Consider the following 143,348-nt stretch of genomic DNA (forward strand, 5'->3'; position numbering starts at 1 on the left):
ACGCAGCCTTAGGGCACGTGAGGCATGCTGCACAGGAAACGAGAGTGGACAAGACAGAGTCACTGAAACGGTTCTGCCCCGAGTTAAGGCGATTGCAGATGGGGAACCCCAAGCTCATGGAGATGTGGAGGAGGCCACATGAAGAACGCAGGGGGGTACTGGGGTGGGGATGGCGTCCCAGGCACTGCTGGACAGGACGCAATCAGGGCTGCTTTTGCCCAGCACCAGAGTGGAGGCGTCTCAAGAAGGCAGGAACTCAAAGAAAAGGTGTGACAGGGGGCTATAAATTTGGGAGTCACCGCGGAGAGACAGGATTTAAGGCCATGGCAATGATGAGATGCCCCGGAGGGAGTTCACACACAGAGGGTAGAGCCCAGGAGCAAGACCTGAGGACGGCAGCCATCAGAGGTCAACGGGAGGAGTACCTGCCGAGGAGCAGCGACCTGCAAACAGGAAGCAGGAGAAGCAGGAGAGAGAAGCGTCACAGAAGCCCAGCTAGTGCGTGACCGGTCCAACGTTCAGGTCTGAGGTCTGCGTCCACTGCCCCTGCTCAGCTCACCACATTCTCCTGGTTCATCTGGAGGGCGGAGTGTTACATTCATATCATGTGCTGTCAGCCACGCGGGCATACGTTAGCTCAGCTGATCCTTGTGGTTTTAGAAGGCGAGTGAGGCAGGTGTTACTGTTTTACAAATGAGGACACAGGTGCCCAAAGTGAGATAACTATTGAGTGGGGGAGCCGGGATCTAGCCAAGCATCCTTCCTGTTGAGTTCACATCTCAAAGAGGACTTTTTAAAGCTTATTTATTTATTTATTTTGAGACAGAACACACACACACATGCATGGGGGAGGGGCACAGAGAGAGGGAGAGAGAATCCCAAGCAGGCTCCACGCTGTCAGTGCGGAGCCTAATGCGTAGGTCAAACTCACCAACCATGAGATCATGACCTGAGCCCAAATCAAGAGTCAGATGCTTAAATGACTGAGCCACCCAGGTGCCTGTACTGATCAATTCCAATAAGAAAGCCACTGCTCCATATATATAAGCTAGGAGGTAAAAAACAAAACAAAACAAAACAAAAAACAAAACAACAAAAAAACCAAACACATGATTTCTCCCTGAAGAAGTTTACAGACTCACAAGAAAAAAAAAAGACCAAAATCAAGGCAAAACCCCACCAATACAAGGTTATAAGTGCAGGAACCCAAGCCACCTCAGATGGGGCACCTGACCCAACCTGAAAAATGGAGAAAAGGTTTCAGCTGAGCTGAACCTTGACGGAAAAAACAGATAGGAGCCAAGATGACCCTGGAGAGGCAGGCAGGGTTGTGTCTCCAAGAGCTCAATAAACTGGTAAGGGGCATGGACTGAATCAATGGCATTTCTGCAGGAGAGCTGGTGTGGTCAGAACTGAGTTTAGCAGCTGGCTACAGAATGGCTTGAGCGGGGAGAAGCTTGAAGAGAGAGGGGCTGAGAAGCACCAAGGGGGTTGGGGCCATTGTCAACTGGCGCTGGCTTGTACCATCTTGCAAAAGCCAGTGAGGTTTTTAGGAGTTTGGGCGACAGACTATTAAACCTTGGGTGGCTTGAAATCAGCCGTGGTGAAAGTACTGATGCAACAGACACCATCAAATGCTACAAACCAAGGCTTCCCCCGCAGAGCTGTTTGTTAATTACTTTTCAGCCCACTACTGATGGAAGCAGAGATGTGAGTAGATTCCAGAAAAGCTCAAGAAGTTGTTGTTTTTAAAGGGTCAGGTCTTGATGACTAACTCAATGTGGGGGGAAGAGTCAGAGGTACTGCTACATTTCTAACTCCTAAAACTGGGTGAATGTCCGTGACATGAGTCGAGATGCAGAACCGAGAGGAAAGACCGGCTTGGCCAAGATGATGAACTCAGGGGTCGAATGTGTTGATTTTTAGATGTCTAAAGGGTTGCAGCCAGCAACTGGTTACGGAGCGTCTGAAGACCAGAGGACAGCAAGAGCAGGACCAGGACAGGGAGACTTTCCAGGGCGAGGGAGGAGAGAGCTGAGCACTAAGCATCGAGGCATGCTGAGGAGGAGCATTGGAAACACGAACTTCAGCTGTGAGGGAGGCCAGAAGGAGCACTCAGGGCAGCAGGAAAAGGACACAGAAGCCAAGTGCATGATCACAGGTGTCCATTGCGGCAGAGGAATCAACAAAATAACACAGAGGGAAGTCTCTACAAGCCATGCATCCCGTGGCACCATCTTTTTAAAATTTTTATGTTTTATTTATTTTAATGTTTTTTAATGTTTTGTTTATTTCTGAGAGAGACAGCACGAGCAGGGGAGGGGCAGGGAGAGAGAGGGACAGAGGATCTAAGTGCGCTCTTTGCTGACAGCAGTGAGCTCAGCGTGGGGCTTGAACTCATGAACCGTGAGATCACGACCTGAGCCGAAGCTGGACGCTCAGCTGACTGAGCCACCCAGGTTCCCCCCACCGTTGCACCATCTTGAGGTACAAAAAGTAGCATTTCTATAATATTCAAGCCACAGTGACAGGATAGTCCCAGACCTCCAAATGCCAACAGACCATTCTGACATTCTTAGGGTTCCTACCTCATGTAGAGTCTAAGAACCCCACACACGGCTATACCAATGAAGATATGGATCCCAATAAGACTCATTGAACAGAGAAGGGGCAGAAGGGGTGGCCGGTCCCCCAACGTGTCTCTGCTAACAGCCACCAGTTCTCTGCCAGAAGTACTTGAAATCAAGGATTTCTGAGGCTGCGGCCAACAATGTGAGATGTGGGGGGTAGAGTTGCCTCCATCTATCCCCAAGGTTACTACATCCTAACGTAGGCCATAGCTCCAAGGTGCTGCTCTGTGTACACACACACACACACACACACACACACACCACAGCCATCTCCCCTATGATTCTGGTGTGCCTGGGACAGAAGCAATGACAGCATCAATTACCTACTGGGCGTGGAAAGCCCCTCCCCTCCCGTCAGGTACCCCAAGGTACCAGCTGGCCTTGGTCTAGTTCTGCCTATCTCATTAGTCATGCTAATCTATTTCTTTTTTTTTTTTTCCAACGTTTTTTATTTATTTTTGGGACAGAGAGAGACAGAGCATGAACGGGGGAGGGGCAGAGAGAGAGGGAGACACAGAATCGGAAACAGGCTCCAGGCTCCGAGCCATCAGCCCAGAGCCTGACGCGGGGCTCGAACTCACGGACTGCGAGATCGTGACCTGGCTGAAGTCAGACGCTTTACCGACTGCGCCACCCAGGCGCCCCCATGCTAATCTATTTCAAGGGGACACAGTTTCCCTATTTCAGGTGTTTCCTCTAGGAAGGGAGCCAGGAAGGTACTTACTGAGGTCACCCTCCTGGATCTTTCTGTCCATTCATTTACTTCAACCCAGGTGCAGTGGGGTGACTCATCTGAGTGATAAATTTGGGAAGAATCAATCACACACATTTATTTCTTCCCTCCTCTTTCTCCTCTTCAGAGGGAGTTGCTTGTCCGCAAGAGCATGGGCTCTGCTTTGCTCCTCCAGGGCCCCAGGGGTGTGGTAGCCAGGGCTGCCCCAGTGGACGTGTCCATAAAAACTTAGCAAGTCAAGTTTCCCAGTAGATGAGCCACACCCTGCAGCCAAGCCTTCATCAGTCATAAAGGAAAATGTTAATTTTCCATGTGCCCTTCTCCCTTGCCTGATTTCTCAATTTGTTCAGAAGCCAGGCAGGGAGGAAGATCTTAGACACAGCCGACGGAGTCTCAGTCAAAAGCATTCAGAAGGGGCGGCCGGGAGGCTCAGTCGGTTAAGCGTCCGACTTTGGCTGTCATGATCTCATGGTTTGTGAGTTTGAGCCTCACATCAGGCTCTGTGCTGTCAGAGCAGAACCTGCTTCAGATCCTCTGTCCCCCCGCTCTCTTCCCCTCCCCCACTCATTCTCTCTCTCTCTCTCTCTCAAAAATAAATAAACATTTTTAAAAAGTATTCAGGAAATACTGAATCTGTGTGAACAATGCATGTCAGCATGTTCTATTTTCTGAGCCCCCTCAAAGACCCTGGGTGCCTGGGTGCCTCAATCAGTTGAGCATCCAACTCTTGATTTCAGCCCAGGTCCTGATCCCAGGATCAAGGGATCAAGCCCTGCATTGGGCTCTGTGCTGAGCCTGAAGCCTGCTTAAGATTCTCTCTCTCTCCCTCTGCCCCCTCTCCCCCACTTGAGTGCTCTCTGTCTCTCTCTAAAACAGAGACAGAGAGAGAGAAAGAGAGAGAGAGAGAGAAGTCTCTAGTGTCAGTATCAGTTCTTCCTGAAATTGTTCCAGCAACCTTCAGCTATGGGTCAAGGTGTGGGGTCTACCTCAAGCCAGGGCCCCCCGACCCTTGCCCAAGGAAAAATTAATAAGTAAGCATGTTAGTGCACACTCTGCCCAAAAATGCTGTCGCTCAGGAACTAAAAGGGGGAACTCCTGTGGCTCTTCCCAGAAGAAAGAAGGTCTGCTGCAAGATCGCTGGGGTGTCCCCAAGCCAGAAATAGCAAGGGCTAGCTAACATTTTGAAATGTCAGCTTCTGCTAAAAACAATCATCCTACATCCTGTTACACATCCATTGAATTTAGCGATAGGAGGTCCTCAGTGATCTTGGACAGAGCAAAAGAGTTCTCACCCAGAAACATTTAGGAAATACAGAACTCCATGTGAATAATGCGCATCAGCAAGGTAAAGGCCACGGATAGAATAGTGTCCTAAATTTTGCTTAACAGAGACTTTGTAACCCATAATCTCTCCTTCGAGGCCAAAAACCTATGAAAATCCCAAAAAACATTGGAAATTCAGGGAGTCCGATATCACATAAGACATCAGGGTACAGGAAATTAATTAGAAAAGGTGGTTGATGGTTGTAAAGAGAAAAGCAGAACTAAGAGAGGCCTTGGTTACTTAGTGATGGAGTTATTTTTAGAATGGTAGGGACTGCCTTATGTTTCTAAGCCAAGGGAGGAAGGCCCAAGAAAGGAAAAGATGGCCAATAGGATAAACAGAACAATCTTAGTCCCTCAAGGTGTTTATAATCAGGCAGCTTTTACTTGGTAAATCCATCCTATATCAATGACTAATGAAAGGAAGCCCCAAACTTATAAGGTGTAAATGCAAAATACATGGGTAATCATTCTTTCCAGATATTTCCAAAGATGGCATAATGATTTCAAGCCAGTCTTATCGATATTTAAATGTGAGGCAGTTGTTCTTTTTTTTTCAAGTTTATTTATTTATTTTGAGAGAGAGACAGAGACAGTGAGCAGGGGAAAGGCAGAGAGAGAGGGAGAGAGAGAATCCCCAGCAGGCTCTGTGCTGTCAGTGTGGAGCTCAATGTGGGGCTCGATCCCACAAACTGTGAGATCATGATCTGAGCTGAAACCAAGAATTAGAGGCCTAACCATCTGAGCTACCCAGGCACCCCAGGGCAGTTGTTGTTAATATTTGGGGAGTTACAGATAAAACTCTAATTCCCTACAAAGGCACCTACAAGGGTATCAGGGGTTTCACCCCTAATTTCCAGGTTTGTCCCCAGAGCTATGGTCCAGAAGTCAGGAAGTTGAAGGTCCCACCCAGAGATCAGCAAAATGCATAAAAGGACTGTCAGTGGTCACAGATGTCCACAACCTGGGGACTGAGAGCCATCAGAGGAATATGAAAGGGGCTGCAAATCCATGTGTTGAAGCCCACACACTGTGTGGCCACAATTCTCCCAGTCTGGCACAGATGTACCTTCGAAGCCCTGTCCTAAGCCTAATGGCAAGAGAGTCTCAGAAGTAGAGTTCCCAGGGCCACCTGGGTGGCTCAGTCAGTCAAGAATCTGACTCTTGAGGGGTCAAGATGGCAGAACAGCATGGAAGGTTTTTTTTTTTTTTTTTTTTGCATTTCTTGTCCCTGAAATGCAGCCAGATCAACACGTAACTATCTTGCACACCTAGAAAATTGATTTGAGGATTAATACAACAATCTGCACAACCTGAACCACAGACCTCGGCAGGTACACAGCGCAGAGAGGTGAACTGGAGGAGAGAGAAGCTGTGGAAGGCAGGGAGCTGTTTTTGCTTGTGGAGAGAGGACAGAGATGGCAGGGGCAGGGGGGTGGTTTGGAGAATATGGGAAAAGCACCCCCCTCAAAATTAGCTGGAGATAAAGTGGAAAAGTGGAAACAGCCACAGGGACTGAACAAGAAAAGGGGGAAAGGAGAAAGGAGAGAATTTAAATTCCATTAAGACTCTATAAACAGGGGGAGCGCAGAGTCTGAAACTCCGCAGCTCAATACCTGGAGGTGCTCTGGTGGGAAGGGAAAATCCCCAGGAACAGAGTGAAGTCCGGGCAGTCCTTGGGCCACCCAGGGAGAGGTGGTTCCCCTGTTGGGAGGACATTTGGTAGAGGCTGTGCGGCCACCCCACAAGCAAAGGTCCCAGTGGACCCTGGAGAACAACCACATTCGCTGGTGCTGGAACAAGGACATTAAGGGGGAATCCTGGTACCAGATGTGTGTTGTAATTTTCCATAAACTCTGAAACTCTGCTGCTACACAATCGCGTTAACCTTTTCTGGGGCGGGCTGGCACCCAGCCACAGTCTCTGGGCATTGGCAGCAGCACGGTCTCCCAAATGTTCCTGGGGTGGGTGGGCACCCAGCCATTGCTGAGTGACACCCTCCCCAAGACGGTCTGAGCAGGTCAAAGCCACAGTCCCTCAGAAGTGAGGGGTCAGGAAACACAGCCACATCTGAGATAAAACTCAGGAGGGAGGTGCTACCTGGCAGCCTGATGGCATGGTCATGGACAGTGTAGAAGCAGGGAGTAGACGGAAGCCGGAGACAAAGGAGGGGTGCTCGACTGCCAGTCAGGGAGAGCACAGAGTTCTGATACTAGAGACTGGGTAGCTGGGTAACACCATTTTCACCCCTCTCACGCATACACGCCTATAAGCGCTACAGCAATCCATCCCAGTAAGCTGAGCAGCACCATCTAGTGGAGAACGGAGCCGTTACACTAAACCCTGACCAACCACTCTTGACAAACACAAGTCTCTCCACTTGCTTAGTTTACAGACTATAAAGTGCTTCACAGTTTGACTTCTAGGGGAAACAGATTTAATTTCAATCATGTCTCATTCTGCTTGTCCTTTTATTCAATTTTTTTCTCTTTCTTTTCTTATTCTTGAATACAGAAAGATAAAAAATTTATTTTATTTTCCATTTTTATTAAAAAGATTTTTCCTTAATTTTTTCTATTATATTTTATACTTTTTTGTAAATTTTAAAAATTCTATTTTACTTTCATCATTTCATTTTATTCTATTTTATTGTATTCATTTTTCAAATTTTCAAACATTTCTTTTTTTCCTTCTTTTTTTTCTTATCTTTCCCTTTTTTCTCTAATCTATCAAGCTTCTTTCAACAACCAGATCAAAACACACCTAGGATCTAGCATCCTTTATTTGATTTCTTTGTGCTGTTTTTAATTTTTAATTTTTTTTTACTTTATTAATTCCTTTTCTTCCTTCAAAATGCTGAAATGAGAAATTTACCCCAAAAGAAAGAACAGGAAGAAATGACAGCCAGGGACTTAACACAGATACAAGCAAGATGTCTGAACTAGAGTTTAGTATCACAATAATAAGAATACTAGCTGGGGTTGAAAACAGATTAGAATCCCTTTCTAGGAAGATGAAGTAAAAGCTAGTCAGGATGAAATAAAAAAATGCTATAACTGAGCTGCAATCTTGAATGTATGCCAAGGTGGCAAGGATGGATGGGGCAGAGCAAAGAATCAGCGACATAAAGGACAAACTTATGGAGAATAATGAAGCAGAAAAAAAGAGGGAGACTAAGGCAAAAGAGCACAATTTAAGAATTAGAGAAATCAGTGACTCATTAAAAAGGAACAACATCAGAATCAAAGGGGTCCCAGAAGATGAAGAGAGTGAAAACGGCATAGAAGGGTTATGTGAGCAAATCATAGTAGAAAACTTCCCTAACCTGGGGAAAGACACAGACATCAAAATCCAGGAAGCACACAGGACTCCCATTAGATTCAACAAAAACTGACCATCAACAAGGCATGTCATAGTCAAATTCACAAAATACTCAGGCAAGGAAAGAATCATGAAAGCAGCAAGGGGAAAAAAGTCCTTAACCTACAAGGGAAGACAGATCACATTCGCAGCAGACCTATCCACAGAAACTTGATAGGCCAGAAAGGAGTGACAGGATATATTCAGTGTGCTGAATTGGAAAAATATGCAGCCAAGAATTCTTTATCCAGCAAGGCTGTCATTCAAAATAGAAGGAGAGATTCAAAGTTTCCCAGACAAACAAAAATTAAAGGAGTTTGTGACCACTAAACCAGCCCTGCAAGAAATTTTAAGGGGGACTCTCTGAGGGGAGAAAAGACAAAAAAAAAACAACAAAAAACAAAAAACAAAAACAAAAAGACCAAAAGCAACAAAAAGACTAGAAAGGACCAGAGAACACTGCCAGAAACTCTGACTCTACAGGCAACATAATGGCAATAAATTTGTATCTTTCAGTACTCACTCTAAACGTCAATGATCTAAATGTTCCAATCAAAAGACATAGGGTAACAGAATGGATAAGAAAACAAGATCCATCTATATGCTGTTTACAAGAGACCCATTTTAGACCTAAAGACACCTTCAGATTGAAAATAAGGGGATGGAGAACCATCTATCATGCTAGTGGTCGCCAAAAGAAAGCCTTAGTAGCCATACTTATATCAGACAATCTAAATTTTAAAATAAAGACTGTAACAAGAGATGAAGAAGGGTATTATATCATAATTAAGCGGTCTATCCACCAAGAAGACCTAACAACTGTAAACATTTATGTGCCAAATGTGGAAGCACCCAAACATATAAATCAATTATCACAAACATAAAGAAACTCATTGATAATGATACCATAACAATAGGGGACATCAACACCCCACTTACAACAATGGACTGATCATTTAAACAGAAAATCAACAAGGAAACTATGGCTTTGAATGACACACTGGACCGGATGGACTTAACATACATATTCACAACATTTTATCCTAAAGCAGCAGAATACACATTCTTCTCGAGTGCACATGGAACATTCTCCAGACTAGATCACATACTGGGACACAAATCAGCCCTCAACAAGTAAATAAAGATCAAGATCATACTGTGCATATTTTCAGACCACAACACTATGAAACTTGAAATCAACTACAAGAAAAAACTTGGAAAGATAACAAATACTTGGAGACTAAAGAATGAATGAATTTCTAACCAAGAAATTAAAGAGGAAATTAAAAAGTATATGGAAGCCAATGAAAATGATAACACCACAATCCAAAACCTCTGGCACACAGCAAAGGTGGTCATAAGAGGGAAGTATATAGCAATCCAGGCCTTCCTATAGAAGGAAGAAAGGTCTCAGATACACAACCTAACCTTATACCTCAAAGAGCTGGAAAAAGAACAACAAATAAAACCCAAAACCAGCAGAAGACAGGAAATAATACAGATCAGAGCAGAAATCAATGCTATCGAAACCGAAAAACAGTAGAACAGATCAATGAAACCAGGAGCTGGTTCTTTGAAAGAATTACCAAAATTGATAAACCCCTAGTGAGTTTGACCAAAAGGAAAAAGGAAAGGACCCAAATAAATAGAATCAAGCATGAAGGAGGAGAGATCACAATCAACACTACAGAAATACAAACAATACTAAGAGAATATTATGAGCAATTATACACCAATAAAATGGGAAATCTGGAAGAAATGGACAAATTCCTAGAAACATATAAACTACCAAAACTCAAACAGGAAGAAATAGAGAATTTGAACAGTCCCATTACCAGTAAAGAAATCCAAAATATAGAAATGGAAGGAAAACTTCCAAACTCTATGAAGCCAGGATTAACTTGATTCTAAAACCAGACAAAGACCCCACTAAAAAGGAGAACTATAGACCAATTTCCCTAATGAACATGGATGCAAAATTCTCAGTAAGATACTAACCAACCAGATCTAACAATACATTAAAAGAATTATTCACCATGACCAAGTGAAATTATACCTGGGATGCAGAGCCGATTCAATATCTGCAAAACAATCAATGTGATTCGTCACATGAATGAAAGAAAGGAAAAGAACCACATGATCCTCTCAATAGATGCAGAGAAAGCATTTAACAAAATACAGCATCTTTCTTGGTAAAAACCCTCAAGAAAGTAGGGATAGAAGGACCATACCTCAGGATCATAAAAGCTGTATATGAAAGGCCCACTGCTTATACATCCACAATGGGGAAAAACAGAGTTTTCCCCCAAAGGTCAGGAACACAACAGGGATGTCCACTCTCACCACTGTTATTCAACATAGTACTGGAAGTCTTAGCCTTGGAAGTCAGACAACACAAAGGAATAAAAGGCATCCAAATCGGCCAGGAGGAAGTCAAACTTTCATTCTTCGCAGATGACATGATACTCAATATGGAAAACTCAAAAGACTCCACCAAAAAAAAAACGTTAAAAACTGATCCATGAATTCAGCAAAGTTGCAGGATATAAAATCAATGCACACAAATCGTTTGCATTCCTATACACCAATAATGAAGCAACAGAAAGAGGAATCAAGGAATCGATCCCATTTACAATTGCACCCAAAACCATAAAATACCTAGGAATAAACATAACCAAAGAGGTGAAAAATCTATACACTGGAAACTATACAAAGCTGTGAAAGAAATTGAAGAAGACACAAAAAAATATTCCATGCTCCTGGATTGGAAGAACAAACGTTGTTAAAATGTCGATACTACCCAAAGCAATCTACATAGTCAATGCAATACCTAGTGAAATAATGTCAGCATTCTTCAGAGCTAGAACAAAAAATCCTAAAATTTGTATGGAACCAGAGAAGACCCTGAATAGCCAAAGCAATCTTGAAAAAGAAAACCAAAACTGGAAGCATCACACTCCCAGACATCAAGACGTATTACAAAGCTGTAATCATCAAGCTAGTATGGTACTGGCACAAGAACAGACACTCAGATCAATGGAACAGAATAGAGAACCCAGAAATGGACCCATAAAGGTATGGCCAACTCATCTTGGACAAAGCAGGAAAGAACATCCAGTGGAATAAAGACAGTCTCTTCAGCAAGCGGTGCTGGGAAAACTGGACGGCAACATGCAGAAAAATGAACCTGGGCCACTTTCTTACACCATACACAAAAATAAACTCAAAATGGATGAAACACCTCAATGTAAGACAGGAAGGCATCAAAATCCTAGAGAAGAAAGCAGGCAAAAACCTCTTTGACCTCGGCCACAGCAACTTCTTACTCAACACATCTCCAGTGGCAAGGGAAACAAAAGCAAAAATAAACTATTGGGACCTCATCAAAATAAAAAGCTTCTGCACAGCAAAGGAAACAATCCACAAAACTAAAAGGCAACTGATGGAATGGGAGGAGATATTTGCAAATGATATATCAGATAAAGGGTTAGTATCCAAAATCTATAAAGAACTTCTCAAACTCAACACCCAAAAAACAAATAATCCAGTGAAGAAATGGGCAAAAGACATGAATAGACACTTCTCCAAAGAAGACATCCAGATGGCCAACAGACACATGAAAAAATGCTCTACATCACTCATCATCTAGGAAATACAAATCAAAACCACAATGAGATACCACCTCACACCCGCCAGAATGGCTCACATTAACAACTCAGGCAACAACAGATGTTGGCGAGGATGCGGAGAAAGAGGATCTCTTTTGCACTGCTGGTGGGAATGCAAACTGGTGTAGCCACTCTGGAAAAAAGTATGGAGGTTCCTCAAAAAATGAAAAATAGAACTACCCTATGCCCCAGCAATTGCACTATTAGGTATTTATCCAAGGAATACAGGGATGCTGTTTTGAAGCGACACATGCACCTCAATGTTTATAGCAGCACGATCAACAATAGCCAAAGTATGGAAAGAGCCCAAATGTCCATTGACAGATGAATGGATAAAGAAGATGTAGTATATATATACAATTGAGTATTACCCGACAATCAAAAAGAATGAAATCTTGCCATTTGCAACTACATGGATGGAACCAGAGGGTATTATGCTAAGCGAAATTAGTCAGTCAGAGAAAGACAAATATAATATGACTTCACTCATATGCGAACTTTAAGATACAAAACAGATGAGCATAAGAGGAAGGAAACCAAAATAATATAAAAATAAGGAGGGGAACAAAATGTAAAAGAGTCTTCAAGAACAAACAAAGGGGTGCTATAGGGGTTGTGGGAGGGAGGATAGTCTAAATGTAAGGGGCATTAAGGAATCTACCCCTGAAACCATTGTTGCACCATATGCTAACTAACTTAGATGTAAATTAAACAATAAATAAATTAAAAAAAAAAAAAGAATCTGACTCTTGGTTTCAGCTCAGGCCATCATCTTACAGTTCATGGGATCAAGCCCCACATCAGACTCTGTGCTGTCAGCACAGAGCCTGCTTGGGATTCTCTCTCTCCCTCTCTCTCTGCCCCTCCCCTGCTCATACGCTCTCTCTCTCAAAATAAAGAAACTTCAAAAAAAGAAATAGAGTTCCCAGACTTCTAGCCTCTCTGGTATAGGGAAGAGCATAAAAGGCAATTGGGATATGCTGTCCCTGTCCCTTCTCTGTGCTCAGCCCTGCATTTCCCCCCATGAGGAATCAACAACAGGGCACTCAGTGACAAGACCAGATGGCAGATGGGGCAGGTGAGAGAAAAGCACAGAAGGGTTATGTGTGATGAGAGGGGGAACAGGAAGTCTGAATGGGAAGGGGCTTACCTCCTTAGATGGCCATGTTGGAGCAAGTATGGTCTGGCACCAGTGGAGAAGAGGAGCAGGGAGCCAGTCACATAGCGGAGCACCTGTGGCTACACCCCCTTGTGGGCTCTGTAGGAGCTGGAACATATAGGTGGAGGCAGAAGGTCAGATTTATGTTCTTCCAGACTTTCTGGGTGTGCTCGCACTAAGACAAGGTCTGTTCTGCTTCCTGTCTTTGGTGATAGTATCATAGGCTGAGGAGCTACCTAAAATGATCAAATTCAGGACTCCACGGATCAATGCAGTGCCTTTGTATAAATTAGAAAAAGGAGGGGCGCCTGGATGGCTACATCGGTTAAGCATCTGACTCTTGTTTTCGGCTCAGGTCATGACCTTGTGGTTCCTGAGATCAAGCCCCCATCGGGGTCTGTGCTGACAGCGTGGAGCCTGCTTGGGAGTGTCTCTCTCCCTTTCTCTCTGCCTCACCCCTGCTCGCTCTCTCTCTCTCCCTCTCTCTCAAAATAAATAAATAAATAAATAAATAAATGTTAGTGGGAGAGGGGCAGAGAGAGAGTGAAACAGAATCCGAAGCAGGCTCCAGGCTCTGAGCTGTCAGCACAGAGCCCGATGTGGGGCCCAAACCCATGAACCATGAGATCATGACCTGAGACGGACGCTTAACCGACTGAGCCACCCAGGGGCCCCAACAAACAATCATTTTTAAAAAATAGAAAAAGGAATTGATTCCCTGAGGAGATGCAGCCACACACCAAGGTGGGTGGCTTGGTGAGGAGAGGGCTGGGTGCCTGCAGCCTGCATTCGTCCCTGTGGCCAAACACCCCGGTGCCACGAGTAGCCTGCACAACTGTGCACGGCAGCCTCACCCACAGCCTGGCAAGACTAAACTGCAGTGAATTTATATATCCAGAAAGGCTGGGCAGTCTTAATCATGATTTAGTCATTTTCACTGGCTTTTTTAAAACTGGTTCTTAATTATCATAAAAAGATTCAACAGTTTAGAAACAGCGTTGAGGATAGAAAGGATTTGCATGCCGTTCCAAAGATAGAAGGATTCCAATTCTGCGGCGGAGATATCAATCTTGGAATAAACGAAGGGGAAATATGAAATGAGCAAGCCAGTGTTTACAAACACAAGAGAGGAACATGATAAGATGACATCCTCTAAAATGCAGTGGAAGCAAGCAATCTCAACTGTAATTAGCACGAGCCACTAAGTAGGATGAATCGTATTGAGAAATGAGTTCTTGATCTTGAAAGGTAAAATGAGCACCAAGGATGGAAACCAAGCTGCAGATCTCCCAGAGATGACATTTGAGAAATAACCAAAGCCACCAAGTGAATAAAAAGAGACACGTTGTCTCTCATCTACCTGCTCTTGTCTCCAAAAAATTAGGCAAAGGAAGCCAGTGAGGCATCAAGCAGCATCAAGGAGACAGGAATGGGAAGGAAGAAAGCATTTCTTTATTAACTAAGCATTGAGATACGTGTAGAATTAGGTTTAGAACAAATGCTCCCTTCAAATTCTCCAGGGTCTGATTAAGGTCCAAGAAATACATAGCTGACCATATAAACTGTATCATGCAGCTTACATATAATGGCCAAATCTGTAGAGAGTCATTTTTACATAATGAGTTTATGATTTGGCTTTTAATTTGATGTTTAATCAAATAAAGAACACATCCTAACAGTTGAGTATTATTGCTTTATTCTTTTGAAGTCAATGGGAATAGATTGGCTAAAGTCTCCAAATTTCAAATTTACTTCTTGGCTCCCAATCTTTGGATGGCTCTGCGGCTTTGGACACTAATCTCTCTCCTGAGGTTCATTTTCCCAAATGTTCACTCCCTGAACCACAGGGACTTCACACACCTACCTATAGGTACTTGACTTACCTGCCCCACACATTTTTCAAATTCCTCAGACAGGACTAACCATCTTCCCACCAATGCTGCCCATCTGTGTTTCCCATCTCAGCTAATGATTCCACCATCTATCCAATCACCCAGGGCAGAGATTCCATTTTTATTATTATTTATTTCAAGAGAGAGAGAGAGAGAGAGAGAGAGAGAGAGGAAGGGGCAGAGAAAGAGAGAGAATCCCAAGTAGGCTGTGCCACCAGTGGAGAGCCCAACATGGGGCTCGATCTCACAAACTGTGAGATCATGACCTGAGATGAAACCAAGAGTTGGACGCTTAACTGACTGAGCCACCCAGGTGCCCCCCACCCAAGGCAGAAATTCTTTATTGTTTTAACTACTCTCTTCTTCTTACCACAGTCACATCTCACCATCCTGAAATTCTGTCCACTTCATGTATAAAAGCTCCCAAATGTGTCCCCCATTTTATGAGTCACATATATGACTTTTTGGTAGCTGAGATCGAGGTCCCCTATGTGTCCAATTTCAGGCTTACTGGGAAGTGCCCAACCTTAAAAAAAGTCCTCCCTGCTAGTGGATCCCTGAAATTCCTCTAACAGACAACATTTTTATTACCATGTTAGAAATTATCTTAAATGCAAAAGGCTCTGTAAAGGTCACAACCGACACTGAAAGCACACCAAGGAGTCACTGGTGTCACACAGCCTTCCAGTGGGAAAGGCCGGTGGCACAGACAGTGAGGGTGGGACAAACAAGGTATGCTTCAGAATCAACTGAAATATACTTTTGCACTGAAGGTGAATAAAAAAATTCATGAAGACGTGAGCCAAGGTAGACAGGAAATCGTTTTCTAAAAAGACTCACACAGACTCCTTCCCTTTTTTCTATGATAAACAGAAAGAAGCAGTTCCCCAGAATTTCAGTGAATGGAAAGCTCTAAATTTATGTGAGACCTATGAAGTCACTGCATTAGGAAATAATGCCTCAGCACTTCCAAGTTCACAAATAGACCTTCCTATTAGAGTTTTTGCAGTCAGCTTTCAAAACTGGCCACCAATGCCATAATAGTCCATGAATATCCAATTGTCTCTGCAAGAAGTATATTTTGGCTGGGACTTTTTCCCATCTTCCTGGGGTCAGGTCATATTAACGTGGTGAGAACTGCTTTACGTGAATTGCTTTATGTGACTTCCACAGTGGAATGACTCCCTGTGTAATCAAAGTCATTTCCCGCCCCCTGAGTTTCCAATGGAACCGGTAAGAGGAATGAATGAGGTCAGAAATATCAATGGAGTAACTGGTGGTGAAATTTAAAGCTCTGTTAGGTGGAGAATTGACCCATGGACCTTAGGAAAGAAAGAACTGGGCTCCTGGCATCCAGCTGTGAAGACGTGAGGAGACCAACCTCAGAGAAAGCTGATTTACTGCTCAGCAGGACATCGTATCTATAAACTTAGTAACTGTCTACTGGCCTATGACAAGGGGATCAGGACCTCCAGCCACAAAACCAGAAAAGGGTTAATGTAGTCTGGTGAGGGCAATGCTGAGGTTTTGTGGGTACAAAAGGTCATGGGCAATCCAGCTAAGGTTTTGTAACCAGGTTTATCATTATCTATTTGAAAGCCATGCATGAATGTACTTTCTCATGAAAACAGGGGACTTGTGACTTTTCCAATTGCAAAATCATTTATGATCACTTAACTAGCCAGGCATTAAACCAGCCTCTACAGAAATAAGACAGTTAATTTATGTGTCAACTTTACTGGGCCATGGGGTACCCAGGTATTTGGAAAAACACTATGTTGGGTATCTCCATAAGGGAATTTGGGGATGAGTTTATTTGAATTGATAAGACAGAATAAAACAGATTGCCCTCCTTAGTGTGGGTGGGTCTCATCCAGTCAGTTGAGGGCCTGAATAGAACTGAAGACTGACCTTCACCCGAATAAGAAGGAATTCTTCCTTCTTGACTGCCTTGAGCTGAGACATCGTTTTTTTCCTGCCTTCAGGCTCAAACTGAAACAACAACTTCATGGATCTCAAGCCTGCCAGCTTTTGGACTGGAACTACACCATCAACTCTCCTGGATCTCAGCTTGCCAACTGCAGATCTAGAAACTTATCAGGCTCTATAAGTGCATGAGCCAATTTTCCTTATAATGAATATATTATTACATCTATAATTCACATTACAAAATCAAAATAAAATTGTATAAACACATACACACATATATCCAATTGGTTCTGTTTCTCTAGAGAACTGTGATTAACATAAGAAAGTAGTCTATCAAAAAATTAAAAATAGAACTACCCTACAACCCAGCATTTGCACTACGAGGTATTTATCCAAGGGATACAGGTGTGCTGTTTCAAAGGGGCACATGTACCCCCATGTTTATAGCAGCACTATCGACAATAGCCAAAGTATGGAAAGAGCCCAAATGTCCATCGATGGATGAATGGATAAAGGAGATGTGGTATATACATACAATGGAGTATTACTCGGCAATCAAAAAGAGTGAAATCTTGCCATTTGCAACTATGTGGATGGAACTGGAGGGTATTACGCTAAGTGAAATTAGTCAATCAGAGAAAGACAAATATCTTATGACTTCACTCATACGAGGAACTTAAGATACAAAACAGATGAACATAAGGGGAGGGAAGCAAAAATAATATAAAAATAGGGAGGAGGATAATACATAAGAGACTCTTAAATATGGAGAACAGTTACTGGAGGGGCTGTGGGAGGGGAGATGGGCTAAATGGGTAAGGGGCATTAGGGAATCTACCCCTGAAATCATTGTTGCACTATATGCTAACTAACTTGGATGTAAATTTAAAAAATAAATTTTAAGTAAATAAATAGATAAGTAAATAGAAAGAAGTCTAAACTGAAATTAAGTTGCTTTGGCATCTACTAAGCTAGAATGCCAAATATAATGAACCAGAAAGAATGCCACATTTCAGTGGAAGGAAGAAGCTAAGAGATCACCTGTCCCGGCCTCTCTACCTCACTTCATGTGTTCTCAGGTCAGGCCTAGGTAGCCTGTTGCTTAGGGCTGTGTCCCCTCCTCCACCATGCACATCTGAGAAGTGAGAAATTTCATTTTGGAAAACAAAAAGTGAGAAGGAAAAAAGACAAAATCATACGGGCTTCATCAGAAGCAAGAAACTACTAGAAAATGAGACCCCCAGGCCATGTCTCCCTCCTTCACACACACAACTAAGACAATGGCAGTGCTCTTCAGACCCTGCCAAAGAGCTGTGGTGTCTTATTGTTCCCAAATCACTGGCTCTAATAAGTACTTTAATAGAAAATTTTATTTATTAGGTGACAGGGTCTAAGATGGCTTCTGTGTAGACATAACGGATTGGAACAGGAAGTAATTAATAAGTAGTAGTGTTACTATGGTATTCTTATTAAATACTCACAGAGGGCCGATGCGCACCTAAAACATAAACAATGACTCCTTCCCAAAGTCTGCAGTTTCAAGATTTAGAGACATGGGACAAAGGAGAGGAATTAAAAACAGACCACACACGCTGTGCTCTGGCTTTTCCTAAAGCAAAGCCACGGCTCCTGGCACGCGGGGTACCTGGCTCACAACCCGGTGGCAGGTTAGCCTCTGATTCCAGAGCCTCATTCTGATGGAAGCCTCGACTACCCACCTCACTCCCACCGGCAGGTGCTGCAATGGCAGATATCTGTAAGAGGAAATACATGCCCTTTGCCTGAGCCCCTGTCTGCAATGCTTTGGGGTGTTTCTTGGCCTTAAATTGCTGGGTCACGTGGTCATGCTGTTGAACTTCACTGAGGAAGCCATCCTCGGAATATTTGGAGTCAATGGTGAGCAGAATCTAATTGGAGTTTAAACAAAGCCCAGATCCGGCTCAGCTACGGAGTAGTTGACTGCCACGGTCAGTACACCGCAGGCCCAGCAGAGGAAGGGGTGTAACCCTTTTATCAGACATCATGCTTATTTATTTCAGGCTCCAGTGTGCTTTCTGGTGTTGCTTTGCAGCCCTACTGAGGTATAATTTACACGCTATAAAATTCACCCATTGTAAGTTCAGTGATTTTAATTATGCTGGGTGCCTGGGTGGCTCAGTTGGTTAAGCCTCCAACTTCAGCTCAGGTCATGATCTCACACGGTTTGTGGGTTCGAGCCCTACGTAGGGCTCTGTGCTGACAGCTCAGAGCCTGGAGCCTGCTTCGGATTCTGTGTCTCCCTCTGCCCCTCTCCTGCTTGTGCTCTGTTTTTCTCTGTCTCTCAAAAATAAATAAACGTTAAAAAATTATTAAAAAATGATTTCAGGGGCGCCTGGGTGGTGCAGTCGGTTAAGCGTCCGACTTCAGCCAGGTCACGATCTCGCGGTCCGTGAGTTCGAGCCCCGCGTTGGGCTCTGGGCTGATGGCTCAGAGCCTGGAGCCTGCTTCCGATTCTGTGTCTCCCTCTCTCTCTGCCCCTCCCCCGTTCATGCTCTGTCTCTCTCTGTCCCAAAAATAAAAAATAAAAAAAAAATGATTTCAATTATGCCAATAGAGTGTGTGATAATCGTTACAATCCAGTTTTAGAATATTTTCATCACCCCCCAAAATCCCTTTGAACTTACTGGCAGTCAAAGCCATACCCAACCCCAGGCAACCACAGGCCTGCTTTCTGCATTCTGGACGTTTCATATAGATGGAATCATAGTACAGGCAGATCTATAGTATAGTTGGGGGGTTTTTTTCTTAGATTTTTCTTTTTTGTTAAGCTGCAACATCCATGGTTTAGCACTAAAAACATTTCATCAAGTGAACAATAATAAACTGAAAATTAAAGAAATAAACACTCAAAATACTTTCCACTGGAAACACATTAAGATGGTAGAGGGTTTTGTTTACTATCTTACTGCAATTTTCTCACATGTTACTAGCCCACCTACCCTATGTTTCCCATAAGCACGCAGATGTGAATGGAAGTTTTATGATGAAATAAATGAAAAGTTTGTTTACTGCAGAGAATCATTTCACAAGGCAGCCAAACTGGGTTCAGAGAACAAAATTATTCAAGAAATTCTTAACTTTAGAATCAGTGAACCTTAAGCTGTTTCTCTGTGACACCGCCAGCCTCCAAGAGAAACTGACAAATGCTTTTTCTTTCGTCACCTTAAAGCAGAATAACTTCTCCGTATTCGGGATGTTCAATCACAGTATCATCAACAGGCAAAGGGTCTGAGGCTTGAGCCTGATGCCCCTGAGACCACCAACCTCTACACTTCTTCCACTTTGGGGGAGTCACATTTTGGTCCAACTGCTGTGAAAGCCTCCCACCTGATAAAGAAAATTTCAACTCTTCATGCTGTGGGCTCTGCTCCCGGGCTCTCAGGGAAGTTATATTTTTTTTGTTAATTTACTTATATTCAAGTTAGTTAACATATAGTGTAATAATGGTTTCAGGAGTAGAATTCAGTGATTCCTCACTTGCATATAACCCCGTGCTTATCCCGACAAGTGCCCTCCTTAATGCCCATCACCCATTTAGCCCATCCCCCACCCACCTCCCCTCCAGCAGCCCTCAGTTTGTTCTCTGTAGTTAAGAGTCTCTTATGGTTTGCCTTCCTGTTTTTAACTTTCACCAAAGTGAGAATGATTTAACCAAACTTCAAAACAGGGGCACTATTTCTGCTGCGATCACACACTATGCGTCTGCTTCATTAGTAAATAACCTCAAAGAAACATTTCTAGAGATAAGAATAAGAATCCCCCTGAGTTCCCATGCCTCTGATGCCCACAACCTTGTACATACTAAAACATAAGATAAAATTTGTAATTTTCTGAAATGTCTTATGTCATGGTGAATTGTAACCCTTGATGTAAACAACATATATAACCCTGCATCAAACATTCTCATTCTTTCTCCAGAGCACTCTCCTCTTTGTGAGGACTATTTATCCAGAGCAGCTGTCCTCACTTGCGCTCACATAAAACTCTTTTCCTTTTTTTAAAAAACTATTTTTTATGTATTTATTTTGAGGGGGGAGGGGCAGAGAGAGAGAGAGAGAGGGAGAGAGACTCCCAAGCAGGCTCCGCACTGTCAGTACAGAGCCCAATGTGGGACTCGATCTCACAACTGTGAGATCATGAGCTGGCTCAGTCAGATGCTTAACCAACTGAGCCACCCAGGCACCACCACCACCACCACCACCAACCCTCCTCCTCCTCCTCCCCCTCCTCCTCCTCCTCCTCCTCCTCCAGAAACTAAAAGTTTTGTTCATTTTGCTTTAACACACACCACCTGTCCTCTCTCCCCTCCCCTCCAGGACACCTGGGGTAGATTATGTATTTACTGACATTGGGCTTTCTCAAAAGACAAGAAGAAAGGCTGTTTATCCAAGAATCCTGCAAATGTCCTCGAGGTAGGAACCAGGGACCACAAAGGGATGAGCTGCCTTCTACAAACAGAGCAGGGCGGGGGTGGGGGGTGGGGGGAACACAGAAAGCATGAAACAAATGAATATCTCACTAAATATCCTGCCCCAGTGCTTTGCACTCACCTACCACAAGACCACATCAGTGAACAGCTAAAAGCGTGTCATAATTTTAGTCTTCTTATCTACACTTAGATTCTATCTACTCACGGAAGGGTGAGAGGAAGGAAGCACCACCCTGGACTCGGGCTCAGAAACGGAGAGGGCTCTAACACCAGCAACACCAGCAACATAACAGCAGCTGGCATTGTGCACCAGGGTTAGTTTCACACGTTTTAGCCTTTAATCCTCACAACGGCCTTAGGCAGTCGTCGCTGTAGATCCAAAGTCCTTATTCAAAGCCTCTGGAGCAAGCCCCGGTTTCAGAATTCAGAGATTTTTGGATTTCAGAAAGATGATACAGTAATGTATTACAAAGTGTGTAATTTCTGCAATGTAACTCCCCCAGAAGGTCTGAAGCAGGGCGCCTGGGTGGCTCAGTCGGTTAAGTGTACAACTCTTGATTTCAACTCAGGTGATGACCTCACAGTTTGTGAGTTCTAGCCCAGCATCTGGCTCTGCACTGGCAGCGTGGAGCTTGCTTGGGATTTTCCCTCTTCCTCTCTCTGCCCCTCCTCCCGTTGTGTTCTCTCTCTCTCTCTCTCTCTCTCTCTCTCTCTCTCTCTCAAAATTAAATAAACATGAAGAAGGAGGAGGAGAAGGAGTAGGGGGAGGAGGAGAAGGAGGAGGGGGAGGAGGAGGAAGAGAAGGTGGTGTGAACGCGGATCTCCTGCAAACTGAAAGGCTTTTGCTCCTCAGAACTTTCTGGGTTTTACAGATAAAGAGAATGTGGCACAGCAAGATGAAGTAACTTGTCCAAGGTCACACAGCTAAGAAGTAGCAGGGGGTGCTCAATGCTTCAAAGGCCCCTTTCTTCATTGCTGAGAAAACCACCTCGACCACTTTCTCCACCAGAAACTCAACTCTAACCTTCCTACTCCCCAGCCCAGTGCAGCCTGTGTACGACCTTCCTCCCGCACCTCCCCGCCCCCAAATTCTCGAATACTCCTTTTATCTCACCTTAATATGGTTTAAAATAGTAGAAAGAAACCCAAAGGGAGTGTGACTCACCCCAGGCCCCCCTAACAGACGCAGGAGGGACACTCGGGAATTGCGTGTGGGGGCGGGCACTGACACGCTACCCCTCTGCCCAGTTCTGGAGGTTAACTCAAGGGTGATTGATGTCAAAGATCCGGCAGGCGGAGCCTGACGAGCTGGCGGTCTAGAAAGTGAAACAGAATTCTTCCGAGATGCCAGGAGAGGGCGCGTCGGCCTTTTCCCGTTAGGATTAGGACTCCCCGCCCCCATTTCCTTCCAACCAGTAGGCAGTTTGGACTCACAGCCACATGCTGCCGTATTCCTGCTGGGCAGCGTCAGCCTTTTCATTGCTACTTGCTCTTCCCCCGTATGCAGTCTTTGTTTTGTTTTGTTTTGTTTTTGTCTTGGTTAGGGGGTAGGGTTAGGGTTAGTGCCTGATATTTTGCAGTTCAGAGAATAAAACCTCAGACTTCTTCTGGGGTCAGGAGTTACAGATTAGGGTATATGTCTGGTATTTTAAGTCCTTTCTGATCTTTGGCACAAACCTGCTCTCAGACCCTCCCCTTTCCCTTCTTCCCCCTCTCCCATTTCTGTTTTCTTGTCTTGCATAGGGGTCCCGTTGCGGGGTCACCGGCTGCACCGCCTTGACCTCGCTATCAGCCGCCTTCGGGGTCTTGCGTCTGCGTCCTTGCTCAACCCTTCTTTCGGTGCATAGGTTGCAAATTATTGTGGTCCTTCCTCCTTCCTCGTCTTGTTTCCTCCCTTTTAATTCTATCTAATCCGGAGGTATCTTCCCTCCTCCGGTACAGTAAATCAATACTTCTACTTCCCCAAACAGTCCAGGTCATCCATAATCCCACCTGCCTTGGCACACCTGATTCATCCAGGCGTCAACAGTTGGCCTCTTCCCTGGGAACAAAGGGCCCAAGAAGCACCCTGCAGGCTTTGTGTCTTTAATTAAAGGTCTAGGGGCGCCTGGGTGGCGCAGTCGGTTGAGCGTCCGACTTCAGCCAGGTCACGATCTCGCGGTCCGGGAGTTCGAGCCCCGCGTCAGGCTCTGGGCTGATGGCTCAGAGCCTGGAGCCTGTTTCCGATTCTGTGTCTCCCTCTCTCTCTGCCCCTCCCCCGTTCATGCTCTGTCTCTCTCTGTCCCAAAAATAAATAAACGTTGAAAAAAAAATTTAATTAAAGGTCTATTTTAAGGGCAAAGCCGGATGGAAAGTCAAGCATGCTCAGTTAACTATATCTAGATGTAAAGCTTTTAAATAGAGATCGAGGCTTCCATCCAAGGATGCCTGGGATCGTCCTCCTTTTTCGGTCGAGCCCCTGCGACTCCAGCGCAGAAGACTGCCCCCACACACTTCCTTTAATTTGTTTAAATGAGCGCCGCGGGTCACAGCAGTCCACTGACGAGGGTAACCCTCATTTCCCGGGGCGGGGGCCTCGACCTGCGCGAGCTGCTGGGCTCGGACTCTGCCCACCGGGGACGCGCGCAGGGGAGAGGAGGGGCGTGGCCTGTGGGGGGGGGGCGCGGCGGCGGGGGGGGCGGGGATTCGGGGGCGGGGCCCGGGAAATTCCCGGCGGAGGCGAGGAGGCCGGCGCGCGGTCAGCTGAGCGGCGCTGGGCGGTGTCGCGAGGCAGCAAGTCGGCCTGAGGCTCCCCGAGCGCCCGCCGCCGCCCCCGGCCGGTGCCCCGGTCGGCGTCTGCATCCGGGTCCGGAGCCCTCCCCCTGCGGGCACGATGCCGAGGAAGGAGTGACCGCGAGAGAGTCCGGAGCGCCGGCGCTGGGTGAGTGGGGGCAGGGGGCGGGCAGGGGCTCGGCGAGGCGGCGACCCCCTTTCCGCCCTGGAAGCTGTTTCCGCGGCCCCCTTCCGTGCGACCCCGAGCCTGTGGGGGTGTGGGTGGCGAGGGGTGGGGCGTCCCCTCTCCTGGGAGGGTTTCCAGGCCTGGGCGGAACCTGACCTGGTGGGAAAGGGCTGCGGGGCGGCCATCGCAAAGCGCCCTCCCCCTTTTTTTTACCGGCCCGGCTGGCCGCAGGTGACTTCCTCTGTAGGTCACGGAGATGGTTTAAGGATGACATCCTCCCGCAGGTTGGGAATGATCAGCCAGCCAATTCCTCAATATATGGGAAGCGGTTAAAGGTACACCTTTGAGAAACAAAAACTAACCTAGCTTTATGAGATAGCCCAGGAACACTAAGGAACAAGTGACCTGTCTCTAAGGCAGTGGGACTTCTGAACAGCCGTTGTGTCCAGGAGAGCATGTGTGTATGTTATGCGTTTGTGTGTATAAACACACATAGCTATGAATACCAGTTGAGGCTGAGAACCCCAAAGAATAGTTCTTACTGTCGGAAAAGCATAAGCTGGAGGAAGAGTAAAACACCGCAAAGAGAAAACGAAACCCAGATTCTGGTCTGGCGTCCTTTCCCGGGAAAACTGTTGTATGGAAATGTATGCCACAGAACTTGTTGAAGGATGAAATGGAAAACAGAGCCGTAGACCAGTAAGGTGGTGCTAGGACCTGAAAAGCCTCAGATCTGGTTAAGCAAGGCAGCACTATTAACAGGAGAACCCCCCCCCCCCGCCCCCTGCTCTTTGGGGAGGGAGAGAAGACCTAGGGAATCCTGGCTACTTCCCAGGAGATGCCTGGTTTGTACTGAGGAGGAGAGATCTTGGAGCAGAGGCTAAGGCTAGGAACTGCCCTGAAATGAACAAGGTAAGTGAACTTTAAATATGGCCTGGAGAGACAGGACAGTGACTGGAATCTTCCGGGTGAATGTTTTCTGTTTTTCTCCTGGGCCAGTTTTAGTGGTTCTTTGTATATTATGTGCAACATTATAAAAATAGCCCTTTTTCTTTTTTTTTTTTTTTTTTTTGGTAACCGATCTCAGGTTGTACATTGTGCTATGGAATCCAATTAATCCTTCCAAAAAAACAGAAACTTTATTCTTGAAGGGGAGGGAAGCAAAAATAATATAAAAACAGTGAGGGGGACAAACCAGAAGAGACTCTTAAATACAGAGAACAAACTGAGGGTTGCTGGAGGGGTTTTGGGTGGGGGGTGGGTTAGATGGGTCATGGGCATCCAGTAGGGCACTCGTTGGGAGGAGCACTGGGTGTTATATGTAGGGGATGAATCACTGGATTCTACTCCTGAAATCATTATTGCACTATATGCTGACTCACTTGGATGTAAATTAAATAATAATAAATAAATACTAAAAAAAAGAAAAAAAAAGGAAACTTACTTTAAGTACCAAAAAAAGCAACAACAAAAAAACCCCCAACTTTACTCTTGAAAAGAACTGGCTTTTGTATTACTTTCCTACAGAACCCTCTCCCTTAAGTAGGGAAAATGGGTATTTTTTTCTCCAAGGCCAGCTTTTTCTGAATTTTATAGAGACTTGAACTATTTGAGATGTTGTTTGGCATCTATGGGATTAGTGAATCCAAATGAAAATGAAGAAACTGCAGTCTGTTTTTAAAAAGTGAAATGTATTTCACTCAGAGGAAAATATTATTTTAAAGGTTTTCATTTTGACATGCATATGAGGGTTGAATAATAGAATGTATATTCCCAAATGATATCCAGATACCTTTGGGGATGATAGAAGAAACAGTACTAATTTTCAAAACGAGTTTTAAAAGTCAAGTTCAAGAATCTGGAAATGAGTGCCACAGAACTGTAGAAAAAGTCGTAGTACTCACATGCTGGGTTTGTCACCTACATAGCAGAAAGTGTTTTGTAAGTGTTAGTCCTTAAAATACTTCGTTACACTGTATTTTCATTTCATTTCAACAAACATTTGCTGAGAGCCTGCTGTGTGCTGCTCCCAAGGGACAATAACATGGAGACCTTCGCGGAAGTTTGATGGAAGATAGACTGGCGAGGGATGATTATAGGATTTTGCAGGCCAAGGCCAGGGCCAAGTGCTACTGAGTACTTAGAGGAAAGAAAAGTTTGTTTTTCACAGGACGTCTATTTCAACTGGACATCGAACTGTCTGGTGGGTATTTGCCAGGGCAAAAGTGGGACCACACATTTTGTGCAGAGGGGAGAACAGAGATAAGGGCAGAGAAGCAGAAGAAGGCAGGGAACTGTGAGCTGTTCAATGTGCCTTGGGTGCGAGTGGCATGGTGACAGGAGATGATACCGGTGGGTGAGTGAGGGCCAGACTCTGGAAGGCCGAGTTTTTCCCACTTGGGAGCTGGAACTCTGTGTTGTATGGGAAGGGTTTTAAGCAGGACGGTGGCTTCATGCGGTGTAAGAAACCCGGGAGGTGGCGGACCTGCGGTGGAAAGACAGAAGTCAGACCATGTAGGAGACTCTTCAGCAGGTTTTCTAGGTGCTGGGGACACAGTGGTGGACACAATAGACAAAAATCCCATACTCTGTGGAGCACATCATTGCTGTAATTGAGACAAGCAAGAAGGGCTGGACTAAGCTAGCAGGGATGGGGAGGAGGTAACAAGTGCCAGGACTTGGTGACCCATTACACTCGGGATAAGAGGGAATGGAGAAACAAGAATGACTCCCACGGCCCTGCCTTATGTGATGAGGTTATTTCCATTTTCCGTATGTCAGCAAATTCCAAAATCAGAATACCATTTCTGGCAGAAAATGTGAAGCTTCTTCTTCCCCCTTGATAGGATACATACTTTGAATTCTTTTCCCAGAACCATGATGATGGTTCTGGTTGATGCAGTCGTGGGTTCTTAGTCCTTTGTGATCCCAAACCAGAATTTGCCGATAGCCACCTATTGTCTCTGGTCAAGAAATGGATTTTCACTGTTTTAAAATTAATTTATCCATGTGGGGGTTGAACCTATGAATGCTTTATTAAGCAACTTTGGAACATCAGACATACCGGGGTAAGGGCCTAGACTTATTCTGTATTATGCTCACTGGCCCAACGTCCAGTGGGTGGACAGTACAAGGCAGATTCGTGCCTGATACAAAATGAGTTTCTGATGATACGAACCATCCTGTAATAGAACAGGCAGTTGCCTGCTAAAGTCATTGCACGTATTTTCTGTCATTGAAGTCTTTCAAGATTGCTCTATATGACCGTCTTCCATGGAAATCAAACAAGACATTCTTGCATTGAATGTCTGGACTGGATCATTTGTAAAGCCAACTCATAAATGAAATTTAAGCTCGTGCCCATCATGCCCACAAAGTCAAGTCATTGCTATAATTACTTGACCTCTGGAATTAAAAATGATAATATATTTAAGAATTCAAATACCAGACCTTGGAATAAAATCTAGGAGATTTTGCCTTTGAACTTCCACCGTCCAGCTAGTTTGCCTTCTTCCTCATGGGTGGAATCTTGACAGATCCCGTGCTAAATTCATTTGCCCTTCTGTCGTTAAATACCACCTTTGCTTAGAAATGACACGTTTCAGAAAATAGTTACAAACTGAGAGGGATGGAGGCAAACCATAGGAGACTCTTAAATACAGAAAACAAACTGAGAGTTGATGGGGGTGCCAGGGAGAGGGAAAAATGGGTGATGGGCATTGAAGAGGGCACTTGTTGGGATGAGCACTGGGTGTCGTATGTAAACGATGAATCACGGGAATCTACCCCCAGAGCCAAGAGCACACTGTATCCACTGTATGTTAGCCAACTTGACAATAAGTTATATTAAAAAAAAAAAAAAAGAAAGAAAAGAAAAGAAATGACCCCTGGATGGTTCAGTCGGTTAAGCATCTGACTCTTGATTTCAGCTCAGGTCATGATCTCAGGATCATGAGATTGAGCCCCGTGTTGAGCTCTGCACTAGGCCTGGAGCCAATTAGGATTCTCTCTCTCTCTCTCTCTCTCTCTCTCTCTCTCTCTCTCTCTCCCCCCCCTCCCCATCCCTCTCCCTCTCCCTCTCTCCCTCAACTCCTCCCATCTCCACCCCCACTCATAGAAAGAAAGAAAGAAAGAAAGAAAGAAAGAAAGAAAGAAAGAAAGAAAAAGAAGGAAGGAAGGAAGGAAGGAAGGAAGGAAGGAAGGAAGGAAGGAAGGAAGGAAGGAAGGAAAAAGACACATGTTTCAGTGGTGTCTGGCTGGCCCAGTTGGTAGAAAATGCAACTCTTGACCTTGGGGTCACAAGTTCAAGGCCCATGTTGGACATAGAACTTACATTCAAAATGAAAAAGAGGGGCACCTGGGTGGCTCAGTCGGTTAAGCGGCCTACTTTGGCTCAGGTCATGATCTCGAAGTCCGTGAGTTCAAACCCCGCGTCGGGCTCTGTGCTGACAGCTCAGAGCCTGGAGCCTGTTTCGGATTCTGTGTCTCCCTCTCTCTGACCCTCCCCTGTTCATGCTCTGTCTCTCTCTGTCTCAAAAATAAAGAAACGTTAAAAAAATTTTTTTTAAAACAAAGTGAAAAAGAAAAAAAGAAATGACACCTTTTAGATCCAGATTATTTGGATTTTTATGGGAAATTCTGTTAAAAAAAACAGAAAGAAAATCTGTTACTAGATAGAAACTTGGAATAAATGGTTTAGTTCCAATTTGTATAACCTTTGAAGATGTGTGCAAGAAGATTTTATAATGCATCTCTGTGTTTGTTCAATTGAATGCAGCATCAGGTGGTGTTAAAGACTTAGAAAATTCAGCTTTCTCTAACAGGTATTCTACCAATAGACATTTCACATAGGCAGTGTACTCCTAAACTCATAACAATGCTCCCAAAATACTCTAAAATCATAGGGTACTCTTTGAATCCCTGAAAAGCGATTAAATTGCTTTTAGTAAAAATTTGGTAACGGGTATGTACATGCTTATGTTTGGCATATATGCTAACTTATTTACCATGACATTTGAATGACCAAGTCTTTCCTACAATGCTGGATAATGAAGAGCTTGCTGTGATTAGGACAGGCCTATGTATTAGTGAAAGAGGGTGGCATGGCCGCGAGGGTGCTGGGGTATTGCATGGTAGGGTTGGATTCCGATCTTCATAGAAACTCAAGAATACTTTTCCTGGTGTTTGACGGCTGAAAGCAACTGAAATGATCATCATTTGCTAGACAGGTCAGTAAATCATCATAAGAGGTCACACATCTGTTTCAGGTACCCAGTGTTTTTTCTGCCATCCTCCTTAGCATGAGCCTGCTTTTTCCCTTCATGTCCTTAGAAAATCTGGGCAACCTGAAAAAGTTAGAAGAGCCACAACCAGTTTTAACTTTATAAGAGCTGTGTTTAAAGCTTTGGGAGGGGTGTAAAGAAAGTCGAGGAGGAAAAATACTTGAATAATTTTCAAGGGAAAATCTTTCTCTTCTCCTCTCCCCTGCCTGCCCTTCCCCTCTTCACTCCTTTTCTCTCCCCTTTCCTCTCTCTTGGAAAAACCATGAAGGAGAAATGTGTATACAGTAAAATGAAACCAAGCACATCTCTAGAGAATTGCCTGGGGGCTTCTTAAAAAACATCCGTGAAATGTTTCCATTTACTTTTTTTTTCTTAAGTGTTTGTTTATTTTTGAGAGAGAGCATGCACACACACGAGGCGGGAGGGACAGAGAGAGAGAGAGAGAGAGAGGGAGACGGGATCCTAAGTGGGCTCTTTGCTGACAGCAGACAGCCCGATTGTGGGGCTCGAACTCACGAGCCGTGAGATCATGACCTGAGCTGAAGTCAAAAGCTGACTGAGCTGCCCAGGCGCCCCTCATTTACTTTTGCAAAGTATAATCACTGAAGAGCTGAGCAAATTGAACATTGGCAACTAGATGGTACACATTGCGAGGATTTTATCTTTAGGTCTCTTACCTAGAATTTTAGTATTCCTCGGCTATTTAGGAAAAATCCATGTTTATTAAGCATTAGCTCTGACCTCATACTGTGCAACAATGAATGCTATGGAAAGCCAGAAACTGACATTCTCCAAATTGTTTTTGTCCAAATTATTGGGGAAAACAAAAGCAGTCTATTCCAGTCACCGAAGGCCAAGGGCACACCTCTCTTGTAAATGTATTAGGCTCCCTGAACCATAGATACCTTCTAAAGGCTCACGGTTGAGCAGCCTGCTTCGTCAGTGTTTTTCTCTTCATAAATCCCTATCCTCATTAAAGCGTTTCATGAGAAGGCCTCTCCTTAAGCTGGCCGCACAGGGGAGGAGTCAGGGCCTGCTGTCCTGCGTGCGGCTTCCTTCAGACCAAAAACAAGTCGCCAGGCTCTAGGGTTCAGGGGACCCCCAGAGAGTCCCAGGCCTTGCCTCCTGTTGGGATGGGGAAGAGGCACCTGTGTCTGGTTGCATTTTAACATGTGGTCACCGTGATCATACGTAGATGTCCTGAGCCAGTGATGTATCAGAGAGAGCACGCGTAGCCTTCTGCGCCTTCCACTGACCAGCTTGGTGACTGTGTAGTTGTCGTGAAAAGACTTATCATCATCTTCACGAAGCCCCAAAAAGAAAACATTTGCCTATAGCATGTAGCCAGTTGTTAGAAGAGATTCCTCTGTTTGCCCAGGTGGTAGGACATGTATAAATGGACTTGGGATACACTCGTCTGTCTTATTTATGACCACATTGACCCCTCTACAAAATAAAGTGGTGTGCTTAAAATATTCTCAGAACATGCCGTCAGTAAGCAGGATCTCTTCATCTTGTAAGTGTGCTTTGCAGAACTGTTGAACACTGAAGCCTAAATATTCAGTAGCATCTTTATTGTATTCCAGGGCTTGGTTTTGGAATCATCACTAACGCCCGGTCACACCTCTTCTTAAGTGACCTTGGACGAGCTATAAATCCTCTGCAAACTCAGCTCTGTCTCCTGCAAAATAGCCATCTAGCTGAGTTTGAGTGAGGATTAGAAACTGACGTGTCTAGTGCAGTGATTCAGCATGTAGGAAGCATCTAGAATGCATTAGTTCTTCCTTTTCTCTTAGCCAAAAATATAAGAGCTGAAATACAGAGATTTAAAAAAAAAATTTTTTAACGTTTACTTATTATTGAGAGACAGAGAGACCCAGGCGCCCCTAGAGATTTTTTAAACAGCTTTATTGACATATAATTCACTTTCTGTGCAGTTCACCCACAGCAGAGAGATTTGAACTTCAAAGATTTGCTTGGGAAAACCAATTTAATGCTACTTTACCCATGTCTACAAATACATGTTTAAAGCCTTCATGAATCCCTCTGTCCTAATTATCACATTGTCATGCTTTTCTTTTCTTCCTCATGTCGCAGCTCCTCGCTGCCCCCACTCACATGGACGCACATGTACATGCATACATACTGAAGCTAGCACAGACATATTTTGTTTAAAAGGAAAAATCAGGGGTGCCTGGATGGCTCAGTCAGTTGAGTGTCCTACTTCGGCTCAGGTCATGATCTCACGGTTCGTGAGTTCAAGCCCCATGTTGGGCTCTGTGCCGACAGCTCAGAGCCTGGAGCCTGCTTCGGATTCTGTGTCTCCCTCGCTCTCTGCCTCTCCCCCACTTGTCCTCTCTCTCTCTCTCTCTCTCCCTCCCTCTCCCTCCCTCTCCCTCTCCCTCTCCCCCTTCCCCTCTCCCCCCCTCGTCTCTCTCAAAAATAAACATTAAAAAAAATTTTTTTTAAAGGAAGAATCAAAAATGTCCAAAATCTAATTGGAGGGGAAGTAGGCACCTTTTGGAAAACTCACCAGCAATTGCCGGTGGATTTGCAGGGCTCGTGGGGACCCCTCGCAGAGGGAAGACAGCTCTGCTTTCAGCCTGTGACTTTTCCGTAGGTCCTTCTGCCATGTCCCACCAACCACTTAGCTGCCTGACTGAAAAGGGGGACAGCCCCAGTGAGACCACAGGAAATGGACCCCCCAACCTGGCCCACCCAAATCTGGACACGTTCACACCAGAGGAACTGCTACGGCAGATGAAGGAGCTCCTGACCGAGAACCATCAGCTCAAAGGTGAGCGGCCGCCGGCCCCCGTGTTCTCCATCCACCCTGGGCCTTCGTGAACCGCCTCTCTTTGCGAAAAGCCTTGATGGTGAGCTCCCTTCTCTCCGTTGCACTACCTGGAGAGAGAGCCCAGAGTTTAGCTTTTGGTAAGGCTAACATTGCTGCCAATGTTTGCCTCGGGGTGCAGGTAAGAATAAAAAGCACTTACGTACCTCAGGGAAACGGCACAGTGACAGCCCGTTTAGAAGGAAACAGGGAGAAATGCTGCTATCATTCCAGAGTTAGTCCTAAACATGCCCTTGTTCACAGAGAGCGTCCCAGTGTCTCAGGCCGTGGCTTCCGACAGGACCGGTGTTGGAGGCTGTGCCCCACCACGTGGGCTGTAGCAGAGGCACCCAGACCAGTTTTGTTTTCTGGAGTCTTTGGAGGACGAGAAACAACGTTAGACCCCCTCGTCCTGTCTGGAAACAACAACCACTCACCTTGCTGCAGTCTTTTTGCTGCTGAGCCTGGGGCCCAGGCCAAGTACGGCTTCTTTGGATTCCGAGCTACAGGGTGAGGGTAGTCCAGAGGGAGGTGGGATTCATCCAGTCAAGGCTGATGCGCGGCACTCTCACTCTGAACCCCCTCCAGAAGCCATGAAGCTGAATAATCAGGCTATGAAAGGGCGATTTGAAGAGCTTTCAGCCTGGACAGAGAAACAGAAGGAAGAACGCCTATTTTTTGAGATACAGAGCAAGGAAGCCAAAGAGCGTCTCGTGGCTTTGAGTCATGAAAATGAAAAATTGAAGGAAGAACTCAGAAAACTAAAAGGGAAAACAGAAAGGCCCCTTGAGGTGAGTGAGCAGACTGATCTGTTACGATTTTATTTTCTTTTAGTTACATTTAGAGTGGAATCTTACTCGTCTAGACTTCTAGATCAAACTTTTTACGGTTTAGGCTAGACAAGTTCTGTTTTGTTTTTAACTTTTTAAAAATGTTTATTTATTTTTGACACAGAGAGACAGACGGACAGAGCATGAGCGGGGGAGGGGCAGAGAGAGAGGGAGACACAGAATCCGAAGCAGGCTCCAGGCTCCGAGCTGTCAGCACAGAGCCCGACGTGGGGCTCGAAATCACAGCGAGATCATGACCTGAGTCAAAGTCGGACCCTCAACCGACTGAGCCGCCCAGGCGTCCCATCTAGACAAGTGTTTTGTATCATCTTGAAAAAATTGGGGCACCTGGATGGCTCAGGCAGTTGGGCATCCAACTCTTGATTCAGCTCAGGTCATGATCCCAGGAGTCATGGGGTTGAGCCCCACGTCAGGTTCCACGCTGACGGTGTGGAGCCTGCTTGGGACTCTCTCAAAATAAATAAACATTTGAAAAAAATAAAGAAAAAGAAAGAAAATACTGTTCTTGCTGAGAAGGTTGGTTGTAACTTCAAGGGTCGTGTATGATTTCTGTTGGGGCAAGGAAGTTTGTACAGCTTTGACCATAGTGATTATAGTCAAAAGAAGGTTGTAGTTATAAATCAGTATTTTGTATTCATTGTAGATGGTGCAGATAACCTCTGCCTAGAACCACCCAAGGGTTAGCTTTTAGTTTCTGTCTTTGATATAAAATTGCATTAAAAAAAATCTATGATTCGGGGGGTACCTGGGTGGCACAGTTGGTTAAGCGTCCGACTTTGGCTCACGTCATGATCTCACGGTTTGTGAGTTCAAGCCCTGCATCTGTGCTGACAGCTCGGAGCCTGGAGCCGCCATCAGGTTCTGTGTCTCCCTCTCTCTCTCTGCCCCTCCCCTGCGCACGTTCGGCGTTCTCCCTCTCTCTCTCAAAAATAAATAAGCATTAAAAAAACAAAATCTGTGACTGGGAAGTTTTGCTTACCGATCTTGTCCTTCCCCCCAGTCTACCATAGAGATTCTTCAGTTTACATTTTACATTTACTTTTGGAAAATGGTGCGACACATCATGTTGTGGCAGGAGGCTGTAGGGTTGCTACATTTTCATCGACCCAGAGAACCGGAGAAAAGTGCCCACAGCTGGGAGTGGATGTTAAAGATGCGAGTGGAAGAAAACAGGTTGTGTCAGAACACACTTGAAGCATCTGCCCATATTCTAAGGCTCACTGGACATTGTTCATTACGATGGACATCTGCTCGTCACTTTCTCCCCAACCTTGAACTTAGCAGCCCTCAGAAGGATGGAGCACTGGTTTGGCTCAGGGAGGATGGAATCGAGGCATCAGTGATTTCCTTGAGATACCTTGAGCTCCATTGACCTCTAATTTCTTGGGCAAAGAGTGCAAAGAAAGAAAGATAAAGGAAAGAAAGTAATGAGAAGAGGACAAGCTGGAATAATCTAAAGAATGAAGAGCTGTTGAGAGAAATATTGTGGTTTAGGTCAGTGCTTTACTCCTCAATCCCTGCTCATGGGACAGCGTGGACATTCTGCTTTCATAAACTTATGTGTGTATGGGAAAAGATTCATTGCTGATAAGACTCTTCACATCTGATGCTTGAACTTGTCTTACAGTTCAAAGAGCATTAAGTCACTACTTTGGGGGAAGTCTCTCAGTGTCGAAATATTTTCGAGGTAGAATGCTCTGAAGACATGATCACCTGGTGGGATATATGAATGTATTTTCTACTCTCTGGAAGAAAATATCTTACACTGTTTTCCTCCTTGGTGTTTGGGATGTGAGCTGACAGCTGGCATCAGCCTGCTGGGGACTATTGCACTGGAGCTCAGAAAGAAGCTTCCAGAAGCACTTTGCTTGAAATAGTCTGCCTATGGGTTTTCCTAAAACGTCCCACTATTGGAAGAAGTTGAGAACAGAGCTGGAGCTCTGGACAGCTTCTTGCAATGCAGAAGATCAGATTAAACAAGCTATAAGCAAGACTCAGAAGTGAGTCCTTGGGACACAGGACTTGGGTGCTTGGACAGAGATACTTACAGCTCTTTAAAACCCTTGGTCATCAGCTTTTCCCCCCAAAATACGCCTCCCAGGCCTGCCTATTGCTTCCCTGCCTCCTCTTTGCTGTTTTTTTCATGGACCAGTTGAGGTGATTTGTAAAATTTAGGCTCTCATTTTCCTGACTTGAAGCCCTCAAAGCCTCTGACTTTTCTCACTCTTGCTGACCCATCCTCGCTGCTGGTTCTCCAGGGAGTCCCCTCTAGCCACCAGAGTCTCTCACGTGTTCTGTGCCACACAAGGAAAGGGGAGTAGGGAATTTCCTCTGGAGATCTGCCTTCTGATTGTCAGGGTGAGGCTGAGGTATTAATTATTCTGTCCAATTTCATGGAATCATAAATTATAGTCATCTGTACAGGGAACTTTTTAACTTTTAATTGTACAGATTGTGAGGCAGAGGTCATTAGATGGATGTTTCTTCTAGGATTATGAAATGGCATGTTCACCTGGGCAGATTTCCAGGACAGCGTGATGGAGACGTGATACAAGCACACAAGAAGTAGAGTCATTGTGTTGCGTGAAAGTCAATGGCAGGCACTCAACAGTAATAAAAGACGTTAACAAATGATGGAGTTGGGGTTGATCAGAGAGAATAAAATGTGCGCATTCTAGTCCAGGAAGGGAATGGAAAGGGTCTCATTAGTAAAATGAAGAGATTTAACATGTTATTTTGCAAGGTTTTACGGCCAAATATGTAGATTCCGATTTGCCCAAGGATAGTGAAGAGAGCCTCACCGTTGCAAAAAAGGAAATTAACCCGACAGTCTGAGATTCCAGAATCGTGGCTTTATATCCCTTGTCCTCAGACACTTGGTTAAAACTCTGTTTCCTACCCTTTATGCCAAGATTGTTTTAAAAATCCATTTAGAAGATGTCCTCAGACGGGTCCAACAGGAAAATGCGAAGATTCCTAATAGGGCATGGCCTCACCCTCACCTGCTTACCTCCTGGTTCCAGGCCAAGAGTGCCTCTCCTTTGATTGTTTCTGTCCCTGCACATTTATGTTTCTTTGGGACGGGTCATGACCGAGACAGGATGCACAGGCTGGTAACCATTCCTTGCATGCCTGACTCCTCAGGTTCACCATGAGTTCTTTTCTCTCGGGCCTGTGGTGGTTTCATGGCAAGGGAAGGCCCCTGGGGAAGGAACAGCACGATCTCACTGGTGTGAGGGGCACTCTCTTGTTGCATATTAATCCGTTTCCTTCCACTTTCTACTATTTCTTGGACCAGCTGGTTTCTCATCCGTACGTATTCTTTCTGGTGCTTTCTTGGTTCCACTCAGAGCCTCTGGGTCGGTTTACAGTTCCTTAGGAAATCTATTAGAGACATGGGGTGTGTGTGTATGTGTGTGTGTGAGAGAGAGAGAGAACTTTTCGATGTGTTGTAAATCTCTGATGATCTCAGGTATGTATTTCTGGTGGTCCCATGTGTATAGAAGCAATGAAGGTTTCCTGAGGAGGAAACCAGAGAGGTCTACAAGGTCACAGCTGGAAGAGACCAACGAAACCATTTGGTGCCACCATCTTCCTTTCTAACCCAAGAAAAAGAAAACCAAAAGACGCCAAAAGAGGCCAAGACATTAAGTGAATGCACTCATGGCCGCACACACAGCGATTAGCAGGGTGTGGACTGAAATCTGTTTTCCTTACTCCCAAGTTGCAAGCATTGCATCTAAACAGGGTTTCTCTCTTATGCCACGTGCAATAATTACAACAAGAGGAAAGCAGCACATACTTGATATTAGTGAAAGGTGAATATGTATTACTAATGTGTATATAGGCCAGAAGTTAATTTTTTTTACCTTTGGTAGCAGCCTCTGAATTTTCAGTTTTTATTTCTCACCAGGCTTACTTTTAGCAACCTGAAAACACCAATGTAGTGTATTATAGCAGCCAGCCTGCATGCCCTGGAGAATTTTGGACCTTTTGTTGTCTTTGGCCATTTATGTGTCAAGTAATGAAACGTCTTGATGCTTTGGCTTCTAACTATACATGACAAGTATGGGGGCGTGGGGGGTTCTGCATTTGTAGGAAGAAAAAAAGATAAGAGGTTGATGCCCTTATTTCCTGAGATTTTTGGACTACAACTTACAAGTTTACCATCGTCGAAGTCTGACTGGTTATCTTCATATCAGATTATTCCGGTGTGCTGAGGAAGTCTTTCCTTTTTGTCATGAGGTTATTTTAATTTTCTATTTGAATGTAATAAAATCATGTAAATTTTTCTTTTTTAAAATTTACGTAAAAATACATCTCCAAGAAAAGGCTAGAATTTTCTACCATAAAGCATAATTGTCTTGCCGTGGGGTGTGGGGACACTTGAGTTTGACGACCAGGTGTTCGTTTGATTCACTGACTCACTTGGCTTCTCGTCATTTCCAGGACCCCACTGGGGACCCCAAAGTCCCCAAGGCAGAAGCAGACCAGGAAATGGAACAGCTGAAGACCCAGGTGGCCCGTCTTCAAGCTGAAAAGGCAGATCTGCTGGGCATCGTGTCTGAACTACAGCTCAAGCTGAACTCAGGCGGCCCCTCAGAAGACTCCTTTGTTGAAATCAGGATGGCTGTAAGTGTCCTGGTTTTGATTTTGTTTTAAGCAAATTACAAAAAACCTCACGTAGACACCTAGATGGTGGGGGAATTTCAGCATCGCCATCGCCAAGATAAATTGGCTCCTGTTTATAAGCATAACATAATGCTCGTGAGATTTATCGTAGCTGCAATGGAAGAATGTTGATTACCTTTTATGACAAAAGAGGTAGTTTTTTTTTTTCTTTCCATGTGTCCTGACAAATCAGACATTTTGTGACAGATCTAAAAAAACAAAACAACTTTTTCAAGCCAGGTCCTTAGGGGTGGTCAGCATTGGCCTTGGGTGAGTAGAATCATGTTCCGATGCAGGAAACTGATGTCTTTAAAATAATAGAACCTTCCTTTTCCAACGAGTCTTACAAGGAACTGTGGTTTGTTAAAAACAAGAAGTGGAGAAAAGAGCAGAGCCACTGGAGTTATGGGTGAGGGTCAACCTTGACTTCGCCCCCACTTCTAATAGCAGCTGCCCAGGTGCCTCCAAGAGCGGAGTTTAAAGCCCACAGTGTCTGACACATTTCTGTGGAACCGAAAATGCAGTGAGCTCAGTAACACAGTGAAGTGGCAGGTGCCAGCCTGTTCCTGAGCACATGAGTGGCATCTGTTGTGGCCATATCTGGGTATGCACGTGGTCTGGCCGAAGAGCAGCGCAGGTAGATGAACCACGGAAGGGCCTCCCCTTCATCGCTGCTAAAAAAGATGGATTAATGAGGGAGAAGAACACCTAAGGACGAGGTCCTCTGTGATACACACTGGCATTTGAGCTTTGCCAAACCGTACATCTGGTAAAGAGATCGTGTCTCTGAGAGAGAAAAATGTACCTTGGAAATAAGTAGTGGGGAACTCGTAAAGGGCTAAACTTCTGGGCGTGTCGGAATTACTAGTGCAATGCACGACTATCTCTGATTTCCAACTCATTTGCTGCCCTAAAGAGTAATAGGATGGGGAGATGACTGTCAATAACCTTGCCAAACGTGCTCCCAAATAAATCTTTGGGTGCACTAATGGCAGCTGAAATCAGGAGAATTCAAATACCAAATGGAGGGGTGTCTGGGTGGCTCAAGTTGGTTAAGCATCCGGCTTCGGCTCAGGTCATGATCTCACAGTTCGTGGGTTCAAGCCCCGCGTTGGGCTCCGTGCTGACACCTTGGAGCCTGGAGCCTGCTTCGGACCATGTGACTCCCTTTCTCTCTCTGCCCCTCCCTGCTCACGCTTTGTGTCTGTCTGTCTGTCTTGTCTGTCTCTCTCTAGGAAATAAATAAACATTAAAAAAATAATAAATAAAATACCAAGTGGAAAGCACGCTCTGCCAGAGTAGAGTGCCCTTTCTGCAGATGACCAAAGATTATGAAACAAATTTGATCAAACAGCTTTCACCTTCTGCAAATAACTGGCAAAATTCAGGAAGTCCCAAGAGCATATCAGAAGTTTCCAAATGAGGCTTCTTCCTTTAGGGCACGTGGTTAGCATAATATGCTCCTTCACTGATCTGATAGTGACAGTTATTTTTAGCGTAAATGTGCTTTTCTTGCCTTGTTTCTGTGAACCAGAAAACGCTGCCTAAGATTTAGGAAGAATGTACACAATCAGAATTAACTATCTTTGTACATTTTCGGAAGATTTTTCCTGCAAGTTCATTGGAATATACGTGTCTTTCAAATCATTTAACAGGCCTTAGACTTCTTCTTCCCTTAAACGGCCCACGGTGTGTATGAATTTCTAATAGGAGCCAACCTTGTGCTTTGTGTGAGCCTTGTCCACAGAAAGCAGCCTATTTTTCAACGTGGCTTCAGCAAGTTCCGACATCGTGCATTTTAAAGGCCTGTATAGGGAAGGTGTGTGGAGTTGTCACTAGCTCCGTGTGACCTTTATTTGGGAAAGAAGGGAACTGCCAAGGAGAAGGAGGAGATAAGCTTTCATGTGTTTGGGGTCAGGTTGACTGCTCGGGATGAGAGACCAAACTTCACGCCGTGGCCCTAGATATTTATAATCCTGACAGGGTGTGCAGGGTGAGGGAAGGGTAAAGTTCCGTTCCATTTCAGTGACCTAATTTAAACATCTCACATTCAAATGTTGGTAGATTCCTTGGGTGGCATGCCATCAAAATTCTTGATCTATTGCCTTTTTCTCTTCTGGGAAAGCATTTTTCTCGCAGACCTATCACGTCAAATCCCTTTCATTTCTGCCTTGACAGGAAGGAGAATCAGATGTGGCACTGAAAGAAATCAAGACAAGTCCTGGGCCCACAAGAACTGATTCCGTTGACACGTAGGTGAAGAAGGGTTAAGGCCGTCGGAGACACCCTTGCTGGGAGGTCAAACATGATGGGCTGCAAAAGTCAATTCTTACTAATTTATACCAGGACCTTTGAAGAATGTTCGGTTTGAATGATACTTAATATGTTGCAGCCCAAACTGGCTGATAATCAAAACAACGTTGGGTGCCTTTGTAAGCTAACTCCCCCTCACCTCTCTGTTTAGATGTGTTTCAACTCCCATCAGATGAGAAGTGAAAACAAACTCGCTCTTAATCAAGACTTCTGTTTCCCAATTTATCAGTATAGTTTGACCTGGACCAGGCTGTCCAGCTTGATAAAGGGGGTTGTTAGCATTTTCTCTTCCCTGATCAGTCCCAAATATAAGCCAGGGTGACTGATAGGGAGTAACCTTCTCTAGGGATGACTGTTAGTGCCCTGAGTCGCTGTCCTACCCACTTTCCGGAGGTGTTACATGTGGAGTCTCAAATTGACCTGTTGCAAGTAGATAACCAGGAAGCAGACATCTTAAATGGTGGCGGCGGGGGTGGGGTGGGGAGCCCGGAGGAAGAGATGGGAGAGGACTTAGGCAATCGGGGCTCTTGCGCCTTGCACTCACACGGAGTGGGCTGTTGGCTCATCCTCTGTGAGAGGATTACTGCCGTGTTAGTCTATTTGAAAGAGACAGTTACCTGAAAATTTCTCTAGGAATCTCTTCTCTCATAGGCTTTTAATACCTTTTGTTTCTAGAACTTAATGAGTGTATTTATAAAACGTCAAAATGGATGGTGGTTTTTTTTTTTTCCAATTATGTTACCAAGCCCTTGCACAAGGAAGAAAATAAGTGTTAGATGATATTCTTACATCCAACAGGGCAGTTGGCATCAATGAAAGTTATCCATTTTTTACTTAACAGTTCCTCGGCTTTCTCCCATGTTGCTTTTTTAGTATCGGAGGACTTTCCTGAACGTGGTGGGAAGGAAAAAAGCCCTGTTTGAAATTTCCAAGCCACTTCCTCCTCATTTATATCCACCTGCCAAAACCACTTCCCCTTTTAAGCCACAGGTTTTTTTTTTTTTTAAGATTTTATTTTTAAGTAATCTCTACACCCAATGTGGGGCTCAAACTTAAAACCCTGAGATCAAGAGCCACAGGCTCCTGATTGAGTCAGCCAGGTGCCCCCAGGCCACAGTTCTTGTCAATAACAGCTTCCTTGCCTTGTTTGAAGGTATATTAAGGGAGCATCTGGGGGGCTCAGTCGGTTCAGCATCGGACTCTTGATTTCCGCTCAGGTCATGATCTCGCAGTTTGTGAGTTCAAGCCCCACACCGGACTCTGTGCTGTTAGCCCAGAGCCCACTTAGGCATCTCTCTTCTCCTCTCTCTGTGCCCTTCCCCAACTCATTCTTTTTTTTTCTCTCTCTCTCAAAAATAAATAAATGAACATTTTAAAAAAAAGAAAGTGGGGCACCTGGGTAGCTCAGTGGGTTAAGCATCCAACTTCAGCTCAGGTCGTGATTTCATGGTTCGTGGATTCAAGCCCCGCATCAGGCTCTGGGCTGACAACTCAGAGCCTGGAGCCTGTTCTGGAGTCTGTGTCTCCCTCTCTCTCTGCCCCTCCCCCCCTCACACTCTCTCCCTTTTTCTCAAAAATAAACATTAAATAAACATTATTATTATTATTATTATTATTATTATTATATCAAGGAGTCATAGATTGATTTCTGGGTTTGGAGTTTGAGCTTTGGAGTCAGGAACTGGCATTTAATCCTGACTGTTTATGAGACACGTGAACTTGGTTAGATGCCATGAGCATCGGCACAGTCACCCGGGAGGTGTAGTTACCACAGCGGTGGTCCTGGTTTTATTTGTGGATGAACTGCTTCTTGATTTCATCAGAGTTGAAATCAAGAAAAATATTTGACATGCCAACAGTGCCTACATTTCTCTGCTCTAATGATTTGAAATCAGAAACAAAAATGATTTTTTTCTCTTGACTTGAGAACGTCAAGCAGGAGAAAGGCCGGTGGTCTGCGTGTCACAGGCAGCAGGCCTGCTTGTGTCCTTTGTATGACTGTGGTCCTCTCTGAGGCTGCTTCTCTAGGAAGGCCAGGCACTGGAAACCAGGGCCACCTCTGGTCCCGTGGGCCCTGTGGTCTGATGTTGTGGGCACACCGGCCATTTGGAGGAAGCGAGCGTGTGCTTCCCAGAAAGCATGGAGGAGTGGGGCCCTGGTGGGCGCAGGGCCAGCTGCGTTTGGTCTGTAAATGAGAGTTATTTGGAAAGTGTTCTGGGAAGCAGTTCCTTTAAGTTGGTTCCAGTTATACTCACAGATACTTTGACATTTTTGTTTTCTGATGAAAACCTTTTAATCTGTATGCTGTTTTTGATCTAGGAGCAAATTTGCAGAAGGTGCCAGGAATTATTTGGAATTTGAAGAATTAACTGTGAGCCAGCTCCTGCTTTGTCTAAGGGAAGGAAACCAGAAGGTGGAGAGACTTGAAATTGCCCTCAAGGAAGCCAAAGAAAGGTATGAAATAGGTAATTTGAAATATTCATGCCCTGGCACAGCTTTAGAGAGATGTGATTAAGATACCAGATAATCCATCCACATAAGGAATACATTTCAGTGTCGTCTAGAATATTCAGTTATGGAACCATTTCCACATTATAATTTTAGAACATTTTTTTCCACCAAATAGGAAACCACTTCCCACTGACACGGATTCCTCATTCCCCACCCCCGGTAATCGGTTTTCTGTCTCCACAGATTGGCTTTTTCTGGACATTTCGTATAAATGGAATCATGTAACATGTGCACCTTAGTGATTGACTTATTTTATGTAGCAAGTTTTCCAGGTTCATCCATGTTGTGGCGTGTGTCAGTTCTTCACTTCCTTTTTGTTGCCAAGAAAGAGTCAGTCCACCATGGGGCTGGACAACATTTTGTTTATTTATCAGCTGGTGAACGTTTTGCTTCCCAGTTTATGCCTATTGTGAATAATATTTGCTTTAAACATTCATGCACAATTTTTTTGTGTGGAGGTATATATACATATATTTTTTTAATTCTCTAGGGTTATATACCCAGGAGTGGGATTGCTGGGTCATTGGTAACTCTGTGGTTAATAGTTTGAGGAAATACCAAACTGTTATCCACATTGGCTGCTCCTTTTTATGTTTCCACCAGCAATATATGAGGGTTCGACTTTCTCCCATATCCTCACTGTGATTTTGATTTCATTTTCTTAACAACTAATATCTTTTCATGTTGCTCATTTGTATACCTTCCTTGAAGAAACATCTCTTGAAATCCTTTGCCCATTTAAAAAAATTGGATTGCCTTTTTATTACTGAGTTATGAGAGTTCATTATATATTCAAGATGCAAATCCCTTATGAGGTATATGACTTGCAATATATTCTCCCATTCTGTAGATTATCTCTTCAGTTCCTGGGTGCTACCATTGGCAGCAGAAATTTTTTTTTTATTTTTATGTAGTCCAGTTTATCTATTTTTCTTATGTCATTTATGCTTTTGGTGTTGTATCTAAGGAGCCATTGACTAATCCAGGGTCATGAGGATTCATTCCTATGTTTTCTCCTAAAAGGTTTATAGTTTTAGCTCCTACATTTAGGTCTCTGATCCATTTTCAGTTCATTTGTGTATATGGTGTGAGGTAGGGGACCAACTTCATTCTTTCGTGTATAGATTTCCATTCATCCTAACACCATTTGTTGACCATTCTTTCCCTCACTGAACTGTCTTGCCCCCCTTGGAATAAATCAGTTGGCCATACCTGTAAAGATTAATTTCTAGACCCTCAATTTCATTCCTTTGATTTATATGCCTATTCTTTGCTAATACTACACTGTCTTGATTACTATAGTTTTGTAGTAAATTTTGGAATCAGGAATAATCAGGACGATTATTTTGGCTACTGTGGATTTCATGTTTTTCTGTATAAATCTTAGGATAAGTTTTTCAGTTTCTGTCGGGGGTGGGGTGGGGGGCGGTGGTGTGGAAAGCCAGCTGGGATTTTGTTAAGGATTGCATTGACCCTGGAGTTCAGTTTGGAGAGTTATGCCCTCTTAACATTGTTAAATGTTCTGATCCATGAAAGATAATCCATGGATTTATTTAGGTCAGCTGTGATGTATTTCAGTGATGTTTTGTTGTTTTCAACATATAGGTCATACACTGCTTTTCAAAATTTGTTCCTATGTATTCTGGTCTTTTTAGAACTGTATACATGAAATTGTTTTCTTAATTTAATTTTTGGAGTATTCTTTGGTAGTATGCAGAAATATCACTGGCTTTTTTTTTTTTGTATATTATATATTGATCTTGTAGCTTGCAACCTTGTTAGAACTCACGTATTCGCACTGTTCGTTTTTTAGTGGATTCCTTAGGATTTCCTTTATACAAGATCACATCATCTGCAAAGAGATAGTGTTACTTCTTCCTTACCAACAAGAAATACTTTGTATTTCTTTTTCTTCCATTATTCCACTGGCTAGAATCTCTAGCACAATGTGAAATATAAGTTGAAAAAGCAGACATGCTTGTCTGTTCCTAACCTTAGAAGGAAGGCCTTCAGCCTTTTACCATCAAGTACAATGTTAGCTGTAAGGTTTCATAGATGCTGTGTCAAGTTGAGAAACTCCATTCTAGTTATAGATTGTTAGAATTTTTATCATGAAGGGTTTTGGATTTTGTGAAATGCTTTCCATGTCTATGGGGATGATTATATGGGTTTTTAAAGCTTCTGTTAATATGATGTATTATACTGATTGATTTTCACATGTTAAACCTTTCATTCCTGGTTAAATCCCATTGGTCATGATGTATAATCCTTTCTATATGTTGCTAGTTTGGATTGCTCAAATTTTATTCAGGATTTTTGCATCTTTATTCATAAGGGGTATTAGTCTGTAATTTTCTTTTCTTGTGATGCCTGTGTCTGTTTTTGGTATAAGGGAGATACCAGCCTCATAGAATGTGGTAGACATGTAAACATACACAAATACTTTGGGGTAAAATTCATCTATGGTATAGAGTTGTGAAGTCAATAAATTTCTATGTGCAAATGTACTCTTTAGAAGTGCAAAATGCTAAACCAGGTAAGACATGGAAGAGGTTACACAGTAGTTTTAGGACTCCAGTGATTGCAACATTTAATCATAAATATACTACAATATAATTAATTCTCTCAGAAGTTATAGATGCCTTATTGCTCTTAAAATTCTAGCACTATAAGAGGCACTTCCTGGGGTCCCTGGGTGGCTCAGTCAGTTCAGCATTCAACTGTTGATCTCAGCTCAGGTTTATGAGTTCAAGCCCCACGTCAGGCACTGCTAACAGCTCACTCCCCTGGTCACTCTATCTCTCTCTCTCAAAATAAACTTAAAAAAAAAAAAAAAGCACTTTCTAACTGAAGCAGTTAAAATTTTTAACTATAGAAAGATCTTAAAATGTGAAACCTATGTTATTTATTCAGATGAGGTTAATCTGGAAAACACATTGGCCTTTGTCCGGTGACTTATCTGATAGCTTTTCAAAGGTGCTAAGGGCATGCTGGCTCTAAGTCCTAGGATTTTACACCATATGCTACTGCTGTCTCTTAGAAAATTTCAAAGGTTGACTTCTAGGAGACTAGCACCATGTATTCTCATGGAGCAAAATATTTGTCCTATCTTTTAGACAAATCCCAAAAGCATAGTTAACAGTGCACAGATAAATGAACAAAGGAATGGGTGGATGAATGCCCTCCTTTTACACCTTAGTTATCACAGCTGGTTTTTGAAGGGAAGGAGTTATGTGTTGAAGAAGGCCCTCAGTAGCCTGAGTAATCCGTGTGTTTGTATTTTATAGTCGTGTTTACCCCTCCCATGTTCCATACGTCATTCTCAGAAGTTAGGTGTAGCCAGTAATTCATCCTTACTTAGCATGATCAGCTTTCATGGTGCAAGTGGAAACTTAGGAATTTGCTAATTCTACATCCTGATCGTTCATATGAGATATATATAATTCCTGCTTCCAAAATAATTACAGCCCTCTGTCTGCAGCCACAGCCCTTCAGCCTGCCCTAGGAAGTCCGGCCTGCCTTTGAGATGGCTGTTTTCAGTCTCTCCCCTTGAACGCCTATGAAGGGTCCCATTCCCAGTCTCATTGGATTTCTCCTTTGTGCGCCAGCCTTCTTTCTGTACATAACAACCGGGAAGTCAGTGATAGTTGCCAAGACTAATGTTCTCTAGGTGAGTGTCAGGATGATGATTTTCTCCTAGCTAAGGCAGGACTGAAACTGAGACACCTGGTTAGCCTGCTTTGGTTTCATGCTCTATAGGAAATGATGAAAACGCATTCCAAGACCTAACATGTGTTTTTCTCAAACAAGTGAGTCTTCAACTCTCTTCATTAATCATGAGAAATAAGGGCATAAACAGTCTAAAATTTATTCTGGAAATTTTAAGGAGATTTGTGGGGAGAGAAGCCAATAGGTTTGTCTTTTTTTCCCCCATTGTTTTCCAGGATTAGTATTTCATGCAATTTTTTGTTTTCTAAACAAACTTAAACTGACAGCAGGTAAGTGGGAGAAGTGTGTAGAAAGTGTAGCCCAAGAGAATCGAGAGGTAGCACAGAAATTCAGTCCAAGATGAAAATTTTCCTTGGAGAAGAATTTTCCCATGGAGCCCTGTGTCGGATGTGAATAGTGTAATGAAGGCTCATCCATCAACCCTGCACCAGCTAGCCCTTAACCCATTTATTTGGCTCGGCCTGAAAGAGTGCCCGTGCAGCCCCTTAGGTTTGGCAATTTGCACGGGTTGCAACCATTTTGATGTTTCCCTCCATGTACCGGGCTCAAATTGCTGCTGAATTTTCCCCCTGTTGTGAACACAATCTATTGACCTCCGACTCTGAAGGATGGAGATTTAACTGTCTTTCACCCCCCTCGTTGTCATCGCACACAGATGCTTCCGGACCTGGCTTGCCTGCTCCACCTCCAAAATCGGCTATGTTGAAATGTAGTGAGATAAGTACTCAGTGTTGATGTTATTAGACATGCACATGGAGCTCTCAGTTGAGCTCTGCTCTGTGCCTTGAACATTCTTCCTTTTTTTATACAACTTATTTTTTTTTTTTGCCTCTATGCATAATTACATTTTTAAAACTTGCTTAGTTTCCCCATGCTCTTCCCCAACAAGGAAACCTCTCAGATGTGTTAGTAGTCTAATAGTATTCTTGCTGCAATCTGGCCTGCTTGCTTCCCAGATCCTGCTACATTGAACTCATCTTGGCACCTCCCTTTACTTTTGCCCTGGGGAACTCCTTCATCTCTCCTGTGTTCCATCACCTGTTTCCTGAATCTAATGCCTTTCCTATGCTTTTTTTTTTAATTTCTTTTCAAATCAAGCCTACCATATCTCCACCAACTTACTGAAAAAAGAATTTATGGGCAATATATTTTCTGACACATTCATATCTGAAAATCTCTCCTCTTGCCTTTATACTTCATGGATAGTTTGGCTAGGTATAGAATTCTGTAATCGGATATAATTTTCCCTCCACTTTTCGAAAACGTGGCTTCCTTGTGCCCTCGGTTTTGGTGTTACTGCTGAGAAACCCAGTGCCATTGTGATTCTTCATGTTTGTGGTGATGAGACTTCTCACATGCTTTGGTGGTGAACCTGTTTTTCATCTGTCTGTTCTGGACACTCTTGGGCTCTTTCATTCTGCAGAGTCATGTCCTTCAGTTCTTTAAAAATGATCTTGAGGGGTGCCTGGGTGGCTCAGCCGGTTAAGCATCTGGCTTCGGCTCAGGTCATGATCTCACGGTCCGTGGGTTCGGGCCCCAAGTCGGGCTCTGTGCTGACAGCTCAGAGCCTGGAGCCTGCTTCAGATTCTGTGTCTCCCTCTCTCTCTGCCCCTCCCCCATTCATGCTCTGTCTCTCTCTGTCTCAAAAATAAATAAACATTAAAAAAAAATTTTAAAATGATCTTGAATTCATTTAGTAATTATCTCTAACCCTCAGTTTTCTTTGTTCTCTCTTTCTAGCATCACTGTTCTTTTTGAATTGGATCTCCTGTGGTTTAACTCCTTGTTCCCTTTTTCGAGCTCTCCTTTTTTTCTTCTTTCTCCTTTCTGATAGATTTGATCAACTTTCATCTTCCTTTTTTGCAGGAGAGAATCTTTTTTATTGTGTTCCATTTTTTTGGTGGTTGTAGTGTTTATGTGTCTAAGGATCCTTCATCAGTGCTGTTTTTTTACTTTTTTTTCCCCCACTGGCATATTCTGTTTTCAATAAATTACTCTTTTCAGTTTCATATTAAGATTTCCCTTAAATGTCCAGCGGTCTTGCCTGTTTGCTCAGATTCAGCAGGATAATAGGGTATTAGAAGCTGATTGCAGCTCTGGGTCCACATCTCAGGAGATCTGGCTGGGAGGTTTTCTCGGGGAAGCCCTGTGTCAGAAACTTTAAATCTTTTCCCTTATGCTGGAGTATCCTTATGTACTCCAACGAAGACTCTTCCAGCATCCTACCTGGAAGGTACTTTTCTAGATGTATGTCAAAGTCCTTGAGTAGGAATAGGTGGCTGAGGGTCTTAGTGTTCTGTGTGTAAGTTCCCCTTACAGAAGAACCCACTTCTCATCTCTTACTAATGTCTGACTCCAGAAACCCTTTATTTTGTGATCTTGTAGTCCCTCTTAAACAGGCCCCATCTTTGTCCCCAGATCCCGAGGTACCTGGTTTCAATGACTCCTGAGCCTTTTGGTTCCCACAGTGTCGATGACCTCACACTGGCTCTCCCTACTGTTGGCTTCAGACCCAGCTCTATTGGCTCAGTTCCCACTCGTTGCCGTGCCCCCCAAATCTTCTTGCTGTTATTTCCTTTCCCTTTCTCTCATACGTGGCTTTTTAAAAGTCATTTTGGTGGGGTTCAGGGTGAGACAAGAATTACATGCATGTATTCAGTATACCATCTTTAACCAGAAATCTCTTCTTGTTTTATTTGCACTGGGCTGGCTTTCATGTGGTTATGATTCAGTGGAGGAAGGTTTGTCCATTTGTGTTTTTAGGGACTTGTGACCTTCGATGGGTCCTAAAAAGGCATCCTCTCTCTGCTGAATCCTTATAAAGGGACACACACTCTTGAACACACATGCATGACCTACGTACACACAAAAACACAGATTTTAAAAATATTTCTGCATATTACTGTTACGTGAAAAGTGGCAGTGTTTTTCAGTGTTTGGGATGATTTATGCCTTTTACCCTGCCTAAACCCATCCCTTCAATCAATTCTAGCCAATTTTAGGATGAGAGCAAAACCCAAAAAAGTTAACGTAGCAAGTGCAGAGAGATTTTGAAGCCCCATATCTTTTATCGATTTCAAACGGTGTTCTTTTAGTGCTTCCACAACTGTTTCTCTTCTTGAAGCCACAGAGAAAGTAACTTTTCCATATTCTGCACTTTTTCAGAGTTTCATATTTTGAAAAGAAAGCCAGTGATCATGCGGAAGTCGAGACCCAGACAGAGACGAGCAAAGAAAAAGAGAAAGAAGAGGAGAAAGGCCCAGAAACCGTGGGTACTCAGGTTCTCAGACTCTGTCACCCCCCACCGAGGGCCCAAAGCGTGGTATCTGAAGTCGAGTCTTGTGTCGGGTTCTTCGCGTTAGAAATAGAAATAATTTTAATGTTGGATATATTCTATTTCTTTCCTATTCCATGTCCCGATTTGAAATTCATCCATAGTGAATTGTAGGGAGATGTGTTCCCATCCCAGTGATTCTAGGGAATCACGCCTCTGTCTCTTCTTGGCTGATTTCTCTCCTAACTTACTGAGTGAACAGGCCTGCTAATGGAGAAAGGAATGTTGTCCACTTTGTAATAAGATCATTTGAGAATATGACCCAGAAACTCGAGATCGAATTAAAAGCTTTGGGTTCTACCCTCCTACTGGTTTGAATGACATAGTTTGAATGAAAAGCTTGTACCGCCAGTGTTCCGTGGCAGCTCAGAGATGTGCCCTTGGAGCCTGCCACATGGTCTTCAGCTTAGGGAAGGCTGGCGAAGCCAGGAAGTTGTGAGGGCTGCAGTTGCCCACGTGACAAGCGTGGACGTAAGATGCTCACCTCAGCGGATTCATTTATTCAGCAAATGTATGCAGAGTGTCTACCGTATGCCATGGCCGGGGCTGAGTCTCCTACTTCAAGAGACTGACGACCACTTAAAACACAGAGATGAAGAGGCAGCCTGGGCGTAATCATACTTGGTTGACTAAAACCATTTGTCAGTAACAGAGAAGTACCGAGACTTCCAAGGCAACGTAAAACTCACTGCCGGCAATTCCGCCAGAACTGCCGGGAAAAAGGCGGTTCAGTGAAAAAAGTGGAGTAAACCGGAGACACAAATCAGCCAGGGAATATGGATGGGCATGGGTTGCTGTCTGGACAAATTAGATTGTGCTCTGACACCACTATGTTCTGTGATCCCCTGGACCGTGATCAGTATTAACTTAGTTATGATGAAGGACGAGCAGAAATTAGCAAAACCTAAAATGCCTGCGGCCTCTCTCTATTTAAAAGTCAAAACCTTAACATCTGGGAACGTTTGTGTGAATTTTGGCCCCTACAAGTCTTAAGAAGGGAGGTTCTTGGTTTGCTAAGTATCAAAGAGGAGACGTTTTTCTTCCATTTAAATAAACTCCACCGATTTCTATAAGAAAAAAAATTAATTATGATAAAGTCATTATCACAAATGCACCCGAATTGATCATTTATGTAAGAAAAACAGCATTTTGTGTATACATATATATGTTTTATTTATTTATATTTATCTATATTTATTAGTGATTATACATATAAATTACACATTGTGAAATATAAACTGTTATATATAACTAGTAAATACAGACATATCAGGTGACAGAGTTGTATCTAAAACGTTTCTTTTCATGTACAATGTTTGGGGTGTTCATTGTCCAAAGTTTAATCAATTCACCCATCAGTCTTAGTTGGACACTAATGGTTCACACTGTTTTCTCACAAAGAGGTTCATTTGATCTCTGATGTGAATTGCATGTGCGTGCTTGGGATTTTCTGTGTGACAGGTTGGAAGCGAAGTGGAGACGTTGAACCTTCAGGTGACCACCCTATTTAAGGAGCTTCAAGAGGCTCATACAAAACTCAGCGAAGCTGAGCTAATGAAGAAGAGACTTCAAGAGAAGTAAGAGCGAGGGATGAATTTTTTCTTCTTCTTTGGAAAGTGTACATTTTTACAAAATACCATGTAAAAACATGGTTTTGCTACTGTGTTACCGAAACAAAAATAGAAACCTAATTAAAATCTGAATTTGGAAAACACGAATGTTGAGGTGAATGCACAGGTTCACGTGAAATACTTGTACTAAAATGCGGGGGGCGGGGGGCCGGGGAAATCTGATGCAGCTGTTTGCGGGTGTCAGTGAAATGCACTAGCCTCTGTGAGGACCTGTAAAAAAGCAGTAAGCCAGATGTCCCGTGACCTTCCTGAGTCAACAGCGTTGATACAAGGACACATAAACGAAAGCTGCAAAGAGCAAAAAGAACTGGAATGAGATTTATTGAGGAAAAGAAAATCATTTTCAATCAGTTATGAAGGCTACTATTTACACTGAGAACTTTGCAGGTGCTTGTTTTTCTTGATGTAACGAGTTACCCAGAATTTAGAAGAGCGAAGTTTATGTGGTTCTTTGGGATTGGCTGGCAAGCATATTCCCGGCACAGTGTAGGAGCGTATGTTGCCTTGGAGTTAAATTTACCAAGGCTAAACAGTATTCTGGTAATCTGGCACAGCATGGTAGCGAAAGCTAGGGACTTTGGACAAACTGACCTCGTTGAAATGTGGATCTACAATTCATTTGTGGTATTAGCTTGGGCAAGTTGGTTATTTAACCTCTCTGAGCCCTAGTTTTATCATTTGTAAAACGTGTGTCATTATCCCTACTTCGTAACGTGTTGAGATGTTTGACACACTTGGCGTTAATGCCTTGCATATGGCCACTGTAGTTTAATATTTACTATTATTATACTGAAATTCTCTTTCTGATCTTTAAGAGGGCTTAGGACATTTTCTCTTCCCTTATTAAATCTTTGTCATGGGGCCCCTGGGTGGCTCAGTCAGTTAAGCATCCGGCTTCGGCTCAGGTCATGACCTCACGGTTCGTGAGTTCAAGCCCCATGTCAGGCTCTGTGCTGACAGCTCAGAGCCTGGAGCCTGCTTCTGATTCTGTGTCTCCCCCTCTCTCTGCCCCTCCCCCACTCATGCTCTGTCTCTGTCTCAAAAATAAACACTAAAAAAAAAAAAAACTTTGTCAGAAGTCATAGTCTTTGTGCTTAACAAAACCCATAACTTTTTAAAATATTGACAATATCCATGGATCAGTATGCGAAAAGTACCTTTAGCCAATTACTATTTTGGTCTGTGTCTGAAGAACAAAAATATGTTTTTACATGACTACATAAGGCAGTTTTTACATGACTGCATAAGGCTTGTGTGGTCTTAGATCTGTACTTTTTTACATTAGGCATACGGATTCTGAAATATGTAAATTTATTTTCCAAGAAAAGATCTGTATTTTTTTTAATGTTTAGTCATGAGGGTTTAGAAATACTGCCTGTTTCTAGTAAAGAAGCAAGGAGGATAAAATATTTTAGTTTGCATTGCTAAATACTCCTTGAAAAATGCAATCCTAAATTTCTTTGTATTTGCTACATAGTCTTGGGATTTAAGAGCCACTGAGAAATGAAGGAGCGTCATTCATCCTCATGAAATATCGATCTTTCTTAGATGTCAGGCCCTTGAAAGGAAGAATTCTGCAACCCCATCAGAGCTGAATGAAAAGCAGGAGCTTGTTTATAACAACAAAAAGTTGGAACTACAAGTGGAAAGCATGCGATCAGAAATCAAAATGGAGCAAGCTAAAACTGAAGATGAAAAGTGAGTAGCCACGACCAAATGACTACTTGCTGGAAGAAAATAGGAGAGCACTTTTATCAGATTGGAAATAGGATTTGAGAATACATTAAAAGATTTTCTCTTTTATGTATCTGAAGGAGCACAGGAGATTTTTCTGAGGAGATAACATTTGTCTTATTATAACAGAATTGTTAACGTGACTTGTAATCAATCTTGATTTTTTTTTTTGTAAAGATTGTTTTCTTTGAGAGTAAGAAAATGCTAGCAGGTGGTGGGATGGCAAAGGTAGGAGAGAAGAATTTGCTAGTTGAGTGTTCAGAAGGGGGTTGGAAAGCAAGACTAAGTTTTTCTGATATCTCCCCCAAGATACCATTTCTTACTGTCTTTTTCAATAGGTCCAAGGTAGCCACTCTCCAGGTGACACATAACAAGCTTCTTCAAGAATACAATAATTCGTTGAAAACGATCGAGGAACTAAAAAGGAAAGAGGTACTCATAGAAGAAAATTACTTCTGTAGCCTCATAATAAAAAGAAACTGTTAAACATTTTTATATGTAAAGTAGTTGTCATTCCTTAACTAAGTCTGGTTTCAAAGGGTGCCCTTCATTTTATCATTGATTTCTCGTGTCTGAGTGCATGTGAGTTCCGGTGTTCTACCTATGTGTAACGTGCTTCGCGTGCAGGGATGGTGCTGATTCCTACAGTCGGGGAGTAAGCTTTTAGGATTTCTAACAGCAGGTGGGTCTGTAGGACAGCTACCAGCATGGGCTCCCACGTGAGCAGGGCGCAGTGAGACCACTAGCTGCCCCTGGAGGGGTCGTGTCCGTTGAGCTATCATGGGGCTAGCTTGCTACTGTCAGTGACCTTGAGACCCTGGACTCACCAGACTGCAACTTCCATTAGTATAATGCCACCATGATATGGCAGTTTAAACATGGGTAGATATGTGAGGTGATGGATGTTAATTAACCTGGTTGGGGGAACCCTGTCATGCTATATACATCTGTCAAATTGCCACATTCTTCACTTTAAATATCTTACAGTTTTATTTGTCAGTTTTACTTGAAGAAAGCTGGGATAAATAAGTAAAGATCATGGAAGCTCTGAATTTGAGTTTATATGCTTATAAATGTACTCTTTGTTTTTCATTTTTCTTAAGAGAATATTGTTCCTAAGACTTAGTAAATTTTTTTTGATTATTTATTTTTTAATGTTTGTTAATTTATTTTTTGAGAGAGAGATAGTGAGCGGTGGGGGGCCAGAGAAAGAAGGAGACAGAATCCCAAGCAGGCTTCATGCTGTCAGTGCAGAGCCCAGCGTAGGGCTCAAACTCACGAACCGTGAGATCATGACCTGAGCCGAAATCGAGAGCGAACACTTAGCTGACTGAGCCACCCAGGTGCCCCTATGTATTTATTTTTAATTAAAGTATAGTTGCAATATTATGTCAGATCAGTTTTCATAGTGATTTGATATTTACACACATTTTGAAATGCTCATAATTGTAGTTACCATCTGTCACCATACAAAGTTATCATGATAGTATTGACCGTACAGTTGACCCTTGGACAAAAGGGGTTTGCACGGGTCCACTTAATGTGCAGCTTTTTTATTTCTTTTTAAAATTTTTTAAAAAATGTTTATTTTTGAGAGAGCGCAAGCAGGGGAGGGACAAAGAAAGAGAGACAGAGGATCTGAAGCGGGCTCTGTGCTGACAGCAGCAAGCCCGATGTGGGGCTCAGACTCACAAACCACGAGATCATGACCTGAGCTGAAGTTGGACACTCAACCAACTGAGCCACCCAGGTGCCCCCTAATATGCAGATTTTTTGAAGTATAGTACTATAAATGTATTTTTTTCTTTATGACTTTCCTAATAACATTTTCTTTTCTCTAGCTCACTTTATTGTCAGAATATAGCATATAACTCATATAACACACAAAGTATGTGTTAACCAACTAAATTATCAGTAAGGCTTCCAGTCAACCATAGACTATTACTAGTTAAATTTCTGGGGAGTCAAAAGTTATGTGTAAATTTGTGACTATGCAGGAGTAAGTACCTCTAACCCCCGTGTTGTTCTAACCCCAACTGTATCCCCTACGCTGTACTGTGCTTTCCCTTGGCTTATATTTTATAACTAGAAGTTTGTACCTCTTGACCCCCTTCACCTATCTCGCCCATCCCCCATCTCCCTCTCCTCTGGCAACCACCAGTTTGTTCTCTGTATTTATGAGTTTGTTTCTGTTTTGTTTGTGCATTTGTTTTGCTTTTTAGATGCCACATGTAAGTGAAATCATATGGTATTTGTTTCTCTGACTTACTTCACTTAGCGGAATACCCTCTTGGTCCATCCATATTGTCACAAATGGCAACATTTCAGTCTTTTTATGGCTGACTAATACTCCGTTGTGTATATACATATATACACATCACTTCTTTGATGGACCCTTGGGTTGCTTCCGTATCTTGGCTACTGTAAATAATGCTGTAGTAAACATAGGAGTGGATATATCTTTTTGAATTAGTATTTTCATTTTCTTTGGATATATACACAGAAGTGGAATTGCTGAATCATACAGTAGTTCTATTTTTAATTTTTTGAGGAAACTCCCTACTGTTTTCCAAAGTGGCTGCACCAGTTTACGTTTCCACCAACAGCGCACAAGGGTTCCCCTTTCTCCACATCCTCACCAACATTTGTTCGTTCTTGTCTTTTTTGATACTGGCCCTTCTGACAGGTGTGATGGGATAAATTTTTAACTTAAACAAGTTTCTTTTCCACTGACTTCACCAAGTAAGAGTAACATTAGTGGGAAAAATAACAGTAGCAGTGAGTTACAGCGTCACTGAGATCAAGGTTTGTTATTATTCCCCTTATTTTAGTGGGGGTTTTTTCATTGTTTTAAATTACAAAATTATAACTTGTGGGGTGCCTCGGTGGCTCAGCTGGTTAAGCATCTGACTCTTGATTTCGGCTCAGGTCATGATCTCACGGTTCATGAGTTCAAGCTCCACATCAAGTTCTGTGCTGACAGTGTGGACCGTGCTTGGGATTCTGTCTCTCTCTCTCTGCCCCTCCCCTGCTCACGCTGTGTGTATGTGTGTGTGTGTGTGTCTCTCTCTCAAAAAAAAAAAAAAAAAAGAAATTATCATTTGCAAGCTGTGAGTTAAATGAATACAACTTTCTGAGCACGTTACCGTTGCCAATGAACAGAACAGTTCAGAGCCTGTCATTTAAAAACAGACAAAACTTCCTTTAATATTTTACTACAGCAGGTTGGATTATGTCACAACCATTCTAGAATACACTTGTCTCTTGCAGTCAGAAAAAGTGGATAAGGTGGTACTACAAGAACTAAGTGAGAAACTGGCGCTGGCAGAGAAGGCGCTGGCTTCCAAGCAGCTTCAGATGGACGAGATGAAGCAGACCATCGCCAAGCAGGAGGAGGACCTGGAGACCATGACCGTCCTGAGGGCGCAGGTGAGCCGCGTCGCGACGGAGCTCAGTGGTGCCAACCCCGGTTGTGGTCTCAAATGGGAAGGCGATGGTGTTTCAGATATATTTTTGGATTTTATATTCCTTCCACCGACATATTTTGTTTAAATTTTATTGAAGCACATCACGTGTGGAAAGTGCACCAGACCGTCCAGTGAAACCATAAAATGTGAGGGGGGAAAAACCTGCTTTTATTAGAGTAATGGGCATTTCTCTATTAAGTAGCCCATTTTTACTTTGTAACTTTGTAACAGTGAAGAGATTGCTATCGTGGCATAATGTTTACGTTTCTAGGTAAGAAATTACCCTCCGATTTAGCGGCTAAAACAATGACAGGCATTCGTTACCTCACAGCATTTCTGTGGGTCGGGCCTCCAGGAACAGGTTAGCAGGGTGATTCCGGCTCAGGGCCCCTCGTGAGGCTACGCTCAGGATGGACTAGAAGACCCGTTTCCAAGCCGGCTCGCTCCCAGGGCTGTGGGCGAGAGGCCTCAGTGCCTCACCCCCCGGGCCTCTCCACGGGCTGGCTTGCGCACCCCCGTGACACGGGAGCTGGCTTCCCCCACTGCAGGTCACGCCGGAGAGAATGAGGCAGAAGCCACAGTGTCTTTCGTGACCTAGGCTCAGAAGCCACGCACCGTCCTTCCTGCGCTACCCTAGTGCTTACGTGGGTTGGCCCTGTTCATTGTGGGAGGGCACCACGTAAGGGTGTGAATACCAACAGTTGAGGGTCCCTGGCGCCATGGTGGAGGCTGGCTACTACTGTGGGAAGCGGCGTTGGGGCTTCAGTCTCGGTTCAAGTGCTGGTATGACACTTACCAAGATTAAGAGCTATTAAACTTGTAAATGTAGAATGAGCATAGCAAGGCTACATTCCCAGGATTTTTGATAAGGTGCGATAAGATAGGAATGTAGGCACCCAACAGAGGACTTTGTGCATGTTTGGCCTCAATAAATACCATCTATTTACTATTACCATTTAAAATTTAACTTAAGGAAAGCCTTCACAAACATACCTGACAGAGTAAATAAACCATGTGCTGTATTAAGCTAACCCTGAATATTATTTTTTCAAAAGATCAGAGAATTTTGGGGCGCCTGGGTGGCTCAGTCAGTTAAGCATCTGACTTCAGCTCAGGTCAAGATCTCGGGGTTCATGGGTTCGAGCCCCGTATAGGCTGTGGGCTGACAGCTCAGAGCCTAAAAGCCTGCTTCGGATTCTGTGTCTCCCTCTCTGTCTCTGCTCCTCCCCGCTCACTCTTTCTCTTTCTCTCTCTCTCAAAAGTAAACATTTAAAAAATTAAAAAAAAAAATCAGAGAATTTTACTGAATGAATGGTACGTGCAGTGTTTAAACCACCTACCTTGGTGTCATTGCCGAGTTCTAATTGTCTAAAGTGCACACGCACACAGCTTGTCTTCTGTCAGAAGGTGGTTGGAAGGTCACGGTCACCACCCTGGTTTCTAGCAGGAAGATGCACCTGTGACTTACAAGGTGCATCCCAGGAGGCAGCACCCATTCCGCGCCCTGTCCCCAGGTGACTGTGGAGCATCCAAATCCATCCAGGCAGTAACTTCTGTGTCTTTTACCTTCTTCCAGATGGAAGTTTACTGTTCTGACTTTCATGCTGAAAGAGCGGCAAGAGAGAAAATACACGAAGAAAAGGAGCAGCTGGCTTTGCAGCTGGCAATTCTGCTGAAAGAGAACAACGTTTTTGAAGATGGAGGCAGGTGAGGGGAGGGAGGGCTCAGGCCACACACCCGGAGCCCGGGGCGCGGGTGGAGGGCAGGCGGTGGTCAGAGGTGCTTCTTCAGTTGAGCTGCAGGAAGTACTCTGGGCTCACTTCACTTGGTTGCGTCCCCGACACTCAGCCTGACTTACAACAAGGCCTGGTGGCGTCTCGCGGGAACCTGAGGTGTTCTTTGCTTTCAGGCCTTGTGTGTTCCCAGGTTCTAGCCTGCCGCTGTCGGGGGTCAATATTCTTAACACTTTAGACAATTCTGTAATATGTTTGCAGGGCGCCTGGGTGGCCAGTCCGTTAAGCGTCCAGCTCTTGATTTCTGCTCAGGTCATGATCTCACGGTTGTGAGATCGAGCCCCCTGTTGGGCTCGCACTGGGCATGGAGCCTACCCAGGATTCTCTCTCTGCCTCTACCCTGCCCTATTGCGCTCGCTCGTGCTCTCTCTCTCTCTCTTTCTCTCTAAAAAGAAAAAAAAATCACTAGGTCTCGTTCTGCAGCTTGTTTTATGGAACACTGTGATTTTGGACTCTGGGTGTGTGTGTGTGTGTGTGTGTGTGTGTGCAGATTTATTTCATTCTCTTGAATTGTCCTATAGTGTCTTCTTTTAGAAATACGCCCCTTTTTTCTAATCCATTTCCTTATCCAGAGACAGTTTGGTTATTTACTGATTTTTTTATCTTAATTGTTATTTTCTTTTACTACACTGTGCTACTACCAATAATATTTCAAACTCAAGTTAACCCTTAAGTTCTGGTTTTTATGAAACTTGCATTTTTTTTCAGCTCTCTCCCCCCCATATTGCTCTTGAATGTCTGCTTAATGTTGTCATATTTCAGGGCTTTAAAACATCACTATAGTGTCGCTTTTCATCCCAGTAGGCAGTCCTTGATGGAGATGCAGAGCCGTCATGGGGCAAGAACAAGTGACCCTGACCAGCAGGCCTACCTCGCTCAGAGAGGTGAGTCCCGTGTAATTGTTGGTTTTCAGGGCTCCAGGGGATAACTATTCTATGAAGAGAACGCTTGAAGACAATTTCACTACATTCTACAAAATGAATTTCAGATCAGACTGTGAAAAATGTAGCACCCCACAGTCTTATTTTCACAGTACCCTAATTCTCCATCCATTACAGACTGACTCCAGACACCAGACTCTCTTCGTGCTGGCAGTTAAGGCCTGGCATAGCCTAACTTTTAACCTTCTTCCCCTCGAATTCCCTACAGCTGTTAGCCAACAGAATCGCTCCCTGTTCCTTGAACTCGTCATAGGCTTGCATACCCGCATATACTTCCCTATGTGGCATCCTTCCCTCACACACGTCCCTGTCCCCCTCCTGTCTCTTTCCAGTGACCCCTACCCCGTCTGCAAAACCCATTTCAAATACTATCCCTGTGATTCTAGCAGAATGTAACCTCTCCCCCCTGAATTTCCAAAGTACTCTGTTCCTCTTATAGGACTCATCTGCTGTGTTATAATTATCGATGTGTTCTAAATATGCATCTAGGCGTTGTATTAAATAAGCTGTCCCAGAACTTGAATCTTCGCCCATTACTTGGTGTTATGCACATAATAATGTTAGCATTTACTGAGTTTACTGTGCGTAGACACTGTCCTGATCACTTCATACACGTTATTTCTTGTGATCCTCACAAAATTTCATGAGTTATATATTTTCACAGTTCTCCAGAAGACAAGGTTAAACAACCCAGGATCACAAGGTTAGTTAGGGGCTGAACTGGACACGGAAAACCCAAGATTATCTGACGCTTAACCACTACACGCTACCGCATGTAATAAGTTGTCATCTAATTATGTGCCACATCCAGATTTTAGTTGCCTGAGTGAAATCAGTCTTGACACTTACTAACAGTGCTGTGTTTATTACCTGGTTTTAATACACTGTAGTAATGTTTTGTAATGTATAATAAATCCCTGTGTTGTAGTACATCACTGAAAGGGAAGTATTATCCTGGAGTCTAGATAAGAAAAAAAAAAAGAATTCAAAGGATTGAAGACTGACAGAGCTGCCACTAAAAAGAATCTGGGTTTAGGATGCCATCCCAAATTTCACATAAAACTGGCTTTTTAACATTTTTTTAATGGTGGACCAGTCTGAGTCCCTTCCATATACCAACTGATTCCTGAAACATCACAGTGTCAGCAGCAGCAAGGAAGCAAGCAGGATGTATCGTCACCTGTTCAATCTTGGGGAAATTTCTCTGAGTATCCCTTTCGCCTTCCTTCTTCCCCTGTCCCCCCACCAAAGTTCTTTCATAGGAAAAAAATAAGTTAAAGTAATGTTAGGGGCACCTGGGTGGCTCTGTCGGTTAAGCCTCCGACTTTGGCTCAGGTCACGATCTCGTGGTTTGTGAATTTGAGCCCCGCATCGGGCTCTGTGCTGACAGCTCCCAGCCTGGAGCCTGCTTCGGATTCTGTGTCTCCCCGTCTCTCGGCCCCTCCTCTGCTCATGCTCTGTCTCTCTCTCTCTCTCAATAATAAATAAATGTTAAAAAAATGTTTTTAAAGTAATGTTAGAGGTAGTAACTCAGGTTAAAAATCAACCGCATTCATTGGGCATACGTAGAGGTAGCACATAGACTGACATGAACACTAGCCTCAGGCATGTTGAGCGTTGTAGGGTAAAGCTGTGTTCTTCTGTCAAACCTGCGTCTACACTTGAGCACCACCAGACATTTTCTCTAACCTGATTTAAATATCCCAGGAACACCCATCTACCTCTGATATCAAAAGTGCGACATTGTCTTGGGTCCAAAAGGACAGTCTCTTGCGTCTGGATTTCTTAGAGGAAGATTTTCCTTGGTCATAATTAAATAAGGCAAATGCCTGTTTATGTTAAAAAAAAATAACAAAAACAGACATTCTTTGACTTACAATCCAAAACTCATCGCAAAGTACATGTTTGTTCATGATTTTCCTACTAAGCTTCTTGCCTTTCACAAAGTAATATTCCACAGACTGTCTTCAGATTTTGATCTTAGTTTTTTAGCTTCGTAACAAAGCTGCCTTAGACAGTAGCCCCTGTTCACTCTCTTTCATCATTGTGGTCACCCGTGGCCAGCAAAGCATCTGCCCTGGTCTGGGACACTCAGCTGAGCACGAGGGAAGAAATAGGTACAGGCATGGTCAGGTCTGAAGCAGCTGATGGTCTGGTTGGAGAGACAGGATGTGCGCATAAGAAGATGGACTCATAAAACAAGATACGATTTAAGTAATAGAGATAATGCTACTTAAGGTCAGAGGGAAGGATGATCCCTGAGGGCCAGGGCAGCTGAGAAAGGCCTTGAAAAGGCCCGACTTTAAGCTTGACCTTAAAGCTAGGATTTCAGTCAGTACGGTATGAGAATAAAAGGTCAAAGACAAAGGAGTGTGATGGGTTAACGATGAAAAACAAAGTTTATTTTATAGCAAAGAGCAGGAAGGTAGAGGGAACCCGTTAACCACCTCATACGACGGCTCAAGTCTGAGTCTCGAAACCTAGACCAGGACGAAAGGAAAGGCAAAGATGGATGAAATAAAGTTTAAAATGAAGAATCAACAGTCCCCGATAAGTGGCCTATTGCCCTCCAGAGCAGGGTTTAGCAAACTGCAGCCCACACAAAAAGTTTACTGACTCCTGATCTAGGACCGTGAGATCACTAGAAAGATCCATGCTTCTAGAAATCACAGCTTGCGATCAGTATTTCTGTGCAATGGTGTTTCTGAAGTTCACTGAACACAGACTGTCTACCATAGTCTCCATTATTCAATTCAAATAATTGAATTGAATTGAATTGAAGGTTAAAGGTTACCTCCATGATCAGCCTCCAAAGCAAACACTGGGGGCTGACTGCAAGTTCTGAGACCAAAATGGTTTGCACTGGTCCAGAAAGGTCAGATCAAGGAGATGCCCTGGTAGCCAAAAGTCGTTTCCAACATCGATTAGTTTGCATGTGGGACCTTCTTAGAGTCAAGGCTTATTTCAAGCATCCTTTAATTTAGACTTGAACCTTGGGCCAGCTCTAAAATTGGACAGAATGACACAACGCATACTTCCCTTCTTTCTCCCCACTCACTTTGCCTGGGCAGCCCTTACATATCCACAAAACTCCTCCCAGGTGCTGTGGGTCTCATGAGGCGGCCTTTCTGCACAGAGCAGTCTGAGCCTGGTGCCTTTCCCCTCCTCCCGCTAACCTGCCTCACGTGGCACAGTGTGGCCCTTCCCTCACACACACCCACTGTCGCTTTTCTCTCCTGAAGTCCCCTTCGTCTCTGTACCCCTCTCTTCCACCTCCCAGGTGCTCAGATGCATGGGCGGAATGAACATGGTTATTATCTCTGCTTCTGAGAGGGTTCATACTGTTCTAGGAAACCTCTCTGTGTGCCACTCGTTATTTTATCCACCTTCTCTCCTCTTGAGCTCATATCCTTATGTATCTTGTTTCTTCTCTCAAATATTCCTGTTTGTATTAGAACTTGTCTTGTTCTGTACCTAGAACTGAAACCACGTATTTTCACATACTAAAAACCTGGACTAGAGCCCAAAACCTACAGCAGTAGGATAGCAGGTACCATGTGGGCACATTTTCTGTGTGTGTGTAGATTTCTTAAGTTAAAGACCCCCCAAAAAACCTGTATTCCCTCCCCATTGGGTACCAATTGCCAAGTTTAATGGATGTTAAAATTAATTGTCTGTTATTAAAATCAAACAAACAAAGCCACTTGCAACATGGAAGAAATGGAATAGCGTTTCATTCAATGCTTGTTCTCAGGAGATGAGGATACCAACTGGAGGCAGCAGCAACAGCGGAATATTCCAATTCATTCGTGCCCCAAATGTGGAGAAGTTCTGCCTGACATAGACACGCTACAGATCCATGTTATGGACTGCATCATTTAAGTGTTCACACCCCACTTCCCCCAAACTGTTGGTAAATATCAGATTTTTTCCTCCAAGAGTTGTGCTTCTGTGTTATTTGTTTTCACTCAGACATTTTGCCTCATTATGCTTATTTTAGGAGGAAGAAAATCAATATGCCCTAAGTACATTTTTTTGTGGATTTCCTTAGAATCCTTAACGTGCCACTCTTCTGATAGATTCTTTATTTTTGAGGGGGTTCCATGTATGTGAGCTGAACTGTTCATGCAGTTAATAAGTGTGTGACATCATGGGACAGGGTAAATATAACCAATGGAAGAGGCCTCACAGATGAACATTGAGAACATTTTAAGGAGGCAGGAAAAATGAAGAGGCTACAGATTTAACCAAGAAAAGTCATCTTTGGAGGTTTTTTAAAATAAATTGTTATTTTTCTTGATTTAAGACACATTTATATGGGGTTGTGTGTATGTTGTAGTTTTATTGCAGCCACAGTAATTGTACCAAAGGTGATATGGCTGTTTTCATATGAGCACTGTGGGCTCTTACTTGATCATCCAGACAAGTGACAATATATCGGTATATGTGAGATACATACATCAGGTTCACTGGTTTCATTGTGCTGCAGGTATATGGATGTGTACAGTAGTTTATTAATTTCTAAAATAGAACAGCTGTCTTTTGATTTTCCTGGATCAAGCTGTATACTCATTATCACAAAAATAGGTATTGTAAAATACAATTTTGCTTTTGAATCTTTCACATCGTTCATATATGATTGGCCAATTTCATAGGCTGTATTTTTCCATATTCAGCTTCATAGAGGCTTAATACTTATTCATATCTGTTTTGCTAAGTCTATGAATATATACAAATCCCTTTACTAGAGGCTAGTATTTGTTGTTTGACTTAAAAATTATTCTTGCTAAGGAGGTGAAAAAATAGAGATTTGCCATATTTTGTAAATCTACAGTTTACTGAGATTAGCTAATACTGGGCCAGTCATAAAAGTAAACAGTGTCCTTGTGTGTCTATATCCTGGAACGTTTAGAAGAAAATTAGGCAAACTTGATTTAATACACACACACGTGTGTGTGTGTGTGTGTGTGTGTGTGTGTGTGTGTGTGTGTACATCTGTGTTTTTTAAACCAGGAATCAAAACTGCTAATTCTGTCTTCATGCCAAGAGACCACACTGCACAGATTCACTAATAACTGAGATTCCCCCATGTCAGTCCACAGAGAATGCTTCTTAAAGACATTTCTAAAATAACCATGAAATTCTCATTTTTAATTTCTTATTTATCGTTTCTAGTTTAAACTTTTTTCCTTACTATTTTATATTAGAGGAAATAGATTTCAACAGTATCTTAAATAGAAAAGCAACCCAAATGGTTTCACATTTAAGTTAAGAGACTATCCTTTTATGTTGTTCAAGTAAACATATTAAGCTGATCCCAACCCTGAAGTAACAGTGTGAGTGGGCTTATTAAGCCTGTGATCAAATTGTCTGCTGGATAATTAAAAGGATTGCAAAAGAAGGCTAGTTCAAAAAATCACCTTAAATTAAAGCTCCTCTACTGAGGGAATCAAACAGTTTGGTAAACAGTTTGTAAACTCTGTTCATGTCTTCTCTAAATAATTAGTCTCTTCAGAGGCCTGGTTCCATGTAACCAGGTAATGACACCTCATCAGAATGTTGGCCCCTCTTCTGGGGCCAGCTCTACCGTGTTCTCGAAGTGTGGCTGACTGGGAGCAATAGAAAAATGGAAACTGGAAAGAGATAGGAACAAGCCAATGAAAATTTTATACCTAACTAATTTCATAATATTGATCCTTCAAATATTGTATTTTAAAGTCATTTTGATCTAGTCTGGCCTATAAGGAGCTTAAAAGTCATCACTTCCATCCTTGTAACAAGAAAAAGACTGGACAAACTCAAAATCATCAACTCTCTTTAAATCCCTCAGAGAACTGAAGTCACAGGGCAAACCACTGCCCAGAAATTAGAGAGACAGTCAGGTACAAAGAGTCTCAGATTTTACTAGATCAGGGTCTCAGGAGCAGAAAGCACTCAGTCAGCATCTGAGTAGGAGAACCTAAACTAATTGAAGAATTGCCAAAGGCTTGGTGTGGACAAACTTGAGAATTAAAAACACTAGCAGGAGTCCATTCTTAAGAGGCCCCCACACTTGTGTGAGGTTTAGCTCCAGGAGCCCTAGGAGCTCCTCATAGTGAATATTTCTGAAAATTCTCCCCTGCTTTTTAGCAGGAGGAGGGGGAAAGTAGCCATTTTGAAATACACCGCGCTCTCTGTTCTTCTTAGGAAGGCCTTCCCTCAGGGGAAACTGTTTTACCAGAGTCTAACCTTGCTGGGATATTATCAGAGCCTCACTGACCTGGGGGAAAGGAAATACCCAACTCCAGCCCCCTCTGCTTTTACTCCCCTCACCTAAAGAGGAGAAAAAAGTCTGAGAAGCACTTGTAAAGGTCACCCCCTAGAGGCAGAGCTCAGTAAAAGACCGAAACCTTATCACAGGACTGCGGAACTCTTCTCCCCCACACATACCTTACCACATCAACAAGGTGCCTGCATAATAACGAGATTACAACTGGAAGAACTCATATTTGGCTTTACTTAAGAAAAAGTATATAGGGAAATCCGAAGACAACAAAGGAGACAAAACAAGAACAGCAGAGGAAATTTCAGCCTGTGACATCTACAGCTGCAGCAGGCAGTAAACACAGTCCAGCTCTTAGCCAGGTAAACATAAAACCTCACACTATAGACTCACTTACCTCAGTTCCTTTTACTTGCTACATCACTTCCATTTTTCAACAAGAAATTATACTGCATACTAAAAAACAAAACACAGTTTGAAAAGATGGAACAAGCATCAGAACCAGACTCAGATATGATGATTATAAGATTGGAAATTGAAAACAACTATGATTACTACCCTAAAGGCTCTAATGAAAAGAGTGACAACATGTAGGAACAGAGGGGTACTATAAGCCGAGAGATGGAAACCCTAAGAAAAAATCAAATGGAAATACTAGAAATCAAAGAAACTGTAACAGAAATGAAGAATTCCTTTGATGGGCTCATCAATAGACTGAACATGGCTGAGAAAAAAAAAATCTGTGTACTTGAAGCAATGTCAACAGAAACTTTCAAAACTGAAATGCAAAGAGAAAAAAGAATGCAAAACAACAGAATATCTGAGAACTGTGGGGAAAAATTTTTAAATGTAATATATGTGCAATGAGAATATCAGAATGAAAAGAAAGAAGCTGGGTGAAGTAATTATGGCTGAGAATTTTGAAGAATTGATGACACAAAACTACAGATCATGAAGATCAGAGATCATCAAGCAGGTTAAATGCCAGAAAAAAATCTTCACCTAGGTATACCATATTCAAATTACAGAAAATCAAAGGCAAAGAGAAAATCTTGAAAGAAGCCAGAAAGAAAGAAAATCTTATCTGTAGAGGAACTAGGATAAGAAATATATCAGACCTTTAGAAACCATGAAAGCAGGAAGAAAGGAGTGAAATATTTCGAATGTTGAGAGAGAAAACCCACCAACATATAGTTCTGTGTCCATGGAAATTTTCTTCAAAAGTGAAGGAGAAATAGACTTTCATAATAGACAAAAGTTTATGGAATTTGTTGCCAATTTATGCTTCATAAGAAATGTTAAACGTTCTGCAGAGAAAATGAAAGTCACATGGGTCAGAAACTGAGGTCTATGTAAAGAAAGGACAATCATTAGAGAAACAATAAATGAAGATAAAATCTTTTGTTTCCTGTATTCTTAATTGATCTAAGTTTGTTAAGTTTGTTCAAAATAAAAGTAGCCACGTGTATTCAGTGATTATAGCTAATGGATCAATGAAATGAATAACAGCAATGTTATAAGGGATGGGAGCAGGGGAAGTGGGATACTCTGTTACAAAGTATTTCCACTCCCCATGAAGTGTTACAGTGTTCCATGAAAGCGCACTTGGATTAGTAGTTAATGTACATTGCAAACTCCAGTGCAACCACTGAAAAAAAAATATTAAAGAAGTATAATTGATACACTAAGAAAGGAGAGAAATGGAATAACATAAAATGTTAAGTTAAAAGCAGAAAATCCGGAAATAGAGTGAAAGACAATAGAAGAAACAAAAAACAAGGGTAAGAATAGAAAACAGTAACAAATATGGTAGATATTAATCCAGTTATAGCAATACTCACTTTAGACATCCTCTAATATATACTCTAAATATACCAATGAAAAGACAGAAATTGTCAGAGTGGATTAAAAAAAACAAAAACAAAAACAAGATTCACCTATATGCTGTCTATAAGAAACCCACTTTAAATATAAAGACACATATAGATTAAAAATAAAGAGAGGGAGAAAGAAATAGTATGCTAACACTAATTAAAAGAAAGTGGGATAACTGTTAATTTAAAGAAGTCTTCAAAGCAAGGAGAGTTGCCAGGGATAAAAAAGGGACATTACAAAATGATAACGAGGTCAATTCTCTAAGAAACATAACAATCCTTAACATATATGCACCTAACAACAGAGCACCATAATACATAAGGCAAAAAGTGATAGAAGTGCAAGGAAAAAAAAATAGATGAATAGTTAAAGAATTCAAAATCTGTCCATCAGCAATTAATAGACCCACTGCAGAATATGCATTTTTCTCAAGTTCATGGAGAACATTCACCATGATAGACCACATTCTGAACCATAAAACACAGTTTAACAAATTGAAAACAACAAAAATTATACACAGTATGCTCTCATACTACAATGAAATTAAACTGGAAATCAAAAACAGAAAGATAACTAGAAACCCTCAAAGAATATTTGGAGATTAAACACACTTGTAAATAATACATGGGCCAAGGAATACTCAAGAGAGCTTTAAATACACTTTAAACTAAATGAAATGAAAATATAACACAAAGTTTGTGGAATGAAGTGAAAGCCATGCTTAGCAGGAAGTGTACAGCATTGAATGAAAGATCTAAAATCAGTAATCAAAGCTTCCACAGTAAAAAAAACTAGAAAAGGAATGGCAAATTAAACACAAAAGAAGCAGAAGAAAATAAATAATAAAAATGAGAACATAAATCAATGAAATTCAAACCAGGAAATCAACAGAGAAAATTAATGAAACTGAAAGGTGGTTCTTTGAAATGATCAACAAAATCAACAAAAAGCCTCTAGCTAGTTAAGAAAACAGAAGACACAAATTACCAATATCAGTATAACAGCAATGAGCAGTTGGAACTTTAAAAACATAAATAACACTTATGTTAGTACAAAAAAATTAAATACTTAGGTATAAATCTAATAAAATATGTATAAGATCTGATGAAAGAAATCAAAGAACTAAATAAATGGAGAGATCATGTTCATGTATTGTCAAGATGTCATTTTTTCCCAACTTGATCTACAGATTCAATACAATCCCAATTAAAATCCCAAGAAGTTATTTTGTGGTTGTTGAAAAAGTGATTCTAAAAGTCTATATGGAGACACAAGAGGCCCAGAATAGCCAACATAATACTGAAGAAGAACAAAGTTGGAGGACAGTTATTACCCACCTTTAAGACTTACTCTCAAGCTACAGAAATCAAGATTGTGGTATTGGTGAAAGAATAAACAATTATATCAGTGGAACAGAATAGACAGCCCAGAAATAGACCCAGATAGTCAACTGGTCTTTGATAAAGGAAAAAAGGCAATTCAGTGGAGAAAGGATAGTATTTTTAACAAGTGATGCTGGAACAAAAAGTGGACATCCACATGCAACAAAATGAATCTAGACACAGACCTTAAACCTTTCACAAAAATTAAGCCACAGACTGGAAGTAAATCTTTACAAAACATATCTGAAAAGACTGATACCAAAATATACAAAGAATTTTTAAAACTTAACAATAAGAAAGCAACTAAATTTAAAAATGGGCAAAAGATAACAGATACCTCCTCAAAGAAGATGTACGGTTGGTAAATAAACACATTAAAAGATGCTCAACATGTCATTAGGGAATTGCAAATTTAAACAGTAAGACACTACCACACACTTATTAAAATGGCTAAAATCCAAAACACTGACAATACCAAATGCTGGAGAAGATGTGGAATAACAGGAACTCATTCATTGGTGGTGGAAATGCAGAATGGTACTTTGGGAAGGCAGCTGGGCGGTTTCTTGCAAAACAAAACAGCTGGGCGGTTTCTTGTACAATCCTTGGTATCTATCCAAATGAATTGAAAACTTATGTCGACACAAAACCTGTGCATGAATGTTTATGATAGCTTTATTTGTAATTGCCCAAACTTGGAAGCAACCCAGATTTTCATCAATAGATAATTGCATAAATATGTATGGTACATCCATACAATGGACTATGATTCAGCACTAAAAAGAATTAAGTTATCAAACTGCAAAAAGACACGGAGGAACTTGAAATGCATATTGCTAAATGAAAGAAGCCAGTCTGAAAAGCCTACGTGCTACATGATTTGAACTGTATGATACTCTAGAAAAGTTACAACTATGGAGACAAAATACTGGTTGCCAGGGATTAGGTGGAGGAAGGGATGAATAGATGAGAGCACACAGGATTTTTAGGGCAGTGAAACTATTCTGCATGATACCGTGATGGTGGATAAATTTGTCAAAATCCATTGTATGACATAAAAGTTAACCCTAATGTAAACTGTGGACTTTAGTTTAAAATAATGTATCGGAGCGCCTGGGTGGCTCAGTCGGTTGAGTGTCCGACTTCGGCTCAGGTCATGATCTCACGGTTCATGGGTTCAAGCCCTACATCAGGCTCTGTGCTGACAGCTCAGAGCCTGGAGCCTGCTTCGGATTCTGTGTCTCCCTCTCTCTCTCTGTCCCTCCCCCACTTGTGCTCTGTCTCTGTCTGTCTCTCTCAAAAATAAACATAAAAAATTAAAAAAAAAACAATGTACCAATATTGGCTTATCAATTGTAACAAATGTCCCATACTAATGCAAGATGTTAATAATAGGAGAAATTGTGTGTGGAAGGGGCTTTATGGGAACTTTTTTCTTTGCACTCAATTTTTCTGTAATCCTAAACCTGTTCTAAAAAAATAAAGTCCGTTATTTCCTAAAAAATGAAAAAATTAACTTTGAGAAGATTATTTAATATGAACCTAAAATGTATTGTGTGTGTCATAAAATCAAGATTCTTGTGAAGATTGGTTAACACTTCCATTTGACCCATAATGAAAGGGGTAACTTGGAATTGCTTTCAATGAAATAAATGTATTTTGCCATCATTAATTCAATGGAGGAAAGCTGATACAACAGCCAGTTGCAGCTTTTAAGTGTAACAGGACTCAAGTATATGAACCAATATTCAAATGTCTTAGTAGAGCAATGGAAGATACCAAAACTGCTTTGCTATGAAAAGCAAATAAAACATAGAAATAATTTTACAGTCTGTTGAATCCTTTGATTTACATCATTCGTCATTTTAAAAATTACTGAGATAACATTACATACTCTCGTTATAAATCTGTTAGTCATCGGTGAGTAATTTAAGTGGTATTTTTTTCTGGCCAAGTAATTGCAAAGATGCAAAATGTAATACAAAAATTTTTTATTCAGGGGCGCTTGGGTGGCTCAGCCAGTTAAGTGACTGACTCTTGATTTCAGCTTAGGTCATCATCTCACGGTTTATGAGTTCAAGCCCCACACTGGGCTCTGCCCTGGCAGCATGGAGCCTGTTTGAGGTTCTTTCTCTCTCTCTCTGCCCCTCCCCTGCTCTCTCGCTCTCTCTCAAAATAAATATTTAAAAAAATTTTTTTAAACAAAAAACAAAAAGTACTCAGAAACTCTCAATAGGCTGATGGATTTATGTAGCAATGTTGGCTTTTAAATATAAGGAGTCATAATTACAGGTAAAATTTATTTTACAAATATATGTATCATATGTTGTTGTTGTTGTTGTTGTTTGCTGGGTTATAAACCCAGCAAAATCAAGGAAAAAATGTGTTCAACAATCTTATGAATTAATTAAAACCAGCAAGGCTGGTTTGAGTAGTGTTTAAAGTAACCTCTAGGTTATTTGAAAAGCAATAGACATTTATTTGCATAACAGAGACAGTAACCTGTTAACAAAATCAAGGAGGTGGGGTTCCCTCTTTCTCTAAGTAGAGGGTTCCCTCTGAGCAAGGATCACATTTTTCTCAGTACAGAATCTTTGTCCAGACAAATTCCAGTTTGGGATAAGACTTAGAGAGTTCTGCATGTATAGCAAGGAAGATACGAAGGCAAATGTAAACAGACGTCGGCAGGAGGGAAATGGTGCTGGAGGGGCTTTAGAAACGGACTATTACTCTCAGTTAGAAGGTCTGATTTTCTGATTTTGAAGAGCACTGCCTGCCAGGCCTCAGGATGGAGGAGGTGATTTAATGGTCTGGTGCATAACCAGGTAGACATACTCGAGGATATTGGCTTTTACCATCTCTGTTTTGGAGAACTCATGTGTACTCACCAAACCACACCCCAGACCTACATGAAGCCCTGCATGTCCCACTGGCTTCGGTCACAGGGCCAAAGGCACCTGCTGAAATCTACGCCATTGCCTCAGACTGAGCTCGCCATCTCCCCACTGTCCACGGCAACCTCCTCCTGGGCACTCCAGTCCCTTCCCATAATTCTGCCAGGTGCCCAAGTGATGCCAACCTGGCCATCGTCCTGTCCTTTTCCTGCAAAAAGTAACTTTCTTTGGCCAGTTACCAAAGCAGAGAGGGTTTCCTTCATAATGTCTTTCCCACTGGCCTCTTCCCTTGAACTCCCAAAGTCTGGGACTGTCACGATCTTTGGCCAGGCTTCTCTACCTCCACTTTCTGGTATATTCAGTTCCTGAGCACCTGTCTTTTAGCTTACTGTCCCTAAGCAGCATTTAGAAAAGTAGCAAGAATAGAAGTTAATACACTTTTATTTAATTTTTTAAAGTTTATTTATTTATTTTGAGAGAGAGAGTGAGAGAGAGCAGGGGGAGGGGCAGAGAGAAAGAGAGAGAATCCCAAGCAACGGAGGGCTCAAACTCATACCTGCGCTGAAACCAAGAGTCAGATGCTTAACTGATTGAGCCACCCAGGCACCCTGGGGTTAATACACATTTATGTTTACATATGCTGGGCACACTATGGTGTTTTCAAGCTTTTGTCATTAATCCTCACAATGCCCTATGAAATAACTGTCAGTATCCCTGTTTGGCACATGAGTAAGTGGGGGCACTGTGAGGTTAAGTAATTTACCCGAGGTTGCACAGTTAGCATGGGGCAGGAGGTTAAAAACCATGCAGTCTTAATTCACTCGAGTCTAAGCACTAGGCCACTCCTTTCCTTGTTACATCTACCTGCTTCCCGCACCTGCTCACAAACTCACTGCCCATAGAATATCGCTCTTGACCTGTTCATCTTCCACATGATTTGTTTGATCTGCTTCTTTTAATGTTTTGACCCCATCTGTCTGTTCCCTCCTGTCCAGCAAGATTGGTGCTCGTTGGTCGTCACCTTATGTCATTTATATTTTATACATATGTCACATCTCCCAACTTGGAGTGTAAATTCCTAGAATATGGGCCACATCTCTGCCCAACATCACGTACGCTTGAGGCAGTAAGTGATTATGGCTGATAACCAGTGTGTGAAAATGTCCTGGAAATCCTCATTTGATCCTTCCTAAAATAGCCTCTATTCCACGTTCTGCCAATATCAGCACTTTCCAGAGGAAGAAACTCGCCCTCAAATGCTAAATGATTGGTTAAGGAGCAAATACTCCACTCGATTTTTTTTTCTTTCTGTAACATTTATTGTGTGCCGGCGACCAGCAGCAGGAGGGAAGACAGAGAAGAGATAGAAAGATGAACAAGACACAGTTCCCTTGTCTCCAGATGCTGACATCATGGTGAGAAGAAGCAGAAGAGGTCCACGATTAGGATGCAGTGTGGAAAGTTCTATGTACCCTCCTACTCCTGAGTTCTAGGAAGCACTGAGTAGCAATGCTTAGTCCAAAGGGCCAGAGAAGATTCCCAAAGGAGGTGATGCCTGCATTGAGGTTGGTTGGATAAGTAGGAGCTGATTCAGTGTTTGAGGCTTTGGAAGCAGAGAGGTCTGCATGTACAAAGGCTCTGAGGCATGCCAGAGCCCGGAATATTTAGGAAGAGGAAGTTGCAGGTCAGCGTGGCTGGAAGAAAGACTGATTCCATGGAGAAAGAAAAGAGCTGAGGTTAGTGGAAAAGTAGGCAGGACTCAAGTCTGTAAGTCAAGTCCTTGAATGGCAAGAAGTTTGGAATTACAGGAACTGAGGAGCTGTTGATGAATTTTGTTCAGGGAACATCCAGGCCAAGATGATGTTGTAATTGGGAGCAATAAGGGAAATGGATTGGAGGTGAGTGAGATCAGATAGGGACTAGTTAGAAGTAAAAAACAGAGAGGTGACCAGGGGTCAGGGAGGGTCACAGAAGTGAAGATGGAGAAGAGGGGGTGGGCTCAGGAGATGTGAGAGATGATCTGGAAGACGGGGTGAGTGGACACAGAGAATGGGCACCTCCGGCAGGGGTGATGAGGGAGGTACTTAGCCATAGGGCCCAATGGCATTCTGGGGGAGGAGGCTGGAGCCCGCTAACTTCTCCCTCTACTTTTCCCTTTCTTGTTTTGTGATATGTTTTAGAGGCTCACCCATGATTCTGGTGCCCTCTAAAGTTTTAGAACCACTGCTATAGAAAGACGCAGTGGCCACATGAGACCGGACACGGAACGGTGGGTCCCACCCTCAGGGTTTCTGATTCAGTAGGTCTGGCGCGGAGGGTGAACATGTGATTTCTCACAGGTTCCCCGGTGCTGCTGAAGCTGCTGCTCCGGGGACCAGATTTTGAGAACCCCTGCTGTATCACATTGATATTTGCCATTTCCCTTCTTAAAACTGCTCCCTTGGCATCCTGTGCCATCTTTTTCTTACAGGCCCACCCCTTACACTGGGGCGAGAATACAGAGATCCTGTGTGTGAAGTTTTAAAGTTTAGAGATCAAGCTACCAGTCTCCTCAGAGTTTCCCGCAGAAACATGGCATCTTGAGAAGTGGGCCCAGCCCTGTAAACCCTGCTTCTCCTCCCACGTAGACTCCGTTCTGTGCGGCACCTGGGCGCCACCTCTCTCCAAGTGTGCGGACACCCCTGCCTGCTATTCAAGCCCCTCTACCTGCCCAACCACCACCAAAGAGCTACCCCGTAGACAGAGGGATCCGCCCTCAAAGGACAACCTGGGGAAGAGGCCACGCGGGACCTCAAAGCCGCCTCAGTGCAATCCCAGGGTCCCAGGACCTAGAGCTTTGGCTCCAGGAGTTGCCCAGGATTTGGGTGAGCCTCACCCTGTGGGGAGGGACACAGCCAGAGGATGACCGGCACAGGGACACGAGGAGATTAGGGCCAAGAGTGACACTGCTTTCCTGACCACACTCCAGCCGCACCTGCCCACCTTCTCTCATTGGCTCAGAAGTCTGTGCCCCCAGGGCGCTGGCCTCCTACACCGGAGGTTCTTTATCTGAAGGGGTGTCGTTGGGAAGACATGTGAATCCCCTCAGAAGGTATACAAAATCTCGAATGTACGAGTGTCCATTTTCCTTGGGGGAAAAAAGAAACCATTTTCATTCTGTTCTCAAAGGGGTCGGTGATCACGCTTTGCCAGAAGGGTAAGAGCCTGCGGTACAGACGTCTCCTTTGAATCCCAGATCTGCAGATGAAGCTTTTCTAAATCAGTGTCTTTCATACCTTGTTCTGAAAGCGAAAACCAAGTCTGTCTTCTCCCCTAAACCTGTTCTGTGCTGCCCGTGTTCTCTACTTCAGTGCATTGCCTCAGAAAAACACCCTGAACTCCTTTCTGTGTCTTCTGCCTCCCTCCCTTCCACCAGTGGGTCCAGAATCTACTCTAATTCTTTCTCTTTTAAAAAAAATTTTTTTTAACGTTTATTTATTTTTGAGACAGAGAGAGACAGAGCATGAACAGGGGAGGGGCAGAGAGAGAGGGAGACACAGAATCTGGAACGGGCTCCAGGCTCTGAGCTGTCAGCACAGAGCCCGACGCGGGGCTCGAACTCACAGACCGTGAGATCATGACCTGAGCTGAAGTGGGACGCTTAACCGACTGAGCCACCCAGGCACCCGTCTAATTCTTTCTCAAAATCACCGCTGTGCTAATTCCAGTAATAGTTTCTTGATCCCTCGTTGGACGAAAATTTGAGGGCTTAGACCAGTATTGTTTTCTACTTCTTGGCACGGCTTTGGGTGCACAGTGGACCTGGAAAGTCAAGTTGAAGAAAAGAACTTTGGAAAACAAATCAGAATTGGTCCAAGAATGTCCGTGTCATGGCTAATAAGTCTATGACGAACCTTTGCAATTAGATGTAGTGATGCATTTAAAAGTTCCTTTTGTCAGTTTGATTACAATGGTGCTAACATTACTGTGAATTTTTCAACACTAGCAGCTCTCAAAAGTGGTATTATTTCCATTCCTGGGTCAGTATAATAAGCTCAGATAATAAGGAGCATTAATACTTCATTAGGACACACCCAAAAAATCAATGTAGATGGTATCTAGGCTGTTTATTTTCATCATCCTAAAGCTGATTTTAGTTTTTATGAAAACGAAGGCAAACACAATGGATAGAGAGATACCATCTTATATGAAATAATTGGCGCGGGGTGGGAGGGTGGGAATACAGGGCCTGAAGAGTGCCTGTGAGAGGGGGGAAAAGACTTAAAATGGTCATTTGCTCCATCAAAAACTCTTCTGCTTTGAATTCTTTTAAATTATGTATAAGCTAAATAGAATTGTGCATTTAGAAAGGGCAGTTCTCAGAATTATGTACAAACACCATTTTTAGAATGTAAATTCCCCCCCCCCCAAAATCTGAATTTTACTAAAAAATGTTCTGTGAAAAATACGACCTCCTAACAAGTTAGTCCGACACAAGTTACAATTCTCCAATTCTCTGGATCACGAAATCTTCTGGAAAATGTCGTTTCCACTGCCTCAAAGAATGTCCCCTAGCCTTTAGGTCTCATTTCACAGATGGTGAAGCAGAAGCCCAAAGGGAGAAGTTAGTTCCCCAAGGTCAGATAGAGTTCAAAGCGAACCAGAGTTTTGATTTTGAGTCCAGTCATCTCAGTGGAACACAAGGGGTTGTTAAATAATCATCCAGCACGTTCGGTCAGACTTCTCTAGGATCAGTCCCACCACAGGACATTTGTGAGGGTAGGAGAAACGTTTGCAATGTGCTTCCGGTTTAAGCGTTTCTGTGCAGGCCTCTCGGCCTCAAGCGTTACCTTCCCCCTGGCTTCGTAGAAAGGAGTGGATGACAGTCCGGGAGAGTGTCTGGAATTCAGTTCCGACCTCCTGTAAAAATACCCTCCAGGAACACTTAAACTTCCAAGCGCTGGGAGGCACCACAACACCACTTTATCTAAAGGAGCGCAGGACGTCACCGACCGGAAGTCTTCTTGCCCCCAACAAAGAGGGCGCCCGGTCACGTGAGCCAATCAGATCGCTCTATGCAAGATGGGCCTTTTACCATCTCTGCCAGATAGTCGTCGCCAAGAAAGCTGACGTAGCCAATCAGCGCGGCCCTAAGTCGGCGTGCGTCTGGCGTCAGACGGGGGGGTGGGGCCAAGTTGGAATTTTGGCGGGTCTGGCTGTAGGTCTGGAAGGGGTGCCGAGTAGGGTAAGCAGCTGGGGTCTGGGTGTGTGGGTGGTCCCCCGGGGGTGAGGTAGGGGGCCCGCCACGCGGGTCTGCGGGAGAGTTTGGAGAGCGCCGAGGCCGAGAAGCGCGGAGCCCGAGGCGGTCAGGTGGGGGAGAACTGGAATCGGGCGAGCGCGGTGTCCGCGCGGCCGGGTGGGCTCTGGGTGCCGAGCGACCGAAAGGTAGGGGCGCCTTAAAGGCACCAAGGAGGTACCAGGCGTCGGGCCATCCTCTCTGCTTAAGGGACCAGGTTTGGGTTCTTTCTCAAGTAACCTTTTAAAATGCATGCCGTGGAGACTTTTATTTTTTTCATTTTTTGTTTTCAATTCGTGATTTGCTTGAAGTTATTGAGTGTGTGCCATGTGCAGGCCTCCAAACACACATTACTTATCCCCGCGTGAAGCTTAGAATCTAAAGAGAATAACAGATAACACGCACACCACAGTGGAAAGTGCAGTGAAGTCACGAAAAGGATGAGGTTTGGGCGGGCGCCGCGGAGCCGGTCAGATAGGGTGGTCTGGAAGGCTCGGAACACTCCATGCTTAAGGGGAAACTGAAGAGTGAGAAGGAGCTAGGGGAGCACTTTCCAAAGAGCGTGAGGCCTGAGAGCACTCTCTGTGTTCAAGAAGTTGTAGGCAGGCTAGTCTGAGTAGAAGTAGGCAAGAGAGAGAGTATCCACTTAACTCACAGACTTTTGAATTTTGTTCTGATGGTAATGAAAAATCGTTAAAGAATTTTAGTTAAGAGAATACTACCATCTGGTTTATATTCCTCAGAGATTACTAAGGAAAGAAAAGACTACTGTGGCTGCTGTATGGAAATGAGATTACAGAGAGACAGAGACCGATACAGGAAGCTCATGGTTCAGACAAAAGACTGAGCACTGTTTTGGAGATAGAACCGATAGTTGTTGGGAGGTCCTGGATGTGAGGGTGAGGTAGAGTATGAAGGGGGGGGGGAGTGGGGAGGGCGGTTGGTTATAGAGGTGAGTGAGACCGTTTGCTACCCCTCAACAAGCTTACAATCCAGCAGATTTCCCAGGAGACAACACAGTGGGGAGCACACAATAGGTCCATGGAAGTATTTGTCGAATAAATAAAAAGAAAGCATCATAATTAATACTTGACCTTGCACTTCCCAAAGCCAGCTATAGAAGCTCATATTTGGGGCGCCTGGATGGCGCAGTCGGTTAAGCGTCCGACTTCAGCCAGGTCACGATCTCGCGGTCCGTGAGTTCGAGCCCCGCGTCGGGCTCTGGGCTGATGGCTCAGAGCCTGGAGCCTGTTTCCGATTCTGTGTCTCCCTCTCTCTCTGCCCCTCCCCCGTTCATGCTCTGTCTCTCTCTGTCCCAAAAATAAATAAACGTTGAAAAAAAAAAAAAAAAAGAAGCTCATATTCATTGAATAAGAGCCTAGACAAAATCTGTTGAGCTTTTTTCTTGCAGTCACTAAAATCATTTAAAGGAAAAAAAGGAAAGTGCACACAATAATGTGAATTTACCCTAATTAGCTGTGCCACCTCTGCGTTTTGCTAAGTAGTATTGAATTGAAATCCTGATGTGACGAAGGTTGCAACTAAGTAGAGCCACACACTAGATTGCTGTGGATAAGGGAGCCATCAAATGTGTCACAGTAAATAACATGGGATAATAGCCCTAATATTTAGGCCATTCTCAATAATACTTGTTCACAGTCAGTCTCATCCATGTGCTCTAGTACCCAGCAAACTGCTCCATAGCTCAACTGAGTTTCTACACCATAGTTTGAAAACAAGATAAAAGGGGTGGTGGGGGGGAGGGGAGAAATAGATTTTGGACGAATCCTCAGCTTCAAGCCAGTAGGATTTGTGAGATCCCTGATTCTTTATATATGGGATGTGAGAAAGCGAGAACAATCAAGGGTGACTTTTCTAATGTTGATTTCATAGCTGAGATTCGACATTCCTGCCATCTCCTGGGCACTGGATTCTCCTTTGAAGTTCTCTATCACAACTGTTCTCTTGACAGCATGGATGGTAAGTTCTGGCAGCTGTCTCAAGTTATGTGTGTTTCATGGAAAACCACCCTTTTGTCCATGGACTTGTTATTTATCCTACCTGCGGAATAGTGAAAATGGCTACCTCACCCTCAAGTATTGTCTGAGTGGTTCAGAAAAGATCTCACTTCAATCAGAGAATGTTATTTGCTTTTTAGTGTTTATTTTTGAGAGAGAGAGAGAGAACAGAGGACAGATTGTGAGCAGGAGAGGAGCAAGGAGAGAGGGAGACACAGAATCCAAAGCAAGCTCCAGGCTCTGAGCTGTCAGCACAGAGGCCGATGTGGGGCTTGAAGTCGTGAACAATGATATCATGACCCGAGCCGAAGTCGGACACTCAACCGACTGAGCCACCCAGGTGCCCTATGAGCAGCCATATTTTTTACACCAGGAGACAGATGTTTAGTAATTTGTCCCAGGTGAAACTGCCACAGTAGGGATTTGAACCCAGGCAGCCTGACTTCAGAGTTCACAGTTGAAGTCACTTCAGTGTAGCTGTGAGTTAAATTCTTGTAGTCCTTTCTCATTTTGTTTATTTTGCAGAGGTGTATGCACAATATTTACCTAATAAAAAGAGGCTACTCTGATTAACAGAGCTTAGCCTGGGAGTAGCTTAGCAGTGATTGTGTTGGCTGTAAAGAGATGCTGACAAATAAAATGCATTATTTTTCTGGTTATGTAATGAGCTCATTATCTGAAACTAGATTTTGGTTTTAAATCCAAGTTTATTACCCTCTTCCTTTTTCAAAAAAGTAGAACCAAATATTATTGAAATTCTTCACACTGTGATAACACGTGACATTGATTATACCTTTGGTATAATAATAGCGTCCTGTTTCCTGAAATCATCAAATTACCTTCTGGGTGGTTAATATAATATAAAGTATAATTATTTGCTATGAGATAGTTATGAAAATAAGTGGTGAATGGGTATGTGTCCTCTAAGAAACCGTTGTATCTAATAAACATTCATTTGGTTGGCACAGTGCTAACAGTTTGGTCCAGTGTGGACGAAATCTGGTCTAGAGAAACACTGGTGCTAGAGAAACACGGTTGCACAACATTTCTGCTTCCATTCTAGTACAGAGAGCAAGATAAGAACAAATAAGTAGGAAGATAATCAGGTAGTTGGTTGGTATGATGGAAGACACTAGAAAGAATTCATATGCCGAGGGGAATGCTCCAGAAGACAGGGAATCATGGGTGATGTGGGGAGGAGAGCTGATGATTATAGGCTGACATCCTTGGGTTGAGAGGAAGAGGGTCCAGTGTATAAATGAAGCAGGGAGGTTGGGTCAGCATAACATGAAGACAGGATTATTGGTGGTGACTGAGTTGAACCGGGCTGGGAGGCATCACAGATTAGCTCTGGGCAACATTTATCATCAACTATGAGTGGTGTGAACCAAAGCCTCTTCCTGAAGTGTGCTCTCTTCAGCAGCTAAGAACAGGAGAGAGGAAGGCCTCTTGGCTCCCTTGAGGGAATGTGGCAGTCTCACCCAGAGCACAGGGAGCCAGGTCGCCTCTTCTTCCTGTGCCCTCCAGTTTTGCAGTGATTATTGAGCAAGAAATTCCAGCAGATCATTATCTAACTTTAAGCCTTAGACCCTTTCATCAGATTCTAGGCCATGAGTTTGTGCGTTGGCTCTTTTCCATCTGGTAAGAGAGTGTAGAGCAGTGCAAAGAATATTGGGTTGCTGGCCTAGAGATCTCCATCCTAAGCCAGGCTCCTGTGCTGACCTGTGTTGCCATATGGTCCTGAACAGACCCTTGATGTCTCTGGACTTTAACTCTTGTCTTTCAGGTGAAGGGGGGCACGGTGCATGAAATATCCTTAATGTCTTAAAATGGCTCAGATTTTATAAAGGATTAATACCCAAACAGGGGGAAAAAAATGGGCACCAAAAGGAAAAGAAAGAAAGAAAGAAAGAAAGAAAGAAAGAAAGAAAGAAAGAAAGAAGGAAGAAATCCTCAGGGCCAATAAATGTAAACAATTCTTTACCTCATGAGATTTCTCTGGAAATGCAAATCAGAACACTGAGATGCCTTTTAAAATCCTCCATCAGACTAGCAAAAAAACTTAAAGTGACATCAGATATTGGTGAGGTGTTAGGGAGAAGTGGCACTGGCATAGTGCTAGTGAGTAATCACTTTGGGAGCGGGTTTGGCCGTATCTGGGCAAGTCGGAAAATGTGCACCCAGCAGCCCAACAATTCCACTCGTGCTAGGTATGCCTGGGAAACTGTCACACATATGCAAGACATCGTCATGGTTGCTGCATAGTTTGTGGTGGGAAAGAATTGGAAAAGAATTACCATATAGCCGTTGAAAGAAACTAGAACTGTATGTTTTGATTCAGGTCGGTCTTAACATGCAATGTTGAATTAAACCAGGATACAGAGGAATACCTACAGTGTGCAACAATTTATGAAAATATTTTATTTTTTACTGTTTGTTTATTTTTGAGAGAGAGAGAGAGACAGAGCGTGAGTGAGGGAGGGACAGAGAGAGGGAAACACAGAACTCGAAGCAAGCTCCAGGCTCTGAGCTGTCAGCACAGAGCCTGATACCAGGTTCGAACTCACAGACCGTGAGATCATGACCTGAGCTGAAGTAAGACACTTAACCAACTGAGCCATCCAGGTGTCCCGAAAATATTATAAATCAACCAAATACTCTGTATGGATTATGAATACTTATGTATTTATGTTAAAATTTTGAAAAATGGACTAGACTGATATACCAAAATTAGGATACTTATTGCAGTAGGGTGTGGAGGCGGTGGTTAGGAACTGTGATAAGATTTGGCATGATAAAAAAATTCACATATGCACATAAAAAAACCATATACACATTGAAAAAAAGATTTGGCATGATAAACTAAACTTTTTTTTTTTAAGTTTACTTATCTAACGTAAAGGCAAGAAGCAAACATAAATGACTTATTCTGGTTGATGAAATATAAGTACTTTTTATATGGTTGTTTGTACCTTTTCTACATTTGAAATTTTTTTACCCCTCAAACAATTAAAGCCTAAATGCATGTTTAGTGTATTTTTGAGTTATTCCCTTATGGGTTGGATTTCATGGAAGTTGGTATGCAGGAAGTTATCTCACTAGCTGAAGTAGCACAGGGAGAAAGATCAGCCCAGTGAACGGCCCAGTGTGGTCACTATGCAGGTGTTGGCCCCTTTCTCCTTCACCCAGTGCCCTATAAGCACTTGGGAAGAGGAAAGGTGGACAGAAGATCAACAATTTACCAGGCAAAATGGTGAGCCATTTTAACTGCCTTATTAATGTTGAGTGTTTTAATTAACTGCTTGTCATTAGCAGTTTTTGTCAGGTAGGTTTACTTTCTGTCCTTCGTCTTTTTCCCCAGGGGAGGAAGATGATTTGTCTCTGCTGACTGCATTGCTGGAGGAGAATGAGTCAGCCCTGGACTGTAATTCAGAAGAGAGTCACCGCTTGACCCAGGAAGATCGTGAACCTGATGCATTTGATGAGCTCTTTGATGCAGATGATGATGGTGAATCTTACTCAGAGGAGCCTGCTGATGGAGAAGTGGGAGAGACTGAGGACCGAAAGGAAAATCTGGCCACTCTCTTTGGAGATATGGGGGACTTAACAGATGAAGAAGAAGTTCCCACACCGCAGTCAACTAAAAACAGCGTCCCCACTGCTCCTGCTCCCAGTCAAGGGAAAAGTAATCAAGAGTTGCAAGGTGCCCTAACTACTTGCTTTTCTAGTCTCTTCATGGTAGACTAGATGGAACCTGACAGTTTTCATCAAAATAGCTGCTGAGTCAAGAGTGGAGATACATGACTTGGCAAAAAAAAAAAAAAAAAGAAAGAAAGAAAGAAAGAAAGAAATCGTGGGAGTTAGTAGAGGAGACATTCACAGCCAGCATTTCAGCATGCAGAGGCCAGCTGTAATTTAGTCCCTCCCAGAATGGCTCTAACGTCTTTCATGCCTGTTACAGAAAAATATTACCCAGAGACTCATATGCATGGGGAGCCAGGGACAAGATGGCAGGCTTCTCCACATTATTTTTGGACAGGAGACCATTTCTGAACAGAAGCTTTGTGGAGTGCCCTTTTCTTATTCATGGCATTGTCTCTTATATATTCTGAAATTATAATAAAATTCAGTGGTTTGCTGTTTCTTCTAATGCAAGAACCAGCATTTATTATGGTATTCAGTTTATGAAATACTAATCACTTTTCTTGATTCCTAAAAACTTGTTAACTGGGGATATGTATCTGTGATATTTGTCAGTAGAACAAATTCATGACTAGCTTAGGTATTAGAGACTTGATTACTGAAAATACAAAGTTTATTTCTCTAAGGGACCTCTTAGTGCAAAAGTTAATGGTGAGTTCTCAGTATGTGATTATATTGTGGCTCTTGGCATTTCAGGGTGAGGGAGTAGACACCAAAAGTAATTCCAGCATTTTTGCCATGTATGATATTTCTTCTGCTCTGGGTCTTAAGTCAATATACTTTTCTTTCCTAGATGAATTAAAGAAGTTGCAAGAGCAGATGAAATCCTTACAAGAACAGCTAAAAATAGCAACAATTACACAGCCTGCAAGTCCAGCCCTTCTGCATAAATCTCCTGGTAATCAGACTGTAATTCTAGGAATAACGTGCATCTCTGTTAGTGAGAAATTATAGGGGCACCTGGGTGGCTCAGTGGGTAAAGCATGCACTTCTTGATTTCAGCTTAGGTCATGATCTTATGGGCTGTGAGTTTAAGCCCTGCATCAAGTTCTGCACTGACAGCGCTGAGCCTGCTTGGGATTCATATTTTCTCTCTCTCTCCCTCTCTCCCTCTCTCTCTCTCTCTCTCTCGCTCTTGCTCTCTTTCTCTCCCTCCCTCCCTCCCTCTCCCTCTCTCTCCCTCTCTCTCCCTCTCTCTCCCTCTCTCTCCCTCTCTCTCCCTCTCTCTCCCTCTCCCTCCCTCTCCCTCCCTCTCCCTCCCTCTCCCTCCCTCTCCCTCCCCCCTCCCTCTCTCCCTCTTTCTCCCCCTTTCTCCCCCCCCCTCCTTGCCCCTCCCCTGCTCTTGCTCGCACACATGCATACTTTCTCTCTTTTTCTCAAAAATAAATATTTAAAAAAGAGAAAGAAAAATTATAGCATTACTTCTGCATTCAGCTGCTGGTAAAATAGCCTTTGAGTTCCTTTCTAAATTTTCTTTGTTAATTTCTTTCCTTTTAATAACATAGCTAAGTCCCCACGTCCCCCTCTAAAGGAGAAGAAAGTTCAGAGAATTCAGGAGTCAACGTGCTTCGCTGCAGAGCTTGATGTCCCTGCTCTACCGAAAACCAAGCGGGTGGCTCGGACTCCGAAGGTTTCACCTGCAGGTACAGTACTCAAGGCCTGCCTGGTTTTTCGCTACTCTAGCTCTGTTTAACGTTTATTTATTTTTGAGACAGAGAGAGACAAAGCATGAACGGGGGAGGGTCAGGAAGAGGGAGACACAGAATCTGAAATAGGCCCCAGGCTCTGAGCTGTCAGCACAGAGCCCGACACGGGGCTCGAACTCACGGACCGCAAGATCATGACCTGAGCCGAAGTCGGCTGCTTAACCGACTGCGCCACCCAGGCGCCCCCGTCTGGCTCTGTTTAAAATTCAGTTCAGCACTGTCATACCTGCAGGGGACAGCTGGGGGTCTGTCTTTTTTTTTTAAAATTTTTTTTTTTTTTTCAACGTTTATTTATTTTTGGGACAGAGAGAGACAGAGCATGAACGGGGGAGGGGCAGAGAGAGAGGGAGACACAGAATCGGAAACAGGCTCCAGGCTCTGAGCCATCAGCCCAGAGCCCGACGCGGGGCTCGAACTCACGGACCGCGAGATCGTGACCTGGCTGAAGTCGGACGCTTAACCGACTGCGCCACCCAGGCGCCCCAAGGGGGTCTGTCTTAACTGCCCACTGAGAAAAGTAAGTTTGTTTGGGAGTGAGAGCCATATGCTCTATTTTGTAATCTTCCTCTGCATCTTAAAGTGCCCAGAAAACCCTCAGGTGCAGAGTAGGTATTTACTAAAACAACGAATTAAATGTTTTTGAAGCTCTACAGTCCTGTAGTTGAATTGTAGCAAGTATAACCACTGGATTGAGTTCTTGTGCAATCCAGAGATTGAGTCTTCAGGCTTGTGAGTTCAAGGCACAGATTCCTTTTAATGGCCAGGTTTTATTTGAAGTGAGGTTGTATTAAAGCAGAAGGTCCATTCTTTAGAAAAGACTTCTTCGTCAGGAGTAGAGATGTATATTCAAACACCGTTCTAGTTCAGCCCACATATAAGCACGTAGAATTAAACTGAAAAATATTCATAAGCACTATGTATTGATTTTATTGCACTGCCTCAGTTTGCACATGGTAATAATTCTTTGGAAGATCTCGGGCCTCCTGGGTGGCTCAGGCAGTTAAGTGTCCAGCTTCAGCTCAGGTCATGATCTCACGGTTTGTGAGTTCGAGCCTCACATCAGGCTCTCTGCTGTCAGCGCAGAGCCCACTTTAGATCCTCTGTCTCCCTCTCTCTGCCCCTCCCCTGCTCACATGTGCACTCTCTGTCTCTCTTAAAAATAAACATTAGGGGTGCCTGGGTGGCTCAGTCTGTTGGGCATCCAACTTCGGCTCAGGTCATAATCTCACGGCTTGTGAGTTCAAGCCCTGCGTTGGGCTCTGTGCTGACAGCCCAGAGCCTGGAACCTGCTTCAGATTCTGTGCCTCCCTGTCTCTGTGTCCCTCCCCTGCTTGCACTCTGTCTCTCTCTCAGAAATAAAGATTAAAGAAAAAAAGTTAAAAAGAAATAAACATTAAAAATATTTAATTAGAGAAAGACAAATATCACATGACTTTACTCATATGAGGAATTTAAGATACAAAACAGATGAACATAAGGGAAGGACAATAAAAATAATATAAAAACAGGGAGGGGGACAAAACATAAGAGACTCTCAAGTATAGAGAACAAACAGAGGGTTACTAGAGGGGTTTTAGGAGGGGGGATGGGCTAAATGGGTAAGGGGCACTAAGGAATCTACTCCTGAAATCATTGTTGCACTATATGTGAACTAACATGGATGTAAGTTAAAAAATAAAATAAAATTCAAAGAAGTATATTTAAATTTTAAAAAAAATAATTCTTTGGAAGATCTAAGACAGAATGGTCTGGATAACATAGCTGCTATTCACCACGTATGTTCAAAAAGGCCCTTTAGAACAGCAGTGGCATATGACTCTGTAGTAGGGAATAGCAGCCCTGCGTGTTCATATTTATTTAACAAAAATTATGTATTCCTTGTATCCGCTTAAGAATGGCACCCATCCCTTTAGGATCTTTAACACTACTATGTCATTAGGCGGTGTCCAAAGTTCAGTTTTGAGGGCGTGGGGCATGGGCATGCTTTCTAGAGATTCTCAAGTTCTTGGGTTGCCCTGCTTCCTAGCTTGGGAGCGCTGATCCAAAGTCTTGTTTGAGGGTAAACAACACAGTCTTATTTAAGAGAGAGTGAAATTGTATTAAGGAAAAATATCCAAGTTTTCTGACCTTCAGGAACATTATCAAATGCTTCTAAAATAAGAATAGTAACCACATCAGGGATGTTTAATGCAAGCAAGTCAGTAGAATACCCTGGTCCCCCTAGATCCGCCTGCCCCACCCTGTAAATAAAATGAAATGGAACCAAATGGAATGAGATGAAACCAGAAACAAAAGGGAGTTAACTTCGCATTTTTTTCAGGTAGAAAGTTGATCTGTACACAAATCACTAATCATTGATCCCTGAAGGAGGGCTCTTACTCCCTTATGCAATCTACCACAGTGCTCTGTGTATAGGGAATGCTCAATGTCATTGCACAAAGGAACTCTGTTTCAGAGCTGCACTGTACTATAGCCACCACTAGCCACATGTGACTATTTACATTTATATTAGTTTAAGTAAAATTAGACATTCATTTCTTTAGAAGCATTAATCAATTTTAAGTACTTATGGCCACATGTGGCTTGTGGCCACCATACCAGACAGCATGGGTATAAAACATTTCCGTGGTCCCAGGAAGTTCTTTCAGACTGCACTGCAGAGATTTGGAGGGTAGTACGGCAATGGTCTTGTGGGCTTCCTTTGTTCTCTCAAAATTTGGTTATTGCATATTGATTTAAAAGGATTCTATAAAAACAAATTTTGTAGGGGTTGGTGTGATTTTCCTTTCACTTAATTTTTATGTTAATTTTTTAGAGCCCAAAAGTTCGTCTTCAGGGACGACAAGTACACTTTCCCAACCACTCCGAACTACTCCTGGAAACAAACCTAGTGGGTTGACCAGAGATCACAGCGCAGGGACCCCCAGGAGTTCTGGAGAACCGCAGACCATGATCTCTGTGGAAGCCTTCTCAGGCCTGAGACTCAGGTCAGTAACTGTAAAGGCCTCTCACTCTGTTCTCCTGCCCCACTAGATGCCTTGTCCTCCTTCCCGAGGACTGAGCCTTCTATAAACAATGTATTTGTACAGCAGATCCACTTAACAACAACAGCTCTTGAACTTGGCAAAACTTGGCAGTAAAAGTAACCATAACGTACAGTACAGTTGGCATGTGAAATGTTTAAAGAAGACTTTTTATGTTTACATGGTGAGTAAAAGATAATGCATCTGTAAAAAGGAAATGGGCAAATAAATAATAGTGTATGTAATCAGAAACAGTGATAGAGACTATTTTTAAATACATAAAGGTGTTCACAGTTTAACCGGGATCGTAGTATCTTGTAATTAATGTTAAGAAAAATACCTGCGCTCTTTTTCTTTCTAATAACTTTCAAGGCACGTTTATGTCCTTTGCTTCGGTTGTGTGGGGAGATTAAGATTCTCTGTTAAAATAGGAATAAATCCCAGGATCAGTTCAGTTCAGAGCCTGGACTTTTAAGTCTTCTGTGCCCCCCATCACTAGTCCATTGCAGCTCCACAAACACTTCTGTCGAAGCCCAGGGCAGGGCAATAATCCTTACGCTGAGACCAGGTTGCTTTTAGTACAGTCCATCTGAGTAGCTAGGTGCTATCCTAGAACACCTAACCCTTGTCAATCTAAACTAAAACTGCTAAGATCTTAAATTACACGTTACTGAGCGGTGGCGGAGAGGCAGGTAGGTGCCACCACACCGTAGATGTGTATTTAAAGACTCCATACTCCAAAATCGGAAGAAAGTACTCAGTGGTTTTTTTTGTTTTTTTTTTTTTTTTTAATTTTTTTTTTTCAACGTTTATTTATTTTTGGGACAGAGAGAGACAGAGCATGAACAGGCGAGGGGCAGAGAGAGAGGGAGACACAGAATCGGAAACAGGCTCCAGGCTCCGAGCCATCAGCCCAGAGCCCGACGCGGGGCTCGAACTCACAGACCGCAAGATCGTGACCTGGCTGAAGTCGGACGCTTAACCGACTGCGCCACCCAGGCGCCCCAGTACTCAGTGTTTTAATGACACCTGGGACATGTGGCATGGAATACAGTAAAAGCTGTGGTTCTCACTGAGGGCGCTGCAAGGTTTTTCCAAGGTATACGTCCCCCTACCAAGATGATCCTGTCCACTGCAACAAGTTCTTGGTTGAAATCCCCCACAGATGAAGATGTTGCGAGTGTGAGTGCACTGTGCTTATAAATTGAAGTGGGTAGACAAAGTCAGAACTACTCAGCTAGAGCTCCTGAGTGGCCTGCAGATTTAGGGGATCACACAGTTGTTGGAGTCTCATTAGGAATAAGAATATATTAATCGAAGCCTTGGTTTATTGTTCTCTGAAAATGTTGATGAAATTTAAATATCTTATTTTGTAATCTCAATTTATGATTTTGTATTAAACTCAGAGATCACTTTTAAAAGAATATTATAACATACATTATAATGTATAAGAAAAAGAGTGTATGATCTTTCTTGTTTTCTATATAAGCTCCACTTCTCTATCGAAGGAAGCACAAACCTAGCTTTAAGAATTATCTTATTTTTATTTATCTGCCATAAAAATCTTTGCCTTGGGGGCGCCTGGCTGGCTCAGTTGGAAGAGCAAGCGACTCTCGATTTTGGGGTCGTGAGTTAGAGCCCCGTGTCACACATGGGTGCCTCCTTAAAAAAACAAACCATCTTTGCTTTGCCTGTACTACATAACTAAACCTCCCTGAGAGCCGAGACTTCAGAGAAGATCTCTGTCCATAACATCTCTTCTTACCAAACTGCTACAGTGCCAGGGAATCTCTTATTAGAATAATAATCTAATAATTGCTGGTGTCTTGACCCAGGCGGCCTCGAGTGTCCTCCACAGAGATGAACAAGAAAATGATTGGCCGAAAACTGATCAGACTTTCTCAGCTCAAGGAAAAGATGGCAAGTGAGAAGCTGGAAGAAATAGACTGGGTGACTTTTGGGGTTATATTGAAGAAAATCACTCCACAGAGTTGTAATAGTGTAAGCATCTTACTGATTTCTTAGCTGCTCAATCACAAACTAACAGTGGGGACTCATGTTCTTGATTTTTCTAGCCCAAGCCCATCAGTATTTCATTTTGAAATAGCTGCTCATAAGTTCCCAGATTGCCTCACCTTTGTTGGATTGCTGTCTGAGAGGGGTGTATGTGGAGAATGCACTACTTATAGAAGATCTGGTTGTAGAGGGTCCTTGGGCTTTTCATTGTATTATTTTTGCTGCATCTCACTTGTCATTGTTTTTGTGGTACATGTGGGTTGCCCCAGTGACGGTGTCCTCCCGCTTATGGAGGAGAGGCTGAGCACAGACTCTCTGGACAGCCTGACTGGAAGTAAGAGGGCAACTGCAGAAATTCTGAAATGGCCGTCCTTGTGAGCACAGTGAATATTACAAGAAATCTAACAAGTTCTAAAATCGCAGTTGACTGAGGCATAACAAGAAGATTATCTTGTGGCATGGCGAGTCACAAGATCTGGGTTCTAAGCCTCATTCTCCCTTTAACTATGTGAACTTAGGTTTACCTTTAATCTTTGAGAACTTCCATGTGCTTATTTTTTAAAGGAAGGAACTGGCTTTTGATTCTATCAGAATTCTCTTCCACCTCTCAAAATACTATGATCATGGTCATTACTGATTTCTTTCTCTTAATTGAGATCTTGGACAACCTTGGATTTTTCTACAAGGCCTGGCCTCCTCAACAACGAGTTGACTTTCAGATTAGTGAGTCCTTCTCTAGCCCTATTACTGTCGAGTTGAACGTGAACACGTCTGGTTCATTTGATTAGGTTCTGAATTATGTCATAAGTGGCTATGATGACATTGAAAGGCATTGTACAAATCCATGGGAAAATAGAACACTCAAATCCAGTCAGTGGCTCACCATAACCTATAACCACACCCACTCTGGGTTGCCTCTGTGAAATAGCTTGATTGTGTATTGAAATTATTTTGTTTTAAAAAAAAAAAAAATCTGTGAAAGTGGAAGTTGTTGATACAGTCAGCATTTTGAGTTACATTTCTTCAGATCCATGATAATGCTTTTGAAATTTGACCATTAAACATAGCCAGTTGTCATTAAATGAGGCTTTTGTTTTTCTTCTAAACTAGGCAAAGATTTTAATAGCATAGAGCTGATACTTCTTTATTATTGTTAATAATATCATCAGTGATAAATAGTAGATCCACTAAATTTATGTCAGTAAGTTTTTAAATGGTAGTGCCACTACTTGCAGTGGTCCTTTTAACACTGTGTGTGTAGTTAGAAAGGCGGTACTATCCCAATGAGTACTTAGACCTGAGGACTAGAGTCTTCACTAACACATGGGCCATTGGCTTGCCTGACTTCACCTTCATTTCTAAAATGAGAACAACAGGGGCACCTGGGTGGCTCAGTCAGTTAAGCATCTGACATCAACTCAGGTCATGATCTCATAGTTCATGGGTTCAAGCCCTGTGTCAGGCTCTGTGCTGATAGCTCAGATTCTGGAGACTTCTTCAGATTCTGTGTCTCCCTCTTTCTCTGTACCTCCCCTGCTCATACTCTCTCTCTCTCGAAAATAAACATTTAAAAAAAAATGAAAGAGAGGTAATAAATACTAAAGCCTAGAGAGAGGATTAATTTATAATTAGCAGACATTCCGAGGATTATATATTCAGGGTGGATATATTTATATATTTTTCCACAATAGAGCACTTATACATGGAGACAGTATAGCCCGTTGTGCAAAACTTAGTAAAAATAAGGGGCGCCTGGATGGTTCAGTCAGTTGAGCTTCCGACTTCGGCTCAGGTCATGATCTCGTGCCCCAGGGGTTTGAGCCCAGCATTGGGCTCTGTGCTGACAGCTCGGAGCCTGATGCCTACTTGGCGGATTCTGCGTCTCCCTCTCTCTCTGCCCCTCCCCCCACTCGTGTTCTGTCTCAAAAATAAATAGAACGTTAAATTTTTTCAAAAAATTTTTTAGTAAAAATAAGAATAAATATTTGTTCCAGGGGAAAACATTTAGTATCTGGCGACTGAATGATCTCCGTGACCTGACGCGGTACGTGTCGTTGTTCTTGTTTGGAGAAGTTCACAAACAACTCTGGAAGACTGAACAGGGTACTGTCATAGGGTTGCTCAACGCGAACCCCATGAAGCCCAGGGATGGTTCTGAGGAGGTAAAAATCTGTTTCCATGGTTTTCTTTCTTTGTTGTTTTGTTTTTGGTTTTTTTTGGTCTTTGCAGCTTAGCCAAGTTTTATGAGAAACATTTTGTGACTGGTCCACCCCTGCATATTGAGTCATACTTTTATGTTCCCCTCATCTGGTTTTTTGTTCTTTACCCACCAATATTCTGAATTTCTACCTACGCTTAAGTGTTTCATAATTTAAATCTTATCTTTCCAAACTAGTTTCAAGATTCCTGGAGTGTTTTTGAATTATTATGTTCAGATCTCCTTAGATCTCTCCCATAGATTTCAGTGGCTGCATCAAGAAGGCAGGATTTTATAGGGGAGGGGACTTGGCTCCATTCATTAGTACAGCTGTAGCTGCAGCTCAGAATCAGTGAGGTCATCTTCTCAAGCAGCAGGAGGGCAAACCGAGATCTCCTGTGAACAGGAGCAGAACTTCTCTCCACCTGACCGGCAAGAACATCATTTTGTTGTTACTACATATTATCTTTAATATAATACCAGAGAGTGAGAGGCAAAGTTACTTCTTTCCTTTCACCAGAGAATGGCAATAAATCTTCATCTGTTGGTTCAGAAGTATTTGGCTACAAGTAACAAAAAACTTCCCTACCATTTCTTTTAATGGTAAACAGTGGGGTTTGTTTTTCTCACATAATAAATAAGCCCGACATAGGCAAGGTAGTGACGTCAGTCAGTGTCTGTGAGCCTCTCAGCCTTCTCCTCTTGGTTCCTGGATGGCTTTGAAGTTCTCGCCCTCACATCACCTTTGAAGGCAGGAAGTGGACCAGCCCCACTCCGTCTGCTTTTGTCCGGAATTCCTGCCTCAGGCTCTTGTACGGAACGTAGTCACATGACCATCACTAGCTGCAGGGGATGCTGGGAAAATAAACAGGATCCATCATCTAAGGCTGAGCGTTGGCTAGCCCACAAGAAACCCGGATTCTGCAGCAAAGATGGAGATAATGGCTACCGCATAGAGAACTGAACGTGTCTTCTCTACCTCCCATGCCTACAGCTGTTTTTTCGGGTCCTGCCTTCCAATTCCTATAGACTGCTAGCGCCTTGCTAACTCCCGCCAACCAGCCTCTTACTCATTCTTGCTGATGAAAGGCCATGCCTTTGTTCACTTTTAAGTCCCACCCTGTGTCTTCTCTGCAGGTGTGTTTGTCTGTTGATCATCCTCAGAAGATCTTAATCATGGGTGAAGCTCTTGACCTGGGAACCTGTAAAGCAAAGAAGAAGAATGGACAGCCGTGTACACAGACTGTTAATTTGGTTGGTTTCAGTTCTGTTGGGGTGGTTTCTGCTAAAGACAGGAGCTAATAGGAGTAGATTGTAGATAGCGTAGCAGTAACGACCAACTTGGAACTGAGTTTCCTACGTAACAGGAAGCACCAAAGTAAGACAATTCAGTGTGTGGCTAATAACTGCCAGTTTAAAAAACTAAGGATGCGGGAAGGATTGAACTGTTAGGAAGGAAAGTGCTGTTTTATTGCCAACTGACTAGGCGGTATGAGGAAGGCGGAATTTTAGTTGCCCTCAATTCTGAGTAGTGCCAGAGATCAAACACTATGATAAAATACACTAAAAACCTTATTTTAGTCTGTTAACTCCAACATTTATTTTCTTAGAGCATTTTTTCCCCAATGTTTGTTTATTTAAAATTTTTTTTAATGTTTATTTATTTTTGAGAGAGAGAAAGAGAGACACAGAATCTGAAGCAGGCTCCACGCTCCGAGCTGTCAGCACGGAGCCCAATGTGGGGCCTGAACCCATGAATTGCAAGATGACATGAGCCGAAGTCAGATGCTTGACCGACTGAGCCACCCAGGCGCCCCATGTTCGTTTAATTTGAGAAAGAACGTGTGTGCAAGCAGGGGAGAGGGGCAAGAGAGAGAGTCCCAAGCAGGCTCCACGCTCAGCATGGAGCCCAACACAGGCTTGATCTCATGACCGAGGTCATGACCTGAGCTGAAATCAAGAGTTGGATGCCTAACCAACTGAGCCCTCCAGGCACCCTGTATTTTTTTAGAGCTTTTAAAAAAATAGTAATTATGATAACTTGAGATATAATTCACATACCATGCAATTCACCCTTTCAAAGTGGACAGTTGAGTAGTTGTAATACTGAGTTGTGCAACCATCAGCACTATGTGATTTCAGAACATTTTCGGTACTGTTCCCCCTCCCAGAAAAAACAAAACAAAACAAAACCATACTAATTAGCAGTCAGTCCCCATGACCCTCTTCCCTCAGTCCCTGGTAAGCACTACTCTACTTTCTCTCTCTGGATTTGCCTCTTCTGGACATGTTACTAATAGAATTATACAATATGCCTTTTGTGTCTAGCTTCTTTTACTTAACATCATGTTTCCAGGATTCATTCATGTTACAGCAGGTGTCACTGCCTCATTCTCTTTGTGGTTGGATAATACTGCGTCGTGTAGATATATCAGTTTTGTTTATTCATCATTCAGTGGGGCGTGTTAGGAATACTGCAGCTATAAGCATTCATGTAGCAGTTACTGTGCAGATGTATGTTTTCAGTTTCCTTGGGTATATACCTGGAATTTCTGCGTCGAACGGTAACCCCTGTGTTTCGGCTTTTGAGGAACTGCCAGACTGGTTTCCAAGGTGGCTTTTACCTTCTCACCAGCAGCGAGGAGGGCTGCATTTTCTCCACGTCCCGATCAGCACCTGTCTTTATTGGTCTCTGATGACAGCCATCCTCGTGGGGGTGAAGTGGGGCTACTTAGAGCTCTCTGAAAGGATTAAATGGCAAGTTTCATCTCCATTAGTTGCCTCATTCCTGCCTAACAGATCACCTGCTGTGCAGGGAATAGCAGGAGGTAAGGAGTTGGAAAAAGAGGTCTCAGAGTGAAGTGTCTTACAGATCTCCACATAGGAACACAATCATTAAAACCCCACTGTCCCCACACCTAAGGGCTCACCTTGTAGAACGTTAGCACATTGCTTTCCTTTTTTTTCCTTCGTTGAAGGAGTAGCATTAGTCCAAGAGGCAGCCAGAGGCATAGAAAAATTTCACTAGATGCTGATGTTGGTGTATTCTTGTATCAGTGCATACTGAGATAGAATTCACACAATCTGCAGTTAACCATTTTACAATGTACACTTTGGTGATACCCATCATGTTTACTCTTGTGCAACCAGCCGCTCTCTAGTTTCACAACCTTTTCATTCCCCACAGAAACACCGCATACTCATTAAGGAACCTCTTCCCTACCCCCTCACCTCCATCTACTGGTAATATGGCCTCTTGTGTCTGACTTCTTTCACTTGGCATAATGTTCTTGAGGTTCATTCTAGAAGCTAATGTTCCTTCCATTTTAGAGGGCATATGGGGTGAACAGTATCACTTTTTCTTTCATGTGACTAGAGCTTTTAAGTGTAATTCCAGTAAGTCTGTGTATATCTCCCCTTTAGGAATGGGCTTGGAGGTCAAAAGGGGGATTCTGCACCTAGAATAGTGCCCCACAAAGGTGCCTGTGGGGGGCGCTCAGTCGGTTAAGTGTCTGACTCTTGGTTTCGGCTCAGGTCATGATTTCCTGGTTTCATGAGTTCAAGCCCCGCATTGGGCTCTGCGCTGGCAGCACAGAGCCTGTTTGGGGTTCTCTCTCTGCCCCTCCTCCGTTTGTGTTCTTTCTCTCTCTCAAAATACATAAATAGACTTCAAAAAAAAAAAAAAGAGTAGTGCCCCTTGAAGCTGAGCAAAAGGACCAGTGTTTATTGATGCTGTCCCCCCATGTGTGTCCCTAATCCTGATGCCGCTGCTCTGCCCTTTGCAGAACGACTGTGAGTACTGCCAGTACCACATCCAGACCCAGTACAAGAAGCTCAGCGCCAGGCGAGCTGAACTGCAGTCAACCTTCTCCGGAGGACGAATTCCAAAGAAGTTTGCCCGCAAAGGCACCGGCCTGAGAGAACGGCTGTGTCAGGATGGTTTTTACTACGGAGGAGTTTCTTCTGCGTCGTACGCGGCCTCCATGTAAGACATTCTCCAGGGCGTCTTTTGTGATAGGGATCTTGCTTGTCTCCTTAGAAGAATCCCAGTGGTTGTCCTGTTCTGTAATAGTCCTGGGAGACTTGGACAGCCTTTATCTTTCATAGCTCACTGCCCGGAACAGGGTAGACGAGGACCTCCTTTATGCCCAGGTAGAGAGGAGACCACGGGGCGAGAAATTAGTCGTGTCACGATGGTCTTTACCTCGGAGCCCACCCTTCTCCTTTGGCTTCTGATGTCATAGTGCAACTTTGTCAGGGGCGATTGTATGGCTGCTGGAACTATGTTAATCATAGTGTTGGCCTCCTTTAAGTCATTTTCCTCATGACTTTTACCGTGAGCTCATAAACCTCTTGGAATCCACATTTAACTCCGTGAATCAGTAGCAGTCAAGCCTTAGGAGTGGAGTGCTGCCAAGGCAAACATCCACGGCCTCTCTTCTGGGGAGCACAGGCCCTCCATAGAGTCCCTAAACTAGGTGATCAATGGCACTGTCACAGTATTGTAGGAAGCACGTATGAGGACAGGTGGGGACCTGGCACAAGGGAGCTACCATTGGTCCAAGAACAAAACAGATTTTCTTCCCAGTCTAACAGAAATTGGGCAAGAGCACTCTCACGTCCTGCCTAGCTTACCACATCAAGCACGTTTTTAAGATTTAAAATAATTTCTGTATTTTCCCAAACTGCAAAGAGCAATACCGCTGTGTTATGAAAAATGTGTGCATACAGCACAGCCCAAAGGAGCCCCATATGTATAAATTTCTAGTAATATAAAATGAGATCAAAATGGACCTATACTTAGTAACTTTTTTCCGTACATAAAATAATTAACCCTTTCCTTATCGAATATACACTTACAGCATTATTTTTAGTGGCTATTTAGTATGCTTTTAGGTGACTCTGTGACAACACGGTTCCCTGTGGATAAACATTAATGGAGTTTCCAACTTTTAACATTACAAACAATATTTTATCCCGTTAAGATCCTGAGTTTTTGCATAGTCCTCAATCATTTTAAGATTAATTCCCAGACTACTTGATGAAAGTATTGTTTATTTCGTTTGCCATGTTGCTTGTCCAGAAAGACCTCACCCAGAGTTGCAGATTGCCTGATGTAATGCATTCACCTGCTGCACTGTAGGACCACAGTATGAGGAAAGTTTCCTTAGTTCTGTGACAAACTTCTGGCAGCTTGTAATAAATGAACACAGCTGTGCCCTTACCTCATCAAAACATTGAAGTGTCATGACTTACCTTTTGGGGGTGACCCTTGTCATTTCAGTGCAGCTGCTGTTGCTCCTAAAAAGAAGATTCAAACCACTCTGACTAATATGGTCGTCAAGGGGACAGACTTGATCATTCAGGAGGCCCAACAAAAGCTTGGTAACTTGCTTTCTCGATGCTGTATTTCTTTCTGCAGTTTAAATATCTCGTCTTTAGGATTGAAAATGGTCTTGGCCCATACCCTAAGTTAAAAATATTCCCTCATCACTGTCCTGAGTGATGTGGCCTAAGCCAAAGGAATCAAGCTTGGCTGGCATCATCTTAAAAAAAAAGCAGCATATTATCGTGGCTGAGTCTTTGCTTGGTATGCTTTGTAAATTTTCTTGATGTGTCTGGTCTAACTCCTAATGTCCAGCATTAGAATCTATAGTATCCGGTTCCTGCTCAAACCCATCAGTTACCTTTTCATTAAAACAAGTCTTAAGTCAAAGAATGGCATCTCTGCCCTTCTCACTTGGGGCTTTGTTCCTAACAGTGGTGAGGGCCCAGCACAGACCATACCCATTGTGCATGTGCCAGATGTTATGTATGAAATGAGCCCACAGACACTGGTGTTCTAATCATCACCAGAAATAAGATTTATCTCTTCTGTCCTCAAAGTCCTACTAGTCTCATATTAGAGACTAAGGATTCTTTTTTCTTTTGGCATTCCACCTACTTCATTTACAAACAACTGAGTTGTGAATCTGGAGTTTAAAAAGCGATATCACGAGGGGCACCCGGCTGGCTCGTTCGGTAGAGCACAGCACTCTTGACCTCAGGGTTGTGAGTTCAAGCCCCACGTTGAGCGTGGAGCCTACTGTAAAAAAAAGGACAAAGAAAGTGACATCACTTGATCTCAAACTGTCTGAACTAGAGTCCTCTAAAGCTGATGTTTGTATATTCCAGGAATACATCAGAAAAGCTTGTCTTGCTCTGAGGAATTCAGGGAACTGATGGACTTGCCTACATTTGGAGCCAGAAACTTGAAACAACATTTAGCCAAAGCCAGGTCATCAGGTACAGTCAGCCTTCCCCTCTCTGGTGCCCACACTGCATCCCCACGGCCCCTCGGAGCGCCTCAGCCTATGGCTTGTGTTTTAGGGCTGACGGGGAGCCTGAAACCCGCTTTCCAGTCTGTCTCGGCGTCAGCCCTCTTGAAGCAGCAGAAACAGCACATGCTGGAGATGAGGAAAAAGAGATCAGAAGAAATACAGAAACGGTAAGAAGGATAGGTTTAATGCTCTGCTCAGATAACTCATCTCAGGGATTCTCAGAGTATCTTAATAGATTTCCAACGTGTGCCTTCAGGTTTTGGATGGTTAGCTACCTTTTTTTAAGTTTGAAAGTTGGAAAACAATTTTAACCTAACCTAAGAAGAAAACATTTTAAGTTCTAGATTTCTGACTCATGCAGAGAATCGGAGACCAGGTGGCACAGGTTATAGTAATTACCATCCCAAGAAGAAGAGAAAGAAACACTTGCAGAGGGTTTTGTGCAGGGCGATGTGTTCCCTGTCTCTCATTCTTTAGTTTTGCCACAATTAGTGTCGTAAGTACAGGCAAAGCCAGTGAGTAAATTTTGCAGTTGTTCAGGTAAATGATGAAAATGAGGCAGGGGAAGTGGCGTCCTTTTAGAGGCAAAAGCAAGTAGAAATGGGTACAGAAGGTGAACACGTCAAAGGATCTTGAACTCAAGTTCTCAGAACAGTGATAAGAGCGAGGTTCACAGATGCTCAGTGGGTATGGAGCGCCATGCTGTGTCCTGCATAAATACAGTGTCTCACGCGGCCTTTACCATGATCTGTGAGGTGCTCTTATCCTCATTTTGTGAGTGATACAACTGAGCGCCAGAGAGCAGGTGGTTGATGGAGCCAGGTTTGGACTCACACCTGTTCTGCTCTAGTTTGAACCATTACACTGTCCCAAATCTGGGCCACTGAAAGGCAGTGGTTTCATGAACAGGAAAGTCCATAGGAAATTCTTTGGAAAAATCTGAGCAATCATTTGGCCTCAGGCAGGTGAGTTTGATATCTTTAGATGCGTGCATCATGTAGCTACATACACACGAGCTAAATAGATACATGGGAGTCGTGGCCTTGTGTGAAATAGGGAGTGCTGTCCTTTTAAAGGTATTACCATTGGGGCGCCTGGGTGGCCCACATCTCACCTGCAAGGCTGCATTCTGTAGAGGCACTTGCTAGAAAGCTCGTTGGCAAAAATAGTAATCAGTTCTAAATTGGTAAAACCGTGGTCGTATTCTATGAAAAATCAATTAAACCAGAGTTAGTAAAGCCAACGTTTTTCTTCCTGTGTGCTAATCTGAATTACTGACAAAGGAGGGGAGTTATTTTACAAACAGCTACTTACCAGCTGCTCCCCTACCTGCGGTCTGCCAGTCTGCACATTGTGTGACTGCATATTTCTTTAAAGATTTCTCCAAAGCTCAAGTGGGGTCGAAAGCCTGGCTGTGCCACCCTCTTCTCAACGGGCCCCTTCTCGGTCTCCACAAATGGGGGCTGAGTTCCCCAGCCTGGAAGGAACACCAGCCACACCGATGCCCAAGCTTGGGCGAGGCATCTCAGAAGGAGATGATGTTCTATTTTTTGATGAGTCCCCGCCACCAAAACCAAAACTGAGTGCTTTAGCAGAAGCCAAAAAGGTAAGTGACATCTTTTTTCACCATTTGAATTTGCATTCTGTAGGACATGACTGGAGTTGCAGACTTTATACATCTATGACCAGGAAAGACAGTAATAGCTTTTTATTGATCATGATAATCAGAGTCAAAGGAATTTTAAGTGATGATGGTATCAACATAATGCCAGTAATTTAACGTTAACCCGTTCTCAGCGCTATTCCTTACATGGCTAAAAGACATTGCGTAAACACTGGCCTGAGAGAGACAAACTAGGAATTACTGAGGCAAGACTGTAAAATGGTGGTTTGAAGAATCCTTCTTTAAAAGAACTCTTATGCAAGAGCTAAGTCACTCTGATCGACTTAGGAGTCGAGAGTGCTCAGAACCCCACCTCTCCACTTCCTGAGTCACCCTGAGCCCCAACTGGAGCCTGTCTTCTCTTTGTTCTAGTTAGTAGCTATACCACATGAAGGGCAAAAGCTAGTTATAAGCCAAAGCTGTACCTGCAGTAATAATAATGATAACAATTGTGCATGTACCTGTGAGCGACGCACACATGCCATGTTCTATGTATAGGTTCATGCTTTGCATGCATTCTCTCATTCTATCCACACAGCCTAGGAAAACATCTCCATGTTATAAAGACTGAGATGTTAATTTGCGTAAGGTTACAAACTAGTAAGTGGCAGAGCTAAAATTCTGTCCTAATTCTGATTCTTTTTTTTGTTGTTATTTATTTTGAGAGAAAGTGTGAACAGGGGAGGGGCAGGGAGAGAGCGGGAGAGAAAATCCTAAGCAGGCTTCGCACTATCAGTGCAGAGCCCGACACAGGACTTGATCCCATGAACCTTTAGATCGTAACCTGAACTGAAATCAAGACTTGGATGCTTAACTGACTCAGCCACACAGGCGCCCCTCATTCCATCTGATTCTAAAACAAACTTCCAAAATGTTTATGTGATTCCTCTATGGGTTTTGAAGCCCACAGTGTAGCTGATATGAAACTATTGATATTTAAATAAACTGAAACTTTATTTATTAGCTCATAGACCTGTCTCCATGCTTTAAAATTTTAATAATCGGGTTAATAATGCTAAGCAAAGAGAAGATCTATTTTGCCAATTTGTGTGTGAGAACAGAATTCACTGGCTAATAACTAGAAAAAGGATTTAGGATCACAGATACCCGTCTCATCTTTAAGATTTTTATCTCCTCTTTTCTTCTAGTTAGCTGCTATAACCAAATTAAGGGCAAAAGGTCAGATTCTTACAAAAACAGATCCAAACGGTATTAAAAAGAAGCAGAAGGACCCCCAGGATGTCCTGGAAGTGAAGGAACGTGTAGAAAAGAACAACACATTTTCTCCTCAAGGTACTGTGGATTTCAGAGTTAACAGTGGGAATGAAGCCATCTGTAAGGAGATGTTCTAAACTATAACCACCATCCCTGATATCAAAAGTCATTGTTTTACTGAAATTTACTTCTCTACAACACCTAGATAGAATTTCGACAACTGGAACTGACCGTTTTCTATAATCGCATTAAATTGAAATAAAATTAGGCACAATCTAAGAGCTTGGAAAAAGGTTTCTCACTGGATCTTTGCACAGATATATTAGTATAAAGATTTGCTTTGAAAGGAGCATAATTTCTTAGCAAATTGCCCTGTTTTTATTTTTAAAACTGAAGTTGGCAGCGACATTTTACCATCAATTTGTAAAAAGGATTTTTGTTGATGTTTCCTGTCATCAGAGCTCCTATTTTAAGGTGGAGAAGAGATTCTAATTCAGTGGTCAAATCTGCCATACCTCATATTCTAGGCTCTCCTTTTCAGCCTCACTCCTTAAGAGTTTCCCTCTGTTGGTACCTAGTAGGGTAAATTAGGTTTGAAGGGCCTGTTAGGCAGAGAGGGAGAGGACGGGGGTAGCTGAGTCCATGAGGCTCACTGGCTTCCTGAAATTCCTCTGTAATGACCATCGTTTTTCCTTTCTGCTCTAGCTGAAGATGAATTGGAGCCTGCCAGGAAAAAAAGAAGAGAACAACTTGCCTACCTGGAATCTGACGAATTTCAGAAAATTCTAAAAGCAAAGTCAAAGCACACAGGGGTTCTAAGAGAGGTAAGAGCCCAAAAGGTCAAAGATGACACAGACGACCTTCAGACTTGAGACTTTTTATTGTGGGACTCACCCGAGACGTAGTTATATGTCTGAGTTGACTTCGAAGAGCAGGAATATTTCTGATAGAATTTAGCTTTGCCTTTGTCCTTGAATTGAAGAATATCATGTAACATTGTTTTAATGGGCCTCAGTATTATAAAAATGTTGTCTTGGGGCGCCTGGGTGGCGCAGTTGGTTAAGCATCCGACTTCAGCCAGGTCACGATCTCGCGGTCCGTGAGTTTGAGCCCCGCGTCAGGCTCTGGGCTGATGGCTCAGAGCCTGGAGCCTGTTTCCGATTCTGTGTCTCCCTCTCTCTCTGCCCCTCCCCCGTTCATGCTCTGTCTCTCTCTGTCCCAAAAATAAATAAACGTTGAAAAAAAAAATTAAAAAAAAAAAATGTTGTCTTGTAGTTAATGGCTTTGAAGTAACATTTAGGCGGTTCACCGCTATTATTTCCTGCCTTGCCTTATGGGAAGGGTTTTTTTTCCATTCAAATATTTTTCCATTGGCTTTTCAAATACTGTAAATCAGTAGTTAACAACCCATTGGGCATAGTTGCTTCCAATGCCTCACATTTTGGATTGCTCCTTTATTATCCTGAAATAAAATTCTTGGATAATATAAATTACCTAACTAGAAACTTCAAGGATATCAGTATAATATCCTACGTATAATGTGAAAAGGGGCGGGGGGTTATATTAAAAATATATGTATTTTGTTATATAAATGTGTAGGCACAACTATCCCAGGAAAAATAATGAAGTAGAAGTAGTCGGAGGGGTGGATGATAAATGTAAATGAAACAAGTAGAAATGAAGACTCTCGGTGTGGTCTTTTGGTCGCTTAAATACCATGGGTCTGTTTCTTTGACTGTGTGTGTGTGTGTGTGTGTGTGTTTAAGCCGTGAATAACCCAGGAACCTTTAGAAGATAAACTACAGTTGTTCTTCTATATACAGAAGAGTTGTCCGGTTGTATTCTTGGAATATTCAATGGATATCTGAACCATGCACAAATACTGTAGTGTTCTTAAATTTTTTTAAATTTTTTTTTTTTAATTTTTTTTTCAATGTTTTTTTATTTATTTTTGGGACAGAGAGAGACAGAGCATGAACGGGGGAGGGGCAGAGAGAGAGGGAGACACAGAATCGGAAACAGGCTCCAGGCTCTGAGCCATCAGCCCAGAGCCCGACGCGGGGCTCGAACCCATGGACCGCGAGACCGTGACCTGGCTGAAGTCGGACGCTTAACCGACTGCGCCACCCAGGCGCCCCTTTAATTATTTTTTTAATGTTTATTTTTGAGAGAGAGTCAGAGTGTGAGTGGGTAGAGAGAGAGAGGGAGACAAAATCCAAAGCAGGCTCCAGGCTCTGAGCTGTCAGCACAGTGCCCAACATGGGGCTCAAACTTATGAACCATGAGATCATGACCTGAGCTGAAGTCAGATGCTTAACCAACTGAGCCACCCAGGTGCCCCTATTGTAGAGTTGTTTATAAAGCAGTTAGGTTTGAGAGTTATAACTGGGTTTTTCATCCACATGGGTGCCGTCTAGAATAGTCAGAAGAATCCCTTGATGTAGAGGGACTGTTGTGCACCACAGGTATAGCATCCCTGGTCCCTGCAAGTAGCAGAGTAGGAATCACTGGGGTAACAAAAAAAAGTACTCCCACCAGTTTTCACAGTGTCCTCATGGGGACAGTTTCTGTCCTTATTTAGTGTCAGTACTCTGAATACTCCGCTCTTTTGATAAACTACTGACTAACGAGACAGTTAAATATCCCACCATTCTACTAGACCTGAAACGTGGTCCGGAGAGATGCTAGAGCCAGCCCAGGAAGGCTGCAGAGCTGAGCTCTTTGCCTCTGTGGCCACCAACGGCCTTGGGCCCTGTGCAGCTGCTCCAGCTGCAGAGCTGTGACCACATTCTGCTGTAAATCTCTCTCTGCCCTCCTGCCTACTCCCTGTTAGTCCAAACAACCAGGGATTACTCTGGCCAAGTGCTTGGTCTGGAAAATAGTATTGAATAGACTGGGCTGTCAAGTGGGGAGGCACTGAATACCTTACATAGCTTGAGTCTATATTGGAACGGTAGAAATAATTCTCTTTTGGTTTACATTTGACATGTTCTGTTTCTTAGTCATGGATGCTTTCCCACTGTTTTCTGGAAAATTAAGAGCTTGTGTGTACTTTTGATTGTCTTTTGGTTTGCAGTTCATTGAGGTCTTATCAGATGTCCTCATAATGGTTAGCTTGGCTTTTCAGTTTTTATTATTACTGAACTGGTGCCTTGAGTATGTGTTGGATTTGGTACAAGGTCTTCTGTGTGCCTTGTCATTCCAGGCAGAGGCTGAGCTGCAGGAACGCTATTTTGAGCCACTGGTGAAAAAAGAACAAATGGAAGAAAAGATGAGAAGCATCAGAGAAGTGAAATGTCGAGTAGTAACATGCAAGACGGTGAGTGGGGGAGATGGTTCTAACCTTGGGCTCTGTTTTGAGCTGCTGTGACTCAGCAGAACATAGAGAGATTGTGGGATATGGGACCATGTCTTGTGACCAGAGTCCTGCCTGGGTCATTTCATTAGATTGGAAACCAAACTGCTCACAACAGCCAAGGGCCTGGCTGCCTGCCGACTTGGCCTCCTGGCTCTGGTGGCAGAGCATTGGTGGTGACAGTCTTCTCTCATCTGACCTCAGTTCCTGGTTTTACAGACGAGCCTCTAACTTCTCTTCCCCTTTGTCCATCGAACCCCATTTATTCTTCCATGTCCTTCTCAAGTTTCTAGCACACCCTCAGTCCACAGTTCAGTCCTGGGACCTTGCCTGAACGATGTCCTTTGGCATTACATGTTATGACCAACTATTACTGCCTCGTTCTACTCAGGGCTTAACCTACTAAATTGAATTTGAAGGCAAAGTGTAAATTGCATTATATTCTTTGTAGAATTTTTACCCTTAGTCTCTTAGAAAACGATAAATCCCCTGTCCTTCAACATTAATAAAATAGGACCAAAAAAAGTTCTTGCAGAACAGTATCCTGCCATCAGCACTCACTTTATACCACTTAGCTAATCCCCCTCGTAAGCACTTATAAGAGGAGAAAGAGACTTAATTCATCCAGTACGATTTTCTCTATCCCTTTTCAAACCGTAGACTCTGCTTTACATTTAGGGGACAGCCCTGAACCAGCTGTCACCAAAAGGCAGGGCTTCCTTGAGAAAGTTCAGAATAAGTGAAGGCTTTAGCTCAGGTAACAACTTTTACTCTGAGAAAACAGCAAACCTAGGGATATAGCTGGTGTGTTAGTTTTCTGTTGCTTCCCTGACAAATAACCACTAACTTGATAGTTTAAACAACACAGCTTTATTATCTTGCATTTCTGTCAGCCAGAAGTCTCTGTGGGTCTCACGGAGCTAAAATCCAGGTGTGGCAGGACTGCATTCCTTCTGGAGGTTCTAGGGGAGGATCTGTTACCTGGCCTTTCCCAGCTTCTAGATCCCACCCGTGTTCTTTGGCTTGCAACCCCTTCCTCCATCTTCAGAGCCCCCCAGTCACATCCTCTGACCTCCTCCCTGTGGATTCCCACCTTCACTTTTAAAAGCCCTTGTGATTCCATTGGGCCCACCTGAAAATCCAGGATCGATTCCCAATCTTACGGTCAACGACCCTGATCCACCTTTGCCGTGTAACCTGACGTGCCCACGGGTTCCCCAGGGGTAGGGGGTGTATGTCTCAGGGGGGCGGTGCTGTTCTGCATACCACTCTGCTCTGCGCTTTCTGAGGCTCAGAACCAAAAGTCACTTATCTAGATTCTGATTACCAGAAATCACGTTGCTGTGTCCCAGCACCTGTTGTGATGTTCACCCACCAATTCCTTCTTTCTTTTTTTTTCTTTCTTTCTTTTTTTTTTTTTTTTTACATGTATCCTACAGTTCCATTTATACAAAGTACAAAGCCAGGCAGACCAGTGTTTGCTGTTTGAAAGCAGGGTAGTGATTACCCCTGGGGTGCGAGTGGAGCAGTGCCTAGACAGGGCACGGGGAGGGCTTCCCATGTGCTGGAGACATTCTGTTCCTTAGTCTCGATGCTGCTTGTTGTTCCCTATTCTCTTCAACACTTTTGAGGGTCAGAATTACAAGTGAGTGACTTCATATCTCTGTCTTGGTTTTGCTGCTTATGAAAGACGAATAGGAATAATCTTAAGTACTTCTCTGAGGCCTTTTAAGAAGAAACAAAAGGGCTACTGAAGAGGCCCCAGTGTCATCCTATAACCGAGCAACTGCAGTGAATTTAGGACAGACCCGATGAAGCTATTGAGAGGTTTCCACTGCTTTTGTTCTTCCCTTACTATTGTCTTGATGTTCCAGAAAGTTATTATGTACTTGATGCCTGACCAGCACTTGTGGCCAACAGGAGGGGAAGTGGCATCATTACGCGGGACTCCAGAAACCACAGGGGTCCTCATAACTAGTGGTTAAGGTGGTTTCTCTGCTCCCAGCTGTCTGGCTGGTGGTGAGAAAAGGGAAGTCCTCATGGAACAGATTGCCCTCCTAGCAGCTAGCCAGTTTCTCCTCCCAAGCTCCTGACCAGATGTGTGCCCTCCTGTTGGTTTCATGCAGTGTGCCTACACCCACTTCAAGCCTTTGGAGACCTGCGTCAGTGAGCAGCACGACTATCACTGGCATGACGGCCTGAAGAGGTTTTTCAAGTGTCCCTGTGGAAACAGAAGCATCTCCCTTGACAGGCTCCCCAAAAAGCACTGCAGGTAGGAGAATTGATTCTTGAACCTTTCTCCAGTTCCTTTGTGATGCCGTTCTACTGGAACATCGAACGATCCTTTTTGAGGTTCAGGCCTTATTTCTGTGCCTCATTGAGCTCCCAGCTATCCCTAAAATCTCTTGATGGGAAGGGACCCCACCTTCTTCGCTGCTCTATCCCTGCTACTTAGTACAATGCTCAGCCCACAGTGGGTACTCACAAATGTTTGTTCAGTGAAAGACAGAAGTCATTTCTCTGAAGGTACTACAGTTCCTGGGACAAGAACGAGGGAACCAGAACTGGGGTAGAACCCGAAAGCAATGAGCTAACTTTTGTGACCACTTTTGCCTGGGAGCATTGGCAGACTCTAGGCGGGCGGATGGGAAGCTGAGGGTCTGGGTCTTGCCTCGGTGGAAGACCACTAGCAGAACTGTTGATGGAGATTGGGGCTCTCCAAGAGTGGTTGGTATCTGTATCAGGATACCTGTGTTTGATTCCCTTTTACTTGTTGTTTTCAGAGCACTGATCTAAAGGACGATCCCACTCAGAAGTAGAATCCCTGATTAGGATCATGTTAAATGAATCAAATAGTTTTGTGGGGACTTATGGCTTTTATATATGAAGTCATCCATTTTTTAAGATCATGGAGTATCTTTCCATTTATTCATCTCCTCCTCTATGGCTTTTATTGATTTTTAAAATGGTCTCCACTGAGATGTTGAGTATTCTTAATTAATTCTTAGATGTGTCATAGTTTTCACTGATACTCTGAATGGCAACTTATTTCCCAGTATAGTTTCTAGTTGCTTGTTGTTGGTGTAGTGTTACTACTTTTTTTAGAAGTTGATCTTGACTCTGGCAAGCTTATCGAACTCTTATTCCAGTAATTTGTTGATTTCTCTACGTAGTTGATCATCCACAAATAAAGATGATTTTACCTATTTTGTTCCCATTCTTACACCCTCTGTCTCTTTCTTGATCGGGTTAGCCAGACCCCCAATACCATGTTAAATAGCAGTGATGATAGTGGGCTTCCATTTCTTGACTGACTTTGCATATTTTGGAAATTAACCTCTTGGCTGATAAATGGCTTGTAAACATTTTCTCCAGTGCTGTAGGCTGTCTTTTCATTTTGCTTCTTGTTAATTTCGCCGTGTAGAGGAAGCTTTCGCGTTTGATGTGGTCCTATTTATTGACTTTTGCTTTTGTTGCCTGAGGTTTTGGCATCATGTTAAAAAAAAATCATTGCCAAGACCAGTACCAATGAGCTTTTTCTACATTTTCTTCTAGGAGTTTTATGTCTTACGTTTAAGTATTTCATTCATTTCAAGTTAGTTTTTGTGAGGGAGGTGTGATAATGGTCCAATTTCATTGTTCTGTGTGAGTTTTTACCGCATCCCCAGCACTGTTTGTTGAAGAGACTATCCTTTCCCCATTGGGTATCCTTGGCCCCTTGTTGAATATTAGTTGAAACATTAATTAACTATATATATGGAAAGATCTGTGCTTTCTATTTTGTTTTATTGGCCGCTGTATCTATTTTTTGTGCCAGTACCGTATTATTTTTATTACTGTGGCTTTCTAGTATAGTTTGAAATCTGTAAGCATGATACCTCCATCTTTGTTCTTTTTTTCTCAGCATTGCTTTGGCTATTCAGGGTCTTCTGGGTCTCCACAAATACTAGGGTTGTTTCTTCTTTTTTTGAAAAATGCCTTTGGTATTTTGATGGGGATTGCATTAAATCTCTTGTACATGGCTTCGGGTAGTATGGCCATTATAACAATATTCACTTGTTCAGATCCATGAACTTAGGGTATCTCCATTCTTTTGTGTCTTCAGTTTCTTTCAGGAAAGTCTTGTAGATTTCCATTCACTTCCTTGGTTAAATTTATTACTAAGCCTTTAATTTTTTTTTTTTTTTTGATTCTATTGTGAATGGGATAGTTTTGTTTTTTTTTTTTAATTTCTTTTTCAGGTGTAAAGGAATGCAGTTGATTTCTGCTATGTTGATTGTATATCCTGCTGCCCTACTGAAATCATTGATTAATAACTCCAACAGTTTTTTGATCTCTGGGATTTTCTATATATATATAAGATTGTATCATCAGCAAAAAGCAACAATTTTACTTCTTTTCCAGTTTGGATGCTGTTTATTTCTTTGTCTTGCCTAATTCCTCTAGCTAAGACTTCCAGTGCTCTACTGAATAGGAGTGGTGAGAGTGGGCATCCTTGTCTTGTTCCTGATCTTAGAGGAAATGCTTTCATTTTATCACCGTTGAGTATAATGTTAGCTGTGAGTTTATGAGACCTTATTAACATTGAGGTATGTTCCTTCTACACCCAGTCTGTGAAGGATTTTTATCATGAAAGGGTGTTGTATTTTGTGAAAAGCTTCCTGTGTATCGAGATGATTATGTGATTTTTATTTTCATTTTATTAATGTGATATATTACATTTATTGATTTGCATATGTTGAACCCTCCTTGCATCACAGGGATAAATCCCACTTGGTTGTTGTATATAAATCCTTTTAATGTGTTCTTGAATATGATTTGCTAATGTTTTGTTGAGAATTTTTGCATCTGTATTCGTCAGAGATATTGTCTACCTTTTGATTTTCTTGTGGTATCCTTATCTGGTTTTGGCATCAAAGTGATGCTAGTTTCATAGTGTTTGGAACTATTCCTTCCTCCTCAATATTTTGAAAGTTTCAGGAGGATTAGTGTTAATTCTTTGAATGTTTGGTAGAATTATCCATTGAAGCCATCTGGTCCTGGAGTTTTCAGTGTTGGGAGGTTTTTTTTGATGACTGATTCAATGTCTTTATTCATTATTGGTCTGTTCAGATTTTCAGTTTCTTTTTCATTCAGTCTTAGTTTTCTAGAAATATATCTATTTCTTCTAGGTTGTGTAATTTGTTGGTATATAATCTTTCATAGATCTTTCATGATTCTGTTTCTTTTTTTTTTTTTCTTGTAATGTTTTTATTTATTTTTGAGAGAGAGAGGGAGAGAGAAAGAAAACACAAGCTGGGGAGGGGCAGAGAGAGAGGGAGGAGAGAGGATTTGAAGCAGGCTCTGAGCTGATAGCAGCAAGCCTGATGTGGGACTCAAACTCATGAACCGTGAGATCATGATCTGAGCTGAAGTCGGACACTCAACCAACTGAACCACCCAGGTGCCCCAATCCTGTGCATTTCTGTAGTATGTTTTAATTTTTTTTTTTAGGTTTATTCATTTTTGAAAGACAGAGAGAGACAGAGCACCCAGGGACGGGGTGGAGAGAGAGGGGGACACAGAATCTGAAGCAGGCTCCAGTCTCAGAGCTGTTAGCACAGAGCCCGACGCGGGGCTCGAACTCATGAACTGCAAGATCATGACCTGAGCCAAAGTCAGATGTTCAACCGACTGAGCCACCCAGGCGCCCCTGTAGTATGTTTTAATGTCTCCTCTTTGATTTCTAATTTTATTTGAGTCTTCTTTTTTTTCTTAGTCTAGCTAAAGGTTTGTCAATTTTGTTTATCTTTTCAAAGAATTAGCTTTTAATCTCTCTCTTTTCTATTGTTTTCTGGTCTCTATTTTCTTCTGATCTTTGTTACTTTCTTCCTTCTGCTAACTTTGGGCCTAGTTCTTTTTTTTTTTCTAACTCCTCAAGGTGTAAAATTCGGTTGTTTGAGATCTAATTTATTTATTTTTAATGTTTATTTATTTTGAGAGAGAGCGCATGCACCCGCACAAGTAGAGGGAGGGGCAGAGAGAGAGGACAGATAGAATCCCAAGCAGGCTCTATGCTGTCAGCACGGAGCCCAATGTGGACCTTGTTCCCACAAACCGTGAGATCATGACTGGAGCCAAAATCAAGAGTCGGACGCTTAACCAGCTGAGCCACCCAAGTGCCCCTGAGTGTATTATTTCTTTGCCTTTGATGACTTCCTGTTTGACCTAAGCGTTAGTAATGTTTAATTTTCAAATATATGGGATTGATTTTTAGCCATCTTTTTCTTTTTTTAAATTTCTGACTTTATTGGATCATCCTTAAAGGACAGAATTTGTATGATGAGTGTTTGGAATTTGAGGCAATTTTGAGATCACCTTCAGTCTTCCCAAGAATATCTCACGAGGATATTCTCGACACCTGTTTGTTTGCTTGTTTGTTTTTGGGTTTTGTCTAGTTCCTGGGACTGATACTTCACTCCACATTTCTCCAGGGCTGATTGAGGTTGGGGAGGGGACCCGGACCGCATGCTACTTAACTACCTTGTCAGGAGCTGCTTCATGAAATTGTTATGATCTGGGTGATGATTTTTTTTAAGTATTTATCTGTGTATTGATACTTGACTTCTGCCACATATTTTAATAGCAAGAGCTTATGTAAAACACTTGAGTATCAGAAAAATTCTGTTAATAAGCAGTAGGTACAACTCACAAATGGAAGAACAGGATGCTTTTTCATCCTGGGGTGCCTGGATGGCTCACTAGGATAAACGTCCAACTCTTGATTTTGGCTCAGGTTGTGTGATCTATCTCGCAAGTTCATGAGTTCAAGCCTTCAATCGGGCTCCACGCTGATAGTGCAGAGCCTGCTTGTGATTTTCTCTCTCTCTCTCTCTCTGTCTCTGTCTCTCTTTCTCTCTGCCTCTCTCCAGCTAGGGCACATTCTCTCTCTCTCTCTCTCTCTCTCTCTCTCTCTCTCTCTCTCAAAATAAACTTTTTTTTTAAGATGCTTTTTCATCCTCCGCGTGGTTGCTGTTAGTTTTGTAACAACTGTTTTTCTGGACTTTGTCTTGTCAATTCTTGATCTAGAGTAGAAGAGGGCAATCTTTTTCTGTCAAAGGCCAGATACTAAATGTTACATTTCATGAACCAGATGGTCTGTTTCATAACTACTCTACTAGGTGTTATAGCTCAAAAGCAACCACAGGTAATATAGAAGCAAAAGGACATGGCTGTGTTCAAATAAAATTTAATTGATAAAAACAGGTGGCAGGCTGGATTTGGTCCATGGGTTGTAATTTACCGACCCCTGACTAGAATTTTTTTATATATAATTTCGTCATTGATCTACTAGTAGTCTAGAAAATTTCTCTCAACAGATATTGAGGCAATCTTTAGACAGGGAAGGTGGTGGAGAGGCTTAGAGCCAAGGCCACTGGCATGCTGACTCTCAGGGCAGGAACAGAGTCTAGATTTTCAGGAGGAAGAATGGGGCAGGTATAGGGCAATCCCTATGCCCTAGAGCATCTCAAATCCAAGGGTACCGGAAGCCATATTTCCATGAGTTGATTGTATTTGTTTTGCCTGTTTCAGCAGAGTGAACTTTGTATAAAAATAAGTTTTCTTGGGGTGCCTGGGTGGCTCAGTCAGTTAAGCGTCTGACTTCAGCTCAGGTCATGATCTCACCACCTGTAGGTTCGAGCCCCATTTGGGGGCTGTGCTGACAGCTCAGAACTTGGAGCCTGCTTCAGATTCTGTGTGTGTGTGTGTGTGTGTGTGTGTGTGTGTGTGTGTGTGTGTGTCTCTCTCTCTCTCTCTCTCTCTCTCCCCCTTCCCCCACTTGCTGGCTCGCTCTCTCTCTCTCTCTCTCTCTCTCTCTCAAAAATAAATAAATATTTAAAAATATTTGTTTTAAATAAGTTTTCTCTGTAGTAGCCTCATCTGTTCTCATTATTTAAAAATATTTGTTTTAAATAAGTTTTCTCTGTAGTAGCCTCATCTGTTCTCAGAGTTGGGCTCCCTCACCATGTTAAAAAAATGAGAACAAGTGTCTCTAGGCCCTTTGAACAATAAGAGAGTACACATCTTTAGGTTTGAAAAAGGGGGAAGGATTGTCCAGACCAGAAGGACAATAAGAAGTTTCTTATCACAAACTTTTAGTTCCAGAAAAGGGGACGGGGAAAGCTCTAGACTGTATGGTGTCAGAAGGCTAGCTTCCTCTTCTGAGTCTCTTCCCGATGCCCATCAGGAGAAACCAAGCTTGTGCTCATCACCTGCAGTAAACATACGCTGTTCTCCTTTCATTTGATGTTCCATCTCTGAAAGCTCTAGCTTTTTATAGATTTGAAGGCTGTTTCTCAAATCTTCGGAGTGTGTATTTTCAATAGCTGTAGAACTTAGCCCATAATTATGAGTGTTACCTTGATCAGCTTGTTTGAATGGCAGATACTCTTCCTGTGAGTGCAGCGAACCCCATTGTCTCTATGTATCTGCCTGTGCCTCACCACTGAGTAAATCCAATCTTTTCTTGTTTCAGTAATTGTGGCCTCTTCAAATGGGAACGAGATGGAATGCTAAAGGTAGGTCATTTGCAAGGTGACCGATTTTAGTGACCCATGCAAATAATGTTGACCCATTTTTTTTTTTTTTTAACTAAACTGTTTTCATTTTTCCAGGAAAAAACGGGCCCAAAGATAGGAGGCGAAACCCTGTTACCAAGAGGAGAAGAACATGCCAAATTTCTGAATAGCCTTAAATAGCCCTAACTTCAAACAGGTACCCACGACCTATGTTACTTCTTGTGGGTCTGGAGGGGCAAGGGTGTTGGCTCTGTATCACCCAGGTTCTGATTGGCACAGTCCAAACATGTGTTACACCTACACGTTCTGCCTACCTATTTTGTTTCGGGTTGGCTTAACGCCAAATTTAACGCTGGCTTTTCATTGGTAATCAAAAAACCATCGTCTTCCCTGTTCTCACTACTGATGGCTCCATTCTTGCAAATTCTTTGCCCAGAAACTATGTGTCTTGTGTTATAGAGTGTCCAGTGTTGCTTCTTTACCGGAATAAGGTTCTAATATTTGCATCGATGCACAGAGGCAAAAGAATTAATTTAGCTTCCAGGCTTCAGTTTTCCCATCTGGAAAATGAGGGGACTTGGAGTAAATGATTTTGAAGTGTATCTTTCAGGACTCAAATTCTACAAATAATGTTTCCTAGAAAAAATAAATTATCTTTACCATATAGATAATTATAGTCACCATTGACATAGTCTTGATATATTGATATTAAGGCCAGGTTCCTTCTTTCATTTCTGTTGTTACCTCTTTCTTGTTTTTTCAAATTGATTAATTCACTGAATCATGTGGCATTTCATTCATATGTAGATGGTTCTCTGTGCTTTTACAATATTGTAGTACTCAAAACTATGGTTTTTAATGGCTCATTTAGAGTAGATTTTGTTTGTCCCATAAGCTTGAAACAGAGTTATGTATTTGAAGAAGGTCACAACTGAGTGGCTGCTGAGGACTTGAACTCCAGGCTGCTCCTTGAGCAATCCCCTTCCTATGAAAGACACACGGTCCTGTTTGAACCTAGGGTGCCATTAGAGTCCCCGTTCCCTTGTGTATGGTATATTGTACAGAAGTACTGTAATATTCTTGTAAAGGTTGATGGTGAGCTGAATGCCTTCCTTTTTTATGATTTGATTTTAATTTTTAAATAATTTAAAAATATCACTTAAATACTTCTCAGTTACTCTAGATCTTGGGGGAGCTTTCATTTGAGGTCTTTTGTGTGTATGCTTTCTTCAAGTATTCAGGGATAAGAAGGGGTGGGTGGGCCAGAAAGGGGACTTAGTTGCTTGCATTGTAGATACAATTCATCATTGAGATCAGTCTTTTAATACTATCCTTTTTATCAATGTATTAAATGCTTTTATATAAATCCAAAATATGTGTTTAATTTTTCCTTACTCAGCTGTTGGCAATATAGGGTTTATTATATATTCATAGGCCATCCAAACAGAGTTAAAACGCAGTGATCTAGATTAGCAAACAAAAATTGTACCTCACAGAAAAGTAGTTGATCTGAATGTCCTGTCACAGCAGATTGAGTTTCAACATTTTAAAATACTAACTTTTAAAAACATTACAAGTTGGGGAAGCCTGGGTGGCTTAGTCGGTTAAGCATCCAACTTTTGATTTCAGCTCAGGACTGTGTTAGTTCTCCAAATTTGTTCTTTTTTAAATTTGTTTTGGCAGTTCTAGGTCCTTTGCATTTCTGTGTAAATTTTAGAAGCAGCTTGTTGATTTCTACTCTAAAAACCCTTCCTGGAATTGGTATTATGACTGTTTAATCTGTGGATTGGTTTGGGGGAATTGCCATCTTAAGGCATTCTGTGAACATAATACATCTCTCCATTTATTTAGGTCTTTAATTTTTCTCAGCAATGTTTGGTAGTAATAGTGCCTGCCCCAGCCTGTGAATAACCAGTGTTATGGTTGGACTGGCTGTTGTGAATCCTATTACGATTGCAAGATGTCCTTCAGCAAGAACCATGAGCAACCTTTGAGAAAATAAAGGTTTGCTAATTATAAGACCTGGAAATTACATAGCACCCCTGGGGCCAAACAGCCAGGTCTTGGGTACAAGGAGCGCATGTGGGCAAGGGACTCCAAGGTCAAGGGTGGGGATCTAGGATTTCGTGGGCTCACACTTTACTGGTGAATTTAAAACATAAGAGCAGGATTTTAAAGTACTCGGAGAGAAAAATGAAGTGGTCAGTTAGAGACATAAACCAAAATCTCGAAAACAAAGGACTGTCCGTGAGAGGGAGTAGCCTGGCTCTTGAATCTACTGGTGAAGCTGGCACTGTGTTTGTGTGAGATGGTTGTCTTTGCAATGGGTGTCTCATCAAAGTTTAAGTTACACACTTGGATTACAGAAAAGAAAGCAACTGTCAAAGTTAACATTATACGTAGTTTTAGTGTACAGATCATATATGTATTTTGTCACGTTTATTTTTTTTTAAATGTTTTTTATTTATTTTTGAGACAGAGAGAGACAGATCATGAGCAGGGGAGGGGCAGAGAGAGAGGGAGACACAGAATCTGAAGCAGGCTCCAGGCTCTGAGCTGTCAGCACAGAGCCCGACGTGGGGCTTGAACTCACAGACTGTGAGATCATGACCTGAGCTGAAGTCGGATGCTTAACCGACTGAGCTACCCAGGCGCCCCTTGTCATGTTTATTTCTAAATGTGTTACAGTTTTGATGGTATTGTAAGGGCTACTTTCTGCATTGTAATTCCCACTTATTACTTACTAGTATATAGAAATGGAATGCATTTTTGTCAGTTGACCTTGTATCCTGGGACCATGTTTAACTTACATATGAGTTTAACAGCGTTTTTATAGATTCCTTAGGATTTTCTGTGTTGGATCATGTTGCCTGAGAAGTTTTAACACTTCAGTTCCTGTCTAATGACTGTTTTTTGTTCCCAATCTAAAGAGGAAAGCATTTTCTTTCACCATTAAGTATCAAGGGTGTATTCTGATTAGGGTTGGACAAGAAGATCTGTAAATAATAGTGTGTTTGTCTTCTCATACATTCCCTAGTGATGTTATTAGTTGAGTACCAATGGGCCGGGCCTTGAGAAGGGGCAGGCCATATCAAGTCCTGGGTTGAGTACATTTTTCAGGGTGTGATGAACTTTATCTTAGCATAATTAACTATTACACCAAAATAAACTACAGTGGTGTCTGATTGTGTCATTCAAGCACCTTGAGTTTAAGGGACAGGAAGAGTGTCTTCAGTGATTTACTAAAGGAATGAGCTTTTTTTTTTTTTTTCTTTTTTGAAAAGTGATTTCAGGATACCAATTTAAGGGTATATTTGGGTTATCTTACAAAACAGAAAACATCTTGCTCTTTGGTACCATAATTCTGTGCTGGCTGCGTGACAGACAACCAAACACGAGCTAATAAAATCCTAACCCAGTGCGCCCTGACCTCAGTGCCTCATATTAATGAGGTTGCAGGTTTTATTTAGGAAAGTTTTAAGTTTGGGGGCCTCCTCCCTAAATGATTCAGACTCACTAATGTGTTATTTGAGACTCATTACTACTGGTCTAAATTAATGAGAAGTTATGTGAAAAAACACTTTTCTCCTTTGTTTTACATATTAAGTGAATGTTCTTTTCAGGCATATCCCTGAAACATTGTCATTCCCTTACAAAGCTCTCTCCTTGCAAAGCTTTGTGAAAACTTCTTCAAGAAAGCTTTGTGAAAACTTTTAAGTTTATTTACTTTGAAAGAGAGAGCGCAAGTAGGTGAGGGGCAGAGAGAGAAGGAGAGAGAGAATTACCAAGGTGACAGTGCGGAGCCCAATGTGGGGCTCAAACCCACAAACTGCAAGATCATGATCTGAGCCAAAGTCGGATGCTTAACCGACTGAGCCACCCAAGTGCCCCAACTTTGTGAAAACTTATTAATCTAAATATGCAGATTTTTTGAATCATAGAAAATAGGCTTAACAAAGTAGGCATCACTGGCCAAAACTTAATTTTATTGGGGCGTCTGGGTGGCTCAGTCAGTTAAGTGTCTGACTTCAGCTCAGGTCATGATCTCATGGTTCGTGGGTTCAAGTCTCGCATCAGGCTCTGTGCTGACAGCTCGGAGCCTAGAGTCTGCTTTGGATTCTGTGTCTCCCTCTCTCTGCCCCTCCCCTGTTTACACTCTCTTTCTCAAAAATAGACATTAAGAAAAAAATTAAAAATAAAACAGTGTCCAAAATGCCACACGTTTGGCAAGTCCAATCTCTAAAAATACAGATTGCTCCATTACTAATTTCCTAGTAAATGTGGCCGCCCAGATTCCCATTCATGTTACCTTTGGCATGTTACTCCCTGCCCGGGAAGAATGAGTGAGATTGGCTTTTAGTAAATGAAAGAATTCTGGGTGGAATTTGAAATCGCCAAGGCATAACTGGGCCCTTGGTAAGGATAGGGGTAAAACGAGGTAATACATTTCTGATTTCTGCCAGAGTGCTTTATCTGGAGCCAACATGCCCAGCATAGCCTTTGACGAGACAAGGACTAGCTGTTTTGTTCTTTCAAACTGGCCCCTCACCCAGACCATTGTTGATTTTTGACCTTTGTATGAACTAAGTGTTCTTTTCTGCAGGCATGGGTGGCTGCGGGTCTGGCCGCGAGGCAGAGTCCATCAGCTGCCAGCCACCTGGTTGCTAACTCTCACCAGAGGGCACATGTGTTATTACCAAGATGAGCCAAAATGTGGCTCCATTTTCCTGGCTAAGGTGGACCGCAGTGCTTTGCTTTTTCTCTGTTGCACAACTGGATGTGCAAACATACACATCTTCCTCATTAACCTAGGGTTACCAACATAAAAGTTCAGAGACTGGATCTGGCCAACAGACGGCAGTGTCATGTGGGTAAAGTGCAAGCTCCCCGGCACCCCTGGCCCCGCAGCCGGCGGGCCTGCCTCGGGATCGGAGCTGGTGGTCAGCCGAGCTTGCGCTGATCGTGCCCAGCTGTCAAGCCCAGCCAGCTGGTTGACCGTCTCTTGTTTCACCTGGTGGCCCAGCTAAAGACAGGCGGGAACTGCTCCTCCATGAGAATGTATCCAGGTGTGGGATTAGGTACTAACGCGGAGCCCCTCCTGCTAGAGCAAGACTGGGGCAGGGGTGTCTCCGGCCTGCTCCGCCAAGGCTCCCGGAGTGCACACGGGCCCCACTGTGCCTCTCCTGCCCAGTGATCCAGAGCGGAACAGCTCTGACCTTTGTTCCACTAAGGCTGGCTGTTTCTCCAGTTTAGACCAGAGATGGGCGGGGGCGCCTGGCCGGCTCAGTCAGAAGAGCATGCGACTCTTGACCTTGGGCTCGTGAGTTTGAGCCCCACATTGGGTGTAGAGATTACTAGATCAGGGATGTGAGATGGCAGGCAGACAGCAGAACTCCATTCCTTTCTGTTGAGATTTATGTTTGGAAACTTTGAAATATCCCTTCTCAAATAATCTGTCTCCTTTGGTAATAAGTAAAAATAGTAATGAAATACTGAGGCATCTGCAAAGTTTTTACTTTATACCAGTTTTTTCCAGTGCAATCACGTTCTCATTTAAAGCTGCTGTTACTTTCATTGAAGGCTGCAGAGAAGAGCAGGCGTCTGAAGGAGAAAACGGGCTGAGGGCAGAGGGGCGGCTGGTGGAAATGTGTGTCTCCTGTAGACGGAGTGTGCACTAATAACCTGGGGAAGCGTGATGTGGACACTAGAGTGGAAGGTGACATTTGCAGTCTGAGGGGGCACATGGCTAGTGTATCATGAAAGAGTTCCCCCTTCCCGACCTTTCCGCCAGTATCTTCAGTTTGCTTGGTTTAAGAAACGTTGGCAAAGGTGTCCGTCCAGTGATGGAGAGTACATAACCTCTTTGAAGAGAAATCTTATTTATCATGTGTAATATACGTAAATACACACGTATTTAACGTGTGTAAGTTACGACTTACCATTTCGTTTCCAGAAATCTGCCTTAATACAGGAATGGGTGAATAAAGTCTAGCATGTTCACTGATGTGGAGAGGGAACAAAGACACACACAAACAGCGCCACCCCACCCCGCCCCCGCCGTGGGGGTCATGTGATAGAAATATAAAATAGGGCTTATTGAGGGAAAACTGAGGCACACAGACAATCCCCTGAGTAGCCGTTACCTCACAGAAGTGAGCTGGGACTGGATGGAGCCGCACCAGCTCGACCATGAAGAGGCTTCCGGTAAAAGAATCCTGTTCCGTGATGCTTCTCCTTGCTTCTGGAAAGAAGCAAGGAACATGCCCGTGACAATATAATAATGAGCCGCTGGGTCAAGGCAAATACTCGGGTTAGAAAGAGGGAGCTTTCAGGGCTCAACTTCAGTCTCAGCCAGTTCTGTGTGGCCAAGATCTGCTAAGTGTCTCATTTCTGCACTGGATGTGGGGCGAGCTGGGTTTGCGCAATCACGTGTTCTGTTGCCTTTTAAAGAATGAAGTACATGTGTGAGAAGAGACAGAAAAAGTGGAAGGAGGGGTGCTTGGGTGGCTTAGTCAGTTAAGCGTCTTGATTTCGGCTCAGGTCATGATCTCACAGCTCCGGAGGTAGAGCCCCACCTCGGGCTCCTCAGTGACAGTGTGCTGAGCCTTCCTGGGATTCTCTCTCTGTCCCTCCCGACTCATGCATCTCTCTCTCTCTCTCTCTCTCTCTCTCCCTCAAATAAATTTTTTAAAAAATGGAAGGATGCACCCCAAACGACTGACAGGGCTTACCTTGAATTAGAGAGGCAAGAAGGCAAAACTCCTCCTGTGTACTGGATTTCTTTCTTAATATTTTATCTTTAATCTCTACACCCACTGAGAGGCTCGAACCCACAAGCCTGAGGTCAAGGGTCCCACGCTGTACCGACTGAGCCAGCCAGGTTCCCCATGTGTCATGGATATCTGTGCTGCTTGAATTTGCTACATTGAGCACCTATTGTAAATGAAATAATTTCTTAGTAGAAATGTCTTGTTTAAAAAAAAAAAAAGAAAAGAAAAGATCCGGGGCGCCTGAGGGCAGGGGGTAGGGGGAGATTGGGTAAGAAGCAGCAAAAGTGTAAAGAACATTTTAAGTGGTGAAATGGCAGTTTTCAGTTGAACATTTTGTACATGTTTTTCCAGCTCTGAGGAGTTTTCATTACTCTCCTGATTTCCTTTTGGAAGCATTCTAATTTGATCCCACAGACAGCAAAGGGGTGTGTTGGTAGCACAGCACACAAGCACACGCCTCGGCGATTTCCTAAAGAGCGTAATCCGAGTATTCCGAAGGCTCAGCTGCCAGTCCTTAAGGCATATTCATTCATCAGAAGCTCGTCACGCCGCTGAAAATTTGGGCACTGCTTGGGCTTTGGTTGTGCTGGGACTTGTGTCCCAAACCTGAGTCTCCAAAGGGTGAACCCCCACACTCCTGAGAAGAGAACAACTTCTCTATCCAACCTGCCCATGTAACAACATTTAATGACAGGGTTTGCCCGGTGCCCTTCTTGGCTTCTGAAGGCCAGTTTCGCTCCTGCTTGGAGTTTTTGTAAGAAAACACAGGGCTGGGGCGCCTGGGTGGCGCAGTCGGTTGAGCGTCCGACTTCAGCCAGGTCACGATCTCGCGGTCCGTGAGTTCGAGCCCTGCGTCGGGCTCTGGGCTGATGGCTCAGAGCCTGGAGCCTGCTTCCGGTTCTGTGTCTCCCTCTCTTTCTGCCCCTCCCCCGTTCATGCTCTGTCTCTCTCTGTCCCAAAAATAAATAAACGTTGAAAAAAAAAGAATTTAAAAAAAAGAAAACACAGGGCTGACGACTTTTTGTAAGAAAACACAGGGCTGACGAGGTGATTTGGAAAATGCCCAATTTCTTAATCACTAGATTTTATCAGTCTTTTAAAAGATTACTTAAAGGGGCACGTGGCTGGCTAGGCCAGTTAAGCGTCCGACTTTGGCTCAGGTCATGATCTCACGGTTCGTGGGTTCGAGCCCCGCATTGGGCTCTGTGCTGACAGCTCAGAGCCTGGAGCCTGCTTCGGATTCTGTGTCTCCCTCTCTCTCTGCCCCTCCCCTGCTCCCACTGTCTCTCTCTGTCTCAAAAATAAATAAATATTAAAAGACTACTTACAAATACATGCATTCATTACAAAAATGTCCTGATCTCACCCCACCTCTGATGGAGTATTGTACCACCGTTGAGCAGCTTTTCCTTAAACAAAGTCCCCCTGTGCTGCCCTGGGATCCTCAGAAGCAGGCTCGACTAGCTGGCCGGGGGCCCACGTCTCCGGGGGAGCAGAGGGCTCAGGGGTGGGGACAGGTGTCCTTTGTATCTTCTAATCTACTGTGACTCCACTGCCTGCTGCACTTGTTCTTGGTGGTTTTGTGTTCTTAGTGTGGGATTCCTGAAGGTGGTTGGAAGCAAGGATGAAGCGGGGTAGATGCTGAGTCCGGGGCAGGAAGCAGAGTGGTTGAGAGGAGAAGAAAGGGGCACTGGTAGGAGCTGAATTGTGTGCCTGGTGTCCTAATAAGAAGATAAAGCATGTGGCTCCTGATCTTAAGATTTAAAAAAAAAAAAAAAGAAAAGAAAGAAACTTAAGGGGCCCCTGGGTGACTCAGTCAGTTAAGCATCCGACTCTTGATGTTGGCTCAGGTCATAATCTCGTGGTTTGGGGGTTCAGGCCCCACATCGGGCTCACTCTGACAGTGCGGAGCCTGCTTGGGATTCTCTCCTCCCCCTCCCCTGCCCTCGTGCTTGCTTGCTCTCAAAATAAATGGACTTCTTTTAAAAAAAGTTATATCAAGAAGAGAAGAGAGACACAGAGACCCCATGACAACAGGTGCAGAGATTGGAGTGACACAGCCACAAGCCAAGGAGGCCCTGGAGCCGCCAGAAACTGCAGCAGGCAGGGCAGGATCCTCCCGTAAAGAGAGGGAGGGAACACGGCTCTGCAGACACCTTGAATTGGGACCTCTAGCCTCCAGACCTGTAAGAGAATAAATTGTTATTTTTTAAAGCCACCCAGTTTGTTGCGCATTTGGCCACAGCCGGTCTTGCTGTAACCCTGGCTTCTGATGGATGCAATTAGGAAACCACAGTTGAACCTTGAGTCTCTTCGGAGACACGAGGAAGCCCCTGGGCTCAGGAACCATCCCAGAGAAGGGTCTAACCTAACCAGTTGTGTTGGCATCTCTCTTGCATTTGCGTGACTGCCGAGACAAGAAACTAGCGAGCAGCACTCCTGGAGATCGGGCTTTCAAAAGCCCAAGTCATTGAGGGGGACATGTGTCACTCGGCTCCGTGTGAGGTTTTACAAGATGATACAGTGTTGACTCAGCAATTTTATTTCTAAGCCTTAAGCGAACACGTCATCTGTCGTCTTTATTGCGACCCTTCTCATTGTTCTACAGGACAGGAGTCTTAACTGTGGGAACAATGGCTAAATAAGGGGACGTCACTGAAGGTTTGGTGCCAGGAGGCCCCGCAGGTGTTTGCTCACCTCAGAAAATCATCTGCAAAGAAGCAAAAGCCAGGGCATCTTAAAGCATCAGAACAAAAGGCCTGTGTGTTTACCACGGCAGCCCCCCCCCCCCAGGAGCCCCCCCAGTTGAGACCCTGTGAAGGAGCCTGCTGGTGTGGAGGTGTTGGTCAGACACCTGGGGTAGGTTTGTGAGTTTTAAGCTCCATCTTCCTGCTCTGTCAAAATGAGGTCAGATGTGGTGGCGGTTATAGAGATATGATGGATGCAGGCCGTCGTAATGCCACTGGCGCCATTGCTCAATAGCTTCCCGGCTTCTCTCTTCCTGTTCTGGGGAACAGAGGTGAGGTCGTCATGTTAGTACGGAGAGCACTCTGACCTGGGGAGAGCCACCAAGCTCTTATCAGCCATCAATCCAAACTGCCTACCCTGTGGTGACCTGAACAAACTGTGCCTGGGTGCACTGGTGACAGAAGATCTGAAGTGAAAGACGTGAGGGAACAGTGAGTCCAAAAGCCTCACTGGTGAAGGTGAGAGCCAAGCCCAGGCAGGTGAAAGAGCTGGAGGCCAGGAGAGCCCGTCAAGGTCTATGTGTTGGTTCAGTGCCCCTTCCCGTACATAATCACCAAGGGGGCACGGCCTTCACCAGAAATTGGCTCAAAGAAATAACAAGTAAGAAACAAAGTACAAAGATAACCCAGGAATAATGCAAAGAGATGATGGGCTTTATGCTCGAAAAAAATCATGGAAGGCAATGATTGTCAACTTCAAGCAATGGCATTATAAGGAATTTTTTCATCAGGCTTTAAAACTTAATGTGTTGTGTTTTTGTTTTTTTTTTTAATTTTGCTTTTTAAGTTTATTTATTTTGAGAGAGAGATAGCAAACAGGAGTGCGGTAGAGTGGGAGACAGAATCCTAAGCAGGCTCCACACTGTCAGCGCAGAGCCCGATGTGGGGCTCGAACTCACAAAACCGAAAGATCATGACCTGAGCCGAGATCAAGAGTCTGACACTTAACTGACCGAGCCAGCCAGGTGCCCCCAACATTATGTTTTAAAAACCAACCAGAAAAGGGCATGGATGAAGCAAAGTGTGGGGAAATTTGATCATTGTTAATTCTGGGTGATGGTTACGTGGGGGTAACCAAGAAATATATATACTTTTCCGTATGAATGAAACTTTTCAAAGTAAAAGGCTCTTGAGGGCGTGATTTTGGCATAAAAGTTGTTTTTTTCTCCAGGTCGTGCCAAACTCTTCTCACCCCATTACACTTCGACAGAGGGAAGGCCTCCCTGGTGAAGACCCAAAGACCCAAACAATGTGCCTTCTGTGCAGGGAACCACATGTGGCTGAGCGTCTTCAGCCAAGTCAGGTGTCACACAGCCAACTCCAGATGGCCTGACCCAGGCTTCTGGCTTTGAAGGTGGAAGCAGATCTGTGCTGCCACGCAGACCTTAGAAGTAGGGGCTCAGCACACTGTTTACTCTGGCACTTTCAGAGGCAGAACTCAGAGGCATCTTTGCCTTGTAAAGATGGTGGTTTCGAGTAGAGGTGCAGCCAGGCACCACAACAGAACAGGTCCAGTGTCTTAGATGCACTGATGGGCCTTGGAGATGGGGTTCTCAGCCTCTCAGGAAGGTCACTCTGGTCCAGAAATCGCTCGCAGACCACCTGCCTAAACTTCCTGCTTTGAAAATCCAAGTCCTTTCCTTTACCCATAGTAGTTCCTCAGCAGTTGCTTTTTTTTTTTTTTTAACGTTTATTTATTTTTGAGACAGAGCATGAACGGGGGAGGGGCAGAGAGAGAGGGAGACACTGAATCCGAAGCAGGCTCCAGGCTCCAAGCTGTCAGCACAGAGCCCGACGCGGGGCTTGAACCCACGAACTGCGAGATCATGACCTGAGCCGAAGTCGGACGCCCAACCGACTGAGCCACCCAGGCGCCCCCCTCAGCATTTGCTTTTAAGGGGTGGGGGGTAAACCTCAACTGGCAGTTATTCTGAGACAGGTGACGCTGTCACATCAAGATAGCCAACTGAAAAACTAAGGTCCTGACTGAGGAGAGTGTAGGGCTTGGAACGCCGCCCCCCCCCCCCCAGGGTAGAGGTCTTACCAGCCCAGCCCCCACGCAGGACGCGGTGCTCTGGGGCAGAAGCAAGGGAAGAGGAGGAAAACAGAAATGAGTTTCACTTCCTGCGACGCTCACCCACTCACTCTCAGGCAGGCTGGGCCCGCTTCACCTCCTTGCCTCCTTCCTTTATCAAGCTCTGAGAAGACCTCTCCTGGGTTTGGGGGGTGGGGGTGCTCTCTTTTCTCTCCTCACTCCATCTGTCCACACGGGCCAATTCCTAGATCAAAGTGAGTCCTCGAGACCTCTCTGCACGTGATCCTCCTTCATTTATAAGAACGTTGCTTTGCTGGCAAAACACCTTGGTTCAAATCCCTGACTAGCTATGGCACCTTGGATATTTAGGGATCCTTTCTAAGCCTGAGTGTTTAAAACTAAAAAACAAATTATTAAGGCCTGAGAGGCTGGTTGTCAGGGTTGGAGGGTTCAGAACAGTGCCCAACAGAGCAAGTGCTCCGCCAGTAATCACAGCTCCGTCACTACAGTCCCCATAGGCCTGAGGCCCCTGATCACTGTCTCCTCTGCCTTTAGTAGAGGACTTGTCATCCCGGAGTGCCTGGCCCCTCACCCTAACTCATCGTGAAAGGGAAAACAGTGAGTGTTCTCCACCCAGATGTGAGGGATTTGGACCTGAAACATTAAAAATGTACAAAATAAAGTGCTAAAAAAACAAAACAAAAAACTGAAGGAATTTTGCAGGCCATATGCTCATTTTTTAAATGCCTCTCCCAACTGTTCACCAAGGTAAACACATATCCAACAGAAATATTTCCCTCTGAGTCGAGACAGCCTGAATTTGGTCTTGATGTTACCAGGAAAGCTTGATTTGGCAGAATCCAAGCCCAATACCTCAGGGGCCACCTGCGAGGCAGTGGGCATGGCCTGCAGCCCTCAGGTACCTGTTGATTGTATCCTTTTCCTAAGAGATGCCATAAAAGGGCAAATCCACTAGAGCATACAAGCCAGGAGGACCACAACTTCAGAACTGAAATCACTGACTTTCTCTAGCAAAGGTCATCTAACCTGGGGCCTTGTGTCCAAGCTCAAGTGCATCAGGAGCATTTCCATCTTAATGATTGAGGAAAGACTCAAACCGACACACTCTGGCCAGCCAGTCAGGCCTATTAAATGTTCCTACACATTTTTGCTCCGGGTACCACTTGAGTACGCTTAATAGATGCAAAGTCAAATCCCACCCCATGGGAGACTGATTCAAAGACAGAACCTCCTTCTGCCCATGCCCATACCCAGCTGCCTCCATGGAGGCCTTGATGAAATCAACATTTCCTGAGGGAGGTAGGAGTCCCATCTGCCCGAGGGCTAATGGAGGGAATAAAGTATGCCGATTGCCTGATAAGAAGAGACTGAGGCAAAGGCCAAAGCCTAGAAAAGATATGAACAGCAACTGCATAGGACACAAGCAGAACACAAAATGTATGGTGTGTCCAACACGATGGGTGAGTTGCTTTCTGAGGTCAGGTTTCCTGGTTTGCTTACAGCCATCAAATAAAATGCTGATCAGAGTGAATAGGTAAATGAAGGGCTTGGTTTTCCAGAATGAGTAGTTCCTAGAGCTGTTGTATTGATGTGAATCCAAGGTACTTGAAAGGTATAACCCACGTGTACCCGAGCTAAGCCACTAGGTGTAGCCGCTAAGAGAACACAGTGATTCCCACGTAAGAGTAGAAAATAGAATCAGCTGAACATTCCCTGAGCCAGTGGAAACCTACGTGTTGTATCCTCTCCTCGCCTTCTCAAGGTCTACAGCCATGTCTGTGCCTTTCTTCCTTCAAGACTCCCAAAGATGTGAACTGAAAGAGCCTCTCTTCCCTCCCTCCTCTAATTAAAATTTAGGGATGGGGCGCCTGCGTGGCTCAGTCAGTTAAGCGTCTGACTCTTGTATTCAGCTCACAGTTCGTGAGATTAAGCCCTGGGTCGAGCTCTGTGCTGAAGGCACAGAGCCTGCTTGGGATTCTCCCTCTCTGCCCCTCCCCTGCCTGTGCACTCTCTCTCAAAATAAAATAAATTAACATTTAAATTGAGGGAGACATGGAGGCAACTTTTGATTTTCCCACAAAGGCCCACTTCCCCAACGACCCTGGCTGAAGAGCTCTTACCATCATTTTGCTCCTCCACGAAGTTCTCAAACTCGTTCCTTTGTTCCTCGTAGTACTCTCTCCGAAGCTCATTGGCCCGTAGCTTCTGCCTGTTCTCCGCTGGGAAAGGGCAAGAGGCGAGAGTTGCCTCCAAGAATGGGGGCAGCCGCACGCATTTAGGGGAACACTAATTGTTTTGCCTGAGAAACTTAACCTGGTTGGGAGGGGTTGTTTGAGAGGGAGAAGGATGGCGGTTTCGCTAAGATGGTTGACTCCTGGCGCAAACTTTAAAACTTGAGGGACCCAGGAACTCACCCTCTCCAACCATGCCATTCTGCAAGTGAGAAAAGCAATCACTCATAAAATTAATGGTGCATCCAAGTGTCCTGGGCCAGTTAGAAACTAGGAATCCTGTGATCAAAAATCAGGAGGGAGTCATCAACTTAAAGTCAATTTCACATTCATACCTTCAAATCCACTCAACATCTTTGAGCACCTGTCACAGCCAAAATGTGTTAGGCACTGAGATTAAAAAGGCAAGTAAAAAAGGTTGTGTCCCTCAACTTTAGGGGCCAGTAGTTCAGATAAGGAGAAAGAAATAACAATAAGTGGATGCCCAAGGTCACCTGGGTAGCTCAGTCCATTCAGTGTTCGACTACAGCTCAGGTCATCATCTCACGGTTCATGAGTTTGAGCCCCACATCAGGTTCTGCACTGACAGGTGGAGCCTGCTTGGGATTCTGTGTCCCTCTCTCTGTCCCTTCCCTGCTCACGCTCTGTGTCTGTCTCAAAAAATGAATAAAAGATTAAAAAAAAATCTTTTTTTAAGTCATGCCTAGTGGTTGCTGTGATAGAAGCATACACAGGGCACGATCATGGCATGAGTTAGGGAAATCTTAGATGATCCTTGCTATCCATTTCCTTAGGCAATTCCCTCCCTTTGTGTGGGTTGGCCTTAATGACTCTTCTACTGAACTGGAGGTGGCATACCATGATGGAATGTGGCTTCCTTCTTGGGCCTCTCTTGCTCTGCTGGAAGCCAGAGAACTCTTAGTTCTACATGATAACATTGGAGGTCCACTTCTATGCGGCTGCTACACCAGTAGCCCCTTGAGCCCCGGTGGGAATCCCCACATGAACTAGCACATCACACCTCACCACACTTCACACTTGAAAGAAGCCTGAAAAAACCATTCAAGATTATAGATTTTTAGGTGTAAAATAGTTTCCAGGTTCATCCACTTCTACCCTTAAACCTTGACCGCTTTGGTGTGAGGACTCTGGTTGTCTGGAGGAAGTTATCGAGAGCTCTCTTAGTATCAAGATATTTCTTTTAACTGGGCTTCAACTTGGGGCACCTGGGGGGCTCTGTCAGTTAAGCGTCTGACTTCAGTTCAGGTCATGATTTCGCAGTCCGGGAGTCCGAGCCCCACTTTGGGCTCTGTGCTGACAGCTCAGAACCTGGAGCCTGCTTCGGATTCTGTGTCTCCCTCTGTCTCTGTCCTTCCCCTGCTCACACTCTGTGCTTCTCTCTCAAAAATAAACATTAAAAAAAAATTTAACTGGGCTTCAACTGGACAAATCCACAACATCAGGAAGGCCGTGTCTGGTGCAGGAAGCACTGGACCCTGAAGGACACCTCACACCCCTCTGGCACGATCACATCAAAGAGGGGGGACTAACATGCTGTAGTTATTTATAATATATTACACTATATTATATTATTATCGTTGAACTCAGATTAAAAATCCAGTTAACTATGACTTGATCTCCATGCAGATTTCCTTGGGTAAATCCCATGTTTTCCCCACACTTGTGCCTTTATCCACATAATTGTGGGACTCTTGAGCCTGGTGGAAGGAATTTCCTTTCCCAAGCCTCCCCTGACCCTTGCCCAACATTCATACAATTCTTAGGAGGGAATTGAGGCTCACAGAGGTACAGTGACCTAATCGAAGTCATACAGTTGGTCGGGGTACAGCTTGGGACAAGCCAGAGCCCCAGGTACCCACACTCCACACCTTGGCCCAGAACATACCTGTCATGGCACCATCTTCCTTTTGACCCACCTTGAGCCCCAGTGTGCTCCAGGTACCAGAAAGCCACTGAGGATGGGAAGGAAGGGGTTTGGAGTCTCGGAAGCAAGGCCTTAAGGAGACATCACCAATCCTAAAGAAGCATTTGCCATTCCTATGTACTTCAAAAAAGAAATCGTCTTCCCACATTGCCTTTTTGGAGCCGCCACAGATGAGACCTCTGACTCAGCAATGGCCAACAACATTTGGGACAGAGTGCCACGTCGACACCGCATCCGGTGCATTGTGGGTGTCCCTTCTTAGGAAGGGATTAGTTCCTCCTCATGCTAAAAGGACCCTGCGTCTTTCCCCAGAAGCTTCGCGATGTCAGATGCCTTTTTCCTGGTTCCGAATTCCAGTCTATCAGTGTCACATGCCTTTTACCCACCCTGAGACATGTTCGGGCTCTCCCGTGCACGGAGTTGGCCAAGTGACAGCAGGTGAGCTCAGGGGCACCTTGCGTGTTCAGCCTGTCCTGGACCCCCCACGACCGATGCACAGAGCTTCTGTTTGGGGTGAGGGGCCTCTGACTTCCCATGCCCTTTGTGGTTCTGAACCAGCTGATGAGGATGGAAACTATTATCCTGTCCTGAATTCACTCCTGCTCCCTGCTAAAAATTTGCCAGGACGTTGCTTCTCTGATTTCCATCAAGAACTGCCCGGGCTCCATCCATCACAGCCCTTTCAGTGTTTCTTGACATTTGTTAACTTCTAAATCTCAAGTTGTAGGAGGCCTGGAGGTTTTCCCAGTGTGGCTAATATTTACTCAGTTGTGGGGGGGGGGAGGAATTTCATCTCCAAGCATTTTCATTATTTGAAAACAGTCCTGTTATTTTTACCGAGCAAGTTACCTTGCTGAGTGTGCTGAGGGAAACAAAGAGTTTATTCAGACACACAAGTAATGATCAAGCCATAGACTTGGAGACAGAGCTCAGAGTCCTTGGAAGAATCTGGTTCAAGGGCAGGAAACTCAAATGCCTTCAAGGGTCAGCAGGTCATGGAAATGAGGGTCCCTGCCAGGCAGGGGACACCAGGACCTACTTCAGACTGAGGAGACACATTCCAAGCTCAAAAGCCTTTCAAATGTATTAGATACAAAATTTTAAAAAAACAAAACACTGCCAGCTGAGTACCACAATTTCAGGGGCTTATAAATAAGGAAACATAGGCCCAGAGGGGAGGAAGTGGCCAAGGCCACTTAGCACAGCTGTCACCAGACCCAGAGTCCCAGCCCCTATTCCCAGGTGCCCTCTCCTTGCAATGCTGTTGCTCTCGCATGCGAGGCACTGTTCTATAGGCCAAAAAGCACACACTGAGATACCACGTTTCCTCTTGACTAGAACGTATTTCTCCTTAACATTTTAAACTTCTCCAAAATTGGGATGCATCTCAGCTCTATTAAGTGCATTTGATGTGGCACTGTCCTTTCTGTTCCCTACCCTGACGGTGTAGTTGAAGACGTGACCTGCCATCGAGGACGTGTAATTTCTAATTCAGAGCTGCTGTCACTTTGATACCCAATGGCCCAGTTTGAGCCCTCCTGGGTCCCTTGCTGCCCCACAGCCCAGCCCACTGGGACAGAAAGAACGGGAGGGGGGAGCAGAAGGCAGGCCTCCAGCATCCTTACCGTTGACCTCATCTTGAGATTTTGGGGACCGCTTGCCGCGCCTCTTGAGGAAATTTGAAGCATCTGATTCCTGCATGAAGATCTTCTGTTCTACATCTGAAACTCGAGAGAGGCCGGTCACGAGCGGCGTGGGCTCACCAGGGCACCTCAGTAGCCCTGCACCCCGGGGTGGCCCTTGCACTCACCTTCCCGAACGTCTTGTCCTGCCTCCTGCTGGGTGCCCACCGATGCACCAGCGCCCTCCTGCAGCGCTGTGGGAGAGCACAGCATGAGGGCTGCAGCACCCCAAGGGGAACCTTCACCCTGAGCTGGGCTGGGACAGTCCTTCCTAGGCACTGTGTCTTGCCCGGCCCCAGGGTGGGGTCCCAGGTCCCTCACATACCAGCCATAGAGCAGTCTCCCCAGGAAACCGGCAGGCAAGCTATTTTCTCTGTGTTCTATTGTTATACACACACACACACACACACACACACACACACACACACACACACACACCAGACACAGTCATCTGCACAGTAAGCACCCCCTTTCCACCTGGGCCACCTGAGCAGCCTCACCTAACACCAGCGCAACCTGGAGTCTCCCCATACTCACTAGTGAGGAGCACAGCAGCTGAGAGACAGCAGGCGAGAAGCAGCTGTCTCCAGGCCATCTTTGGATGGGCTGAGGCTCCGTTTGGGAACCACAAGGCAGACGGAGAGGGTTCTGCAGACCCTGAAGCCAGCCGCCAGGTCCTCACTTCTGTGCCAGGCATGCCAGGGGGGAGGGAGGCAGGAGACCCGGATGCCCATGGTGGGGAGTGGGAGGGGTCTCAGCCACAGCTTCCATTGGCTGCTCCTCCTGGAGCACTGGAGATGTTTTTGGCGTCCTGCAAACCTCCACTGAAGCAGAGCCTGTCGTTGGGGCCCCGGCCGAGACAGTTTTGAAGAGGCCTTTCCAAGATCCGCACCTAAGGAGTTGCTGTTGGAATGCCCGGTCCCAGACTCAGGATTTCAAAGAGCTCCTGGCATCTGCTTCAGGGTAGGTGGGGACTCTAGTCCTGGAGGCCAGGGCCTGCAGAGGGGGTGGGAAGAGGGCCTCAGTGAGAGACTTTGAGGTATTAGGCCAGGAGGGACCAGAAAGCCTGGAAGAGCCCCTCGGGCAACCCTCATGTGGATACATGGGCTGTTAGAACCGTAACCAGAGTACCCCTCACCTCGACGAGTCACCCAGCTGATGATGTTCCCTGTCAAGCAAAACATAGACCCCTGCTCCGGGGGTCCCAGCACCCTTCCAAGACTTAGAGGAAGAGAGGGGCGCCTGGGTGGCGCAGTCGGTTAAGCGTCCGACTTCAGCCAGGTCACGATCTCGCGGTCCGTGAGTTCGAGCCCCGCGTCAGGCTCTGGGCTGATGGCTCAGAGCCTGGAGCCTGTTTCCGATTCTGTGTCTCCCTCTCTCTCTGCCCCTCCCCCATTCATGCTCTGTCTCTCTCTGTCCCAAAAATAAATAAACGTTGAGAAAAAAATTAAAAAAAAAAAAGACTTAGAGGAAGAGAGGCAGTGAGCCTTTCACTGCAGAGGGAGAGCAGTGCACAGTGTGTGAAAAGCCCACTGCTGAGCATGGGTGTCTAGAAGGAGACAAAGGCACACCCCATGTGGGGGAGGAAGTGAATTCCTAGAAGTGGGAATGCTACCCAATCAGAGCTCTGTGGGGCCATCAGAACGCAGTCCCTCTGGAGATGTGTTCTTCATGCTCTCGTCGATTATGAGCCAGCCTCGACTCTTACTAGCTGGAGAGTTGCGCTTTGGTCATTGTTGAGAGTTCTTAATGACAACCATCGCTAGGCCTAGAGCACAGCCCACATGTACCCGAAGGTGTGGGGAGAGTGAGGGCACCTGTGGGAGGCCTGTCCCCCAGTTGTCTCACCAGTGAGCTTCTTGGCCATGCCTGGGATGGCAAGGCTAAGTGAGGCCCTTTTGAGGAAATGCAGATAGTTCAGTAACACCAGAGCCCAGGGGCATGTGGAGGGGCTGGAGGTAGGAAGGGCCAAGGTCACAGGAAGGAGTCTCCATCTTTGTGAGGCACCCTAGTGTGTGGGCTGTAAGCACAGACCTGACCAGGCTCCCTGGATTCAACCCCAGCTTCCCACTTGGCCATCTGCATGGCCTTGGGCAAGTCATTTGACCTCTCCGTGTCTAATCCCCTCCTCTGCCACGTAGACTGACCTGAGGATTGGAGTTAGTGCATCCAAAGTCCTTAGAATGGTGCCTGGCATGCGTGGATCACCGGATATGTGTTTGCTGTCGGGACACAGTCATGAACCATTGAATGATACTGAGCAAAGTGACAGGAGGGATTTTGTTTTTTGTTTTTTGTTTTTTAGGAACACTACCCTCCCAGTGATGTGGAGGGTGGGAGGGATTAGGTTAAAGAGCTGGGACTTAGAGAAGGCTTCTGCAGTAGTCCAGGTAGGAGATGGTGTCAGCAAAAGGTGGGGGGTGGGCAGGAATGGAGAAGACAAAGCACTTCAAAGACTGAAGAAAGAATCAGTAGTGGGGCGCCTGGGTGGCTCAGTCAGTTGAGCATCTGACTCTTGATTTTGGCTCAGGTCATGATCCCAGGGTCTGTGCTGGGTGTGGAGCCTACTTGAGACCCTCCCTCTGCCCCTCCCCAACTCACATACATGTGCTCTCTCTCTCTTTCTCCTTCTCTCTAAATAAATAAACTTAAAAAAAAAATCAGTAGGACTCAGCTAATTAGCTAAGGGCAATGGGAGGCTGGGAGGTGTGGATTTAGATGGCTCCCACGTTTCCAGTTTGAGTAGCTGGGGGGGATGGTTGGCAAGACCATTTAATGAGGTGGAGAACATGGAGAAAGGGCATATCATTGGACAAATCAAGTATCCAACACTTATGGGATTCAAACCAGGTCTAATGTCAAATCCAGTGCTCTTCTCATTTTCCCACAACAATAATTTTGTGAATATACTAAGCCATCACCACAATCAATTTTAGGACACTTTCATCACCATACCCATTAGCAGTCACTCCCCATTTTCTCCAACCCCCAAAGCCCTAGGCAACCACTAATCTGCTTTCTGTCTCTATGGATTTCCCTGTTCTGGGCATTCCATCTAAATGGAATCATACAATGTATGGCCCATTATGACTGGTTTCTTTCACTTTAGATACTGTGTTCAAGGTTCATTTATGTTCTAGCACACATCAGTACTCCCATTTCTCCCTCATGCGGAATAATATTCTGTTGTACAGATATGCCATATTTTATTTATCCATTCATCACTAAATGGGCATTTGGATTGTTTCTTCCTTTTGAATATCATAAATAAGGCTGATGTGGGGTGCCTGGGTGCCTCAGTCGATTAAGTGTGCAACTCTTGATTTTGGCTCAGGTCATGATCTCACAGTTTCATGGGTTCAAGCCCCACGTGGACTCTGCCCTGCAGGGCCTGCTTGAGATTCTCCCTCTCTCTGCCTCTCCCCCACTCACACTCTATCTCAAAAAAGTAAACTTAAAAAAAATTTTTTTAATTATTATTAAATAATGCTATTACGAACACCCTTGTGCTGCATGGTTTTGTGTGGACATCCGTTTTTATTTCCATTGGGTAGATACCTTGGAGCAGAATTAGTTCAAATGGTACCTTCATATTTAACCTTTGAGGAAATCTCACATTATATTTTACATGTTCATTTACTCATCTTTCTCCTCTAGTGCTGTGAGGTCTCTTTGATGAAGAGAAGTTTCTATCTTGTTCTGCTAAAATGATGCCCAGCACAGATGTACTTCATCAGTGTTTACTGAATTAATTAATGAAAATACTCCTGGGTGAGGGCAGTAAAAGGAAACATTTATAAGTTTATTTCAGTGGACAATTTATAAGAAGGTACACACACGGACCCAAAATTTACAAGTTAATGTATCCCTGGGTTCAGGATTGTTCTCAAGGTTAGCAGGAACAAATTTTGTGGTGCATTCATGGATTGATTAAAGTGCAAACAAGATGGCTTTAACATTGGCCTCAGTTCGACTGAAGTTTAGACAGGTTTCTTCTTGATGATAGGCTCCCTTTTCTAGAGCATTTACTTTAGAAAACTTGAAACTGTAAATTCTTTCTCTGCCCCTTTGATGTAATGCAGATCTTCTCCCAGTCTCTTGCTGGTCTTATAATCCAGGAATGTCTTTCTCAGGGACCTGGGAGACATCTTTTTGGAATGAAGACACCAGGGCACCTGGGTGGCTCAGTCAGGCATCTGACTCTTGGTTTCAGCTCAGGTCATGATCTCAGTCATAAGGTCCAGCCCTGCATCAGGCTCTGTGCTAGGCATGGAGCCTGTTTAAGATTCTCTCTCTCCCCCTCTCATTCTCCCTCTCACTCTCTCTCAAAAAAAAAAAAAAAAAAAAAAAAAAGGAAAGGAAAACCTCAAAGGAGATATCACCCCATCCCCCAATCCCTATGGGAGCATAGACACTTGGCTGTGATGGGCACCCTGCTCCAACTGTGAAGGGCAATTAAAAACTGCAGGTGACCACAATCCTTATCAAAACCACACCAGCATTCTTCACAGAGCTAGAACAAAAAATCCTAAAATTTGTATGGAACCAGAGAAGACCCTGAATAGCCAAAGCAATCTTGAAAAAGAAAACCAAACCAGGAGGCATCACAATCCCAGACTTCAAGCTATATTACAAAGCTGTAATCATCAAGACAGTATGGTACTGGCATAAAAACAGACACCCAGATCAGTGGAACAGAATAGAGAACCCAAAACTGGACCCACAAACGTATGGCCAACTAATCTTGGACAAAGTAGGAAAAAATATCCAATGGAATAAAGACAGTCTCTTCAGCAAATGGTCCTGGGGAAACTGGACAGCGACAGGCAGAAGAATGAACCTGGAACACTTTATTACACCATACACAAAAATAAACTCAAAGTGGATCAAAGACCTAAGCGTAAGACAGGAAGCCATCAAAATCCTCGAGGAGAAAGCAGGCAAAAACCTCTTTGACCTTGGCTGCAGCAACTTCTTACTCAACATGTCTCCAGAGGCAAGGGAAACAGAAGCAAAAATGAACTATTGGGACCTCATCAAAATAAAAAGCTTCTGCACAGCGAAGGAGACAATCAGCAAAACTGAAAGGCAACCGACGGAATGGGAGAAGATACTTGCAAATGACATATCAGATAAAGGGTTAGTATCCAAAAGCTATAAAGAACTTCTCAAACTCAACACCCAAAAAACAAATAATCCAGTGAAGAAGTGGGCAAAAGACATGAATAGACACTTCTCCAAGGAAGACATCCAGATGGCCAACCGACACATGAAGAAATGCTCAACATCACTCATCATCAGGGAAATACAAATCGAAACCACAATGAGATAGCACCTCACACCTGTCAGAATGGCTAGCATTAACAATTCAGGCAACAACAGATGTTGGCGAGGGTGCAGAGAAAGAGGATCTCTTTTGCACTGCTGGTGGGAATGCAAACTGGTGCAGCCACTCTGGAAAAGAGTATGGAGGTTCCTCAAAAAGCTAAAAATCGAACTACCCTATGATCCAGCAATTGTACTACTAGGTATTTATCCATGGGATACAGGTGTGCTGTTTCACAGGGGCACATGCACCCCCATGTTTATAGCAGTACTATCAACAATAGTCAAAGTATGGAAAGAGCCCACATGTCCATCAATGGATGAGTGGATAAAGAAGATGTGGTGTTATACATACATACAATGGAGTATTACTCAGCAATCAAAAAGAATGAAATCTTGCCATTTGCAACTATGCGAATGAAACTAGAAGGTATTGTGCTAAGCTAAATTAGTCAGAGGAAGACAAATATCATATGACTTCACTCATATGAGGACTTTAAGATACAAAACAGATGAAAGGGAAGGGAAGCAAAAATAATATAAAAACAGGGAGGGAGACAAAACATAAGAGACTTAAATATAGAGAAAAAACAGGGGTGCTGGAGGGATTATGAGGGAAAGATGGGTAAATGGGTAAGAGGCATTAAGGAATCTGTTCCTGAAATCATTGTTGTACTATATGCTAATTTGGATGTAAATTTAAAAATAAATTAATAGAAAAAAATAACTGCAGGTGACCTGAGATTCCCCCTACCCCAGCTCTCAAAAATTCTCATATTTCTGTTTCAGTGGAGTTGACCTTTGTGTCATTCCTCTGGTGCAGTATTCCTGGAAAAGTCTTCCTTGCCTGTTAGCTTTGCTTTTTGCAGATTTAACTTGGACTGGATCATTGATTCAACCTATCACCTGATCCACCAGGGTCAAGTGGAAATGGCCCTTGAGGAGAGTGTGTCCAGACAAATAAAGTTATTAGATGCTATGACCCATGGTAAGCGTTTTTCCAGAATAAATATTTGAAAGTCCATTTTCTATACCTGACATCAAGAATATATTATGTTCTTTCATGATTTTGCATTCTCAATGGACTAATTATGTTCCTGAGCCCGCTCTCCCTGCACATTTGGTAGGGTGAGTGAAGGATTATCTCAAAAGGGGGACTCATGACCCTTGGAACCAGAAGCTCCCTGGAACTCAACTTCCTCAGGAGCCCCCACAGCAGGTCTAGGTGAGCACTTTCCCTGCCACCTCCTCAGGTCTCAGGAGCAGTGAGAAGCAAACCCATTAGATGCAAAGGTGTATGTTTTTTTTGTTGAGCAAGAGAGTGATAGCTTGCAAACTCAAAGTTTCAACTCATCTGATGTCCCTCTGGAGTCAACTGTGTCGACACAGGAGAGTGTGGAGAATGAGGGCTTCGTGAGTCAGGACAACATTTCTAAGACCTCTCTGGTTTATTTTCCCGTAAAAGCCATTCATTTTTCTAAGCACCTCGCCAGGGTGTTGTGGGGCTGTTTACAGCTTATTCTCTCACATGCTGCAGAGAAGTATTATCAGTCCCTATGAAAATGGTCCTTACAGGTCTCCCTGTAGAATTAAGTCTGACAGGGGATGTCTCCATTCAGAAAAAAGGCATGGGACATTCTAGAGCTGTGTAGAGAACTGCCATGAGATCACCCTATCTGGGTTGCTGTTCAGTAGACAAGCACTGTAATGGCTCCAAAATCACTAAAATAGTAAAATACTTTCTTATTAGTGGATAAATAGACACTTTCTTGAGCCATCTTCCCAATGCCCTCTACTGCCCCAGTGCCCCAGGCTCTGCCCCAGGACCCCACTTTCTGCAATCCGTTCCCTAAAGGGGTGTTGCTTGGGCACCTGGGTGGCTGTGTCATTAAGCATCTGACTTCAGCTCAGGTCATGATCTCACATTTGGAGTTTGAGTCCCACATGGGGTGAACTCAAGCCCCACTTCCAGTGAGCTCGAGCCCTGCTTCGGGTGAACATGAGCCCCACTTCAGGTAAAATATGAGCCTGGCTTCGGGTGAGCCCCACTTCTCTCTCTCTCTCTCCCCCGCTCCTGGGATTCTCTCTCTTTGTCTGCCCCTCACTCACTCGCTCCCTCTCTCTCTCTCCCTCTTAAATAGATAGGTAGGTAGGTAGGTAGGTAGGTAGGTAGGTAGGTAGGTAAGTAGGTAGGTAGGTGATGCTTGACCCAGCAGGGAACCTCCAGAACGCTGCTATGCTCCCACAGCTAGCTTGATTGATCCAGTGCCTGTCCTTTGCCAGCCAAACGTATTTCATATCACTCTGAATTAGGGGCTTTCTGATAACTCACTGTTCCTATGAACTTACCTTATATGTTGTCCACCTCTCCTTACCGCCTCTGTTCTGTTTTCTCTATGTAGTACCACCCCCAACCACCGTCAGAAATCCTGTGTCTACTGCAAAGCCCATGTATAAGGAGGTTTATAGTATCTTTATTTATAAGAGTACAAAAATGGATTTCAATCTAAATGAAAAAGTAGAGCACATGTTACGGTATATGTGTGAAAGAAGGGTATGTATATTGGAAATATATTCAAACCCTTGGAAACATGGTATCATAATAGGTGTTGACAAAGGGAAGACATAACAGTGTAGGTATCCAACTACAACAGGTTCTCCTGGTTTGCTGATTCTTCTAGAATACGGTAGGGTAAAGTAAGTTACTGGTGTAAGGGAAGGGTGAGTTGACCCCATTTTTCTGGGAGAAGGTCACCTTGAATGAATAGGTAGATCTTCACTGTTCTGAAAGTGAATCACTTTGGCTGGTCTAGGAAAAGTGTGTGAAAAGATCTTTCTTTTCAGAAGTGCTCCAAATGACAAAAAGTAGCCTCCCTCTTAGGGCGCCCTGGTAGCTCAGTCAGTTAAGCGTCTGACTTTTGATGTTGGCTCTGGTCATGGTCTCATGGTTCATGAATTCGAGACCCACATTGGGCTTTCAGCTGACATCGTGGAACCTGCTTGGGATTCTCCCCCCTCCACCCCCCAGCGTCTCTCTCTGCCCTTCCCCTGCTCCCTTCCTATCTCTCTAAATAAACAAACAAACAAACAAACAAACTTAAAAAAATTAGCCTCACACTTTGTGGGTGAGAACGGGAAGAAACTTCAGAAGGAAGAGGAAGAGGTGGACAGGTGGAGAGGCGGTTCAGGTCTGTAGGGAGGAGCCTTGGGCAAGTCCTGACTGTGTTCCTTGGGCTTCTTGTCCATGGATCCAGAAAGAGCTGGTCACTAAGATTGCTGAGATTCATTATACCTTGGGCTTAAGACCTAGACTGAGCTAGACTCTCTCCTGCCCCTTGTCTCTCCCCCAAAGATATGAAGTGAAGGACCTTTGCTTTACTAGAGCAGAGCACTCAGCCACCAACATGTAGCCTCCAACATGGCAGCCTGTGCCCCCATCTCTAGGGCCCTGAGCCTTCTGACTGAGGCTCGCTTGTTCCTCCCTTCCCCAGCAGCCTCTTGCACCTTCACCTAAAAGACTGAAACACTGCCCGTATGCTGCGCTGCCCCAGGCTTGGGGAGTGGCACTGTGGTGTCCATGGCTATTGGTGTATCACAGCCCAGATCTTCACTGCTCAGAAGCCGACCCATCAGTAATTTAAAGAGCATCCTGGTCACAGCAGCTCGAAGCCCCTCTCCTGAAAATGACACCTGAGGGGAAGAAGCCCACCTCTAAGGATTTACTGCTCTAGGAGATGACGACAGCTTAGCAATTGCAGCTACTTTAGGGACCAAAGACTTGGCCCAGCTGGCAAGACTTGGGTGCACCTCACCAACCCAGGTTCTAGCACAAACCCCAGCCTCACCAGGCCACTGTCCCAAGACCAAACTCCCAAGATGCAGCCAAAGCACTTTGTATTGCTCCCCTCAAGATCCTCAACGTTCAGCAGGACATAGACTGAATTTTTGGACTCCGCTATTGCCATCAGTTGGGGGGACTCAGATGTTCTCACTCTTGAGATGGATGGAGGCGCATTCACTTTACTCTGAAGGGTCTAGAGGTGTGGACCTCATATTTGAGTGCATAGTCAGATCTCCCCGGTTCTGTAAAAATACACAGTGCCTGGGCCTCAACCTGTGTGTGTGTGTGTGTGTGTGTGTGCGCGCGCGCGCACGCGCGCGCGCACGCACACACACGTGTAATCAGTGAGTACTGGTTAAAATTCCCTGAATCCTTTTATTTTTTTCCCAGCTTTATGAGATACGATTGACAAATGGAAGTTGTATATATTTAAACTGTACATGGGGCGCCTGGGTGGCTCAGTCGGTTAAGCATCCGACTTCAGCTCAGGTCATGATCTCATGATTCGTGAGTTCGAGCCCTGAGTCGGGCTCTGTGCTGACAGCTTGGAGACTGCTTCCGATTCTGTGTCTGCCTCTCTCTCTGCTCCTCCCCTGCTCACACGCTGTCTCTCTCTCAAAAATAAATAAAGATAAAAAAATTTTAAATAAATAAATAAAATAAACTGTACAACATATGTAAACTGTATACATTGTGAAATCATCATCATAATCAAACTAATTAACATAACTATCACCCCAGCCTCTAAGGTTCTTGTTCAATTTATTTGGGGTCAAGCACCAGTATTTTTTACAAACGCTTCAGGTGGTTATAACGAACAGCTAAGGCTGAGAACTGCTCGTACAGGATATATATGCTCATTATGCATGTGTACAGATGCACATGTATATATGTACCCATATTCACAGACTCCTGCAATTTTTTATTAAAAAAAAATATATGCATTGAAAAAAACTTGGAGTGGTCTTAATTTTCTTCCTTTAGTTTTTTGAGGTTTCTTTTTCAAGTTTTATACATTGATCATGCAGTCATTTATAATCACAAGGAGAGAAGCCAGAGTGCTATTTTTTAAGTAACTTTACTGATCTTTCTAGACCCAGCTCAGCTGTCTATATGAGCCGCTTCAACACCCGCCTGTCGTCGCTTCCCTGAATTCCTCCCAGCCTGTGACCAGCCCATCATCTAGCACCTTCACAGAGACTACAGACACTTCCTCTTTGTTCCATGCTGGTATCGTGGCTCTCCAGCCAAGAAGTGCCTGGAGGGCAGGGTCTGGCATATCTGTGCAGGGACAGGGGTATTATTGATAACCTGGGCCTGGAGTTGTTCAATTCTCTGAACAAAGACTCTCTCTCTCTCTCTCTCTTTCTCTCTCTCTCTCTCTCTGGATATGAAACACAGAGCAGCTTTCTGGTCTCAGCATGGGCTATCTAGGAAAACGGAAGGGAAAGGATACATTGGCAAGGCCCATGGAAGAACATACAAGTGAGGTCTGTGGGATAAGAAGCATGAGCCAAGCTGCTCAGGGTCCCTGTCTGTCCAGGAATCTGGTGAATGAATGTATGGCTTATATTCCGAGTTCTCCACAATTCTGGGCGGCTCGGCATGGCTTAAGGCAGACCCAGGAGGAAAGGAACTGAGTCACCTCAGGAAGCCCACGCAGGGGCGAACCGTGCCAGAAGGAAACAGGCACACAGGCCCCAGTCTTGCCATCCTCGCGGGGATGGCTTTGAAACAAGCCTCTGTGGGTGCTCTGCTAGGCTAAGCCGTATATGACAGGCCTGGGAAACCAAAAGGACTGGAAAAGGACAGATAAGAACCCTGGCCTTCTTCCTCCTAGTAAACGTCAAAATGTATCTTACTTGGAAAAAGAAAGCGTTGTCCTATGTGATGTCCCAGTTCCACCCCAGCGCTGGGGAATGTATTAGGATGTAGCTTCCCTAAAGTTTGGAAAACACTAGCACTACAAGATGCAAGGATCCCAGGGTCAAATAAGTTTGGGAACTACTAGACTATCTCCCTCCTCTCTACCAGATTCACAATGCAGGAGCATATTAAAGGCTCTGACAAGTCCTACAGCTGGAAAACTGCCGCATCCCTCCAAACTTAATCGACCATATCATCTTTATTCATGGAGCACCTGTTAACATCCAGGACCTATTTTGGGAAGATCTGAATTGGTTACTTTATGGCAAGAGAGTCCATAGTTAGAATGTTATTTGTCAATAATCCAATTCCATTTCCAAGAAAAAACATAATTTGGGGCACTTGGCTGGCTTAATCTGTAGAGCAGGTGACTCTTGATCTCAAGGTTGTGAGTTCAAGCCCTACACTGGGTATAGAAATTACTTAAAGATAAAATCTTTTTTTTTTAAAGTCATAATTTCATAAGTATTACATATTTGGAACACTGTCCTCAAAAAGTACATTAGCCATTGGCAGATTATTAACTGGAAACAGTTTTGTTTTGTATTGTATTGTTTTAATGACAGCATAATAAGTTGTGAGCACCAAAGTCATTGATATAGACAAAGAATGGTCTATGAAAGAGAGTGGTCAGGATAGACAGGAAAGCTTTCGACAAAGCTCCAGTGTAGAGGAAGCTGCAAGTTTCTGAAGGATGAACACAGAAACCAGGAGAAGCATCCTAAACGGGTTATTGGTCTTACCTTTTGATAAAGCAAAAAAAAATCCAACAAAGGAAGGACAAATATACATATGGGCACACAAAAGAAGGAAAGTCATGCCCTTCCTATGTCCGACTTTGAGCCAAATTGGAAAGATTCTGAATTTGGGGTCATCTGTTCTGACCAGAGAGAATGTCAGGGAAAAATGACGTCTGGTCCTATGACCTGGGCAGACTCTGATTAACATCCTTTTGAAAAACAGCCCCTTAGGGCATGGAAACTCAAAAATCATTGTTCATTTGTATATAACCAAAGCCTCAGGCATATAACGAATCTGTCCTAGAAACAGCAGCCCTTTTGCAGGCACACTATATTTTCATGTCATCAGTTCTCCAGACATCTCTGGGAACTCAAGGCAAGTAGCAAGCTGTGGCCATTGTTGCCAGGGCAGGATCCTGCCCCAGCTCTCTGCTGCTGCTGGACAGTCCCCAAGGAAGGCTGACATCCTTCTACCTAGCTCAGTTCAGCTCATATTTTGTTTTGATTTGTTTTTTGTTTTCACTGAGGTTAAAACAAGGCAAGTAGCTTCTCTAAGATCTTACAGTGTCATAACAGCATGAATTGTCAGTGTGGGTGAAATTATTAACATTGAAAAAGAAAAGAAGTCCCCCTGCCCCAAATCTTTGCCACTTGCACTTTTCTGGCACAGCTGATTCCAGGAAGAGCAGATAGTGATGGACAGGTAGAGAAGCAGCCTGATCCTTGAGGCTCTCCATCCTTATAGAGATAGCTGAGGACTGCAGCGCCTGGGTGGCTCAATCAGTTAAGTATCCAACTTCGGCTCAGGTCATGATCTTGTAGTTCCTGAGTTCGAGCTCCGTGTCGGGCTCTGTGCTGACAGCTTGGAGCCTGGAGCCTGCTTCGGATTCTATCTCCCTCTCTCTCTGCCTCTCCCCCACTCAAGATCTGTCTTTCTGTCTCAAAAATAAATATTTTAAAAAATTTAAAAAAAAAATGAAATCTACGTTAAAAAAAATTAGCTGGGAACCGAGAGAAGCAGAGACTGGCTATCATGTGGCACAAAGAGGGTAGGGACACAATTCTCCAAGCATAGGAATAGCTGTTCAAGGATAAGATGAGAGGGAGCCAATGTATGATTGGGTGTGGGTGTGTGTAGTGCCAGAACCAGAATTAGTACATTTGATTCTCAGTACAACCCTCAACCCTGTGGCGGGGCAGTTATCCCCATTTCAGAGATAACCTTTTACGACTCAAAATCTAGAGTGTGATGAGCCAGCAATGTATATGCATTCCAGTTCTCTAAATCTTCACCAACATCTGATGACGTTACTGTTTTTAATTTAGCTGAATGAGTGTTAATAAAATCATATTACGCTATGATTTCAGTTTGCATTTCCGACGATGAAGGATGTCGAGCATTTCCTCATGTTCTTGTTGGCCATTTGTATGTAT

General features: G+C 43.7%; 3 protein-coding genes across 5 annotated transcripts; 2 read left to right on the top strand and 1 right to left on the bottom strand.

Moving 5' to 3' along the window:
* Positions 1-23,918: 23,918 nt before the first annotated feature.
* On the top strand, positions 23,919-63,128 carry OPTN (optineurin). 3 transcript variants are annotated; one of them, XM_047065126.1, is made up of 14 exons: positions 23,919-24,082; positions 32,003-32,179; positions 32,804-33,006; positions 37,516-37,698; positions 39,916-39,989; positions 42,370-42,504; positions 49,456-49,558; positions 51,086-51,201; positions 52,804-52,953; positions 53,328-53,421; positions 56,260-56,418; positions 58,033-58,163; positions 59,051-59,133; positions 62,945-63,128. In XM_047065126.1, the coding sequence occupies exons 2-14, from the start codon at positions 32,014-32,016 to the stop codon at positions 63,070-63,072; spliced, it is 1,725 nt and encodes a 574-aa protein (XP_046921082.1). In that variant the 5' UTR covers positions 23,919-24,082; positions 32,003-32,013; the 3' UTR covers positions 63,073-63,128. The 3 variants fall into 3 exon arrangements, with proteins under 3 accessions (XP_046921082.1, XP_046921083.1, XP_046921084.1); XM_047065127.1 differs by having other exon boundaries at positions 59,054-59,133; XM_047065128.1 differs by lacking the exon at positions 23,919-24,082 and adding an exon at positions 32,480-32,695 and having other exon boundaries at positions 32,091-32,179.
* Positions 63,129-76,449: 13,321 nt separating this feature from the next.
* Positions 76,450-113,896, top strand: MCM10 (minichromosome maintenance 10 replication initiation factor). The gene is made up of 20 exons (XM_047067025.1): positions 76,450-76,827; positions 78,777-78,858; positions 82,258-82,599; positions 83,392-83,496; positions 84,104-84,241; positions 87,120-87,291; positions 89,163-89,328; positions 91,338-91,505; positions 92,678-92,794; positions 95,326-95,525; positions 96,825-96,925; positions 97,715-97,825; positions 97,910-98,027; positions 99,238-99,466; positions 100,672-100,816; positions 101,444-101,562; positions 103,944-104,057; positions 106,220-106,365; positions 112,609-112,651; positions 112,748-113,896. Exons 1-20 carry the CDS (start codon positions 76,462-76,464, stop codon positions 112,829-112,831), a joined length of 3,066 nt encoding a protein of 1,021 aa, XP_046922981.1. The 5' UTR covers positions 76,450-76,461; the 3' UTR covers positions 112,832-113,896.
* An 8,433-nt stretch (positions 113,897-122,329) lies between these two features.
* Positions 122,330-130,677, bottom strand: UCMA (upper zone of growth plate and cartilage matrix associated). Its single transcript, XM_047067026.1, has 5 exons — positions 130,620-130,677; positions 130,211-130,276; positions 130,026-130,121; positions 126,345-126,443; positions 122,330-122,427 (listed from the first exon to the last, which is right to left on the bottom strand). Exons 1-5 carry the CDS (start codon positions 130,675-130,677, stop codon positions 122,330-122,332), a joined length of 417 nt encoding a protein of 138 aa, XP_046922982.1.
* Positions 130,678-143,348: the final 12,671 nt, after the last annotated feature.

This window comes from Lynx rufus, unplaced genomic scaffold (assembly GCF_022079265.1).
Source record: "Lynx rufus isolate CCGP_SWC_20201006 ecotype Redwood Valley unplaced genomic scaffold, mLynRuf1.p SCAF_7, whole genome shotgun sequence".
In the NCBI taxonomy this organism is placed as follows: Eukaryota; Metazoa; Chordata; class Mammalia; order Carnivora; family Felidae; genus Lynx; species Lynx rufus.

Excerpts from the sequence above, each read along its gene's own strand:
- MCM10 (XM_047067025.1), top strand. The coding sequence starts at position 76,462 with ATGACAGTCCGGGAGAGTGTCTGGAATTCAGTTCCGACCTCCTGTAAA. Across the intron at positions 97,826-97,909 it reads AGCCAAAGCCAGGTCATCAG|GGCTGACGGGGAGCCTGAAA; the intron begins GTACAGTCAGCC and ends CTTGTGTTTTAG. Across the intron at positions 106,366-112,608 it reads CTCCCCAAAAAGCACTGCAG|TAATTGTGGCCTCTTCAAAT; the intron begins GTAGGAGAATTG and ends TTCTTGTTTCAG.
- UCMA (XM_047067026.1), bottom strand. The coding sequence starts at position 130,677 with ATGGCCTGGAGACAGCTGCTTCTCGCCTGCTGTCTCTCAGCTGCTGTG. Across the intron at positions 130,277-130,619 it reads AGCTGCTGTGCTCCTCACTA|CGCTGCAGGAGGGCGCTGGT; the intron begins GTGAGTATGGGG and ends GCTCTCCCACAG. Across the intron at positions 122,428-126,344 it reads CGTGGAGGAGCAAAATGATG|AACAGGAAGAGAGAAGCCGG; the intron begins GTAAGAGCTCTT and ends TCTGTTCCCCAG.
- OPTN (XM_047065126.1), top strand. The coding sequence starts at position 32,014 with ATGTCCCACCAACCACTTAGCTGCCTGACTGAAAAGGGGGACAGCCCC. Across the intron at positions 49,559-51,085 it reads AGGAGAAAGGCCCAGAAACC|GTTGGAAGCGAAGTGGAGAC; the intron begins GTGGGTACTCAG and ends TCTGTGTGACAG. Across the intron at positions 58,164-59,050 it reads GTTTTTGAAGATGGAGGCAG|TAGGCAGTCCTTGATGGAGA; the intron begins GTGAGGGGAGGG and ends TTTTCATCCCAG.